Below are 143,864 nucleotides of genomic sequence, written 5' to 3' on the forward strand. Positions count from 1 at the left end.
AACCCAATTGTGTTTTGACCCGGTGGCTGCAGCGGGGGCTGATGAGTCGCTACAAGATGCGATGCAAGTGCGGTGAACGTGCGAAACTCGAAGGAACAACGTTACAAAATGGCCACATGGCAGCGATACACCGTTGAAGTGGGGGGCGATGAGTGGTCGCAGTTTGTTTTGAACCTGTAGTCACGGTGCAAATTTGCCGTTGTACCGGCATCCGACTTCTTCGCTGGGATTTTCCGCTTCTTAAAACAATTTCATCACTTCCAGCACCGTACCGTCTAGGAGGCCGTGGTTTCCAACGTATTGGTGCGACGCGAAGATTGATTGGTGCCAAAGTGTCACCGAGCTGCAACAAAATGGCGGATCGTTTCGAGTGATAAGCGGTGACAGGGAGGCGAATTTTCCGACTCATTAGTCTCGGGTGCCGGAGCTGTGTGCTGCTGGTAGGGAAGATATCCGGTTTTCCGTTGTGTCAGTTGTTCAGTTGTTGGAAAAGTTGAAAAGTTCATCAAATGGCAGTAGAAGCCAATTAAACTATTGTTAGTGTACAGTGTGTTGTAGCTCATCGGTGTGATGGCGTTTAACGGTAGAGAACCGTAAAAACTGGGCACCGAGCGCAATTGTGGAACGATCTTTCGGAAGTCTGGTAAGTGGCCCTCTCAATCATTAGCGAAAAGCAAATGAATAAATGCAAACTTCTTCACCAGAGGACTTGTGTCTTCCGGTGAAGATGACTTCTTCTTTACCGGAACGGCCACCTCTTGTGCCCGTCGCTTGCAGGAGCGTAATCCGTACGGACCGGCGCAAAGCCATCAGCCAGAAAGACCGGTTTTATGGCCACGAGAGCGGTTTTCGGCAGTAAAACATGGAACATTTTGGGTATTCCAGCTTCCGTTTGTTTGTGTGCCTCGGCGCAGTTGTTTTGTGCGTTTGCCAACAACATGCCCCTCTAACCCGGGATCTCCAGTTTTCTATGCGAATCGATCACACCGAACGGGTGTCGGAGACGTTGTACGGTTTTGATGTGGCGAGCGAATGTGTTTCCGATCGTCTCCGTCGGTCGGTTTCGAGTAGCCGTCATAAAATTTTTATGTTTCCAGAAAACGGGTTCCGGGGTCTGCGTTAGAAGCGTACATCGTCCTGGGCTGGTTAAGGCTCATCCGGTGGATGATTATTGCATCAGTTTGGTTGCCCCTTGGTCGGGGACGAAGAAAATTGAATTTCGGTGGGAAACCTCAAGTAGCATTTGATAATGCAATGATGAACCGATTTGTCAGGTGCCGTTACCTAAGGGGCCTGTCTTGTTGAGGCAGAGGGCTTGAGGGCTTAAGTTTAAAAGCTTTAGTTGAAAAATTAGGTTTATTAAAAATGTAAAGAACAACAACCTGTTTGTGCCGTTTTAAATATCGTCACAATAAGTTCGCTTCTGTGCCAGAGTTGTGAGCTTAAGTCTTCTCATTGCTTGTGAATCAATGCGTAGTAAGATGTTGTGTCGTAAACATGTCTTTTATGGGCTGTGGGCAATAATTACCGCTGCAGTGTGAAATCCTTGAAAATAACACTAACGAGCACGGGAACTACAGAGAGAATTGCCCTGCCCTGCACTGAGTCAGTCAGTGAATTACTTGAAAAGCAACAAACAACCTACCGAACAGCATTCATCACGAAGTAACAAACAAGAAATAGTACATGAATAACAAAGACAGATGAAAAAGAGTAAACCGAATAATAGAACAATCAGATTGAAACCGATTTTAGTTGCACCAGGCCACGTATCTAATTGTGAACAGTACTATGTTAAATCTTTATTGCCCAGCATTGGGGCGGCCCAAGTGAAACTCGCCTTTTCGTGTTTCGTTCGAAATTCCCTTCTGGAGTTGTAGGTTTTAATTAACTCTGGGTTGGGTTTTGCTTTCTTTTTCGTTTCGCCCCGGCACTACCAGTGGATCAGATTTGCATCGCGTTACTTACGGTAATGTGTTTTGCAAAACTCGGACAGCGGTCCACCATCGTCCACCAGCTGACCCCTCCACTGACGTGTGTTTGTTTCGTGTAACGATTTTATTACTGCAGATGCTGCTGTTCAGCAAACAATTTTATAATTCATTTCACTTTCTCCCGGCCAGATTGGGTCCTCTGGCTGAGGCTCAGCATTAAATAAAAGCAAAATATTTTGCAAACTTTTACTACCGACCCTCGGCATACATGAGACCGTCGGTAGGGACGGAATTGTGAGCATGGTGATTCATGTTTCAAATATCCCTTTTAAGCAGGAAGGGCACATTTTATGGATTTGACCATTTGGTTTCCATTACATTCACAGCTCTGCAAGCTTTTGGAGTCGTTTCATTGTTATGCGTTCTCAATACTTTGGAGTTTGAATGATTTTTCGTCGAACGTTTTCGTGGCGCTGCTCTTCAATTGCTGTGTGATAAGCTGTTGTTAGTAATAGTGTCACAAGACATTCGTAGAGACTAACGCAAAGATATAAAACTATCAATCCGCAGTAACTTTTACTCGAACCCGGGTTTTAAAATGCCATTGAGCTTAATGCAAATATTCCACCATTATTGGCAACTGTTTAAAATTTGTTAAGACTTGTGATTTTGTGATTGTTTTAACCTTGTTTTATCCTTGTTTGATCGAAATCGATGGACGAATTATAGTGCTAACTAAAACTAGCTAACTCAAATCAACGCATTCTGTTAATATTATTTCCTTGTATGCTAGCTCGGTGGTTATGATTCAAAAACCACATTTGCTCCCCAAGCTTCTCAAATGAATGATTTGAGCCGTTTGTTAATGTTTCAACCTGCAGTTTACTATTTATAGCACACCGTATCATTCAACCAATCGGACAAAGTTTCGATAGCATACACGATCCGTTAAAGACTTTCCGCCAAGGCTTGAAATCAGTACAAACCATTGCCAGGAAACGCATCAAGATTGAAACCAACAAAATGCATTTCGTACCCCGTCTAGTCCATTGCGCATCAGCATTCTTCTGGTTGGACGAATGGTAGTGCACATTCCAAAATGCATTTGTGGCTGAGAGTTGCTTTCCTATTTTTACCATAACGTGAGGGTAGGATAGCCAACGTGAGGGTTCCTTCTACGCTACAATCTTCGACTTGTTGTACTTTACGAGTAGCTTATTAAACTTCTCATTTTACTTAAGCATGATTGTTAAGAGAGTATTTTTATTAATCGAACGCATGATAAAAATGTGAAATAATCAAAGTTAATTAATTGCAACAAAGGGCACTGTTTTAAGGCTCGATTCAAAATGGTCTCCAATACAATAGCTCTTCAATATAATAAAAATAATGCTACCATTATGCTTCGAACGGGGCTGATTCGCTGATGTACATAGCCCCATTGTTCAGGCTCGCGCATTTGCATATTCTCGCCACACGCGTGGTAGCGAACATTTCAATAGAGTTTGAAGCGAAATGTAATTACAAACAATCGTGTGGCTGCCCCGTCCCAGAAGCTACCGCCGAAAGGGCTGGCCTCGCAGCACATTTTCCTATAAATAACACAATTATTGTGAGAAAACGGCAAAAAAGAAAATGGAAAAGTACAGAGGAAACGGGAATACTGCCCACCGATAACTGCGAACCACTGCGCCAGAAGTAGGAAGCGCAGGCCTTCGATCGGTTTCGAGCACAATCCTGATCCGGTCCTGTTCGAGTGCGGGCAGAAACGCGCGGAGAAACCGGGGCCCGCTGGTTCCCGTCGGTCACCGGGTTGGAGTTCCGCTGGGCAAATATTTTCTATTAATAAACGTCAAATGCATTTGGCCACCGTCGCGGGGGGCCCGCTAGCAGTTCCGCAGTGGAGTCGTTCGGTTGGGGTTCCGGTGGGGAGCGATACCTCTCCCACCCTGGTCGCACCACGGCCCGTCGACCACGGCCGTGAGAAGATCAATCAACCTTCGCCATTACTTCATCCGTGGACTCGGGTCTGGGCCGGCTCACGGCGGCAACAGGTTGCGCTTCGCCGACGTTTTGGTCAGTGCCCGTGGCCGTGTGGCTAGTCTGCGCCATGCTTGTGTGTGCGATTGTCTATTTTCCTATCGGTTTTACAAATTGCCATTAGGATAGGTCAAGGGTGTTTCTGTATTTTTTTTTTCTGAACAGCCAAATGGCAAGCCAAGCCGCTGGCGGGTTTCCGTCACAACCGGATGTGGCGGTCACCTGACCCCTCCGAAGGTGGACACTTTTTTGGCCCGAGGATGCCCCCAGGATAGGATCAGTTGGTCGCTCGGCCCGTGTGAAAGTTTTGAAGTCAGGTGATTGAAACCATGCCGGAAAATGCGTTGCCAGTACGCCCCACTGGGTTGGTGGGTTTGATGTTTTTCTGAAAATTTCTATCCGCTTGTGTCGGTTGAAATACGTCTTAAATGGTCAAGTGATTATTTTTTATTACTATTAGAACGGGACAGCTGCACCAACTATAGCAATAATAATAACGGGACAGCAATAAGCACCAACTAAAAGTTTTGCACTTAAGTTGATAAACTGTCCCTTTAGAGCTCGCGGTCGCTTAGAAACCGATCAATTGGGGCAGCGTTTACAATCTATGGACGAGCCACACTCTAGTTGGTTAATATAGTAGAAATAAAGTATTATAGTAAAGAAAAGCACAGTATTTGGCAGACTAATCTTAAACATAGGCTTTTAAGCACTGCTTTTCTCGTTATTTACTTTTATGCTTTCCTTGCTGTTGGCTTTTTGCGTCTAATGGTTTTCTTTCGTAATTTTTATGGTTAAATTAGAATATCGATTAATGAAAATAGTTGAAACTTGTAGGACTTGTTTAGAATCATGGCTTGCATCTGGGCGGCTTAACATAATCGAAGTCAAATACGCCTAAAGATATGCAACTGGCTAAATAGTACTTCCTGTCCTGCACCTGTTCCGGTACCGTGTTGGCCACGTTCCGCTCCACTTGTGTCAAACTAAACCATTTCTAAAACCTAGACGAAAGATAAATATTGTGAGAAAAGTGTAAGGCAATGATCACGTTCAATACATTGCCTTACTGGGTTAATTGGTGATCATTATGTTTCCCTAACGAGAAATCGGCTGCCGATCGAAATTGTATCATGCATTTCCGTTCTCGGTTTGTGTATTCCATAACCACAACACACACACACATACTTACCTCAGCACAATCACTACCGGGACTTAACTAATATGGAAGAAATTGAGTCAGAGCGGTTTTGCATATATTTCTAGTACCTATAAATCTTAAGTTATGCCGGTCGGGTTCGTGGGGTAGGCCACGAAACAGATGGTCCCAAACTTTGGCACAATTCCTATATTCTTTCCAATCCCCACCAAACTTTGACAATCGTTAGTGTTTTGGTGAGGGTCACTTGGGACATATTAGCTACTCGCTCACGTCCCGAAACTGCACTGAACTCGTGAAGATGAGTAAAATTTTTGTTTTATCACCACTTTTTTCTTCGTCTTCCGTGGATTGCGTTGGGTAGTCGAAGGAAATCCAAAAGCATTTTTTAGGGTCTTAGAATCGCACCTTGAGCCACCTATGACCGAACTAACGCTGATGCGAAAGTTGCCCACATTTTTAACACTTTTCCTGGCCGCGGAGCTTCGGACACCATTTCGATGCAAACTTGCTGAAGTATCACCGTTCATAAATCATACTTTCCGCTCTGCGCTCAGTCTGCATACGGCTTCTTGGGCATACGGTGCTTGGCGGCACGGCGGCTGATAGGCTACCGATGCCTGACCGCCCTCCGGAGGGCTAATCTGGCACTCACTAAATTATGCCCGAAAACGGAGAAAAAACCCATCCGGGAAGGTAGAGCCGGCCGAGTCATCACGGACCAGGGAGCACGGACCATTACAAAGCATTTACGCTCCGGAGTGTCATCCACATGGCTGGCGGACCCAACCCCCCGAAACCGAACAGCCGAACCACTTACCTTTTCAAACAGACCACCGGGACGAACCCGACGGGAGATTGAAGTACACTGAAAAGCGCCAACGCGCGTTGGTGGTTGGCGAAATTGAATATTTATGTTAAAACTTGCGCACCGTCCGCACGTCCCGTCCGCTAGGTGGCGCTAGCCGTCGCTTCCGGGGGTCGACACGGCGGTTTGAGGTTTGGCGCAACACCCCAGCGTCTCGGTGAGTTCAATAAATCACTCGACACGCAAAGTTTTTCGCCAAGTCATCCGTCGCGACTCGCCGCGTCAGGGATGGGCTTCCCCTATGCTGCCCTTTCCGGCCCATGCTTCCGGCCGCCCGGAGGTCGCCAGAGTTCATTGGGCGGAGAGTCGGACGTTTTAGACACTGCTTCCAAGAGCGTTTGCCTTGTTTAGCTTTTTTTGTCGGGTTCTGTTTTATTGTTTGGCGCTATTGGGCTACCGTGAGCACGTAAGAATCATCCGACATCGATCGCAGAAGGATGAACCCAGGCGAAGAGTTTTGAATAAGTGGCCTTCTTCCCGGCAAAACACATTAGTATTGGAAAGCCGTATGTTAAGCGCATATGTGCGCCGAATGCAAATAAGTGAACAAATTTTGGAAAGCCAAAAGAATGAGTAACATTATAAGCAGCACGCTCTATACTCAAACTAATCAACGTGAAAAATTTACATAAAAAGTTTACATAGAACTTTCAATGGTTCAAAGGCTATATTGAGTGGTTGGGTGGTTCGAAAAGTTCTGCTTATTTTCCCATGCTAATTACTTGTTCTAGCATACTGCCCAACTCAATTATCATTTTGTTGACTGATCGAAACGGCTCTACGATCAGATGATCATCGTTGGGAGCGGCTCTGGGATGAAGCAATTGAGAGCTGAACTTAACCCCCGAAACGCACCATTCGCCATTGCGTTCGTTGGGTGTCATCCGATTCGTACGATCGTAAAGGTGTCTAACTACTTTATGACTCATTCCTCGAACCGATACTATAGTCGCCGTCAGCAGTCCATCGCATGGGCACTCGGCTAATTGACGCTTAAGCAAATATTGGTCCCCATATTTTTTATGGTACGACCAGGAATGACTCGAGGCATGTTTTACTTTTATTTGCGGTAATTTACAGCCACCTGGCCAGTCGGAACATCCGGACGCCGGTGTTGTCGGAACAACAATTTTAATTAACGTCAATATTTAAGATGGTCGCTAGGTTAGTGATTTAAAGCAATGGTCGATTAATCGGTGGGCAATATTTATGTTTATCCTTATCAACGATTCACTGTAAGAATTGCTAGTAGTTTGCGAATTTAGTTATAATATTAGTTATAATTGTTAGTTGACTTGTCTACGTGAACTCGAGCTTGACCGTTATTAGAGAATTAATTAAATCCAATTATCTCATAGTTTTTTAATTTTAAATGCTACGAATCAATTCGATCTAGAATCCGAATGGTACCGCGTACCAAGCTTACGAAGATTGCGCAGATACAGCAGATGCACACATATGGAAAGCACGTAATAATCGAAACCATAATACGGTTACTGTATTTATAACAAACACTGAACCAAACACTTTCCACGGCCACGTTTTTAATTTTAATTGGAAGCAATTTGCATCCCATGGCGGCAGGATGGAAACTATTACCACCACCCTGGCGCAAACAGTGCCAGCGTCCCAGAGGAGAGGGCTCGTTAAAATCCGCAACTTCTAATCTCAACGCCCGCAACGCAATTTAAACCCATCGCACTGCGCAATGACTATCCTGTGCTCGCGTTTATTGGACGCCCTCGAGCTTCCGAGCTACCGTTAAACGGTTAGCTACGTCGTTCCGAGCGAAAGTTGAGACTGTCGTTAAAATAATAAACAACCCTTTCAGGTTAAATCCGTCGCCGGGTGTCCGCCGGTTGGGTGTGCACAAGAAGATAGTTTTGCGTCCGTCTTCTACTTGCACTGCATCGGAAGCCTTCTTGCGGGTCTGTTGCTACAGATCCATGAAAGTCAATGGGCGGGATAATATATTTACAAGGATATACAAATATATCAAGCTACCTAGCGAACGTCACAGCGATTTTCCTGAAAGGAATTGTTTTGTTGTAAGATTGTCATGTTCATCCTCGAATAGACTAATGGTTAGGGGCTTTATTGTCCTTTTATATAAGAATTATTTTCTTCTTTGAATTAAAACTCATGTGCTTAGCAACAAAATCATTAACTTAAGTATTTAGGCATTAGTAGCTTGGGGCGAACCCCTGGTATTTTGTTATAAAACTAACGCAGCTGAGTACGAACATGATACCTTTTTACCGTACCTTTTACTTTCTTTGTTTATTTAGCGTCCTGTATTGTTTCTAGAAACTATACCAATATAATTCGAAAATCGAAACCAGTTTGTTTACAAAATGGTTCATCAATCAGAGAAAAACTTTCGTAAAAGGAACTTCGTCCTCTTGAGTAAAATACGCTCGGTACCAGCGCCTGATATTTTGCTCCCAGGCAAAAAATCAGTTTGTAAAGGTCGAATTCGATTCAATATATCGTAATGTTCAAGCGCCAATGTTCAAGGTAATCGTTTAAATCGTTTATCCTTCCGCAACACGGCCTGGCAAAGGTCCGGCATCTGACGAATGTTCTGCCAAATGCCACTGTTGGAGTTCATCGTCGAAAAAGTGGCACAAGTCCAGACCTGGCCAACCTGTGCAATACCTGAGCACGGATCAGGCCATTCGTGTGACAACCATAATTTAATTCCGAATCTTCGGGACCCCCGTAGAGTGGAGTTTGCCATTTATCTCCACGAACGTGCGCCGTGAATTGGAAACGGTTCGAAAACACATTTTCCAGTAGTTTGATTTTTGAACACTGCTTGGCGATGCACAGCCGTCTGTCGGCTCCCCCCAGCGGCAGTGGCCACATGATTCGTTTTTGTGGGTGACCACTCTGTAACCCGCGTGGCCGCGGCCACTTCAATCCGAGACCAGTCCACCAGCCATAATTCCACTTGATTCATGGTGCCATAAATTTTCGCAAACCCCAACAGGGCGCGCGATCGACGATGTAGATAAGGACACGCCCGGGCCTGGCTGGTGGCCCTCCAGCAAAGCACCCCAATAGGCGGCGGGCACCGAGGACGCCGCAAACGCGGCAACCGGCCGTCGGCCGAGGAAAACATTGTAAATGTAACGTTGAAGAGTCGACAAACGGCGCGATGTACGGCGTAAGCGGGGTTGCCTCAATAAATGTTAGCTTTGGGTTGGTCGAACCGTTCCGTTGGGTTTGTGTCGCTAACAAAGCACCCGGCGTGTAAATAGTGAGGCCCGATCAAGGGCGCGTAAATGCAGTTTCACGTTCCGAAAGTGCCACTTGTTGAAAATGGTACGGAACCGCCACGTTTGGGGGTCACTCGCGTTTCGCGTTTTCCCTTAAAAGTGTTCTCCCGGCGATCGGTGGCGATGTAACGGCGTGGACGTGGTAATGGCCATCCACTTGACAACAGAGGTGCTGTGACGATTGCTGGTTGAGAGGATAAACTTTTGCCCACCTTGTTAGCACCTACTGCTGGCGAGTGGCCAACGGTCGATGTCGGTGTCGATGGGATGTCGAGTAATTTGTTCAATTTCCAATTGCCTTCAGTGCAAACGTGAATCACTTGCCGACGGGTGAATCCATCTGCTACAGCACCGTAAACTGCGCTTCATCTCCGTGCATCGTCCTGGTTCGTGTGAGTGATGAAAGGATTTCACCAAGGCCCGGAATTATGGTCGGTAGAAACTAGCGGTGCCATCGATGGTTTTACTCGGGGGTCGAGCCAAAGAAATTATGAATGCGTGAGGCATACATCTCGTTGTGGAAAATCTTGGTGATCAAAATCCTCCACACACCGGGAACGGAAATTTCGGAACATAAATTTCGTAACATGCAAAGCGTCAAAATTACTTTGTCTTATATGAGTTTCTATCTTGGTGATTAACTAACATGTTTACCTTATATACATTTTTTTATACGAGACTCATAACAAGTAACGGGACTTGAAAGTATTATTAGTATATGTGTCCATTAACTGTCTGGTGTTTATCCAGTAGTTTGTAATGGATCACTCCGAGCTGATTCCACCATTTGCCCCAAGAAAACATTCAAATACAGGGTTCTTTTCCAAACTAACGTTCTTTTTCATTTGGCTTAAAAAAACGGGTTAATATTTTCGATACTTGAACATTTATTTGAAAGGTTGATTCTACAATTTTTTTAAATGAAAAACAATTTTGGTTAATTGTCCATCAGGATTGCATTGACTACTACTGTGGAATGAGCTTCAATGAAATGTGCTTTTCAAATATCACGACCTTCAGGAAAGGTTCAAAGAAATCTTTGACCTTCAGGATGGGAATTCCCATTTAGCTCGGGAACTTTGTGAAAATTTGTCAATTATATTTATTGTTCACATTTTGAGAATCACACCCACACGCGCACTGCATGGCTCTGACATCGTGCGAATGTTTGAGATTAAGACGAAATGTAGGCGAAACTTGGTGCACCTTGCATTCGTTCGCATCAGACTCGTCCTTAACCGTGCGAAGCTGATTTGAGTCAGGCCCTTCAGCCTGAAGCGCCGGACGGTGATCGGGGCCTCGGGATATAAATATCAAATTTATACTGATTTATGTGCACCCAAAGCACTGTGGCCAGCGGCAGGCTGCTGCCGGCAGGCAGAGAAAATTATTATGTAAAAACGTTATTCCAACATCATCGCCTCCGAAGACGAATTGTGATGATTGGATACCATTTTCTGGCACTGTCGGCAATGTGACAGGCACCTCCAGGCGGGCTATGCAGTTTTTGGGGCCTTCCTGACTTCCTGACAGGAGGTGTGAAGCAGCTCCAAGCCGAAGGATCTGCGGTTTGACGATGGGATATGATTAAATTTTACGAAATCCCTCCCAAGTGGGCCCAAGCGTTGCGCTCGGCACACCAAGGACCTTGGCATTGGCAACCCGGAAACCACCCCGCAGCGCTGTCGAAATGTATGTGCCCTCGAAATGTATCGTGGTGGTCGACGTCGTCGACAGACAATCCCGAGCGGGTTTCATGCACAATTGCTCTCTTTCTCCACGGGACCATGGTTGGCGTCGGCCAAAGTGCTGAACTAATTAAAAGGCGTGACGTCGATTGTGGGGACGCTCCCCGGGAAGATCAAACCGAAAGCCTCTGACTAATCGATCCGCTTATCGTAGTACTGCGACCTGCGTCACGGCACCTGGAAAGGTCATACGTCTGGGCTGGGCTGGTGTGCGTAAACTGTACACACATCAGAGTACCAGACAGGACCAGCTGTTTGCAGTGCTTTCGGTGCGTGCCTGCCGGAAGTGGAATGTACGCAGGGTATAATGCGATGGCGAGACCTGTGAGTGAACCGAAACAGTATGCATTGCGGATGAAAGTCGACTCGACTGTCATTCGCATTGGACACGTCTAGCATTTCAACGTCCAGAGCGTTGAACGAACGCAAGGATGTTCCAGGAGCGTGGAGTTTTGTGACACAAATTTCGGTGCGCCCAACCCGGCGCACAAGCCCCCTGAAGGTCGTGTGCGTAGCTGATAGCCTACATTTAGGGGCTACTCTTTATTGGGCGATGTAATAAAATCACCAGAAGACAAGCACTAAGGATATAAAACAGCGAAACATCTGCCCTTATGTGTCTATGTTGCTATTTTATACAAAGGCTCTTTTTTTAAAGGCTGCTTTTGCTTGACTTTTTTACAGTTCTGTTCAATCATTTGTAAGGAAACTCTGTGAAATGTTACGGTGGTTCTCAACGAAGGAAGCTCAAAACAAACCTTGAACGCCTAGTTAGAGCATTGTTCGGGCCACAGGAAACTACCGTTAAAAGTCGGTAACTCTAACGTAAAATAACGGTTTCCTGTATGTTAAGCTAGGATCATTGATATACATTTTGAAAAGATTAGTCTCGCTTTATGATTGATCCATTGCTCGTTTTTTTTTACAAAATTCACCATCCCAGACCGAACATGTCTCTCGGGGGGCCGCTCGAACCATGTTACGCGCGTCGGTTGCGATTTGTTGCAGACAGCAATTTTCTGCCCGATTTACAATTCATAAAACATTCCACCGAGAAGCTGAGTCGGGCCGAGAATGGCGCACGAAAGTGAAAAGACGTCTGGATTGCGGGCACTTGCCGGTCTAGCGTGACACGTCTGAAACCCGCGTGCTAGTGTTAGTAGTACACGGAGCCCTCACGGACACGGCTGGCTCGAACACTCGAACGTGCCGCTCGGGTGACCGGGCCGGTCCATCGATGGGGCACGCTTCTTGGAGATGTTGCTCTTAGCTAACCTATGCCTTCTCCACGCCACACGATCTGACCTTTCGTGACGGTCAAATCCGCAACGCGTGGCCACGACGAGCAGCATTCCTTCACGTGCCGATTAGAATCTGCAGACGGGCGCTGCATACGGATGGAGCATAATTTAATTCGTGCACGCGTAACACTCGCCGAGAGGATCCTCGCAGACGCTGGCTGGCGCGATTGGCGGTGATCGGAAGGAAATAGCCATCATGGGGACCGTCATCTTCATCGCCCCGATAATCATATTCTTGTCGCATTCGAAGCCGTGCTCTCCGTCCCGAAAAAGAGCGCTTCGGAGGACCGCCCGACCCGGTCGGTTGGGAAATTGTTTTCATTTTCCACTTTCGGCTGATCTGCTTTGGCCCGCCGGAAGGTGGTGACGGGCCTCTGTGGGCAATTTGTCAAACTTGGCAGGCTTGGCAGTCCGTCCCCAGGAAAGTCGGCAGGAACACATACAGATGAAGTCAGCCGTGCCGCGTAGTAGATTGAGTAGAACCGATTTGAAAGTAGACAATAAACCGGAGGAGCAACTTCATTACTTCATTACGGGCACCAGCAATGGTAGCCGCCGTTAAACGGGAGTTCCGGTTGCGTTGGCACACGGCACACACGAGGCCACCAGCGGGGCGCCCGTTTGCATAATGTATGTTGTTTTGAACTTTCGAATGCAATTTATTTTCGATTATCGTCGCGCACCAGGCGCCTCCATCGGAGCGGTTGGACTGAGGAAAAAAGTTTCGCGCCAGACCCCAGGGCCGAGATTTCCATCTGCCAGGCACTACGCTGTTGCGTACAGATTAGCTGTCCCACTTTGGCTCAGTCGGCGGCTTTCGAACGGCTTTCGGGTGCTGGGGCTATATGGGTGAAGGACGGACAGCCAACTTCCGAGGGAAACTTTGGTTGCCAAACGGTTGATTCAAAAATGGAGCCCTCGCCGAGAAACAAAACCGTTCGCCAGTCTGCCGCTGGCCAACGGCACTGGCGGGTGTGAGTCACGGTTTTGTGGTTTGTTTGTTAAACAAAGTTGCACAAATAAAACAACAACGCTCTGTTTGACATTCAATATGATAAATTGTCGCAGCCGACGAAGTCGTCAGGCAGTGGCATTTCAGCTAGGCGACTAGAGGGAGTAGAGCGGTGCTACTACTAGGGTGCGCCATGAATGAAACATACGTCCCTGGAAAGGCGACGACGTCGACGAACTACGATCGTTGCTTATCGTTGCTGCGGAAGGCCAACGCCGAGCGATACAAGGGGAGAAAAAAATATAGCAATAAAGCATTGTCATCATGTCGATGCTATATAATGTTACCACTGTAGGTGTGTAGCTCACACACAAACACATGGCCGCTAATCGTGGAAAATGGCTACCAAATTGCCAAACACTCCGCACGGGCCTTTATCAGAGTGACAGTTCCGTGGAAGGCAAATGGTCGATGGTGACAGTGCTCCGCGGTGGGTCGCACGCTATGTGGCGGCCCTTCCTAGAAGCTCAGCTCCCTAGCAGGATATACGTACTGTATCTTCCCGCACGCTTCTAAGGAGGTCACACGCGGAGAGTGCTCGGGTTGTGTTCCGGTTCCTTGTTTTCTTCTTTCTTCTACTCTACTGTTTTGATTTAGCATTTTTCCACATCGCTCGCCGTGTCTCGCCGCGGTGGCTCGATTCCCGAGGAGCGAGGATCGCTTGCCAAACGACTGGAACATAAATCTTGAGCCACATCGCACACATCCCGTGGCAGTGGCCGGACGACGCAACAACATGCTGCCAGCATGTCGTCGTTGGCTTGGCTTTCAGGAACGCCTCTCCCTGGTCGCTTGGTTCGTTGCAAGAATTTATGCATCCGTTTCGGGGTTAGCGTTTCCCTTACCACTGGTCGACGGTCGATGGAAGTGGCGTTTCGTGTGAACCAAACAATTCTTTCAAAACGGTTTCGTGTGCTTCAACAATTCTTTCCCACTCGTAGTAAATTGATTTTCGATCGCGACGCGAACAGGCGGTGAATGAAACGTTGACCGAACGTGCGAACGATCGTAAAAGAAAATTGTTCTCTAATAAGTGTGTGGTTTTTGTGAATGTTTTTACACGCCCCTGAAATTTATGTCAGAATTTATGGGGGAAAAGTTTTCAGTTTAGTTCAGAGAAGTTCCTTGGAAGCAGTTGTTCAACAAGCCGACTTAAGACCAATGCGACTAAATTATAAGAAACAATAATCAAATAACTGTTGAAGCGTTAATGGCTTACGTTGTGCAAACGCTTCCCAGGATGCAGAGAAAACGTTGGTACGATAAAGACATAGACGATTAAAAGTCCTTGTTGTGGTTTGGGAGATCTACAAGACAAGGGTCAAACGTTTCATCTACATGAGTTCGTAGTGTTTTGGGTGATGGGACGCATCGTGATAAACAATATGAACAACTTCCCGGAAAACCTCCATTTCGACGTAGTTGTTGGTCAAAAACTTTACCAGAAGACTGAGTATCACATATGGTCCCCTGTGACTGTTGTCCTGTTTCTTAAGACAACATTTTCCGTTCAAGGAACACATTTCATATCGATCACGATGGATAATTAGAAACATCGTTGAAGCATGTATGTTGCTTTAGCTCCATTCGAAGGGAATTAAAGAACTGAAACGGAAAAAAACTGTTCATTTTCTATTCTTTTGTCTAATGTCAAGCATAACGTCAGTGCTACTGTGAGTAATACAATGAATGGTTATTTTCTCCTGGCATCTCAACCATTTAAGAAATTTCCCTGCATGTTAGAACATGTAACGCCGTTATGTACAAGAAAAAAAGTACACAATTTGTTTTGCATAGTGAAATTCTTATTTGCGTTTTGTAAATTTTCTTCATTGCGAATCCGGCAAAACTATGTGACACATACGGTTCCCAACCTGCAAACGGTCGGCCGTCTTGTGTGCGAGCAACGCGATAACCTTTTCGGCACATTACGTTGCCAATTTCACCACATAGACACGAACAGAAACCGCTCTACAATTCCATTGAAAAATTTCTTCACCAATCAGACGCCTCGAATTGGAAAAAGACACTCACAAACCGACCCGCGTCGAGCCCGTAGCGCACCTTTTTGACAGCGCGCCTGGCGCTTTTTCCTCAGTTTTGCGGTCGGCCGTCTGTCGTTGGTACGGGTTTCACCGGGGGTGACAGTTTTCATCGTGTTTACTTGAAAAAACGATCCACACGGCTTTTTGCAGGGTAAAAATAACATCCATTTCCTGCACCACGTTTTGTAGGTCTTTTACACCGCCACCGTCGTCGTCGTCAGTGGCCAAAACGTATCCATGCCAAGTCCTGGCAATGCACCGTTTCACTCAGCGCTGGAAAGAGGTGACAATGTGTTCGAGTGGAGAGCTGAAAGGAGTCTTTCGCAACAATGCGAAAGTGATTCCCACCGGCAAAGGCCAATACAGAGAGCAGAGGCGAGTCCTTGTGACTTTTGCCCGTTTCCGGTTCCTTATCCGCTCCGTCCGTTCCGGTGCAGAACTTTCGCGCTGCTCTTGATGGAGATATTTAAATGAGGTTCTCCAATTCCGCGCGAAGGTTCGCTGTGAAACCTTCGAGAAATAAAAAAAAGGGCAAACTGCGAAACTAAAAACAAAAACAACAATAATCAATAATCTTAAGTCAGCAGCAGTAGCAGCAGCTACCGGGCCGGATGTTGTAGATTCGCAGCTGTGGATTACGGTATAAGGCTTAAAACAAAAAGGTTTTTTTTCCCACAATTCTAACGACGGTCGCAGCAGTATTAAGCATGGTCGAAGCTAAGGCGTGTGGTAGGAACCGATGTGTACTTTGGGCCTAGAAACGAACGAAATATGCTATTACAAACGAAATATAATATTGTAATTTTATGCAATATGTCAAACAAGTAAACTACATTTCTGTAGCTTTGCTCTTACATTTGCTTCAAATCATCAGCATAAGATGATGATTGTCATCTAACACAAAGCTCAAATAATTGATAAATATAATCATAAGTAACGGTCCAAAATTACAGTCTCAGAGTCTCAGAGTATTGAGATTAGATTGAGAGGCTAGTGACTTATTTATCTGCCTATACTGCAGGCTTATAACCTATGACCTATTAAGTTTTGAACGAGCTTCTTTGACGCAGCTGTGCCCGTTTTCGCTCGTTGGAAACACCAAACAAAGCCAAAATCCCCCTTTTCTAAAGTTTGGAATAAATTTAATTTCAAAATAATCGTAACGATGAAACGATGGAACTGGAGGTCAATTCGAAGGGTAAATTGGATTGGTTGAATTGGAGGGTAAACATTTATTCGCTTCTCGCTTCTCTTCAATTATGAATGGAATAAGCAGATGAACGGCTACAATCGAATTTACCCGGTGTAGTTCGATGTAATGAAGCTCTAGACACTATTTGAGTATGTTTGATTAAACAAACTATCGTTTATAACATTATTATTACAGTTTCAGATATTTTAATAAAGCATGCATTTGGAATGCCGTAAAACGTGAACCGATACTCAAGCAAGAGAGATGTACTTCTTATGTTACTATATTAATCTGTGAATGCTAAGGTCCTTCCAGGGCGAAATACTTGTCTGTTGCCTTTCACCCCCGTTTGACAACCGGTGTGAAAGGTTCGATAAAGTGAATTTACTTTCCAAAAGTCCTGTATGTAGCGGGCTTTAATCCCTTTTTCTGATAACGAATAAATCGATGGAGGCGCCAGGTGCTCGGTAGCCTTTTGCGATCAATTCCCTGGTAGCTTTGGGTCATGTAGGTTTTGGCAAAAAACCGTCAATGATTTTGAGGAAAAAGACAAAACATGTATCATATTGTCATCATATTGTATATGTCATAATCGAAGCACTCTGAAAAATCTTTCCGTAAAGGCTTCTGCTCTACGGGGAACGGCAATGGGACGCAGAAAACTACGTGATTGCTTGGCTTTATGCGCGCTGTTTTCCCGCTCACCTCGCTTTCTCTTGTTTCAATGGCTTAAGTGCTAAGTAGCATGGCGACACCACGCGCCGGAACTGGAAGCACCAGAACGGAATTGAAATAATAAAAGCGGGAAGTAGCACTACCCACCACCCCTTCACGACACCCTGCATCGATGTCTTTCTTTGTGTTGACCTTGTCAGTTTCCTGGCGCTAGAATGGCACAAAAGAATGCTAATATTGCTCGGCATGCTCCTTCAGCTCGGCCACCAGATTCACCGGTCTGTGGGCGTGCAACCTGCCGTGACGATGCCGTGGGCGCGCGAAGGACAGCACGAAAGGAGCACGGCAGCGGAAGGAAATCCTTTACCAGCTAGCGGTGCAATGCTAAAACGTGATCAAACGTGGCCATTGTTGCATCAACAGTTGCAGCAGCCCGCCAGTAGTCTGTCGATGGACGGCCGCCGCCGTGAGCGTGTTTGTCGACGGTATTAACATCGGTAAACAGGGTTTTATGAGCCGGCAGGCGAACTGCATCCGCCTTGGTAAGATGCCGTTCACTTGGCAGTTAGACCGTCTTGTAAGTAGTCCGAACCGGGCTTACATCCAGCTGCCCAATAAAGTCAACGGGGGACCGGATAGACAACATACTTTTTCCACACACTGTGACAGCTTCTTCGCCTTTCATAATCTACCTTTAGCTGTCGATCTTTTATCATGACACTGGATTAAAACAGTGGCGCATTCGATCGTCTTCTAGAACGCACCTGAATCAATAGCCATCCAGGTTGATACATTTTAAAACGAATCACTTGTGAATTTTGATGTCGAGCTTTAATGTGTTTTGTGTTTTGCTTCATGTTTTCTGCTTTATGCCACAATTTAACGATGTAGCTGACCGATTTTTGCTCCCCAAGATGTTTCACTACACGCCATTACGACAAACGAAAGGAAATCGATCTCATTAACACTTCCAGCGACCGGCGCTGTGCGGTGCCAATGTTGCCTGCCTTAATGAGGGTGTCGATTTGACTTTGGCCGATTGTGAAGCTTCCCCGCCGTGACTGCTCGGGGTAAAACATGGCCCCATCACCATTAGCTACCCCGGAAGGATGGTGGTCCGGAAATGGGTTGCTCCGGAAATGGAAAATACCGTGTTTGATGTTCCGATTTCCGAACCAGAACATGTTGTTTGGTTTTTCTGTTGCCATTTTTTTTTCGTAAACAGTTTCATGATGCGGAAGCTCACTCACTCCACTTCAACCATCATCATTTCATCAGTCTCCCGGCCAAGGAGACTGTCGTGCCCTAGCCCGATGCGCTTTTGCCTGGTACCCAACACCCGGTTGTGCTGTCCCATCTGGAATACGTTGGTACAGTAGGTAGGTCGGTTTCTACCGGTCCGTGGCAAAGATTATTGTTAGTTTTTTGTTGCTCATAGTTGTTTATAGATGAAAATTTTCGACACCAACCACTAACTGGGAAACAGGCGCTGTTGAGAGCCGCCCCAGGCAGTATAAAACTAATGGAGTTTTTTTTATCATAACGCAAAAAACTCGAAAATTCAATGTTCATGAAGAAAGGAAATTTAGTATTACTCATTCCTTTGTATGCTTCATTCAAATTACGGATAAGCCCAACACATTAGTGTAAGCCCAAATTACGGACAAGCCCAACACACTTTAATGTATTAGTGTAATACTATAATGTGATAGAATTCCGAAAATTGGAATCTGTATTAGATACTTTAGTTAAATATATTTAATTACTAAGAGTGGTTCCTTTTGCACAATATGAGGTTATATAACATTTGAATGAACAAATAACGCTGTGGCCTGGGCATCGTTTCTGCACGCAGTAAGACGTATCGGACGTTACAAGCACAATTAGTTATCCTTCAAACTAACCTTGCAAGTTTACTAATTTGCATTGGTTTAAAGTTCTAATTGCTCTTCGGATTGTTCGATAATTGGGGAAAAGAAAATACTTTTGTTTATGCTTTCTATTAACAATTCAGTTCTTCCTTGACTTAGGAACAAACAATGAAACATTTCATGAAACATTCTGTTCAACGATTCTGTCACTTTTGAAAAACTCATAAAATACCATTCTGGTTTCATTAGAACCTTGACTGCATCTTGTCCCAAAAAACTGCATTCTTCTAATTTTCTTCAGCACCTCATAAATGAAAATATGGATAGGAATATCTTCTTGTTTTCTTGGTATGGTCCAAGTTCAAGGCGCGGTGTTATCGTCACGATCGTCTGTCTTGGGCCGGACAAATATGATTACAATGAACTTATATTCGAATCGAAGTAGGGCTCTAGAGCAACAATCTTACAATTTTCTGCGCTTCGAATTTCCTTCCTATCAAAAGATGTCTGGGGATTACTACAATGTCATGAATGAAGTCTCATTTTACGCTAATGCAAAAAAACCCTGCACGAACTTTCAATAAAACGAGCTACATAATAAGCCGGACTAATTGGATCCCCGTCAGGTCCTTTCTTGGAGTCCAATCGAAAGAAAAGTCAATGAAAACTTTGTCTGTTATCGCTTAGTTCGTTACACATTACTGCCACTGATGCCTTGGCGGTTGATTCTTGCCTTTTGAAGACATTTGAAAATCAGTTTAACGGTGAGTCCACGTTGTTTGAGTAGCATTTCGCGTGTTGGGAACGTAGATAACGGATTAGTTAGTCGGTGTTTGGGTGTGGAAATTGAATTGACCAAACTCGCCACGGTTCGCCACGTGGACGTTTTCTCTGGTTGCGGCGCGGTTGTGGTCCTCTCGGGATGAACTCTCAACGTTCGACGATAAGATAGTGTAAAACTTTGCCAATTAATAATAATAATAATTCTAACAAAAACTGCGAGCACCGGAAGCATCCACCCCAGCACAACACAATTATTTTGGGTGTCTGTTTCGAAACATGTTCATCGTTCTAATTGGCCCGCCAGGGTGTGTGCGTGGCCATGGTGTCAGTGAATGTTTCGCGGTTTGCTGCAAACTCGGAAATGATTAATAAGCCTCATAAGTTTGGCTTTGGAAGTTGCACCATTCGTAGGATATCTTCTGTCCCAGCAGGTATGGGGAGACAAATGGCACGGCAAACCGTTCTGGTTCCTGGTGGAAAAGTTTCGCCGGATCGGTCGTCCTAATTTAGACAGTTTTATTGCTTTCAAATGTGCCAGAATTTTGTAGAGTCGTTAATTACAAGAAACGGTGTGCGGAAGTTATGGATGGCGGATAGTGTTAATAAGCGAATTTTCTAGTTTCAGCTGCAATAATGGAGAGACGAAAAATATGGAAATGTCTGGATTTAGATTCTGCCAGACGGTTAAAGAACTATAGGTACATTCAAAGTACAACACATGTGATGCTTTCAAATTATTTGTTTCCCAATTTCTGTGTTTTTTGGGGATTTGTTTACTGTTACTAATATTTATTTATTCTTCCATATACTTTTCATTGTGTTTGAAAATTAACCATTTTTGTGTTCGTCATGTTTGAGTATGGCAATCCCCGATTGATTTCTGTTCCCCGAGTTCTTTCGAATATTGGATAACATTTTGGCAAAAAGAGAAAGATAATTTTGATTTAGAATTGATTTACTGTGAGCAGTATGAAATGCATTTAGAATAAATAATGAATTTTTGAGTTGGTATAACTGATTGTATAACTGATAAAAGTTCCAAATGGACATAAGATATAACATAGTTTTTCATGGTACGAATTTAGTATTGCACATGAAGCATGCAATTAAAGACCACCGATAAGCCGCCAATCATACTTTGACCCATTTCACAACGACGAACCCTCCTTCGCAATTCCTTCTTCCCCTTAAAGGCAACGCTCCATCAATTAATATCTCGCACCCGTGACCGTCTGTTTTGGAGATAAGTAGCTTCAGCAAAGCAGAAGTAACCAGAAAAACAAAATGAGGTAAACATTTCTCGAACTTTGTCGCTCGTTAGCGCCGCAGCTTGCCGGATGCTCCGTCAATTTGCAGCGCATAACCTCCTCGGCGTCTGCACTGTCATCGGCCAGAGGCAGTTTCTCTTCATTAGACACTAACCCCACCGGTTACCGGTGGCAGAAGAATATTGGTACCGAGGAGTCCCGGCACGGCAGACACAAACGGTCTCCGACGACCTCTACGAGGCGACTAGTAGCACTTCGTCGTAGTAGCAGCGTTGGCCGATAATAGGGAACCATGCTGAACGATGGAGCACCTCGATTTAAAATTCTTCCCCACCACGTCCGAAGTTGGTTGAGTTGGCATGATGCCACACTCCAGTGCCCAATGCGGTGGGCAAGCCCGAGGCCCGAGAGCCGGACAGAGTTCTCGGACGATTGCTTATGAGCATCACGGGTGAAGCTATCTAAAAGACTTCCACGCCACTGACGACGACACGGGACGGCTTCTCCGAGCGCAACAAGGTGCGCCGCCCTGTGTACGGTAATGCAATTTTACAATTTATGCACACCGTTTCAGTGCCGTGCCGGGCTGGGGCACGGTACGTGATGTTTTCGCTCGTATCGTTAAAAACACATCGCCACAAGGAACCAGAGCGCCCGGGAAGACGAACCCTGTCAGTTGTGGCGTGCATTCGGGTGCATCTTGCAGTTTATGCTTCACTTTTATTGGTGTGCCTCGAGGCGGAGTTTTTATTAGTCACAAATGTTGCAGAGATTTTCTCAAATAATCATCACCGACAGATCGAGTATTTTTTCGCTAGTGTGCATTCCGCAAACACACTAAACTTTTGGACCAACACCAACCAACCAACCAACCTGACCAACATGAAGCATTTTAAAATCAAACCAAAACAAATGGTTGATTGAATAGTGAATTAGTGTTAGTGTGTTTCTGCCTTATGCGAATTAGAATTACTTGGTCGAAAGAGAAGGTTTCAAAAAGTGCTGTGAGGACTGAAGAAAACAGAAATGACAGAAGTACAACCGCACACCGTTCGTTGCTTCACTCGACGTTGATCAAAGACCTGTCGAAAAGCTGCCATTCCAATCAACCTCTTCAATTCAATGACCCCACACACGGTTTCCGGTTAAGGAAATTGAAAAGGAAGAGTCCTCTTCTTTTGGTTGCATTGAAGAAAAATACAATTCCTTTCTTATGCCTGGCCGATGGGCGTTATTCGCTTGATTTCTTCAATTAGCCATTAACTCGTGTATGTTACGAGTGTTCACTGGGCTAGAGAACCCGAACCGCGGGGTTTCGACTCGATAGAAATCGCAAGAACCCCACAAAAGGCTGGATCGCCAATCTCTCCGGATGGGATTGCCCGTCAATTTCCATCGGGTAATCCGGAATTCATTGGAACGCCAAATCTCTCCAGCATTGGCCGCATTGTTCGGCTTACGACCCGGCCCAATCGGAATGATCCAACTTGCCAGCCTGAGATGACCGCGAAAGTGTGGTCCCGTGTGAGCATCGGTTATTCTTCGTACGTGCTTCACCGTGACATTGACGCTGATTCGCTAACAGGCCTCCGTATGGGCTTTGTTCCCGTGCTCCCACGTGTAGGTGGTCCTGGATTATCCTGGAGCCTCGCGGAAGCGGAAAAAAAACTCTGCAGCCACCGGAAGAAACAAAACAAAAAACCTCGGAACGAGCCCTAGAGTCTCGGAAGTTTAGAAATCCCTGTTAGCCGACCCTTTTCACTTCCATTAGTGAGGCACCCGGTACGCTTCAATCACTTTCTAGTACGTGGAGTACGAAGGAGATGGACGGGTACCACCGACACCACCACTACACACATGGCCACCGGAAGGCCATATCTTTGCCTTATCTCGGTGGGCATAATTTATCTAAAGTCTGTTGCCCCTTCGGACGACACCACCACGCGGATCGATGTACCCAGTCGCAGCTGGCCGCCATGGAGAAAAGCAGGAGCCATCAGCAAGCAACGGGTTCATCGGGAGCTGGGCCGCGGATATTCGCCCGGTATCGGAGCGGCTATCTCCTGTGGCCCCATTTCTACCATCCCCAACTTCCCCGACGGTGGGGCGACCATGAACCCGGGAAGCCGAGTATCTCGAGTGAGGTATCGATCTCTTTTTTATCGCTCGGCTGCCCGGCCGGGGAGACACTTTCCGATTAAACTTCAGATTTTCCCGCACAATCGCGTCAGTAAACTGGGTTGACGGTGGTGACGGTATCAATCGGGGCGATCCCTTGGCGGGTGAAGGGTCGTGGGGCTCTACCACACCTACCCCCCAGACCGGTTGGTATTAATAACATTACAAAAGGTGAGGAAAAATTATCTTCGGCGTGTGGCTGCTGACTAATCGATGGACCGATAATTTCCGTTCGCCGTATCGATTGCTGATAGCACGATATCTCTGCATTTTCCTCCCGGCTGATTAAGGGATCGGTTTCTTTTTTCGGTTTTCCGCTTTGGCTTTCGCTGTCGCATAATCGGTGAAAAGCGTGCGAACGAATTTTAATTCATTTCAATGTGATGCTCATTAATTATGTCACAGGATTAGGGAGACAATTTCAGTTATTAGCTTTGGGCTTATTTTGCATAAAGTATTTCGGAGAAAAGACAAGTTTGCACACCGTCAAATTCCCAAACGAATTAACGGCTGCCTTTTCAGCGCTCTTATGTAAATTGACTTCCGTTTAAAAAATGTTGTTTTAAACTTCTTCTATAGCATTTGAAAAATTCAAAAGAAAACATCAATTCATCAATTTTAACAGGTTTTCGAAAAAACCAACCAAAGTGAATAAAAAAATTCAAATAGGCAGCAAACGGAGTTCATCGAAGTTATTACAGCTATACTTATCACGTTTAGCCGTTTTTATTTTATTTGTATTTTACCAACCGAAGAAGCAAAGGGCAATACAATATGTAATTTTTTCAATCAACTCAAGCATTCGTACTCAACGTCAAATCGATGAAGGACATCCGTTTGAGCTGCACTTTCAACTTGTTTCCATTTCTCTGCCCGATCAGAAAAATGTCACCGTTGGCAAAGTTCTACATGCTGCCATCTTTTGGTTTCCATGTTTGGTTTTGAATGGCAGCACTCTCTAGGGCTTAATAAATTGTCAATTTTAATTTGCACGTCCTATGAACTTCCAATGACGCCGCCCCACGGCTGACAGTTCGGTTAACGATGTGCGGCCGCCCGAGTGCGACCCGGAGCTGTCTAGCTGACGTGTCGAAGGGTGTGTTTCCGCGCGTGTCCATGTGTGTGTTAAATAAAATGTAACTTCCGCTCCGGCACCATCCATCCTGACGCGGGCGAGGTCAATCCACCGGGAACACATTAAAGTGACACATTCTGCCCGACCCGACGACGTTCAGGACTATTTGTTCAGTCATTAGTGAATGAGACTGTAAACGGTACTGCTGTTGATGATGATATTCACACGACGTGCGAGATTGGCTTAATACAGGCTTGGCAAGTTAAGGCAAAAATTTACGGTCAGCAGATTGTTGGTGAAGCGAACACACAAGCTTTGCAGCTTTTAATTACCGCTAATGGTCGGTTACCGTTAACGGTTGTTCAGTTTGTTTTGCTGACTGGCAGCACTTATTTTGAGACCTCATTCTCCGCTTATTAGCATAATTAGGAGCGGCTAGTGCTCATGTCTCGTTTAACGTTGGAGTGCTGCTTGAAATAATAAACACGTTTCTGTCGCCCGAAACGTAACGTATCATAGCGTAATAGCGACACCTCCTGTTACCGTCTAATCCGCGCTATTGACCCACTTGTTACGAGGTGCGAATTGGAGGGTATGTTTTCCCATCACTTGACGCTATCACACCATAGCGTGTCCGGTCTCTCAGGCGCTGCGGATGGCCAACTGCTAAAAGAGCAACCAGACCACCACCAGCGGCGAAGCTTCTCTGGCTTTTCCACCAATTGTTTATTTGTATTTATTTCCGTTTGTGATTTGTTTGCCCAGAGCACACGGAGCAGTGACGAAATGTAGACAGTCTTCCCATTTACGAGCACTCCGTGGCGCATCAATGAATTCGTTTATTTGCAATACAATTCCGTTTCGGTTGTGGGATCGTCCGCCCCCTGCGGTGGCGGGATAGATGAAATAGAACAACATGTTGGCTACCGAATCTACCGATGTTTTGTTGCTGCCGGGAAAGTTGGTTTATGTGCGAAACGCGTCAATGCGAACCCGGACAGCGCATCATCTGGAGTGCGCCAGCTTTAAATACGAATATTGTATGTTTGTTTATTGAAGTAACAACAATCAACTAGTGATGATGCACCCTTATAAATTTTCACCATTCGATTTGCTTCGAGCGTGGTTGAAACACCAAACCGTTGATATTTTGAAACAAGAATTTTTTTTGTAATATTCAAAGTAATTTACGATTAATTTTACAACACAAACAACTGCGATATATTTTCCATGCCGATAGACTAAATTGAAACTTTGATTCGGAGATTTGCTTGAATTAAGCATTGATTGGCTAGAATCGTAAAGGTTTTCTCATTATGTTCCATTTACTGTATGTGAATATTTATTTTTGAATTAAATTCGGAAGTCATTATAGGGCATGAACAGAAATAAGAAGTTTTTTCAGAGAAACTAGTAATACTTTGCTTCGAAGCAGTGAGGTAAAATTCATTACATTTATCAGCTTTTATTTTATAGTTATATCTACCAAAACATATCAATACGACTGGTCACCACTTAAAGCTCTTAAAGAATTAACGCCATTTAAAAGACATCAATCAAGAGTCTGGACAATTATACCTAAAGCTTTTCATGTTTTGCATATATTTGGAAAACTCTGATTGCTTAACTAATAGATATGAAATATATGAAGCTATTCTTGAAAAATTGAATGAAGGTTCATTTTACCACGTTGATAGCAGTTCTCTTGTTCATCCCAAAAACCACATAAAAATAGACTAAAAAATACGTAGTACTAACGCAAGTGGCTCATTTTGTGAAGGATATGTCAGTGGACATAATCATGCACAATGCTTTTGCTAAGAGCAAGAAGATCGCACCGAACCGCTTGTTTCGTGTCGAAAGTTACACCATTCACCAGCGAGCGACTCTTGCCTTCTTCCAGACCTGGACACAGGATCACATGAGTGTTGGCCATTGCGGTACACACAAAGCAGCACTCATCGACCGGCTGGCGCTGCTGTCCAGGCCGGGCGATGCTTCTATTCACCCTTCATCTTGCCACGGGACGGGACCGGGTAATCCGACACTCCGCAGGGTTGCCGCCGCCAAAGTGGACTAATTCAAGTTTGTAGCATCCTCGGGACGGTAAACAACAACCCAGCGGGGAACAATCGTTACCGCAATCACCCGGCTCGGTTTCTTCGGAGAAATCTGAGCATTACTTAGGAGTCGGGCGGCACACTACACGCCACCCGAGGACTTGGAACTGCAACATGGTGCCCCGTAACTGCCAGTATGGCGCGGCATGTTCCCTATTTTTATTTATGCCACGGCTCCAGGACACCGGCACAGGTCCGGTGACTGACCGACCATACGCCGGCGGGTCAGTGGCGCACCGCAGGCACACCGGAGGATGGGGTAAATAATTTTCTCTCACAAAACCGTGTCACGTCCTGGTGGTGGTGAAGTGCCCAACACCGTCGGGGTTGATTATCCTCGCTGGGTGACAATTTTTGTGCCAGCTTGTCACTGAACTCCCAGGAAGGGCTTCTTGCGAGAAGCTCATTTTGTGGCAACCGAAGATGGGTGACCAAAATGTTGTGGCCCCGCTGCCATTATGGACACGAAGGAAAAAGCCATTATCACATGCCTTAAGCGAAAAAGGGAGCTTTTGTATCCTTGCGTCTGACGTTCGTCTATTTGAGAGGCGCGTTTGTAACCCAGGGATGGTGGGTAGCCTTGAATGGGGCAAGATTTTTGCTTTCGATAACACTAACGTTAATTTGTCGGATTTTTAGTTGACCACCGGTGCCACACAAAACGGTGCTATTTATAAAGGAATGAAGGCTAATTTTGGTTAAAAGGGTTACAGGTTTTTAATAATTCCATTAAATTGTCTCCCCAATCGCAACACCAACCTAAACTAATTAACTAAAAGTGAGCTCGCTGACTCCGAATTCGAATGCGGATCTTCGGTGTTCGTTGAAGCTGTATCGTTACATCAAATTAACAAGTATTGCGTACTCACGATGAAAAGGATATCAGCCCCAATGTAAAACGGCTCGTTACACTTTCCTGCTAACGATTGCCGCCACCGAACCTCATAGACTGCACCTAACCCTAACCTGCGCAGCGATACGGTTGTTGATAAATTACATCAAATCGAGAAAGAGAGAGCGAGCAAAAGGAAGCGAAAGTGAAAGAACAAGACGACAAAGGCGTAACCACGTGGGATAGGCCCGGTCCGGGGAGTGTGGTCAATAATTATCCTCGGCGCATAGGACACCGATGACATCAGATGGCGGACTGGCCGCTATTTTACTCTAATTAAATTTTATGATCGCGTTGCCCTGCGTCATTCTCCGTCGGCCAGCGCCACTTGATGAAAATCTACGAGTTTCCGGGTCTTTCGTTCACTGCGGTCGGGCAACCCGACGTTTGATATCTCGGCACGTCCGAAGGTCGCCCCAAGCCCCCGTTAACTTTCTGCACTAGTTCTATGGTTCCGACGACCGATTGGTGGCCGGGTGACCTGTGGCCAACGTTGCGAAGCTCGTTATCACCCTCGCGCGAACGGAACACGGCCAACCGGATTTTTATGGCGTATCATAAACTGCAGAAGACCGCCACTCGCTCGGTCCGGTGCAGCGACATGCCATTCGCTTCACGGACACGGACGCAGAACCAGGTGTGTCACGTAGGGAATTAGTAGGGAAATTTACATCACCGGACAGGACGCGCTTTAACGCGGGCGTGCAGCGAGAGACTTGTAAACAGCCAGGATTAATATTAGAACGACGACCGACGGTGCGCGGCCGTTAGTGTCGGTTTATCGGTGAGCGTCCGGTACTGGAAATTACGTCACTAGTTGTCCATATTATCGTCATATCACGACCTTCCCCACTGGAGCGGAATTGTAAAATTCTTCCATGGTGTGACGGAAATGGGAACATGACAGACAAACAATAGGTCAATCCGAAAGTATTCATCTTTTTTTCTGGATCAGTTACTGTACTACCGATTTACCTAAAAAAAACATTTTCAATTATTCAGATACAATGTTACAATAGGAAGTTAAGAATTACATTCCTGGAAGAATCAAATATTAGGATCGCCAGAGATCGGCAGATCAGGCCGAATTACACCCATGCAGGGTTATTTTACTAAAGGAAACTCAAGTAATTTGATTTTTAAAATCGTACGTCTAGCAATCCTAAAAAATCCTAAGCTCTAAGCTTAGCTTTTAAAAAATCGAAAACACCCAATGTAAATCCATCACTAGTTGATGATCTGTTAACAACAGAGGTAAAAGTTATGTCATGTAAGAAACTGTAAGTCTGTTGAGAAACTTTGTTTAAGTGGATGCAAAAAGACAACAGTTTATTTGGAATTGTTCTATTTATTCTCTTCTTCAATCATCGAAACACATGGAGAAACATTTCATTTCACATTCTTTCACATTCATTTCACAATGCCATTTTCTGGTGTGATTTTTTTTTATCTTGTCATGTTTTATAAAATATTGCAAATGTCTCGAAAATTTTTTTTATTTAAATAGATTTATTTTAAAATTGAAAACTATTCGCGATTTTTGAACCGACCTAACAGTATCGATCAACGTTGGATCAGCGTTAGTGCATAAATCATGAGCAAACATTGGTCGCCTTCACCACGTTCGCGTATTGTTGATTGTCTCGTCGCGTAACGGCCAACCAGAACTATTCAGAAGCTTTTCTGTTTGCTATTTTCTACTTCAATAGCTCTAGCTTTTTGCTTATGTAATACAACCCGTAATTAAGAAGCAGACGATCGATTTTGATGGACCATCAAGTGCCCTTCTTTCGCATTGGATACAGTTTGGCAACATTATACAACCGTTGCCACATTGAATAGGATTGCATTTTTTAAAATTGCGTACTATCTTACTATCAATTGTCCCAAGAAACCTACACAATCGATAAAATGGTCCCAAGAAACCCGAGCATTATTCCTAACGAGCACAGTTTCTCCGACACACGACCGCCACAAGAGAAGACCATAACTTCTCGGGTAACCACGACCGGATGACCTTAGGTCGATGGCTTCATTAAATTATTACAGTTCAATCGTTCCGGTACAACAATCTCTGACGGGCAACTTCTGTCAGTACAACTTTGTGTACGAGAACATGGCATTGGCGAGACTCTCAGAGGGTTCAGCGCATGTTAATTTACTTTCTTCGGCTGCACCACAGATTAAATTTACTCGTAATGGAAGCTTCGTATCAATCAACCATGCTCGGAACGGTTTGGAATGCTGCAACTGGCAACCACCATGCGCCTCCATCGATGATCGGTGTCCGTTTTCGGGAGACCATTACCGTCTCGTAAGGTGTCAGTGTCGAGGGTCACAACTCAGACCGGCTGTGTACCATGAACCGGAGATGCTCTCATTATCGTAAATCCGTGCAGCTAAACACACATCACATTGGCACATTGCGCGTCGTATAGTTTGGTTCGACTTGGTCCAGAGAGGAGGCAGTAATTTCCGTTCAGTGGGCCACTCCGGATGTTGGCCGCACGCTGGTTGCCATTGTTCCCGGCCACTCGCACGGAATGAACTGGAAATCAATTTTCCCACCGCCGACCAAGCCGCAAGCGGCTGAACCCATTGGAAGTTGCGTTCCGGAAGTCAAAGTCTGCCCGACGCGGTTTGGTGATGTGCGAAAAACCAGGAGAAAGGAAATGTAATTTGGATCACTTTTGTTCGGTGCGCGTGTGTGTGGGCATTGTATTTGTTTATTGTATTAATTTGCTATGGTGTTTAACAATAACATTCGGTACAAAGTTTCTAGACTTTGAGTGGCGAAACGAATTGAATTCTGCGGTAGATTGGTAAACCATTGTATGTCTTTAGGAGAACGCCAATGTGTGATGTGGGACCACCAATTCGAGCCGTTTGGCAGTCCTTTTGACACAACATTAACAGCAGGAATCGGATGAACCGGTTTCCGGTAGCTTCTTTGCTGGTTTCGTTTACGAGAACGACCAGAGACTTTCAACTATCTCCACGGGATGTCTGCCGTTAGGTCAAGTCCTCCAGCTTGGTGCCCATGAAGGCGACTTACGAAACGTGACGGTTTCGTCTCCGGTGCCGATCCATCCACTTTTTGTGGCTCTTAATAACACACGAGTGAGGGTGGAAAAACTATTTTTCTTCTTCTACTTTTTCTGGAGAGCTTTTGTTTTCTGGTCCGTCGGTCCTTCTTCTTTACATCTATTGATCGTTCGAACTAACCATTCACTGCTCCGGCGCTGACTCGACCCGACTTGAGGAATGCTTGAAAAAGTAGTGCAAGTCTGTAATTTAAATCAATTTCCCTAATGGACACCATGCAGGTTGACAGTTCGCTTTCTTTCGTACGCTTCTCTTTGCTCCCTATGGTGATGCCCGTTTCTGTGGCCGATGCCAGACACCGGACAAATTGGCAACATCATCACGTCACTAGTGTCGTGTTTTTTCACCGTGGAAATAGTCGTCTTGGTCTGATCGAAAGATTTTTACTGCTTCGCAGACAGCTGGCAGGCTGGCGGGACTGTGAGTGGAGAACCTTTCGAAACCCTGTGGACCGTTGGGGTTTCCTGGGAGCACCAAAATAGATTAACGACGAAGCGTCGCAGTGAGGAAATGAGATATTTAAACGATCGCGCCATGAAGAATCTCCCGGAAGAAACTGGCTAGTTGAAAAACTATGTTTAATTTTAATGACTTTGCCATTTGTTTACCGACTGGCAATAAGTGCGGAGAGAAATGTAAAACGGAATAAAAGTGAATTCCTTAGCCGGGAACGGACAACAACTTTGATCGACTCCTTGTCCTGTCCCGTTTTGTATAAGTTTATCAACTCTTAATGAAGTACATTCCGCGGACATTTCAGTGAATACATACTACCCGTAGTGAGTGACAGATGAAATAAACTTGACTTGTAAATCCCGGATATTTCCTCATCATATCCGGTAATTGCCTAGTAGGTATCAGAACATTCAGTGAAGCCAACTGTTTTGGAAAGATTTATTTATTTTATTCTAAACTACTGAGAACATGGAGCTTAAGCCTTAATAAGGTTGCAGTCAGGGGTTTGCAACCTTATTTTATGCTATTTCTATTATTATTACATGTAACGGAACTTGCAGTGAAGCCGTTCAATTCTTTCAGGCGATACGCTGTTCGTTACTCTCTAGAGTACCATTTCATTTTGTTATGTGATTTTATATTCTACGAAAACCATTCATTGCTCTATAAGGTAGTAATCCAATTTTTAAGCCGAGTTGATGTTGGTATTTAAGCGAATTGTTTTTGATTTAATCTTTTCATATAAATATTCGTTATCAACGTCAACAGAAACAATTATAGTCAATACCAAAATACGTATTAATAGTGTACAGTCGCTAGGCTAACTCAGAAGTATATATAAGTAGTACTCAGAAGTACCAACATATTTTACGTACAATTTTCACATGTTGGCTTAACTAATTATCGACACGATGATGCTATTAGCAGATGCAATAAGTTGGTTAGCGTTAGAACACAAATAAGGTATTACATACTTCGCATGTTTATTACCTGTATTGTATTCGTCCCCACAGGGATACTATTAAATTTCATTTTCAGTTTTTTTCTTTTGGCAATTTCCTACACGTTGCACAGTACCGAACAAAACCCGCCGCGGTTCGGTGTGACAAATTCATGACAATTGTTCTGCCAACTGTGGCACCATTCATGCGGACCACAAGCAGTCCGCACATAACGTGGTGGCAAATTACTTCGCTAACTTCCAGTTCATGAGCAGGCCGCAAAAATAAATTTAATATTCACTGTCCCGGATCCGGATCCTCCCGGCATTGGCTTCGCGGCGGCGCCCATTCATTCCCTCCAGGGGAGACCGGGTCCCGGGCAAAAGGCGGGCTCTAATGTCCCGACAATGTTTGCCAACTTGGCTCGCTTCGACACAATGACGGAAAAATAATAATAAAAAAGGAACTATCACAATGCTACTTTTATTTTCTCGGCCATAAAGTTAAAGTCTGGAGCGCGACATTTGTCCCGATTCGGAGGTGGAACACCCTTAGGCTTTGCATAGCTTACCGTAAGTGGCCAATCAATTCTATCTCTTCCCTAATTAGTTTGTTAATTAGGTTAAGGTTAATTATAAAATCAAATTTCTTTGAGTTGCATGATACATTTCTGGTGATATGTATCCACACAACGAGAGAAAAAGCTATCGAAAAGCAGCAAAAAGTTGAAAGAAAAGGCAATCACCTCAACTGAACCTACAATACATTTTTAAAACGGTTTTACAAATTAAAACAATAAGTTATTTAAAAGTAAAAATACGGCCTGGCAGTAAATTCCAAAATAAAAAAATATAATAGTTACAATAGTTCACTATTTTCACTAACAAACTAATAAATAGTTTCACTATTTTCATGAAAGGTTAAATGTTTGAACTTTCATAAAAGCTGACTACAGTTTGGAAAATGGTGCATTTTCATTTACTTATTGTCTTATCAAACAGCACAAACCTGCTTAGCTTTCGACCACTATTACGGCCCCGATAATCCTCAACAATTACTTTATTGTATTCCCTAAATTCTAAATTCTCATGCAAGCTCCGATTCTAAGAATCCAGAGCGATCCCCCTTGTATTCCTTGATGAGCTTATTTTCGGAACTGTGACGTTTTTGTTACACTCGTACTGCCACCACATTACGCTTCAAGTTACGGACTCATGATTACAAATGTGTTTGCTCTGGGGCGCCCATTTATGCGATGCTCGGTTCGCGATGCTGGCCGCCGATGTGCGGCATTCGCGTGCGTTGGGAATGACCTTCTGATAGACTGCCGGTCGACTCTCCTGCTGGCCATTTCGGCCACGGTTCGATATATTTGGCATGTCCGCCGCCGATGCTTGACTTGTTTCACTTTTTAAGAGCCGTTTTTACAGGGACATAAAAGAAACTTTCCTCATCGGAGAAAGTGCGCAATTGTGCATGTGCAGAGGGTACCATTAATTCGCTTTGAGCGTTAACGACACTGACGTGCCATTTTGATGTTTTTAGTCCATTTTTTCTTATCTTTTGTTTGAATGTATTTGCTTCGACGAATAACACACAACTCAAAATCTGCCCTAGGTCGGGTTTAGTCCTTAGCCCAACGTGACTCGGCAAAAGATACAAAACAGATGATTGACAGTAATCAGTAAAACATTGATCGACGCTCGAAAGCTGCCATAAATCCTGGCTTGAAGTATTCCTTCTGGTTAAACGATCACTTTCACAGGCATCTTTACAGGACGCTCGTTGTAAATGTTTTTGCGCCTTTTAAACGGGCCACCGATTCATCACTGAACACGAAAATTGGCCTTGCGTCACAATTTTGGGCGTTCGACGAACGCTTCGAACAACCCGCAACAAATTGTCGCCAATCATTTCGTCCGTGCGCACGCCACAATAGACTGTGGCCGTAAAATTGCAGCTCTCTACCGATTGTCCCGATGCTCATCGAGCTTCCTTTCTGGCAACTGCAAAGCTGCCGGGAGTTGTTGATAGGTGAACTGACGAGCAAGCGCGCCCTTACTTGTGCCGTGGATTGGGCGGCGAGCGAAAGGTGACAGTGGGTTGTGTGAAAAAGTAGTCTCATAATAACAATAAAAGCACCACCCACCCAGTGTCTGGCGTCCTTGCCGTCAGTGGCGCTTCCCTCCAACTCTCGGTGCCGTGGCGTCTCTTGGTCTCGAGTTGGGGATTTTCAAACGTCTTCACTGCGCAAACGGTTCGGTTGCCGCTGTTTTCACTTTGAAGCAGTGATAAAGCACCCTCAGCCTGGCTTATAGTCGACGTAGAGGATACTTTGCTGATTTGATGGACGGATGCTCGATACTCTACAGTCTCGCCGAAGAAGTTCTTGTGCTCCGACGACCCACTATGGGCGAAACGATTTGGGGAAGTTTTTGTGTTGAAAAATTTCTTCTCGAGCACCGATGATTGAATGATTATTTTTTGCCGACTGTTTGGAAGGAGTTTTCCCTCGCGCGTTTACTGTCGCCGGATATGGGGGGTGATCACGAAACGCTTTTGAAACACCGGAGCGATCGGGAAACATAAATAAAAACGGGGGTTCCATTTATTTTATGGGCTGTTTTTATGATTGACGAACCGCACAGAGTTTTGCCATTCATATGTAATTGAATTGGGAAAACTAATAACCACCGTTTATCTGCTAAACATGGAAATTGAAAAGGATATGATTCAACTACCATCACGTGTATTCAAACTGTGCCTTGTATGCATAAATATCGGAGGAATTCATTTCAATTTTAATTGTTCTAACACTAGAACGTAATAAGCTCATAATAGGGTTAGAAATATCGTATTCGATCGTCTGCCAAACGATATTTCAACAGTTATGTAAATACAATAACCTTACTAAGATATCAAAAAAGAAAGTGACAATTGAATACATTATAAAAACTTTTAATAAAAAGCTTGTTTAATAAAAAAACCTTTGAAAGAATTTGGAAGAAAATGGCTTCAACGAATTGAGTGGTAAACGACATTCAACGATATGGCGCCAATAGCAGTTTCAATTTCAGCTGTAGTTGAAAATTAGTATTCTATAAAGTATTTTATAACGTTTTACTAGGTTCCAAACAAACGAGTTAGTTCGGTTCATTAAAGCGACCGGAAGATAAATTCTTTGGTTGTCAAAACCCTATCATCTGTAAACCATGTTCTGAGCAGTATATTCTGTGCAACGAACATTTAGTTAAAATTAAGCAACACTTAGGTTCGGGTACTACTTTAATTTCGCAATTTGAATTTGAACCATCGCTATTGAAAATTTATTCATACGGTGTGTTTTTAGCCAGGCGTGAAGCTTCTCACGTCTAGTATTTTGGAAACCAAGTTCAATCACGATTACTTTGTAATTTGTAAATTATGGAGAAGCTTGCCTTCTGTTGGCCGCAGCCATCGAGGAGCGGTTCACAGCTGCGTACGCTTTGCAGTGGAACCATACAACCGATCCAGGATGCAACGATATTGCAGTTGAAGCCTTCGAACGCACTTTGGTCTGCTTATGTTTACCACGTATGATACCTGCCACCGGCGGATGGTGGGTTTTCACCGACGTTATTTATGGTCCACGTTCGAAAAAGTTCCTCTTCCTGTGATGCCTCTGAGGCAATCGCATCACACGCTACACCAGCAACACGCAAAGCAATGTACAAGAATAACGTATTTAAGGGGCTCTCAGGGGCTTTAGGCAACAGCCCGAGGCTGGAGATCGTCATGCTGATACTAGCGAGGATGCACCGTTTGCAGTAGGGATTGCTGCCTCCAGACGATATTTCTCCCAACGGGGCGCAGTAAATCTTTCCAATCAATTGAATTGCGTGTGTTTGAATTCCTCTCGGGGACAGTTGCATCGATCCGTAGCTTGACTCGAAACATCGAGCACCTGTAGAGACCTGTTGTTCAATCGTGCCTAATCTGGGTTCTAGAATTTTTCTTTTGCAACTCCCTCGTCTGGGAGTCGCCGGAAACGTTTGATCGACGTGGCAGTCAGCAACTCGGTCCAGCGTTTATTTCGTGCAGTTCTCCAACGAGTCCAGTTCTTGGCGCTATTCGATATCACCACATCAGAGGCGATCTGTTGAAGTTATTGCTTATGGTCTCCCGGGTAAACATCTATCATTTCCCAATGTGTCCGAAGTGCTCAGCGTATCGACAAGCATCAACCAGATTGCCTCGCTTCGACGAAGTACATCAACCACCGGTATGTTAGACGAACGTTGGTGGGTTGTGTGCTGCGACTGACACCAACTACTGGCAGCGGCAGCAAATGTCCGCGTAATTTGTTGGCTCCCAACCGTTTACCTGGCGGAAACGTCCGGAAACGTCGGTCCAAACGGGTGGGCGAAATATGAGGAACGCTTGATGTATGCGAGCTACGGTACTGGGGAGTAGCTGCTCGTGTCGCTGATGTGTCTTCGTCAGTGCAGCAGAGCATGAAACTATAAAGGCGAGCCCCAAACCCACTACAAGTCGTGTCATAATGGAACAATTACTACGAGGACGTTGCTGGCGATGCACCGGATGTGTTCCGGGGACGAGCTAGTCTACTTGAGGGACCGTGAAAGCAGCCACCGAACGATGATGCACGTTTGTTGAACCGAGCGGAAGTCATAAATGCGCATAAATGACTTGCAACCCATGGCGTGGCAAGAGAATATGGAACGCTGTCAATTCTAGAACTGTATCCTTTGAGTACGGTGAAAATTCGCGGCTCTGAACACTAACCGCTCACCTGTTGTCATTCAGAACAGCTAACGAAATGCAGTTATTCGTCGAATCTTGCAAGATTTTGTAAATATTTCGGTGAAAAAATTATTGAGCGAGGTAATGTTCTTAGAGCCACATTATTAGTAATGCTATTGATTTATGTTTCTCCAAATGCAATATTAACTACAAGAAGAAGCAGTGCCACATTATGCAGATTTAGTTTTTCCTTTGAACCGATTTATCTTCACTTTTAAAATGGTAACTTATGGCGGCATAATTTATGTCATATTTTAACCGTACGAGGTTTTTTTAAATATATTAGACGATTACTCTAGACGACTCTAGTAGACGATTACTTAATTACTTACTGACACAGCATTTCATTTAAATAGTTTGATTTACAGCTTTAGATTTCTACAGCTTAATTACTTACTGATACAGCATTTCATTTAAATAGTTTGATGAACTGCTTTAGATTTCAACTACAATTGAAAACGCTTTAGATGCTATGTCTACAATTGAAGAAAATAGAAAGAAAACTGTTTTGTCCCAATATTTGATTCATTGTTGTGGTGTGTATCAAATCGAGAAAAAGGAAACGCTATATAACATTTTCAAACCTTTACTCATGTATAGTGTACGGTTTACTAAAAATAATTTACTATTACGTATCTGCCACGACATTGATACATTTAAAAACTTTTCGTTAATAATTCGTTAACATTTGTTGTTACTGTGAGCGTTTTGGAATTCCTTCGGTGATGCCTCTAATTATGGAAATCTACGATCGGCCATTTTTCCTCATCTATTCTGGGCCAGCTAATAATCATTCGGGGACAATGATTTAAGGGCACATTTTTCGCTGGGGTTTAATTATTTTTATGATTTTTTGTTTTGTCACATTTTTTTCCCCGTGTTCGCTCGCTCGCTGGGGAAAACGCGGCTTTTTCTCTCTGCCGGGTTCCGTTTTCTGACATTTTCCCCAATTTTGCGCCTGAGTTGGTTTTGCGGGAAAGCATAATCCTTCGGCCACAACCGACTGGGGGCTGGTATCCATTACTGGTCGGACAGGAAATATGCGGCAAAATGGAGAAACCATTTCAAGCTCGTCAAATAGCTACCGGGGCCCGGTGGTCCCCTGTCGCCCTTCCGAAGGATGGCGCGCTCCTAGTTGAACAATAATTCTGTTTTTCCCTTCGCTTACCAGCGAAAAAGGAAAAGTAGAAAGCTTCCGGAACCAAATCAATTGCCTGTGAACGGTGCCGAAACGCTTGATACATAGCACCGGCCGGTGGGACGAGCATAGCCGAAAGACGCGCTTTGGTGCTATGCGTCGTGGAAAATGGTGGTGGATGGGCCAACCTCTGCGGATAGCAATTTAGTGTAAAACAAGTCCAAGGTTTTTGCCATCATCATGCTATCCGCTAAGCGTGATGTCCTCTGTGACAGCACATTGCCTACAAAATATAGATGTTACATATTCGAGTTAAAATCTTGTCTAAAAGTTTAGGCACACAGGGTAATAAAAAATCTGTATAATTTTAATACGACATTTACCATCGTTTGTAGCGTATATATTGTAGCGTACACGTGTTGCTGGTCAAATATTTTTAACCGATAGAGTGTGTTTGTGCTTACGAATGTGTGGCTTTGACTGTTGTCCGGAACACATATCCGCTCGAAAGACCACAAAAAATCCACGACTCACAGTCGATGACGATCCGTTTGGTCATTTACCATTCCATTCGGGTATCCCTTTTGTGGGCACTACTCGGTTAAACGGGATCAACTGTTTGTTTTTCCAGCGTATTGACCCGAAATCGATTTTCTTGTTTGATGTTTGTTGGATTAGAAAGTAGGTGGTCCGGAAAAGAAAAAGACGTGCCAAGAGGTGGTCCCATTTCCTGGTTCTTGTTAGGAGCTACTCAACTGTTCGAAGTTGTTGAATACTTTCGTTGCTTTATATGCTTTCAAATTAGTGCAAGCACAGCCGTACAAAGAGTAATCCTTGTGGGTTTTTATCGAAAGGTTTCCGTTGCTTTGTCCCCCCGCAGGTACTCCTATCCCGAGTCAGCTAATTAGTTAAAGAGTCGTCCAGCAGGATCAGTATGGAGCTACTGGTCTCGCCGGATGCTGCCCGCAACATAGCCGCCGGCGTGTTGGATCAGGACGGCCAGAGTCAGTTTCTCTCGGAGGAACCCACCGATCCAGACCGGACTCACAGTGATCACGGTGGAATCGTTAATCCGGCCGCAACGCTGGACCTCGAGCTCGAACAGACGGCAACAGATGGCGACAGTATCATCAGCGATATCGCCCGAGTGCCGCGACTTCCGGGCGATGGGGCCCAGGCTCCGGACGATGAATCGACGGATACCACACCGCAACCATGGCCATCCCGGCCATTCCCACCGTTACCGCTCAAGGGTGCATCGCCGGGGCTGCGAGTACCAGTCTCCAACGGAGACCTCCCGAAGGTGGAACCATCGGGTCATGAGCCGCGTATCGGTGACCCCAAACCAGGTGAGTGTCACGAATTCGAGACTGTCCGGTGAAATCCCGTGCAAGTCCCAGTGGGGAACAAAAAAAATATCCTTTTTCCTATCAAACATCCGGGAGGAATCCCGGGGTCTTCAGGATGTCGGCGGAAGATGCACGCATGAGTGGACGACTAGCGACTCACCCTAGCAGGGTAGGTTCTAACTTTCGCCTGAACGAACTCAAGCACGCACGTCCCAGCGGGCCGATGCATCCTGCGAGAGGACCTATAGAGAGGCCAGCGGGCCTATTAATAAAAGTGGTTCCACGTCGAAGCGGAGAGAGAGCTACGCTCGCCTCTGCTATCGCCCCTCCAACTTCAATCGCCCTCCCAAGGGACTCCCTTCCCTGGAGGTGGAACTGGCAACTTCCGGACTGAGCTTCTTCCCTGACACTATGGCAAACGGCAAATTGAATAATCGATAATTTGTTCTGCTACACCCGGGTCTCATCTCCCGGATACTTCCTGCTCCAACTCGCGGAACATATTGCGGTCCTTTATCGATGTCTTTCCCTTCTCGGTCTAGTTGTTGGTTTATTCTACATTTTTTATGTTCTGTTCGCTCTATTCCGAAATCGCTGGTGACAGGTTCTAGGCCCCATTGCTACAGTTATTCCTCTTCGCGTCACGTCACTGAGCTGGCGGCTAAAGTAGGGACACTAAAAATAGCTTCCGGTTCGTGCTATCATTTTCCGCTCGCATCCGTTGCGGCGACCGCAGACAACAGCCGACCGGACGTGCGGAGACAGCAATTTGAACGCCTGAGCGCGGGCGCACTTTCAAGGACATCACGGGGCCAGTTGAAGCCACCTTCGAAGATGTTTACCCAGACGAGCTTAACGAGTGCCGGTGCCCACCGGTCCAGGGCGATTAGCGACCCCCCCGTAGTGTCAGCATTATAGCATGGACCCCACCCGTGAGCCAATGGCGAGTGTCGTATTTGTGATTGACTTTGATTGGTGGGTTTTCTCGGATTTCCCGGCAATGGAAAACGCGATTCGAGAAGACATCTGAGCCTGAGCCCCAAATGACCACTGCAACCGGAAGCCTCCTGTCCCCATCCGGTAGGGAAACCAGAGCACGGCCTCCACCGTGACGAACCATTGATCATTGTCGGTGCGGCGGTGGTGTTGCATGTCGTGAACGGCTAATGAGATAATTCATGAGTCGCCGTGGCCGGGATTGCGTGCGCCATCGAGTCCCGACGACGAGATGTTCCGGCGAAACGATTTCCGGCTCCCAGGTTCCGGTCCGGTCGAGCGGTGGGCGCCGAAGATTTCAATTTCAGTCCAGCATCGTTCATCGTTAATGCAGACGGGCGTTGTGGCCGAATAACATGAATTCATTTGTGCTTGAAGTAATTCGGCGCAATGAATCACGCACATGCTAACACAAAGAGAGAACCTTCCTTTTTCCGGACAGAGAGTCGTTGCTCACGCGGCCCAATGCCCGATACTTAATTCAAGCATTATTCAGGCAGATAAAACATCGAAAGAAGACGGCATGATGAAGAACGCATGAATGCTGAGTTTCGTACTACACTCTGCTGGAAGCCAACACCGATTCGAATAAGCAAAAACATATAATTTGCATTTACGACCATAACAATAATATCCTAATAATTGTCTATCATTTCATGTTAAAGCTTCTTTAAATTATTGCGTTAGTGGCATTATTCAGTTACAATTTCCGCGTTGTTCCGTTCGTGTTCGATGACTGGTAATCCCAAGAATTTGGTCTGATACCTAACAATAGTTCGGATAGGTAACACGACGTTTGAGGATAAATACTAAACCAAGATAACATTTCTGAAGATTCAAAAAATTAAGAAAAAGCCCAAAACGTCTGTAAAAATGATACTAAGCAAGGATTCTCAGATCATAAATTTTACGATTTCCCCTAAGGCAATCACCTCTTGATTGAGTATGCATTTTACAACGATTTTGTTTACAATACCTTGTCAACCTCAATTTGGATGGTTTCAACGATTTCATTTATGTGTCCTCGATGTGGAGAACTGTTCTCCACTGTAACTGCCATCTCTCTTTGATACAAAAATCTCTGATCCGAACTGGCTGGATTTGGCCCGAACCATAAGAGTGCGATTCTATCTAAGTATCGTTTTCTGGCATCGTGCATTTAAGATATTTTTTTATGAAAAAAACTTTGGTTACAGAAAATTGTGAAATATGAAAAACTTACCTTCAAAGTGGTAGGTCTTCAACATGAATTTTAGTCTTGCGGCATCATCGGCCGTCGTGTGAATTAATAAAGAAGGAGCCGCCGTAACCGTCGATGGCGTACGCTACCGAGCAATGTTGGCTGATCGATTCTTCTTTGGCGAAATTGAAGCTGACAACTTGGATGACATTTGGTTAATACAGGACGGGGCTGCCTGCCATACAGCGACAGCCACGATCGATTATTTGCGGCACATCTTCGGACAGCGAATTGGCCGTCGGAGTGTTATGAATTCGCCTCCAAAGAGTTGCGATTTTACGCCATTGGACCTTTATCTGTTGGGGATCGGTGAAAGACAACAAACCAGCAACTATTGATGACCTCAAGACCGAAATTCACATTGCCATTACCAAGAGAGAGCGCCCGGATAGTTGAAAATATACTCAAAAATAAGTCGATGTAATTGGTTGTTAAACCAGTCGTGGTGAACATATGACCATAATTGTTTTTTTTTACAAAAAATGGCATGAATTAAAAGTTCAATAATCGAAAAACATTAAGCCGTTTTTATTTTATAGCCAAATGAAACACAGTACTCCAAAGGGAAGACTGCTTACTCTTTCTTGGGAATGATTTGATAAACCAGTAGTTTCAAGTACCTGTCGAAGCCTTTGTAGTAATTAATTATTAGAGGTTAATTGTTGTTGCTTAAATTTAATTTCCCCACAGACCCACAGCAGGCAAACGGCATCACTTCGCCCACGTTCACGATCCACCCGTGTGACAGCGATGATCAGGAGGGCAAGGGAGGGGACCCACTGCCTCCGCCACCGCCCGGTGGAGGAGATGATGCGATCGCCGAGTTCGAAACCGATTGCCGAGCCGCTGGCAACGAGGGCGGAGGGCACAACCAACCGCACACCAACAATACTTACTCCGCGTTCAAACGAGGCAACGTGGTAAAGGGCATCCTCTGCCCGTCGATGACCAACTCCTTCCGGGCACCGTCCCTTGAACGGTCCTACCTGACCTACTCGCACCGGCAGCGCCAGAAGTCACTGATCCTCGTGAACGTAGTTGATCTCGTGCTGAAAGTGGTCCTGGCGTCGGTCTGGATCGGGTTCAACAGGAACATGGTAAGTTTCAGTGAAGTCAGTGAAACCGCTCCCCCGTGAAGATTAACCGTCGCTCTTTCGCTCGCCCGTCAGACAATCAGAGCCCACGAGGTGACGTGGTCGGTGTGCTGCATCATCTCGAACTTTCTGATCTGCGTTCTCGGTAGCTGGCGCCTATTCGCCAACAACTACCTGCACTGGGCCGCGGTCTGCACCTGGTTGTTGCTCAATCTGCAGGGTTTTCTCGGCGAAGGGCTCGGGTTTGCGGAACGCGAGTATTTGATCTGGTACGTGCTGTTTATCATCTTCGTACCGTACGCGATGCTGCCGCTGCCCCTGAAGTGGTGCATGATCGCCGGCTCGATGACGGCCATTTGCCACCTGGTGGTGACGTCGCTCAACAAGTTTCTCCATGACAAGGTAAGAACTTTTGGAGACCGGAGACTTGGCGTAACCGTAATCGCCCTTCAACTACTCCTGCAGGACCCGAGCTGCATCGTGCGGCAGATGATAGCCAACCTGCTGCTCTACTTGGCCATCAACTTTGCCGGCATGTACACCAAGTATCTAACCGATCGCGGCCAGCGGTTAGCATTCATCGAGACGCACAAGGCGATGGAGCACAAACGCGAATCGGAGAAGGAGTACCAGCGAACCCAACGACTGCTTGACTCCAGTAAGTGAACGGTTCGCAGACGGGGCCTGGGCCCAAAACAACCCGAAGTATCCTCAGCATCGCTGCTTCCGACGTAGGCAATCGATTGGCGATCCTAATATCGATTTAAAAAATATCATCTGCCCATCGGCGTTACTGTGACGCCTATTTTCTCCTTCTCTCTGGCTCTATCTCTACCTCATCTGTGCCCCAATCACGTCCACAGGACGTAGGCAATCCACCGAAACAAGTCCTGCGGGACAGCGGGCTTCGGCACAGTGTGCCGAAAAAGCGGATATCAAATTAGTCGAATCATGGCCTCGGAGTGTGGGTTTCGGTTGAGCGCACTTTTGAACAGTAATTTCGTTAGGCACCCGGGAACGAACCTCTCTCACAGTGACTCATCCCATATCGAACTGGCGGTGGCCGGAAGTTGGCCAGTATTGGTTTTATTACCGCGGTTTTTTAATGCGCAATTTCCAGTTTTAAGGCCGCACCTGTAACTGCGGGGACACACGATGCGTAACGTAACAAGTTTGACGTTAACGATTAATGCCAAACTGGTGCGCTTCTGTCAAAACGTATATGTTTTGGCCGAGGCGTAAACAGTTTGGCATTAATAGTAATAAAGTATCCCAGTTACGGGTACCGGCCATATTGCCATCGCGCCGTTACCGCTTAGTTCTGTTATTACTTTGCAAAGTTCAACATGTCCAATTTGCATAATGATTGCTCATGCGGTAAAACACACGGCGAGGATGATAGTTCCGCCCTACGCTGAGGTGATTACTTCAAGTTGGACCGCTGGTATCTGGCAGCTGATGGAGACAATATCCGCAGGGGATGCCCTCGACAACTTTTTGCTCGAAACAATAGCGCCCAAAGTTTCCAAAAACCCGAGGGGGACCAACCATATCCGCCGTCGCTAAAAAGCCTCTAACCTCTTCTCGCTGCAGTTCTGCCGATGTTTGTGAACAACGACATTCGGAAGGAAATGTACAAATCGCCCGAGCAGGCCCAGGTCGACACGCAGTTCAAGAAGCTGTACATTTACCATATGGACAACGTCAGCATCCTGTTTGCGGACATCAAGGGCTTTACGGAGCTGGCGAGCAAAACGTCCGCCCAGCAGCTGGTGAAGATTCTGAACGATTTGTTTGCCCGGTTCGACAAAATTGCCGAGGTAAGCTAGGGTCCGTTCCGAGAGGAGCTGCTAACATTAGAGCCTCGCTCGTTCTGCTCTGTTCCGGTGTCTGCCAGGATAATCACTGCCTGCGTATCAAGCTGCTCGGGGACTGCTACTACTGCGTGTCGATGTTCGACAGCCAGAGCTGGAAAAGCCGCCCGGATCATGCCGTGTGCAGCGTCGAGGCCGGCCTGCACATGATCAAAGCCATCAAGGATGTGCGCTGCCAAACGAACGTAAGCCTTCCGTTGTCCGCTAGTCTTCATCCGTTCTTACTCCAGCGCCCTATCTCTCTCTCTCAGGTCGATCTGGATATGCGCATCGGAATTCACAGCGGCTCGGTAATGTGTGGCGTACTGGGGGAAAAGAAGTGGCACTTTGACGTCTGGTCGAACGATGTGGTGATCGCGAACCACATGGAATCGGGTGGCGTTCCGGGCCGGGTGCACATTTCCGAGGCGACGCTCCAGTGTCTGAACGGCTCGTACGAGGTTGAACCGGGCAACGGGGGTAGCCGCGACAGTCACCTGAAGATGATGAACATCAAGACGTTTCTGATCCAGCGCACGGAACCGCTGCGCTCGCGGAAGCGGCTGACGGAACGTCAAACGACGGTGCAGTTCGAGAAGGAAACGATCGCGCGGCTCAACGAGTCGCGCTTCCGGAAGGACTCGAAAACACCGAGCATCACGTCGAACAGCACCAACACGACGGTGACGGCCGTAGCTGCGCCAGCCGGCCAGACGAACCCCCAGAACCTCCACAACAACAACAACAACAACATCATCAGTAGCAACAACCACAACAACAACAACAACAACCATATCACCAAGCGCACCAGCAAGTCCACCATCCACGAGGACGAGACGACCACCGACTGGACGCCGGAGATTCCGTTCCGCAATCTGAACGGCGGCGGAAGCGGGGCGAATGGGGTGGAAAGTTTGCAGCACCCGGGCCGGGACCGGGAGGATCGGCTGACCGCGACCGAAGAGGTGGACGAGCTGATCGACCAGAGCATTCAGATCAACTCGAACAAGGCGATCCGCCAGCAGTACCTCTACACGTGGACGCTCAAGTTCAAGGAGTCGTCGCAGGAGGGCACCTTCTGCCAGCTGCGCGAGGACATGTTCCGCTCGAACATGCTGTGCGTGTTCGTGGTGTGGATCTTCATCGTACTCTGCCAGGCGGTCATCATACCGCACTGCCTGGTCCTGATCCTAACCCTCTCGATCACCACGCTCCTGCTGACGATCGGCTGCATCCTTGTGATGGCGGAGGAGTTCTCCGGGCTGCCAAAGTTTCTGCAGCGCAGCTCCTCGACGCTGGTGCACGATCGGAGCCGGCGCACGGTTTTCGTGTGCGCCACAATCATCCTCATGTCGATCGCCAGCTCGATGGGGCTGATGATGTGCGATCTGGACGATGGCGACGGGACGTCCCCGGTGGAAGGCGGCACCGAACTACCGTTCGCCTCGTACTGGGACCCTGGCTCGGGGACCCTGCTCGGTGCGAACAGTACCACGATGACGTTTTTCCGGGACGCCCTCCTGTTCGGGGAGCTGAACGAAACGTGGAACGGATCGCTGCCGGAGGACGCGGCCAACTACACTGGCGGGCGAATCGTTCGCGAAGATCGGTCGGAGAACGGGCCCACGTGCGTTCACCCGGAGTACGTCGTGTTCACGTGGGTCCTGTGTTTGATCTCGCTGGCGACGGCGCTCAAGCTGTACTATCTGGTGAAAACCTTCATGGCGATCGTGATGGTCGGGTGCTACTCCTTCCTGATACTGCTCGCGTTCTCGCAGGTGTTCGACACCTACGACCGCCAGTACATGCAGGCGAGCGGGATGCCGCTGGCGGCCCAGATGATGATCCTGCTGGTTGTCTTTCTGACGATGGTCACGTACCATGCGCGGCTCGTGGAGGTGACCTCCCGGTTGGACTTTATCTGGAAGGAGCAGGCCGAGAAGGAGCTGTCGAACATGAAGAGCAACCGGCACCTGAACGATCTGCTGATCAAGAACATTCTGCCCGACCACGTGGCCACGTACTACCTGTCGGGGGACCGGTCGGACGAGCTGTACGCCAAGATGCACGATCTGTGCGGCGTGATGTTCGCCTCGATACCGAACTTCAAGGACTTCTACTCGGAGGACATCGAGAACGGGAAGGCGTGCATCCGCATCCTGAACGAGATCATCTCGGACTTTGACTCGCTGCTCGAGGAGGCGCGGTTCGAGAAGGTGGAGAAAATCAAGACAGTCGGGGCGACGTACATGGCCGCGTCGAACCTGTGCTCCACCAAGAAGGTACGTTACGTTTGGCCCTTCATGTTGCGTAGATTCCGAGAATCCAGCTGTCAAAGTCGATAGAGTGATAAAAATGGCTCTTTAAAACCATCTTTTATCAGCCATTTTAACGAGATCGTTCTGCTTCGGTAATGTACCTATATTAAACATCATTCGAAAGGTAATGAATTCAGTTTCAGGTTTCATATGAAACAATCAAATATTTACGTCTAGCATTTCTGGTACATTTTTTTTATCGGGAATAGAAAACTGTGAAAATATACAGTTTTTCAACTTTGGCAATGCAGCAAAATTTTGGCGCGCCGTGGCGCAACTAAACTAGGCATTACAATTTAAGTTTAGGTAATTAACTAAACTATTTCCAGTAAGTTTTGCTGGGAAATTTCTGAGAATTCGTCCACTAGGATTATTTTAAGAAAACAATTCCTGATGGATAAGGAGGCGCCTGGGTCTCTATGAAGTCTATGAAACGGCCATACAAAACATATTGCCTTTTCTATTATTTAGGTAAACTAAGTAAAATCTCTATCTTGTATTCGAACAACCGAATGCAGCCACTTGCAGCTAATGCGTATTTTCACCAATTTTAGAAAAAAGGTAATGCCGCACAATTAGAAACATATTGGAGAGATACGTATCAAAACCTTTTAGTGGTTTATAGTTGGTTGGGCAAGAAAATCTTCCAGAGAGAACAATTTAGAAGACACTTTCATCGATAAAGCTCCTCGATAATTTCATATCCTTTTTTACACTCATAGCGGCATTAGCATTTTATCAGAAGTTCGCTATTTGCAGAAGATTATGCATTAAAACATTTGCGTGTAATGCAGATTGCATAGCTCAGGCGTTTAAAAACCTCAAATTAACGAAAAAAAAAAACTTCTTTATTATACTCGAACGCGTGTATTACACATAAAGAAGTGAATTTAATCAAAACACATGCAAAGAAAACAAAAATATGTCCGCCTTTCCCATACAAACTCCCCCCCTCTGGCTAATGATTGTTTCCTTGCGGGCTCCGTGCAGACTCACGCCGACGCGACGGACGAGGACGCGGTGTGCGATTTGGTGGAGTTCGCTCTGGCCATGCGCCAGAAGCTGCAGGAGGTGAACAAGGATGCGTTCAACACGTTCCAGCTGCGCGTCGGCATCAGCAGTGGCCCGCTGGTGAGCGGCGTGATCGGCGCCCGCAAGCCCGTCTACGACATCTGGGGCAACACGGTGAACGTGGCCTCGCGCATGGACTCGACCGGCGAAAACTGGAAGGTCCAGGTGCCGGACTACACGGCGGCCCTGCTACAGACCAAGGGCTACACCTGTGTGGTAAGCGGACGCTGCTCTGTGCCGGACGATCTGTGTACGATCCGCTTTTTTCGGTCTTTCCTCAGCAACGCGGTGAGGTGAACGTCAAGGGCAAGGGCATGATGCTTACCTACTGGGTGCTGGGCAAAAACGTGTCGGCCAGTCAGCTTGCCTCGCCGGCGATGTTGCCGGCCGGTGTCCCGCAGGCCCAGACCCCATCGTTGCAGCGCCAAACGTCTCAGCACAGCTCGCTGGCCGCAGTCGTTTTCGGCATGATGCAGGCCTCGAAACGGAGCAACCTGAACACGACGCGTAAGTTACCCTGGTGCCCTGGTGTTCGAGGGACGAAACGTCGTTGTCGTTGTTTCGTACGGTCACTGAGAACGAACCGAACGCGATCCTATACGTTTCCGGGCGTCGCTAACAGGACATGGTAGCAGAGTGTCACAGTACCGTCTCGTGCCGTGAATCATTGTTTCGTTTGGCTGTCACCCTTCTCTGTTTCTCTGTTCGGCTTCACTCTGTTCGCAACACTTCCGTTTCTATTTCTAGTGTCACTTCTCTACATCTTTCCGTCTTTCTGGCTCTCTCTGTTCTCTTTCTCGTTTCTACTACTGTTTGCTGTTGGTCCTTGTACCTTGCGGTACAACGGTCTGCGAATTGCTCCTGATTGTCCTTGACCGCCCCAAACAAGCCGAACGGTGTGGCTGGAGTCGGGCGAAAAACTTGACCGTCAATAAGATGCGTTTGCTGACACCGTACGTAACTGCTTTACCGGTTGCTCTATATGAGCCCCACCAACCTCTCATGCTTGCCACTAACTACGCTAAACCGGAAGTGTGCCGGAATGCTGCTGTACCGATTGCTCTAGCAAACGTATACTCTCCTCTGCCCGCCGTGTGTCTCTGTGGATCCTACGCTTACCCCTCCGGTTCCGGACGATTGACGATGCGCTTGCCGGCAACTCCGTAACTGACCCGCCCCGTAACCATTGCCGCATGAATGTTGTTCAGTAAAGTCGTCCCCCGCGTAATCTTGGCTGCACGTCCTCAGTTGTGTGTTTTTCGTGAGTTCCATGCCCGAGGTACCGAGATACCCAACCCGAGTGATGCCCCGTTGTAACTTTGAGCCAGACCAGGACATCGTCGGAAGAATTGCCAACGCTAATGCCGCGTGTCTCTCTGTTTTCGCAGCAACCGCAACGCCCTCGCCGAGAACTCGGTTCGGGCGACGGGGAAGCACATTCAGCTCGGTGAGATTGAATCAGCGAGCCCCGTCTAACAATCCGGTGCGCCGTAATACCACCCGTGTCCGTGGTCGTAGCTACACCATGAAGCGGGTAGGTCTATCGGCAAGGAGCCGCCCACCGTTCGAATCCCGTCTCAATTTCTCTCCACCCGACACAGTACCCGACTGTCGCGTCGCCGCTGGGATCACCGATACCGACCGCCGACGGGCCAGCAGCCATCGGCCCGCATATTCCATCCTTTCGCCAGCTGCACCAGGACGCCAAATCCCACCAAACAGGACTGTGAGCCTCCGGGGTGCTTCCGGTGTTAGGCCATGGTCTAGCCAAATTTTTTCTAGTCACTAAAGAAACCAAGTATTTTGTTAAGTAACCAGAGGAATGCTTCAAAGGCCAGCGCAGGCAGAACGCTAGCTGGAGAATCGACACACTAGTCTAAAGAGCACAAACAGGCGTACGGGGCGAACTGTGCACCTTAAAAACTGTGACCAGCAGTCCGTACTGTATTTAGTTTTTATCCTTGTTTTAGCTACGTCGCCACTTCCTCTAGGACACAATTTCGACGTCGATATGGCTGTAACGTAGGAACCGTGTGAAATGCTAAATAGTTTATGTGATTTTAGTTTTAACAAAAAAAACAGTGGTATACTGACGGCGCTAGCCCAATATGGCTGGATACTAGGATAGGTAGGGTGTAGGCAGAAGGTTGTAAGAGGATGGCAAATCGGTGTTTGCTAGGCTCCGGTGGCCAAATAGTCGAATCGATTGTGAAGGTGAGTATATGTCGCTAACCGATGCTCGGGGGGTTTTGCTGCGCTTCTACACGGCTAATAAAACCTGCGTACCAGCAATGGTTGATCTCTGTTTAGATCTCAAGTGAACGTTCCAGCGGTCGTTAGAATTTTCTTTATTTTCGCTGAAATTGGAAAGAAATTGGCCACTGAAAGAAATGGGGGAGCAAAGTAAGATAAGTCGGAAGGGAAAACATTTGGGAACACGCTACCTGCGCTTTTCTTCCCGACCTGAAGGAGAGGTTTTCGTATATTGCGCTACTTCTTAGCCATTCCAGTGTCTTGGGTGGATTTCGTTGAGCACACGCTGCCAGCGTCTGCTCATTTTTTTTCTTCGGAAAATCCGCTCCAAAAATTTGTCAAAACTTCGCCGTTCCGAAGTTTTGAAACTCGAAAGAATCGTCGAAGCCAATAAAAGATTTTACATGTACACCAGGGCGCCAGTGTGAAAATATCGACAACAGAAACAGGACGATTATGGTGTAGCGCACCTTACTTTGCAGCAGCAGCCTTGCTCTTGTAATTGAGAAGCACGAAGTCGAGCCATCTCCGCCGTTTCGGACGATCGGACTTCCGCGCGACGTATCCGATCGGCTTCCCTTCTCGATCGGCTTCCCGGGCACAAAACAAAAAGTAAACAGAACCGAACACTGCCCCAATGCCTGGCGAATCGGCTAGAAAGGGGGTACTAGCGTTGTTTTGAACAGTCCGCGAGTTCGAGCAGCAGTCGAGCAGCACGGTCCAGCAGCACGCTCGAGCAATCGTTAAGGCTGGTCCAAACGCTGCGATCTGCAATGCAATATCGCATGAAGTGACATCTCCGGAGACGTCATAAATGTCACTGCCGCGGGTGGAAATCTGAAGACTCGACATGCAATTTTTGAACAAATTTCAAAACAGGGTCAGTTTGTCGGTTGACTTGTTGATGTTTTGTTTTGGCCTCTTATTTATATTTTGGATGCTTCGTCAACGTTCGCGAAAGTGTGTAACTGAATTTATAAAAATTTACGAAAGTCTGCCATGTCTTTGGCAACTAAAAAATAAAAAATATAGTGATCGGAATAAAAAGGCGGAGGCATACGATGCCATTTAAAAGCAATTTCCTCGACACTGTAACCTCTTCGCACGTTCTTTTATCGCTTTTTAACCGAAAAGCACAATGGTAAGGCAAACCAACACAGTGTTGCTTCCATGGCTGATTCCAACATGTCCAACCGACAAACTGACCCTGTTTTGAAATTTGTTCACAAATTGCATGTCGAGTCTTCAGATTTCCACCCGCGGCAGTGACATTTATGACCTCTCCGGAGATGTCACTTCATGCGATATTGCATTGCAGATCGCAGCGTTTGGACCGGCCTTTAAGTATTCATTGAACAATTGTATCCGCATCTTCGAAGAATAGTTGAGAACACTTTGGGGTGACGCCCAAGGCTACAGGACGTATTTAACCACTACCCCCGATCACGAATATAAAATAAAGGAAGTTTGATAATTTCTACATTGGGTAAGCAGCCTCGTTACCCCCGTTTTAGGGAACAAAGCTCACGATCAAACGGGCAATTTAAATTTCTAGCAACTTGTCGTTTACCGTCCAAGTATTCTGGTCAGTTTCGCTTCCGATTATTCCCTGAAAGGAGCCTATGTTGTGCTGCTATTGAAAGTTCTGTTTAAATTTACGTTTAACGGTAAGTTTAAAATTCCAGTTTCCTGGCCGTTCCGAAACGGTGTTGCAGTGCTGCCATCCAACGTGATCTGCGCGACTGACGTTTCCAGTCTGTTGTGTTGCCATTCAAAATCAGCTGCGAACGCTCTTGAACTTCATTCCGTCGCTAAAACTTGAAGGCCCAAGTTAGAGGAAGTGTCCGTTCCTTTGTGTTGAAATCGCGACCAGCAGTCCGGAGCAATACCAGGAAATTCTTTGGTGAGTTGCTTCGAACCGAACAAAACCGTCTCTATTCCTTCAGGCGAGTAGTATTTTTATTGTTCCGGATCGCACGATCATCTGTGTTTTCGAGCGCAGGGGCTGAGGATCGCGAACGACGCCATAAGTCAGCGGCGCCGTATTATTGGTCACAAATTATCGCTCGCGTCGGTGTAGCTGCGAATGTGTTTGAACGAGTTTGAGTTTAGGGGGCGGACAAGAAAATATTCAACACGACGTTACGATACGAAAAATATTATCAACTTTAGTTCTGCTATCTTTGATTTCAGGTATTTTGGAATAAAACAAAAAAAAGAGAGACAAAGTGATAAACGTTTTCGTCAAAATGACGGCCCAGACAACGGTTACTTATCAAAAGTTTGGAGAACCGGCAACGAATGATTCTCCGCCCCAAAGACAACCGTCTTGCGCCGTTTTAGTGGTCGTAGTGCTTATGGCCCTGACGATGCTGTCGTTCACGCTGTTCCTAACCCTTGGGCCCATTTTGGGACTCTACTCTGCACCATACTTCACGGCGTTCGACAAAGAACGCATTGATGATCCACCACCACCACCGCACACGGAATACGCTCGAATGGCCCGCTATCTCGTCCATAAGGCCGGTAAGAAAAAACGACTGATCGAAGTTGGGGCCGGTGAAGCTATATGCCTTTTTGAATCCTGCTTTCCGGTAGAATGGGTATCGATGGGCACTCTTTCAACCGTGGACGCCATCAAGGGATACCCGATGGTCAACATCATCTCGGTGGCAGACAGTGAACGGGGGCAAAAATCGACCGGCGTAATGTACTTCTACCTTACCATGCTCGACTACACGGCGCAGGATCTGGACAAGGACAATCGGCTGACGGTGATGATTTCGATGGATGAAGATTTGTATTGCACCAAGCAAGGCGTCGATCCGATGGAACCTACGTGCGGGCGGCTCATGATTTCGGGAAAAGCAGTCAAAATTGATCCATCGTCGGACGAGTTTAAGTTTGGCCAAGCGGCCATGTACAGCCGTCATCCGGCAGCGAAAAAATGGATCGACAGTAAGCGTTGTGGTCACCGTTGCAAAAATGCAAGCAAGTATTGGGTGGGGAACTGATTAGAAATCTGCTTCTACTTGCAGCCCACAATTTCTTCCTCTGCAAGTTGGACATCGTGCAAATTGCAGTACTTGACTATTACGGCGGCCCACACTACGTTACCGTGGAAGATTACATGGCGGCGAACCCTGATAAGAAGACAGATGTCGGAAACCAGAGACGCATTCCGGCTCGTTTCACATCCGAAGAGCTGGATTATTGACTACTTCACCTGCGCACGGAAACAAGTGGACCTGTTAAAAATATTCAAAATTCCATTCTAAAGCGCAGGAAAGTTTTATGAAACAGATAATACAATCCGAGTGAGAAGTGCGTCAACGACGTGATAAAACTATTTGAGCCAAAGCCATTTAATCTCCAGGTCCACTTGAAGCGTCAAAAGATAATCTGGTGCATTGCGGCACACTGTTGAAATGTGATGAGGACTGACGTTTTCTACAAGTTGAATTAAAAGAGAACGAGAATATATGATGACACCACTTCAGTGAACGGCCACTTCATTGATATGGTGCAAACATGTACAATGTGTGCATATATGAGATTAGGTTAGGAGCAAATAAATTCGGATTGCCATTTTGTAAATTACAATCTCTTATTTTCGCAAAGAAAACGCATCGTCACGTTCGATAGCTCTGTTGGGTAATACTTCGCGGGATTTGGTTGCCACAGAAAATACAATCGCTTTCTCCGCTTATCTTATTTTTCACGTACATATTTAAAAAATAAACATTCTGCGCATCACTAGGCCAACAACCAGCCGCAACGCTAAACACCGTAACGCGATGTTGGATCCAAATTTTGAAGTACTCCAAGTACGCTGTGGATTTGCGACAGTTGCTAACCGCTTTCAAGTATTGCAAAGGGATTGATTTAAATGATATTTTTTTTATTTGTAGCTTTCTTTTATTCTGATTGCGAAGAAATTAGAAAGGTTATTTTATTTGCGTCGCCAATAATTGAAACAATCTGGCAACACTTCCGTTGACAGTTCAATGTTTTGGTTGCGCGCGCTCGTTTATTCGGCTTGATTCGAATAGGTAACGATGTGTTCGCTTGTTGATTTGCTCATTGACGCTCAAATTATACTTTTGTAGAACAATGTCCGACGATCCGGGACCAGAGTATCTAGAAGTGTTGGCTAGTCGATTCGGCCATTCGTCGTTCCGGCCGATGCAATGGCGCATCATCCGTTCGATTATCGTAGACCGGCGTGACAACTGCGTCATCATGGCAACAGGCTATGGAAAATCGCTAACGTACCAGTATCCGTCCGTGTTCCTGGACCGCTTAACATTCGTCGTTTCACCACTCATCAGTTTGATGGAGGATCAGGTGCTATCGCTGAACGTTTGCAACATTCCCGCCTGTCTGCTCGGTAGCGCACAAACGTCCAACCGGATTCCGGGCATTGAGGCGGGAGAGTATCGTGTGGTGTATGTGACACCAGAGTTTATTACCGGCGAGGGGGGCAAATCGTTGCTGCGGTCCACCCGCAGCCAGCTTGCTCTGATTGCCGTCGATGAGGCACACTGTTTGAGCAAATGGGGCCACGACTTTCGACCTGCGTACCGCAACCTATCGCTGCTACGAACGATCTGTCCCGATGTGCCAATACTTGCGGTAACGGCCACAGCCACGCCAAAAGTTAGAGACGACATTGTGCAGAGTTTGCAACTCACTAACGCACAGGTACTGTGTTCCGGCTTCGATCGTCCCAATCTGAAGTTCATCGTTCGTCCGAAGGGACCGCAAGGACCGCTTGGGGACATTCGGCCACTGTTGGCTAATAATCGCGAGGGAAGCATAATCATCTACTGTCTCACACGTAAGCAAACGGAGGAGATAGTGGCGCTGTTGAGCAGCAAAAACATAACATGCGAGGCATACCACGCGGGGCTGTCGATCGCAAAGCGGCGTGACGTACTTGAACGATTCGTCCGCGATCGGCTGCAGATCATCGTCGCTACGATCGCGTTCGGCATGGGCATCGATAAACCGGACGTTCGGCTCGTCATTCACTACGGTGCATCGAAGGACCTAGAGAGTTACTACCAGGAGGCAGGCCGCGCTGGTCGTGATGGGCAACCGTCCCAGTGCATCATGTTCTGGAGCCGGTCCGACTTCACGACGCACGAATTTCTTCGCTCACAGTCCGGCGGCACAGTGCAACACAATCTGGAGCAATTGTCAAAGAAAATGGGCGAATACCTCGATACGCGTGACTGTCGGCGTCGCTTCATTCTGCAGTACTTTGAAGATTCGTTCGAAAACAAGGACAAAGTCCTATCAGCACCTGTCGATGGGCAGAGGCACAATTGCTGCGACAACTGCACCCGCGGTGGGGTGGCCAAAGACTGCGAACGCTTCGAAGGGATCGATTCCGACGGCCGATACGATTTTGCTACCGATGCTGAGCTGCTGCTGAAGGCGTTTGAAAAGTTTGGTGGCGGAACAGGTTCCGCGCTTCCCATTTTGCTGCTACGCGGATCGAAGAGCAAAAAACTGCACGAAAGCAACTACAACCACCCATTGTACGGTAAGGGGAAGGCACACGATGAAGAATGGTGGAAATCGCTGGTCACACTGCTTGAGCGGGCAGGTTTCCTCGACAAGACCCAAGTGACGAATCACTTCAATCGGTTTGCGAAAATCTGCACGACAAAAATCTCACCGGCCGGACGCAAATGGCTGGATGGTGGTGGTGAGACGAACGCAACACGGAAGCTGCTGCTAAAGCCCACGGGGGAAATGTTTAAATCGTTGAAAATGGTAAATCCTCCTGCGGAACCGCCGTCGGATACGTTCTGCGAAGTCGTTGCACCGCGCAGTGGTTCGCAGTCGTCCACAATGCCACGTCCAACTCAGAGTTCAGCCACCGTGCAACAAGAGCTGTTCCAGACACTGATGAAAAAGCGCTCCGAACTGGCAAACGCTTTCGAGTGTATGCCGTACATGATCGCCTCGAATACGGCCTTGCAGCAGATGGCCGCAAAGAAACCGTTAAATTTGAGCGAAATGAAGAACGCCCAGCTCGATGGGTTCTCCGATGCGAAGCTACAAAAGTTTGGTCGCGAGTTTCTTGTATGCATACAACAGAAGCTCAATTTTCTCCCACAACAGGTCGACAGAGAGCAATGCTCGCTGACAGCGACCCAACTCGTCACCTGGAATATGTGGCATTTGGATCGTAAAAGTGTTGCGCAAATCGCCACGGACCGCAACCTAGCAGAATCAACGATCGTCGGGCATCTTTGTCAAGCTGTTCAGGCAGATTGTCCCTTTGAAAAAGAGGACATCTTGCGACTGGGCGTCGACGAGGAGTTGTACGCAATGATAGCTCTTATTTTGCCAGACGATCTTGCGCAACCGTACAGTTTGAGCGCCCTCAAAGAGATCTGCCCACCGGACGTGACGTACAGTCAGTTGAAGTTGGTGCTGGCGTTTGAAAAGTATAAGCCACAAATCATGGCGCAACCGAAAGAGCAAACATCCACCGTCGATCAGGAGCTACAGCACACTGCCACTAATTCCGCACAAGAATGCAACGATCCTTTCGATGACGGTGACGATATGTTCGATTTCGGCGAATTGGATCGTTTAGAAGCTGCCATGGTGGGCGACAAAAACGTTTCGCCGTCCTCGGCGCTACTGAGCACGTCCGAAAAACGTTCTCCGTCACCAATACCGGCCACGAAATCCACCGATTCGGCCGAAAAGGAAAATGTGGGTTCGGTTGAAACCTTGCAAGTGGCCAACAAAACGATCAAACGAGACACAAGTGAAAAGGGGCCTGTTGGGCAAAAAATTGAACCCCAGGCGCAGACGGGTAGTCGGAAACGTATTATGTACTTTGACAATGATGACGAGTCCGACGAAGAAAACAATAACGATGATATGGGCCATCACTTTCCGAAAAGAAGGTTGTGAATGAATATTTCGTTTTCGTTGCTTTACAGTCTCAAAGTTGTTTCGTGCCATGTTTCCGTGATGGTTTTTTTGCAGTCAATAATCATTCTCAGTGACAAACAATTACATGTAACTTTAAAGCTTAAGCGGCCTTTAAAATTTAAAGACGAAAATCTCTTGTTTACTACTTTACTTGTGTACTTAGTATGCGCTTATCAATCAGTGTAAAATATCGATAAATTCGCGTTGAATCTTTTTGCGTTCCATTTCTTTCTCATTCGAACGACGGTGTTGGCCCGGTCCCGGTCCCGGTAGACCAGGTCAAAAGATTTTTTCAGAAGCAATAAAACGAAAAGAATTTAAGAGGAATCAAATCAATGTTTCGTAATTGATGTTGTTGCATATGTCCTTCCCTTAGAGGCGCAATAAGCCGAGCAATCCGAAGCGTCACAAAAGCGTCGGGGTCCAACGGAACCCCAAAATCCGTTTTCGCTTTCAATCACCGTCAGGCTGGGGCCGAACCACTTACTTTCGGTATTTTATCGTCTGTCCCCTGATTAGAATACAAAGGAGTGTTCACCGAGGCCGGATATGCTTCATTCCGCACAAATCTTCTCTGCGGGCCTGTCTTCCGATGGACAAGCACGTGTCTGCCGGGCCGTTGCGCAGCTGTTGCACTCGTCGGTTGATACCACTCACGCACTTTCACGGTGCCGGGCTGCAATCACTCACATACTTCGTGGGCAGAATGAGCACCGTCGATCCGGCGACCGCATCGCACGATGAGCGCCATCAGTCCGTGGTCAGTGGTCAACGGAAGTGGAATTGAACGCGTGTTCCAGTGTCCACGCCGCTAGTAGCACGCTGTGTGCGAGTGTCGGGCGCGCACCATCGGAAAGATAGGGACTAGACACAGTAATGATGATAGTGTAAAGGGCGAAAAAGGGCGGAAATAGAACAAAAAATTGACCTCGCACGTGCTAGCGCGTGACGGTGCGCCAAGGAGAATTCAGAATAAATCAAGTGAATTCGTAAATTATTATGACGCTGTGCTGAGCGCTTCAGGTCGAAGAATCTACACCGTAGTTCGTGGACATCTTCAAGGAGCACCATGGGACAACAGGAACCGGAACAGGACCCGGTGGAAGAGAAACAGCCAAAAGGGTTCGCAGAACCGGAGGTTGTGGTGGACCAGTTAGACGAAGCACCCACCGGCCAGCTGCCAAATGCAGCGGCCAAGTTGACACTGCATACCGATGGCGATCTGAAGCAGACGATTTTGGATGGTTTGGAGAAAAAAGGTGACGGAAGTCTGTGGCTCTGGTGAGTGGATGAATCGATGCGTAGCAGAGCACTACGCACTATTCGCAGCGTCCCGAGCGGTATACCGGGCGCCCGAAGGGGGAATTATCGATTTTTTGTACGTTTAACGAGTTCCGAACCGCTGACCCATCTTTCAACGAAACATCCGACACGCCGCGCGTTCATAAGTCGGTCACCGAATTAGATGTTGCAAGGCGTTGCAAAGTTCCTTCGCCGACACAGGTGGAGGAAGGATATAAATAGATCCCGATTGCGACAGATAACAAATACAATACATGCCACGGGCCATGGCGTCGGCGCGTGATGGGAAAGGTGCCATGTGAGTTTCTGCTTTCTTCTCGGAAAGATTCTCAAAACGGAGCAAACATGTGTGTGATTAGCGTCTGTCGCCGCACTTCTCGGAAGGGTGAATGCCAGGGCGAACCAGGGGAAGCCGGTGCGGTGCGTATGGACGCAACGCACCGGGCAACACGTGTTAAACGCGCAACGGCATCGTGGACGGAGGGGAAAAAATGTGAAAGTTAGATGCTGTTCTGATCGTGCAGCGGTTCTAGCTGTGTCGCTTTCTCTTTTCTTTATACTTACTTTTGGCTTCGTGATAAAGCGAAGGGCGGCGGACATTGGCCTCACTCCAACAGGTGGTGGCGATATGCAGGAGAATGCTTGACCGATAGAGCCCGAGAGATCCGAGATTGCACTTGAATGGGACACTTGATTGTTCGGATTGAATAATGAAGTGCGCATTTCACATTACATTACTGTAAAATTCATCCCAGAAATGACTACCGCAATGGTCACTTCCCAGAGAGTATGCTTGATAAAGGCTCGTCTTTCGCTACGCACTGATAAGAAGGTCGAGTTCAGGCTACGCAAGCGATGCAAAAGTGCTCCATTTCTTCGCCAAGCCTTGATTTAGGGTCACATCAACTGCATGCTGCTTAAGCCAACGGCAACTCACGACGTTAGCCATGTTTGGTGCGAAGTTGGAATACTTAAGCAGTGCAAGTTTAACAACCGACCTTTACCCCGTTCCGTGGACCCGCTATCGATCGGCGTCCGTTGCATGACTTGACCCGTCCGTTGTTTTGCTATCCCAACCACAAGCGCCTTATCGCCTGCGGTTGTCTGGATTGCGTCCGAGAAGAAGCTCTCCCGTGGCTCCTCCAACCGGTGCAGGTGATGCTGGAACTACCAGCCGGACACGCGTCTGCCGAGCGGTTCTCAAACGTTCATTTGCGCCTATCGCGAGACGCCCCACAGCAGACCTTTTATAGTCTGGTCTTATCAATTAGCAGATGGAGCCGGGATTGCTTCCTCCTCCGGGTGGGAAGCGGTAGCCCAAGAAGCTGGCTCCGGATTTATATGTGGGTTGCTGAAACAACGCCGTCGTGCCCTGTTGATACGGCGCTTGGAACCCATTCAATGCAATGAATGCTTCCCCTTGAGTGGTATCCTAAAACGGAAAGAAAAAGAGCTAAAAAGAAGGAGGTTGTCCCTGCCATCAGTATGGCTTCTGGATGTACGATGTCGCATCGAAACAGACGAGACCTTTACCTTGGGCTCGGCACTGATGCGCACGACGCAACGGATGCATCTAGCCTACAATTAGTTTCCACACTTTTGCCTCCAACGGTTTACGGCACGCTTCGAGGGCACGTGTGGCTGGCCTTGCGTGGATTGGGAAGGTCGATCAGCTTTATCATTACTATGCTCGCACCGTTCGCCAGTTGACGGTAATTTACGGTGACGCGCCTCGCCAGCCGTGTCGCCAGTGGCGCATTCGTACGGAATAAATTAAATTGCTAAAACGCACAAACAAAGTCAAGCACGACCGGTGCGCTAAAACTGTGATTGATAAACATTTCAAGCCAGAGTCCGGTGCTTGCTGTTTCAGTCGAGCGGTAACAGCTGATTTGATTTATGTAACGCGATGTAGATAACCTAATCGCTTCGGATTTGGGAACTGTGTCACACGTTCGAACCGGAAGGGAAACGGGTTAAGAACCTTAGCAAGAACCACCTGATCGCAACTAGAGTCATTCACCGACAGGGTCCTGTTCATTTTGTGCCTTACACCAAACATCCTCAACGGCTTCCACGTATCTTCTTACGTTTTTTTGGGGCAATTGCCAAAAAACTATTACTGTATGGTACCACGGCTGCTGGAATCCGGTTGGAGTCATGAGGAAATTCGCAACATCACCGCGCCGAGGTACGATCATTCTCGCCCTTCGGACGAACCATCGCCAACTTACGCTTTTCATTTGTAGCGGAACGGCCAAGAACGGAACGTGTACGATTTACGCGTGGAACTACGATCAGCTGAGTGAACTGAATTACCACGATGCGCTCAGCTACACCCAGTCTCATCCCCAGCCGGAAGAGGTGAACTGCTTGTCGGAAGGCGCCAGTACCGAAATGTTCTACGACCAACCGGACGGTGTATCGATTGTTCCAGAGTGGGACTTGATTTGTGAACGGACTGCCCTCAGATCCACGGTGCAGGTTGCATTGTCGATCGGAAAGTTCATCGGTGCCTCCAGCTTTGGCGTGTTGTCCGATAAATTCGGCCGCAAAACTAGCTTCTCGATCGCGGCCACGCTTTACATCGTTTCCGGGCTGCTGACCACATTCTCGCCCGTCTACCTGCTGTTGCTTCTCGGGCGCATCGGACTCGGTGCTTCGGCTTCGGGCGTGTTCTATCCGGCGTTTGCACTCCGTAAGTAGCGCACCTGGCGAGACGCGGACTCAAGGGTGAGAGGTAATCTGTCAAAGCGAAACCTTGTCCTCTTTCCGGACGGTGTACTGGTCCCGAAAGTGACTGAAAATGCTGGCAAGCGGCACCGATCGTGGATGAGCATTGCGTTCAACTTCTCCTACCCGCTGGGGATGCTGTTCCTGGCGCTAGCGGCTTACCTCATCCATCCCTGGCGAGATCTTTCACTAGCCCTGACCGTACCGTCCTTTCTGCTCGTAATACACCTCTAGTGAGTATGCTTCAGCGTAAAAAACCGAAATCTCGGACACTGACATCTGAATTTTACGTCTACTTCCTAGCTTCCTAGTTGAGTCGCCACGCTGGCTGTTGAGCAAAGGGTACGAACGAAGGGCGTACCGTATGGTGTTCGGACGGCGGCCACCCAAAGAACTCATCGATAATGCGCACGTGATCGAGAAAAACCAGGACATCGATGCCGGTTCACAGCCATCCTTCGGCGACCGGCTCAAAGAGTCGTTCGGTGAATTTACAAAACTTTACGGAACTCCCGTGCTTTGCCGGAGGGCATTAATTTGCCACTTCACCTGGTGCATCACCTCGCTGTGCTATTATGTCACAGGTATGAATGGAACCTACGGTCCGGCTTCCTTAAACAGCACACACATACGGCAGCTCACCATAGCCTATCTTTTGAAACTAGAATCAAGGACCGATTTCAGTTGCATTTACTTCCACTTACTATTTACTCCTTGCAGCTCTGAATGCCGATAACTTTGCGGCCAACCGTAACGTGTACGTTGCTACGACTGGTTCCGTGGACATCATCGCCTACATTTTGTCCATGATTGTACTGGCCTACTTTGGACGCCGCAGTTCGTCGTTCTGTTTCTTTCTGTACGCTGGCGTCTGCCTGCTGGTGGTGCTGGCTGTGCCCGAGGACAAAACGACGGTGCTCGTCACCCTGGCCATGCTTGGGCGGGTAGGTATTACTGCCGTGTACGCGATCGTAACTCTTCACACGGCGGAACTGTTTCCTACCGAGATCCGCAATACGGCACTCGGCATCTGCTCGACGATGGCGCACGTCGGATCGATAGCCGCACCGTACATAACGGATCTACTCGGGCGGCTCGGCTGGTGGATTCCGACGACCATTTGTGGCTGTTCCGTGCTGATCGCAGGGGCCCTCACCCTACTGCATCCGGAAACGCGCGATGCGGCACTCAAGGACCACGCCAAACAGGAACAAGCCGGCGGTGTCGATGACGACGCACACAACAAGGAAACCACACACTCTAACAGCTAAGCGTTGCCCGAGGCGTTGCGTGAGCGTTGAGGGCACATTTTCCAAGGATTATGTTTCGTAGGATTTATTTCGGTACCATTAAGAGGCTTGGAAGGCCAACCTTTTAGGCAGCGGCAAACACGCTTTCCGGTTGAAAATGGTGTAGATAGTAAGCAACGTCGGTGTAAACACCGGGTGTGCCGACTGCACCACACCCCACACCGTACGATATGACCCCGCGCAACACGAACGGCCCGAAAGAGGAGGGCACCCGGCAAACATAACCTCCACCCGAATCGCCCTAAGGAGAAGGAAACAAAGTGCTAGTAGGAAAGATGACGGGGCCGTTGGCGGTTTGCGGTTTACTTCCGCTCTCTCTCTCTCTCTCTTTCTCTCAATCTCACCTTGCATGCATCGGAACGTCCGATCGCACAGAACATTCCGGAGTTGGGCGGCGGAGCTACGACTGCTCCCATCATTCCAATACAATTGTCCTCTTCGAGGGCCAACACGGTGCCATAACGCAGCTTCTGACTAATCGGCCCATCGTACGCTTCGGACCCGTACCCGAAGATGTAGCACATCTCCCCATTGACTGCCGTCCGATCGGTGCGCTGCGGTAGCCGTAGCCAGGTATGATTGTCGCCAGTATACTCCATCTCTTTGGCCATTGCCACGCGGAGGAGTGCGATATCGCCGACCATCGTTATGCTAACCGAATCGGAAAGTAATCGACCAAACACAAAATCACACACTGTCCTCCAAGGAAGGATCTTCTTTGAAAAGGTTCACATCGTGGTTCAGGGGTGCGGCTTACGGATTGTATGTACGTAGAATGTGCATCTCCACGACAGGGTGTCGTTCGGCGGTGCTGTCGTCATTAAGATCCAGACCACCGATCTGTGCCACAATTTGTGTGTAATTGCTTCAAGGGTTCAATTTAGCGAAATAAGAAACAATAAAAATGTTCGTGTAAGTATTGAGTTCTCGAAACCCTGCCAGGTAGCATACTTACATTGAAATCACACAGTGGGCTGCGGTCAGTATCCAACCCTTACTCAGGTAGGTGCCACCACAGAAGTGCTTCCTCTGCGCCGTGCCATCGATCAGTTGAAGAGAAACGGCAAAGGGAAACAGGTCCACTGGAGACACTTCCGTCACATCGCCATTAGCTCCCAGCGCTAGCTGGAAAGGCTCACTGCGAACGATGGCGTGTCCGGAGTTCAAATGTGTTACCGCCAGTGCTAGTGTCCAGAGCACGGCCGGACACCACATCGGAAATGCGATCACCATATTGTCAGCCAGTTAGTAGATGTGCTTTGCCTAACATAACACGTGTACTTCACCACACTTGCTTTCATTCGAATGAATACGGGTTGAGCGCCGTAAATGGAGGTAGCGGCGAACAACATTAGAATAACGTGCATTTATAGTCAGTTGCTTCGAAAGCTACATGTGTGTTGAGTAAATTGTTCTGAACGATCGCACGAACGGCTGAGTCAATAAATAGCAACGATCGAGAGCTGGGTGGTGAAAACCGGTAACGAAAAACTAACCATCAATAATTCCAGACAGCAAAATCGCTTATTGAAACAAAACAAAATCCGAATATTGATCTGCTCGGCATGAGCCGTGTTTAATTCAGGAATGAACTTTAAATGTGTAACACTTTGAGATGGTTTCCAATCGGAGAAATTTAAAATCTGTTGAAAGAGTAAAATAATGTCCTTATGATGAGAAGGTGTCAGCGACGGAAATGACAATCACGTGCTGTGAAGCGTTACTGTCCCGCTGTTCCGGCTTTACGTTGACCTTAATCAGTTTGTTGCGCAGATTCTCAGGAGCCGACACTTTCGCGAGTGTGAACAGCGTTTCGGGATCTGCAAAGAATGTGATATCGTGGATGAAACGAAAGAGTAGCACACATGATCGAACCAGATTCTCGAACATCCGGCAATACGTACTGTCGACAATGCAATCAGTGACGTACAATGTACGCGATAGTTTCGGAGGAAATCGACGCACGTTCTTCGAAGGCACACTGCATAAAAAGCCCAAATCGAGCAGCACATATTCGCTGAAACCTCTCTGGATATCAGTAAGCATTGCCCGAGTCCATATGCTGCCATAACGGACCAAACACAGCTCACCACATTGCTTAGGATCGTACTCATTCGCATCCGACTCTCCGTAGCAGCAAATTTCCGTCATAAGCTCACCATACTTTTCCTGGTTCGCTTTAATGACCACCGCAATTTGATTCATTGAATCCTGGTTCAAAAAGGACGCGTCTATTATGATCAACTCAACGCCATCTTCTGCTGGAATCGCTGATTCAATTACCTGCAAAAGTTAACCATACATAGAAAAAGGCAACATAAGTTAGCGCACTGGCACTTCGATATCTTCGTAGCGTACTTCGTCGTCCAACACTGGAACGTAAGTTTCTGGAGCAGGCGCCACCACTATGTTTTTCATCTGCGGTGATTTGCATATCTCCTCGTTCTTCTCGAGCAGTTGACGCAATTTGTCGCCAAGGTAATATGATTCCTTCGGGTGACGCAGATCCACCAGTTTAACGCTTGTGTTCGACATATCGATTACCTTGGACAGTCCAAATTCTTCAGCCTTCAGTTCGTTAAGCTTCTGCCGGATGCGCTCCGTGAACTTGGAAACATTTACGATCCACACTTCGTGCGCTGTACGATCAGCGGATTTGAGGTCCGGTTCAAGAATCTCTCTAAACTGGGACCACTCGAGCTTCTCGGAATTACCGAAATCGATAAAGAAAACGTCCGCATAGTTCCCTTCTACTGAATTGATCACGGCGCGGTAATATTCGCCACCGAACGGTGCAAGCAAAATGTCATTAAGTGCGGGAGGATTCACCACAGGTTGCCCTTTCTTTCGACCCGCCTTTACACAGCGCTGAATTAGTTTTTCATACGAATTGGGTGCACCGTTCGGCCCAGGACGGGCATCATATATGTAGAGCTCATTTTTCCCAACGTACGATATTTTCACTGTGGCCCCCACTGCAGGGAAACCGGCCCGCTGTAGCTTGGTCTTTGGCGGTTCGTCAGCTTTCTGGGTGCGGGCCTCCCCTTTGATTACCCGCCCCGATGGTGCACCATTTATTGGCTGTGGCGATGGAGTTGCTTTTGCATTTATCAGGCCTTTTGGCTTGGTGCCCGATGTCGGTTGTTGGGTGTTAACCGAAAGATGGGGAAGACCGATCTTTGGTTGTATCTTTTCCAGTAGGTCAATTGAATCATAATTGGGCATAACAACAAGGGGCCTGCAAAATATTACACATGAGGACATGCACTTCGTCACACGTTTTCGCTACTTACGGCATAAGGCACGAATGTTTGTGCGTCTGATAGTGTCGCTTCTGGCACTGGATGTTACAGTAAAACGCACCACAACAACCGCATTGAAACAAAACTGGGTATGCTGAGCAATACACACAGCGCAGGAAAGTAGGCGACGTTTCGAGCAGTGGTCTAACATTCGCAAAGCTTGCTGGCTGTGGCGGTTGCCTCTGTGGCGAAGCAGGGCCAACGCTGCCGCATATGTTGTTCGCTGGTTCATCATGCTAAAAAAAAATCGTCCGTTAGAGGCAATGGCAAAATAACTCATATTTTGTATAAATAATTCTTTTTTCATTGTCATACCGAATAAGAGTACCAATTACGCATGTAAGTTGCTGCCTTCACTTGTGGGAGACCAAGCAGCTGTTTTTTGGCGATTTCAGCTAAGCTGTGAAATAGCAGGAAACACGGCGACGCAATAATTTTTGTAATGTGACCCGAGACGATTATGGGTATATACTCTAAGAGAATAGGTGCGATCTGTAATAGCCTAACATTCGTCTCTTCTGGAACAGGGGATTGCACCTACTCTCTTAAGCGTGATATTCCAGTTTCGTCCCTCGAGTGTGATGTGGTTCGACTTGCACATTTATTTCTTACCTAGAATCTGGATATCTAACGAAAAGCACCGATGGATCGTCCGGTTTCGGCACTATCTGCTTTGCTCCCGTATTTTCAATAATCATACGAAGCGGATCAGAATGCTGTTGTCGTAGAATAACTTTTATAAACGGAGTACACTGCTTCTGCTTCATCGCTAATCCGTCCATTTTAACCGGCTTCAGAATGAGCCGCGTTTCCATTGTCAACTGACAACCTTGAACCAAGCACACTGGCTCTCAAAAGTTTAAGGACAACACTGCTGCTCGTTGATATCGTTGCAATACTGGGGGGCTACATGAGGCGTGAAAACTACCGTTAAATTAATTTGTAATGTCAAATCGTCTACGCTTCGTGTGGCAGCAAAAATATAAAAACGGAATGTCAAACGTGTTTACGTTCGTGTTTTTAGTCCGAGAAAATAGAAATAGAAGAGAAATAAATGGATTTCTGAATATGTTTTTCTGTTTTTAGATTTTGTTGCTATACCAGCAAATAAGAACTTAAATTATACTCTGTTTGTAGGCAACGCGTATGCAAAAAGTATTTACGCTCTGGTTTACGCCTCGGCCGACTCATAAACGTTTTGGCAGAGGCGCACCAGTTTGGCATTAATCTGTAATGTTAAAAACATTACGTTACGCCTCATGTAGCCCCCCAGTAAGAGAAGCATTTAAGCGAACTCAGCATAAACGCAGCAGGTGGCGCGATTATGATGAGCATCGCAGAAAAGGTCACGTAGCCACCGCCGGCCTTGGTAGCTCACAAAGATTAAAAGAAAATCATTGTTGACTCAACGTTGACAAGCTAGATTGTTCGATATTACTAAGACATTATTCTAGGTGACTCCAAAATCTGTTGAACGGACAAGTTACATCTCAACAAAATTATGTTGAAACAATTCAGATACATTTATCTTATATATTCTAAACATCCTGGCGAACTCTGCTATATTAAAAAATAACCGACGGAACACTGTGTCGGTTCTCGCCTCAGCCGTTTGGATGGGGTACACCATGCTTGCCATCGCTGTGGGCAATAACCACGCATTTGTGGCACGCCATCTGCGAGACGTGGTTTACTGTCTCTGAATAAACAAAATCCCATAATGGCAAATCAGGCAATCATTGCGGTTGTCCCGGCAATTCTTACGTTTGACGTGTTACGGGACTGTGGCATCGCAGTTAAATGCGTGGACCTTTACGGCGGTCCCATTGATGGCGATGTTTTGTTCCAACATCTCTTTTGCCTCTGTCACGAACGGCGTGAGGAACTCCTCCATCTTTGCAGACCGCTTCTTCCCAGGGCAAACACCGATCACAAACGGGTCCGTTTGTAGTATCCACGGATCTTCCTAGGATGGTCCAAGCTAGTACTTGTTGCGGATGTGTAAAAAGCGGCCAGCGGCGGCAATGTGTATGTCGATGTCGAGATGTGTGGTGCCGCTTTCGTTGTTATTATGGTTTTTACGCAGTGTGTCCTCTGTATATGATAGTGATGAAATTCAAATGAGTGAAGAAAAATAAGAGTGCAAATAATATGGATTCATCTTGAGAGGCGCATATTAACTCAGGCCACGGTGTCAGTAGCCACCTCCCTGGATTTGCTGTATTGGGGAAATTGTTGATGGCACGTCGAAAACTACCCGCAGATCCAGTGACATTCCAGGGTAGTCTGGTTGCAGCAGACATAGAGTTTGTTTCGTGAACCTGGGGCCCAGGTTGTTTTCAAAGGCTTTCGTTGTCGGATTCAATCTCCATTCGGCAATCGGTACATGGCCGGAGTTTTTAGAATCGAAGATGAGGTTGATGAAATGTGGATGCGGATTGCGCTTTAAAGGCAGAACGCTCAGCCTCTAACAGGTCAGGATCCGACTCCGGATCGCTGTGGCTATGGTACTTGTCCTTGTCCGGGTACCTCGTTCCTTCATAATTACTCCTTCTCTGTCTCTGTCTTTTCAGCGTTTACTTAGGAAACGACATTTGCGGATAAGAAAAAGCGTGTTCGTCGTCTGCAGTTTTCACCTGAGGTTAAAGAGGCATAGAACCCCGCATGTTACTGCAACGGCGCAACGGGCGCGAGCGAGATCCGAAATGAAGACAACAAACAAATGATTGCCCCAAAGCCAGAGTTTTCATGGACTTGCAATGGACAATGAACAGTTTGAAGCCGAAACTCCCAAAAGAACGACACGAGATCGCTATATATTGACAAATATGCCTGACAAAAGGATTGTTGGACGGCAAAAGAGTGTGGCACTGACAACAGCAAATTCAAACACCAACCCTTCATTCACGTCGCAACCGAAGGAGCCATCTTCCATAACTTCACTAGGTCCAAGCTTTACTATCATGCACATTGGATCCAGTTACTTTCACGTGCACACAGACCCTTTGGGTAACGGAATCCGTCATGTTCCGTCAACGGAATCAGTGACGCGTTCGAGTGTTAGCGGCGAGTTCGTTAATGTAAATATAATCTAATATCAAATCGCCCGGAGCGGCCGGTGGAGGATGATCCCTCCACCTAACACTAACACCGGCGCTACGGATGGACGGGCGATACGATTTCGTGAGGATGGGCGAGTTGTGGTCCAAGCGCATAGGTGGTTTTTTGCCGGACCTTGGTGGGCTCGGTAGTGGGGTGACGTAGTATTAAGATCTTGTTTGTCGATACAAATCTGCAAATGCAAATAGGAAACTGTATTCAAACTACCTGTTTGCAACATAAAAACCTTTATTCGTCTTTACTGAAAATGCGCTTGTTCTTCTACGTTGTGTTTGACAGAGAACTTTTACCACTGACAACCATCAAATAGAGAGGTGAGTTTGGGTTATTCGTGGTGAATTTGTTTTTACTGCAGCTGAAGCGTGCGATGTCATAGGGATTTGAATTGACGGTTGGAATATCACGTCCCGATGCTGACGACTTATGGATTCAACACTTGTGCAAATGCTACCTTTTTTACTTATACGCTTTCCGACAGAAATTTCACGCTTATTAAGGTGAAAGTTTATCAGTGCTTTGATATTTGACACCTGGTATCTGTGTGTGTGTGATCTAGCCTGAAGAGAAAATGACCGAACTGAAACTCGCAAGAACTATAAAAAACCTTAATTTTTAATTAATATATATAGTATAGTAATATGTTAAGTTAAGTATTAATAGTAAGTTTTGCCCCCGCCGATAACGCTCGTCGCTGTCAACGTAGCTGGCCTGGGTTCGAATCCCGGGACCTGTTGCCTTTGGTGTTGCTGGTAGCCGTTTGGTTTCTGCGGATTGCAGATACTACACTTGTTTTCACGGAGGTGGAGTGTAGCTTGTTCTAAATATTATTGAATTTTTGCTTTACTATCAAAACTATCGTTTACAAATGTTGGAATATATAATGTGATTGATATTTAATAGACTTACCTTTTGTGTTCGTAAATTAAATTTCGTTTTGCTTTTCACTGTATTTATTATCACTATCGAGATTCACTTATTGGTATCACTATTTGGTCGTTTTTACTATCGGAAATATTGTATACATTCGCAAATATTTCGGAATATTTTGAAACAGCAGATTTTACCTAATACCAACCTAATATTTTTTTTTTTTTAATATTTACCTAATACTTTTTTTTGTATTGGTAGTATTGGTAAGCTTGAAAAATAAAACTTTTCGTTCCGCTCGGCGAATTTGATCGTATTTGGTGAATCGATTTTGATCTTTCTCGGCGAATAATATTTCACAGCAAATGTTGCACACAGTAAACATTGCAACATAAAAAATAACTGAATTGTGTCGACGAAACCAAAATTAGCTGTATCGGCACCATAAATACCAAGCTTTTTCGCCTTTGCCAAAGAAAAACAAAAAAAACTGTTAAACTGTAACGCAGAGACGAAAGGAACAAACAAAAAACAATTTATTAAGTCTGAAGAGAAACTCCATCGAGAAAATAATGGATTTCTTTTTAGACTACGTAATATTATTTAGCGTTGTGCACGTGAAAAGAAAACTGACCAATTTACAGACCTTTGCTTTTGTATCAGGGACAAATCTTTAATGTGCTGATTTGCTCAACTTTGAGGTACATTGCACATAAAACTGTACAAATAATGTGTAGCTTACACTATGTTTGAGTGCATCTGTTCAAAAGTCGTTCCGCCGTTCCGATGTTAATCAAACACTTGTTTCCTACTTTAGTCAGTACTTATAGGTCGTCGCTTGTTAGCGAATATTGATAAATATTTTATTAAACGATCAATATTTCCATACCACTGGCCTCTACGAATAGTCAAATATTTATATTCATTCTTCACTTATACTATAGTGCAATATATAATCGCCGTATTTCTGTTGACCCGCGATTGTATACAGAAGAAAAACTGGTGCACGTGAAGACTGACCAGAAGCAATATTTCACTGTATCGGACATTTTCGCAGAGTAGTTGCTAGTTCAGTTGATGCTTCATGCAGCTAATTGTTCAAAGTTCTTCACGTCAAACTGTGCCCTTCTCATTTATCCAATTCATTTCATGCATTCATCCGTCCGGGCATGAGAAATTTGATTATATCTTAACTTACACTCTAATAAGGGTATTTTGCTATCGTCGTTGCTTGCACATTTCACATTATACCGCAATGTTTTGATTGCATAGTTCAGTGAAGGTTTTAATTTGGTTATAATATTTATCGATCTAAAATGTTGCACTCTTCCTGAAACGGCGCACCGTAAGATGGCAAATATTTGCTATCGTAACAATGCCAACTTGAGTCCTCTGTTCTTAGGCACACGAACCAAGCGCTCGCCACTTTCTATGCTGTCGCAGTCTCCAAGTAAATCGCGCCCGTGCTGCATTTCCTATACCCTCATTTCACAAACGCCTTCCAATGGGTCGACCTTATGGCGAACGAAATACCGCGCGGATCTGGCACGTGTCTTGGACAGTGCGTAATTTTTAAAAATTACCTCCGAAAGCAAGGCCGGCAATCGAGCAGCAATGGAGTGTTGTTCGATATTTTGCTATCAGGGTTCTCTGTTGTCCTATGACTAACAATCTTACGATACTAAATTTCTATCTAATTTGCACTTGTCTCTCACGCGCTTGGCAGTTCACTCCGCTTCTTTTGTTTCTAAGAATGCCCCTCTCAATAGCGCGGGACAATTCCTATTGCAAAGCTGTAATTGTGTTGACGGTAAACTGTGTGTGCGGTATAATTCCGAATAGTCTTTTCTATTCTCCCCTCAGAAAAATTCATCACAAAATCACACAAAGTTGCTGTGGAACGCTGGTAGTTGTAGCGAAAGAGTTCTGCTCTAAATATCTGGCCGAACGTTCAAATGATGTTTTCTACCACCTTATCTCCACTACACCAATGCCTCCTGCCTGCATCAATGGTTAGCGCTTATCTTTTGTCCGCCCGCTTCCTATCAATGCTGCACGCGTTTTCGACTGTGTTTAGGGTTTAGTAAAAAAAAAAGTGAATGAAATAGAAAGAACCCAAAACTGAAACGCAAATACTAAATCACAGATATAAAACCATAAATTCATAACAACAGAAATTAAACTAAAGCGAAAAGCGTCCATATAGGAAGAAACCAAACGCGCACAGTGACTCTCATAAGGGAGAACAGCGCAAAAAGAAAATTCAAATTTCAAGGTGCTGTTAGTGTGTTGTTAAATATACTATTGCTTCAGATTATGAGTGCGAGACAGGGCTACACTATTTAAATTTCAATTTATCTTCCACCAATCACTGATTTAAATCCTTCGTCGTTGTACACTGACTGAACTGGCCCTTGTTTTGCCTGCAGGCATCGCTGAGTTACGTGGTTTTATGTATGATAAATGAAAATATGAAGTATATAGGTGTGTAAAAATATGATAACAAAACCACACCACAACCACAAACAAGCCCTGTGCAGCCACTATTCGCAATAACGGGGACATATTCCAAGAGGTTGTCGGTCGCAATCGGTCAGTAGGCTGTTCAGAGCATGAGCCGTGACCGTGTTTTCGTGGCTTTCACAGTGGTCGCACCGTCTCCGTTCCAGCTGCGGGACTTTGCGCGGAAATGGCGATACGCATCGCCAAAATCGGGATCCAGCATAGGCCGGTAAGCGATCGGGTCGCAGAGCGAGGAGTGCGCTTTGAAGAACTCCTTGTAACCTCCGTGCAGCAGATAGACCTCGGGATAATGGAGCGCGGGATAGCTGTCTGAGTTCAGGATGCGATCGTGATTACGCAGAAAGCGTGACCTGTTGCGAGTTGGAGAAAAAGAATACAGTGTCAGTCCACGAACCGCAACGTATAGCTGTCGTCCGCCAGTAGGTAGTCCAGTAGGACAGAAACCATCACTTACAGTTTGGGACCACGCTCGGAGGAGAACTCGCAGTGGAAAACGATTATGTTGCGCCGCGTGACACTGCTGTCCTGCGCGCCGTTTTGCTCCGATGGCTCCTCGACCGTCGGTTGCTCCGTTTTGCTTTTGATGAGCTCGTCGATTATCTGCTCGTGGGTGTAGAGATTTTTCGCCCCACGTATGTGGCCACCGTCGAACTCGTACGGGTACCGGCAGTCGATGATTTTGTAGCTTGCCACCTTCTGCTGAAACTCGCCCCGTAGCAGCCGGGCCATCGTTTCGCCGGAAATGGACTTCAGGTCCCGGTGCTGGCCATCCATCAAGGGCAGGATGTAGGATTTGGAAAAATCACCAATCAGGTCCGGTTCCGAAGTGGATCGCGACAGGGCGTTCATGATCTGCTCATCGTTCATCGAGATCGACTTCTGGTAGATGGTTTTCAGTACCGTGGTGCGCGATGGGCTGTCAAGGGACGAGGGCACGAGGGCCTTCGTCGGTGAGCTTTCGATCATCTTACACCGTTTGCTCTGCACCGGGCTGATGCCGGGCGGCTCTGGGCGCTTGAAGCAGCGGGCGGCATCGGTGATGCGCGCCGAGTACGGCGTCAGATGACAATTCTCCTGGTCTTCGATCGCCACCAGCCGCCGCACGAATCGTTCCGGTGTTTTTATCACCGATCCCGGCGCTCCCGCAATAACGTTGCACGGCTGCACGTTCATTTTGTTGGTGTTTTCGGTGAGGCTCAGGCAGCGCCGCACATACGGACGCTTCGTTTCGGGCGTGGTCGACGACCGGGTCGTCTTGATAGTACCGCTGATCAGCGTGTTCAGCCCACTGGGAAGCAGCATACCGCTGCCTGGCTGATGGTGCTGCTGTTGCTGCTGCATCAGCGGCCGCTGGTGGTGCTGGTATCCGTGCTCCTCGTCCTGCATCGTCTCCATATCGAACAGCTCGAGATCGTCCATCGATTCCATGGAGCCGGAGGAGAGGCTACTTATCAGGAGGCGGCGTGACGACGGCGAGGAGGAGGAACTGTGGCGGGACATGATCGTGGAGGAGGTCGATCGGTACACCGACCCGCTTCTCATTAGCCCAGTGCCGGAGGAGCAGGTGCTGGCATCACTCTGCGAGCCAAGGATCTCGTTCCGAGCACTGGCCCCATCGTAGCCCGAGTCCATCGAGTTGGTGTCGTGATCATCGGCCAGCGGTCGCCGAAGACGCTGGTAGGCTAGAGTCGCCGCCGCACTCACTGCAACACTCTGGCCCTGGCCAGCATCACCAACGATGGTGGGGATCGGCAGATGGTGCTTGTTCGGTGTGTTGCTCTCCGACGGCAGCAGCTCGCCGCCCATCATCGCGTCCTCCGGGCACAGGGTGCAAGGGCTGCATGGCCGAGGACTTTGCTGGGGGCTGTGGCTCTGATAGAACGACAGCTCCTCACCGGGCAACAGTTCCTTGGAGGGAGAGGACAGCAGTTTACCGTCATCGTTGACCATCCGGAGTGGGTTGGTGCGCTGACGGCGCAGCACGCTGCGCTGGCGCTGCTCCGTCCGACGGCTGGTTGGCGAACGGCCGGCAGAGTTGAGCGTAAAGCGGCTGCAAAGGGCAAGCGAAAGAAAACATTTACATTAAAGCATTCCTGCCATACACGGGCGCTGGGTACGAGAAGAGGTCTCGGTCTACGGCCGCGGCCAGCGGGTTGCTGGCCCCTAATTGCCGGTGGCCGGGTGGAGTTAATCATATTCTCAAGGATATTACGCACAATGTGCGATGTTTTTAGTTGCTCTCCTTTTTTGCCCGTACGAACGCGCGCCCTCGTTTTCGTTCGCTTCGTTCATTGCGTGCCGGGTTCAGTAAACCAGACAAGCGCGCGCGTGAGTGTGTATGGGTACGGCCCAGGATCCTCCCGTCACTCACACTCTCCGGGGTCCTCCTGGCCGTCCGACGGTAAGCGAGCAAGTACAGCCGGAGCGGCACATTCTCAATGGCCGGCCGTGAGAAGGTCACATCTGGCGCCGCTCTTCGCACTGCAATCGCTGGGGCCCCCTCGTCAGGCGCGGTGCCAAGCGCGTACCCCTTCCGATGGCCGACGATCGCGAACGCCACACAACACGCACAGAGGGTGGCGTAGTTTCAGAAGTCGGCCAGTGTGGTGGAGGTGCTGGTGAGAATCTGTCACCGCGGGCTGTTGGTGGTGGTGTTGGCGGCAGCGCAACCCTGCGCGGAGGGAAGCATCTTGAGGGCAATGCCGTGGTGCCGGGTTCAGCGTGCTGTCGACCGAAAATAGAAAGAATGCCACCACCACGCAACAGCCAGGCGATCGCGAAGAAGCAGCCCTCCTGAAGAAAACCGAGCCCTCTTCGCTGGCCGCGAAGGATCTCGCACACACAGCCACACGTGGCGATCGTGTATAGACGTGACCGAAACACACGCACACATGAGTCCATGAAGAACCCCTCGGGGGAGACTCGTAGCCACGGTTCTTTGACTTTGCGTTCATACTTTTGTTTTCCGCTTCAAAATGACAGCTGTGGGCGCGAAAGTCCAGCAGCATGATAAACAAACCGCAGAAGAAAAAAAAAGAACGACAAGACACGACGGGCAAAGTAACGTGGGCCGCGTAACGCACGACGCATCCGACAACAAACAAAACTGACCTATCGCAACGCGACGCGGACGGCCACAGGCGGGCCGGCAAAAGCGTGGGCACTGACCCCCACCGCGCGTCACCGGCACACCTGCGCCGCCACCGGGACCGCGTGTTTACCGAGCGCGTCCGGTTTTGGCCAACGCCAAATCGGGCAGCGAGAACACACCGAAGTCGAACCACCGACTAATGCCGTTTTTTGGCCCTCTGCTTTGGCCACCGGTCCGGTCCGGGGATCGTCGGTGCCGAACGCCGAAAGTGTGTCGAAAACGGGAAAAAATAGCGAAAAGAAAGAATGTGGCTCGGCGGCCACCGGTAAAACACTCATCTCATATAAACAAATCGGCACACAACAACGCGGCCAGCCGTCTGTCAATCGGTGGTTTGTTGTGCTTCTATTCCGGATCTCGGCGGACTCGCGCGAAAATGAAAGTGAGTTTTTCGCGATTTTACCATCCACGGCGTTTCTCGGGAATGGCACGCGCCGAAACGAACCCACCCCGGGGGAGTTTCGCGGAGAGGAGAGCGTGGAGCGGAAAAGCGATTAGCACCAGCAAGAGTGGCGAATGATGGGGCAGATTTAATGAATGAAGCCCACCGTTCGGAAGCTGTTGTGAGGCCCGTGAATTATCGCCTCTTTCTGTAACTTGATTATCACACTGCCTCTGCTTCGCCGGCCCAGGAAAGAAGTGGACAGAATACGGAAGGAACGACGTGACACACTCAACGTCCTAGTGGAGCTGGCCAAACAGCGCGGAAATCTGCTCCGAAAACCGGGAACGATGAGTTCCGCCCTTGTCGAATAAGACGGGGCGCCCCATCTACAGTTTCGCTTCCCTTGACTGCACATCAAGGTTCACATACTGCCGACCCTCTTCGGTGTGATGGCCCCTCGCACTTCGGCGGCCACACGGAAAAACCCCTCTGCTGTAGGATTCGGTTGGTATTCAAACCGAGGCAACGAGGCGAACGAAGTCGAAGTAAACTCCACTTCCATCTGGTGGATGGGAGAGTAGATTGACACTTTCTTCCCCATCGCCTGCTCCCTAGGCGCTATCGTCATGGCAGCAGCAATGTTGGGGTTGTGGTGCAGCGACGAAACGGGCCTTACCTGGTGCACTCGACGATGTCGAACTCTACGTTATCGTCGATATACATCATGTTGTTTCAATACTTCTTTTCACCGGCCACGTTGAGAAGACTGTTTGACAGCAGCACACTACGGCCCACTGCGATGGTCGGCACAGAACCGATTTGAGATGAGAGTTCGAGCTACAACAGTTCTACGCTCAAGTCGGAGCCCTCTACGATCGCACAGCAGACAAAGGGATCATCACAATTGCGCACACACTCGTCGAACACCCGATGCCGATGCCCTGCCGGCTGTCATTCTTCTGTCCTCACGATTTAGCCGACTCGCAACACCTCCTGACAAGAGATCATATATTCACTGGTGGAACTATTGGCACACACAACGCACACTGACTGCGCCCAACACACGTCTCGTCTCGGGAGAGTGTGGTCCGGTGCGATATGCAGCAAATGCTACCTTCTGAGCATCTTGTTGCCGATGGCGCTAACAGTGTCTGTACGATCGAATAGCGATCGGAGCAGCGAATATCCTTGCTCAGTCCAGCAAAGGATCGGAACGGTGTTTGCACTCTGTTTGTATTGCTTCATAGGCGCAGATCCACGGGCCACACGAGATATCGCGATGTGATCGATTCGACCAAATAGGCGACCAAAGGAGCACCGTTCGCTGAAGTGCCTTCGGTTGCATGCGGAGTATTCCTTTCTTCCCGGAGCCCGGAGCTGCTTCCGCTCTGAAGCGCTGAATTCAACTGACAACCAGAACCGCTGAGCTGATCCACCTGAGGTGGTCCCCGCTGCCAGGCTCTCCGATGGTCCGTTTTGGGCTTGCTGTCCGTACTTCCTTCTCATTCACGAAACTGGTGAACGAAACACACACCCGTACCCGCGCTGGTGCTCCTGGGTGAGAGAGCGTACGACGCTGTTCGCTTGCGGCAGAAAGAACGAGAACGGTGACGCCAAGAGAATAAGGACCCCTGAAGGAGTGAGCGCGAGAGCCCGCGTACGCGTGAGCGAGTAGGTCGCAGGCCGCCGGCAGAGTGAGTAGTGTGCCGCCGGGAGAGTAACACCACTCTCGCAAGGATGCGGCTCTCGTGTGGGTGTGCGAAAGAAAAGGACTGCGTTCGTGACGTGCGCGGCGAGCGATGAAACGAAAACGCATACCATCGTCTGCGGGTCCCTATGATCCGTGCGTACTATTCTGCAACCACCAAGATGCGCAGTGCAGTAGAAATGCAATTGCAATACCCGATGTGGTAGTAGCACATACCCAGACACAGCCGAGATCTGTTTCGGAGGGCGCGCGAATACAACCGAAGATGCGGTTCCATACGGTGCAAGCTACCCTGCAGAGATAACACTGTTTCCAACGCCGAACGGACTGAGTGTTGGTGTTAGAAGTGCCTACATAGAGGCCGCGCTACCCGCCAACGGTAGTGCTGTTACATAGCTCACTTCAGCAGGCATTTAGAGCTCAACCCACTTATGTACGTTCTGGTGCTGGCAATTGGGCTTACACCATATCGCGATACATAGCCCGCAGCAGACCCACCACGAATCCACTTGATTTTCCAACAACTCTGTCAGCAGTCCGATCAGTGGATGATCGCGGATTCGGCAGGATGATCGATCGATGGGAATGCTCGAAGCTTGGAGCTAATCTAGCGGTGGACCGGATTGCGCAATTACAGCTTAAAATAGAAAATGTACAACTCCTACGGGTCGCCTTTTATGCTCCCGATCGAGCCGTCAGAATTATGGACAATCAAAACAAATTTAACTCCGGCTGTAGCGGATGCATTGATAGCTACTGCCGCCGCCGCGGGGTGTTTCACTGGTGGCGCTGGTTCCCCCCCACGGCTGGACCTTGCTATCTCGTTCGTTCCGAGACCCTCTTGTGCTCTCGCCATCGGTTTTTGTTGGGCGGAAATTTTGATTAGACGCTAACTCCTTTTACTCCACTCCCGCTGCTGGCGGTGACAGTCCGCGGGACCGACACCACTTTTATAAGGTTAATCAGTGGACGTGAAAACGACGGTTGACCAACGGTTCTTGTCGATAATGTACGCGTTTTTACCATCTGAACCCGAGACGGGAGATAAGTTTGCCCTTTACGATTCCGTAGAGTTTAGGATTCAGGAGATTACCAGAGAAGTACGTAAGATCCACGTCCAGTACTTGAAGAAGAGTATTTTTTGCTTCCTATTCCGTTCAGGTATCCGCCAGTGCAAACCGATATCCTAACGCAAGGACAAAGAAATTACACAATATGGATGCAAAACTCAACCTTGAGTCGATTCCAAGCATTTTTAAGTATTTGCAGTTTCGCTTTAGATGATCCATAGAGTGTGATCAACGAAAAAGTGGACAGCGTTTGGGTGCCTCCAACAAACTTCCGAACACGATGGGGCATACCGTGGCCGGAGGCCCAGGAACCTGTCTTCAAACCCGTGGCCGCAAATACCGCACAGTTGAGCGAAGGCGAAGTAGAGGCAGAATCAACATTACGATGTTGTCCAGCACTCAGCTGACCGAGAAGAAAAAAATAAGTTTAAAAAAATGGATGCTGAAGAATTGTGCGAGAGAGCGAGAGCACGAGTGCGCGCAGGGATTTATACGGGCACCAAGCAAGAATGTCCTGCGCCACGATCCGGGATTCTTACAGGATTGCTTCTTCGTGGGCGCGAACGTTGGATGCATCGTGTCTTGTGGTGGTGTGAATTGCGTGCGTTGGTATAAGTGCTTCTTGGCTGACCGACGTGCGCACGAGTACGAACATTTTTTGATTAAGATAGGGTACATCATCTTGACGACGGATAACTAAAAACGTCCGGGCAGCCAAACAACGTACAATTAGGGCCTGGCATTTTAACGAATATTTAGGGCGCAAAATGTGGGACTTTCCAGGGCCAGCGAGCGTCCAGTTTGCTACATTTTAACTAAGGAACATTAGATGTGGAGGAGTATCAAGCAAATAGAGGTAAAAACAACGTTAATGAAACATTCTTCAGTAATAAATCATTTTTTGCTTCGTTTACCCCGCGCATGTAACGGTTGACTTTGTCTGAAGAAAAAAAGACGCGTTCGATGGATGACTTGTGCAGAGCGTTAGGACTTGGTCAAAAAGAGCAGCAACGAAGCCAGCTACTAGACACCAGTAGTATCTGTCTTGATGATCAGGGAGTTCATCAAAGACTACTCACTTACTGAGACCGTCTGGAATGCGCTCTAACAACACTTATTGTTAGTCCTACTAGGCTGCTCATTAAATTCTGAGCTTTGACAACAAAGGGCGATGCTACGAGCCTGATTTTTTTGTTATATTGGTACACTCTTCAAATGAGCATATGTGAAGTTTCATTTCAATCGGTCACTAATTTTTTTTTACAAGCCATTTAGTATCGACGTGTCACAATATTTTTTACAGCGGTTATGACGTCATCATTTGATGGAAAACGCTTTTCATGCATGATTTTTTTTGGTCTGACAACCAATGGAAGTCACTAGTGGTCAAATCTGGTAAATACGGTGGATACCAAAGCAATTCGTACTTTAATTCATGGATTTTTGCCATTTTCAAAATGCTCTTGTGACCGGGTGCATTGCCCTGACGAAAGAGGATGTTTTCCTTCTGCAAACCGGGTCTTTTTTCACGAATTTCCACTTTCAATAGGTCTAGAATGTTACAGCAATAATTAAAATTTATTGTTTTATCAGTTTGCAAGTAATTCGCAAACAAAATTTCATTCACATCCCACAAAACTGATGCTAACATCTTTTAATGCAATTTCTGGACGAACTCGTTTCGGAACCGAAGAACCAAGTTCCTACTACTCCTTAGCCTTTTTTTGATTCAGGATCATAGTGATAGACCCTCATCCCTAGTGATGATTCAATTCACAAAATCCACTTTATTCTTTCGAAAAAGCTCTAAATGTTGTCATGAAACCTCCATTTTGACCCTTCAATTAAAGGAGATGAGTCTTTATACACTTTCGACATTCGTTCGAAAATCTCCTTTGCTTTTAAACCTTCCAAAAATAAAAATTGAGTCACTGTACGATACTTGATTTTTCCCATTGTAAAAAATACTCTGACATGTCGATACTAAGCTTCTAAAAAAAAGTATCTGACCGATTGAAATGGAACTTCACATACATTCGTGTACATCAAAATGTCGCATGTCTTTGGGGCGCCCTACGCACGCTAGGCATATAGTTTCTTGCGGAAGACTTGAAGAATATTGTAATGAGCGTGTACCAAAATTAAGTTTCTTGATGAATTATGCGGTCAATTCCTCCAGGATTTCCAGGTATCCCTCTATCCTTATCGGGTTACGTAAACTCGGTACCCATTATTACATAACTGTATGGTTTTAGCAGAATAACAAACCCCATTTCAAAAACGATCTAACCATGTGCCTTTGGTGCCATAGTCCACAGGAACACGCAGAACATTGATTGTCATGGGATATGCCATCGGTTTTGCGAAAACACATACCGTAGCCACGGAACGTGTGCAGAGAAGACAACGACAGAAACAACTAGCGAGGCAAAGGCTCGCGGACCGGCGCGGAGGATCGCGCTTGGAGATAGTTAAAATACAATATATATAAATGAACAAACTACAACAAAAAAAGGAAACACAAGCGAAAGAAAAGAATAATGACGCTCCGCGGGGCGAAGAGCAGAAAACCCGCCAAAGCGCATTCCTGTCCGTGCGCGACGAAGCAAAGAGCACAACGCGTATTCGAGTGTGCGAATATCGGTGCTAAGAAGCCGGCGGCCGGGTTTCTGCTGGGGAAAATGTCCTTTTTTTCCATCCTGCTCGCTCGCGGTTCGGGCTTTTTGTTTGCGAATGGAAACGGGCTATGCACAACAAGCGGCCTTCTCCAGACGGCGGCTAGGGAAGCAGGTTATTGCTGTACGACGTTCTCGTCGTCGTGGCTGTTGTCGCATTTCGCAACTTCTGCTGTCCTCGCGGAGACTCCGGGCGCGGGTTCTGTAGACTCTAGACAGTTGTCGGGGCCACACACAGGCTGAGTCTGAAGAGGTGCAATCCAGCGTCCCATGGCGCAATGTTGTCTGATGGGTCTTATGGAACACATAGGGGTTTGGGCACCAAAACTGTAGCGCTTCTCCATGATCGCTGCCGACCCTGGTCTCAATTACTGTATGCAAATCGCCCGACACTCGTCGCTGTGTGTGCTTCGCGGCATAGCATTTCGCGGTGTTTGTACCATTTAGGTTTCTCGAGCGAAGATATAGAAGACGGCTAGAGAGCCATCTATCTAGCCGGGCGAAAAAATTACGACAATTCGCGCCTTGCTCGACCATATGCTCGGGGCCAACGCTTGCTAGAAACTGTTCGCGGGAAATTGAGCAGGTGAAGGACCCCGAAGGGGTGTGATAGCAGCAGCGAGCCAACGAACCAGCACGGGTCCGATGATGAGTGCGTCAGGATAATGGCCTCCGGATTCGTTCGCGAACCCCTCCGAGAGAGAGCTAGCGCAGCAATCAGGCGGCGGGATTTTCCACATCTGCTCACATTTTCCACCACCACACACGCGACGCGGTCGGGACAATCACCGAAAACGGTCGCCTGACTGGGCTGGTGGGTTGATTCGCGATCCCGGCTTTCGATGGTGCATGTGCAACTTTTCCCGCACGCATCTGTTTGAGGGCGCCTGCAACCCACAACTCGCCGCGCTCCGGACAAGTTGATCGCGGAGGGAAAGGACCCCGCGACGATAGGGCATTGCGCGCCGACCTCATGTCCTTATGAACGAGGGCTCCGATCCTCCGGGCACATTTATTCATTTAGGAGGATTTGAGCTGCCCAACAAAATGATGCATTGTTCGCGATGGAGAATTGGATTTTTTACGCTCAATCGCTTCGACACACACGCGGTAATGTAATGAATACGCAGCGTCCAGCAGCGACTCGAGGGCCAAAAAATGCATCATAAAAAAAGTACTGCTTCACATTTGAGTTCACGGCTGATGTCCCAAATCGCACTCAAATCGTGGTTCCAAATTTTACAGCAATTTAATTCATTTTCTTTTAGAATGCACCAATAGTTTGTAATAATTAACTCCCAGCTGATCCCATCATATGGATCAATAGGACTAAATCGCAACAATGTCTGCCCGCATTTTTTACGTAAGTCGATCCACGACTAAAACGGCATAGACTAACGTTTCAGAATCTGGCTGATTTGTGAAAATCGGCTGACAAATATCGGAGTTATTTAACATTTAAATATAAGGGTGGCTAAAAAGTAATCCAATATTTCCATCAGGTTTCCAATGGTCCGACGATTTGCGTTAAATATGCACCAGTTTGTTGCCTTTTTAAAAATATCTTCATAGTGCTTCTCTTGTAGAAGGCTTAGTCGTTATTGGTGAAAACTCTCCATTTTCACAACCCTCCAGCAATCCATTTTCACAACCCTTTCTTGATCTCCATTTTTCATCACTCAGGAAACTTTGTAATGCGCGAAAAAGTGTCAATCGCTTGGTGCAAGGTCCGAGTTTTACGGTGGATGAATTTTTGTTGTTGCTTTTTGTAGGAAAAGGCAAAATTCGCCATGGTTTGCAACATGTGACGACACAACAACAAATCAACGCTTAAAGATTCTGAACTTTTTTTTATACTTACTTACATTCAAAGGGTTACTTACATTCAAAAGAGCGCTATTTGAATGCTTGTGATTGAAATGCTAACTTTGCCGCTAACTCTGGCCCATTGGTGCAGTAGAGTTCCGCAACCGTCAAATGCGTCCGGTTCCAAACCAGGCACCACGCAACGGTCCTGCCATGGCCACACAGTTCGTTGTCCTTTCGATGCGCAGAACGCTTCCGCGCATCCGGCGCCAGGCCAGTACCACCACCACCGCGCACCGATCGATCAAGTCCTGCTGCCACCAACGATGCTGGTCGCACTGCTGGCCTGGGCTGGCAGGTACGCGAGGCCGCTGGCGGAGGAGGTGCTGCTGCCAAGCCCGAAAACGAGTGTCCCACCGAAATGCGCGCGCGTCGAAAAATCGAGGGAAAATCGAGGTCCTCGACGATGTGACGTACGGATCCGGTTTCCATTGCAACCCCTGCCCAACACACACAGAGCCCGGCGGTGCCGATGGCGCGCGCATTTCCATCAAACTTCCGCACAGCCCGTTCAACATCTGCGCACACCAATAATAGCAGCAGCAGCAGCAACAACAACAACAGTATCCGTTGAAGCGGTTCCGATCCCTGCGCTGTGCCAGCGCAAGCGCCAGCGCCAGTGTAGCACCCCATCACATTTATCCGCTCTATAGCCGCGCCTGGTTCCGTTGGCGGCAGGCGCGCGGCAGTCACCGTCCCAGGGACCCACGGGGTGCTCATCCGAAAATCCCTCCGAATATACGGGCACGTGCCATCCATGCCGCCACCTCGTCCCCTCGCCCGACAACGGCGACGTACCTGAAAAAGTGCAGTACGCGCACAGCCCAGCGCAGCGGCGCGCATTCGCCACAGATTCGGCTCACCCTAACCTACATTACAAATTTTTGCTATTCACACACGCACGCACCTTCGGACCGGGCGCACGCAAGGATACGCCGCACACACGCAAACGCGCGCGCCCGCCACGACACACATGCGGCCGGAACAAGGATGTGGAGGAAGTGAACGACCCCCGGGAGAAGGAAGTGGAAGAATTGGTCAAAAAAAAAGCGATAGAAGAAATTGCATTACTCCCGGGGTCCGGAGATGCCGAGGTCTGCGCGGATGTCCTTTTCTGCAATCTTCAAGAGATCCAGCTGCGCGAGACACCCCGCGTCTGGCGCTGAGGCCAGAACGTCCGAACCATTTCTTTTCCCCCTTTTTCCTCAGCCGGACGTCCCGTGTTGGTCTGAGCCTGAGGAGGTGTCCTGCGCCCTGAGACACTCGGCCAAATCGAAACGCATCGGAACCGCGTGGCGAATCGGAAACGGACCCGCCGGCAGAGGATGTCCTAGGGACACAATGCCCAAAGTCATTCAATTCAATCAGTCCTGAGGATCCTCGCCAATCAGCTGGACACACCGCGTACACTCGTGTTCGTGGAGGCTTTCGGTGGTGGTTCCCAAGCTTGATGGTGTTGGTGCCAAGGATTTTTCGAAGCTCGAAAGTGAAACTTTCTTACGAACCAAGACGCAAGGGCCACGCACACGAAGCGCCGTCACCACACGTCTTCAACCCTTTCCGAACCGATCAACACTCGAGGAAAAGTGTCCAAAACTGCAGCGGCGCCCTCGGGGGCAAGGGCAGACCGCCGGGTGAGCACAGGACCAACCGACGAAATGGTCCACGAAACGGAATTTGCACGACCCTTTTGCGTGTGCGAACTCGATCCACTGCAGGCGCGCCAATCTGTGGAAACCTTCAGCCCAAGCGCCCAGGACCTTCTCCGGCGCGCTGGGGAAGGAAAGGACAATTAGCTCCGTAACGAATAGGGAACTGGGTGTGCCTGGGATCCTAGAAGCCCTAGCACAGAGCGGCCAAGGCAAGTTTTCGAAGACCGAAGACGGCACACTCAAGGGACCGTACAGTTGGCGGGTGGTCAGTTTAAAGCGCCCTTTTCTTCGCAGCCCTTCAGCTGGCTGGCTGGCTGGTTGGCTGTGCGCGCGAATTTTCAGACCAGATCAGGATGCGCCGACGTTGACCGGGAGATGACCACAATAGGCGTGTAATTGCTCTGCAGCACTCCAGCCGTCACCCAGTTAGAGTTCGATGCCATTAAATTCACTACGTTGCAAGAGTAAGGTCAGTAAGTAGCAACCCATTATATACGTGATTTTGCTCACAAATTTGGGCGACATTTGAATTTCCACGGGCTACGTATATCAGATTTTCGTTGCGTTAGGTTGCTACTCGCGTCATTCGCTTACGTTGCAAAGTTCGGCCATTTTAAGTAATCAGTCAATTTTTAAAAGCCGTTTTGCTTGGATGTGTTCTAGCTCTCCTTCGATGGCTGTCTATTTTTTAAAGAAGTGTATGGCAAGGAACCTTTAAATTTTGTGTGAAAATCGAAATCAATTCGAATGTTGTCTGTGGCTTACGGTGAAGCCTTTTTTAAATCTTAGAAGGACGGCCTGGGCCGTATTTATATGATGAAGTTATTAAGACCAAAACCAACGCTTATCGGTGGTTCAAAATTTTTCAGAGGACCGAGAAGATGTCAAAAAGCCAAGTTTGGTCGAATGTGATAAGTTTTGCTACAGTTTTCTTCGATTGCAGGGTGGTGGTGCATTATGAGTTGTGGCCAAAGGATTGAACAGTCAATAAAAAATATTTCCCGAATCTGAAGGAGGTTCCAATGAAGGTTCCAATTCCGGAAACTGAAGGAGACCATGAAAGTATGACGCTATGATACGATTTAGGAGATAAAGACGGTATCGAAGATGTCCGTGTTCAAGCAAAACAGCTGTCAAAAATTTACTGATTACTCAAAATGGCCGAACTGCTCACCATAAGTCACTGACATGTGTAGCAACCTAACGTTACAAAAAAGAAGAAAATCGAATATACGTAGCCCGCGGAAATTCAAATGTCGCGAAATTTTTTTATCAGACCACGTATGCTTCTTCAGGATCAAGATTTTGGGTGTCATACTTTTGCTCGTTCGGCCGTTACGGCGACCGTCGCGGGCCCAAGAACAGGCCCCACAATTGGAGTTAACTCAATTGCCTCCAATTTCACGCTCGCTTCGATATGGCCTGTCAATGTGCCTCTCGCTGGCTGGATCCGGTGGCTTCACATTCCACCCAGCTCGACGAATCGTGCGCGGCAGCAGCAACTCAATTGAGCTTCATTGAGCGGCTAATTTATTTGTGGGCCTTTTGGGAGATTGTTTTATGCTGTGCGGTTGTCTTCGGCGACACCGTGGCAAATCGCGTTGCCACCGCATAACCATCATCAGCAGGCGCGACATCGATTCGCTGAACGGGGACGGACACGCAGATGCACCAAATAGGCCACGGACCATATAAAAGTAGTTCGTATCACTTCGGATAGGACTTGCAGTGGTTTATTGAACGTTTCCCACCGTTCATTTCTTGACTTCCGTATCGATCCTTTTTTTTTTGGAAAACCGACGTTCCTTTGCTTTTAATAACAAAATCGTAGCTCAAGACAACGCCAAAGTAGCGCAGGAAGTTGGCAAAAAACGCGGCTCCGCATTCCACTAGGATGATCGATTGGTTCGAGAGGCCACACATGTCATGCCCTGGCGCCATAAAATCATTATAATTATTTTACCGACAGTGTTTAGAGAAAAAAAAAACTGTGAACTCTGACTACAAAAATGCGCCAAACTCTGGATCAGGATCCTTGTCGCTCGTATAGAAACGAATGTCCTACACACCATGGGCGTCACGCTTGGCTGGAAGATCCATGCGTCATACGGCACCACCGAACCAGTACCGCCGACAAAAACACTTCTCTCGCCCCCGGGAAAAAAAAGAAAACCATCCTTCCCGGTCGGTCGGTCCCGGTCACACCGGGGTGTGTGTATGTAGAACTATTTTAATGAAAGTCAAATTTACTTGAACATGCTTTGGCGCAACCTTCCGGTGGCCGGAATTCTTTGCCTGGCGGCGCCTGAGCCTGATTTGCATTTCCGTGTAACCCGCTTTCGGTCCGGGCATAACGTAACGCACGGCGCGACGTCATCTGGTGTGACCTGTGGGAAGATCTTGACAACGTTCGGCAGCGGAACTCCTTGGCACCCTTCGTTCGCTTTCTCAAACAAACAGCCTGGGAAACGGCATCTATCGTCAGTCGTTATCGATTGGGGAACACACGCCGGCACGATGGTATCCCTGAAGTCGGAGAAGGCTGTCCGACTTAAAATGTCGGACGAAAGGTGAACGACCCTTTTTGGGGGGCATTTGATGTTAGACCCCTTCTCCAGTCGGGAATCTGAATCCCAAATCGACTGTTTTCGATGTGCCCCACATCGGCTCGAAATGAACGGCGTCGTATGTGAGACTCTGGGCCAGGTACGGCACCGTGGCAAGACCCGTTAGTGCCGTTGTAGAAACTGCGGTTAGCGTGCAGCATAAAGTAATAAAACATTCAAAACATACACCCACCAGCTTTCGGAGACAAACGGCCGCAATTAGGTTGCAGTTACAGTGCCACCGCCCGCTAAAGAAGTAATCGAAATCCTTGAGGACCTTGAGTGAATGTGACCAAAAAGCAGAGGGCGTGTGTCTGTCATTAGAACGTCCTGTACGAACGACGGTGCAGCAGTTACGTCAGGTGCGAAAGGCATTGTGATTTGTGTGGAACACCTGGAACAGGGCTTGCTGGACGCTGGACTGTGGTGGACGTGGACCGACTAATCTAACCTCATAAAAAAAAAGTGCAATTCGGTGGCCAATAGTTTGTTGGTATTTTGCCCGTCAATCGTTGGCTGGAACATCGTCCGTAGGAGCGCACAGACGGCTCGAGAAAGAGCCGGGCTCGGACGAGGAGGAACCTTCACGGATGCCGAGCCGGGCCAACCGGGCCATATGGTCCAATAGTTCGGATTGCCCCTTTTTTTCGTCATCCGAGTGTCTCGAATTGGCCATCGGACGAGGTAGTCATCACGTTGCCGGTCGTTGCAATCTCAGGCTGCGATTGAGGACGGTTTTCGCCAAAAACCACCCTGGCGGCGCCTACCTGGGACTCGCGGCGGTTCCAAGATCCGTCTCTGCGTAACTATCTTCCCGAGGGTCGCGCGCAGAAGGCAAGGATGATTTGGAAGGAAAAAATATTGTGTCCCGATCCCGAGTGGGCACAGACCAAGGGGGAACCCACCACCGGTGGCCCATCGCCTCGGGTCCCGGCCTAAGCTATACCACCACGCGAATAGCCAGCCGTATGCGATGGGAATTGGGCTGTCCCTCAGCTCGCACAGGGACGCAGTCTGGATGTACTTGTTGTCATCATCTTCCGCTTACCCCCGGATCCCGGATATCGTATCCTGCGATTGGTCGGAGCAATTGTCAATTGCACAACATTCCGTCTGAGAGGAACGCGTACACACACACACGCATAAATCCAGACTTTGATGTGCCCTAATCCCTCCTTTTACGGCCCGGACACTGATGGCCATATTTCAAATTCATTATCAAACCCCGACGAGCTCCGGAGTACGTCCGGACATTTTTCGGCATCGGATCGGTGCACTTTTCCAGGTCCAGCGCCGCGGAAGGATGGGAAATAGGGCATACGAAACGCGGAAGGTACAACTGGAGCGCGCGCGCTTCGGCGGGAAGGGTCGAAGGAAGATCGTGGCGAACGGCGGAGTAATTTGTTCCCAGGGCCAGCAGCCTCCGGACCCGATCAACGGACCCGAGCGAACCCCGAGCGATGGGAATCTTGGCCGTGAGCGCGAGTGCCGAGCGCAATGAAGATGATTTTAAGTACATGCACGACGAGATAAGCATCTTCACGGATTGGCGGCCGAAATATGCTCGTTTGCATACAAACAGGCACATTAGATTCTCGAAAGGATGCCGCCTGGCCTGCACCGTGCCTACGTCAAGTACGCGAGCATAATTGAACATCCCAACACCCGACCCGACCAGCGAGGGTTTCATCGATTTGTGAGGAAACGAAGATTGGACGGAACTGACGAAACGGGTTTCGCCTTTACTGATCTCATTACTAGCCGAAAAGACCATCTAGCCGCCCTTGTAATACCCAAAACAAAGCTCAATATCTCCCAACAGAATCGCCAATAATTCACGACAATAGCAATGAACGTGGGACTCTTGGTTTATCTTCGATGCCGTCCTTATATCCTAAGTCGTATCGTAGCGTCGTCCTTTTAGGGCCTCCTTCATTTTCCGGAACTAGAAAAAGTCACAGCGGACCAGATCTGGAGAATATGGAAGCTTTGGCATCATTAGAGTGGTTGTTTTGGTCAAAAAATTCGCGCGGAAATTACGATGTGTTAGCAGGAGCGCGAAAGTTAATTTTGGGTTTCCCACAAATTCGGGCGTTTGTGACGTGAAATATTCGTTAACCCTTTTGAACACACCTCGCTTGTTGCTTTCAATGGTTCAAACACTTTTTTTCTGTCGGCAATTGATGTACTTGGCTGTTCAATAAGTTCGTAGCCTCGACAGAGAGCGCTGCTAGGAGCCTGATTTTTGTTTTGTTGCATTGGAACACACTTCAAATGAAGGTATGTGAGGTATCCACCCGATTTGGACCCTAGAGACTTCCCTCAGACTTTTTTCGTCAAATGATGACGCCATAACAGCTGCGGAAGCGTATTTTGAAGCGCTTCGAAATGATAACTTCAGGGATGGAATTTAAAAATTGGAGTCCCGTTGGAACAAGTGTGTTGATGTTCAGGGAGACCATACTGAATAATAAAGTGTATTTCAAACCATGAAAATGTGTTATTCTTGTCGAAGCTACGAACTTATTGAACAGTCTAGTAAAGGGTGGATCAAATAAGCGTTCATTTTTTGATTTGGTTATAAAAAATAACGGTTTAATATTTTTCGATGCTTGAACATTCATTTGAAAGGTGGATTCATCAATTTTTTTATGAACAATAACTTCGGTCAAATGTCCACCAAGATTGGCTTAGCAGTAGCCCATTCGATCGACCTATTTTTGGATACATTTTTGACTTTCTGTGGTTCTATATCGGCAATCATTTTTTGTTTGTGAAAAAATATTTATTTGTCAAACAAAAAATGTCACGCGAACTCTGAAGGTGCAAGAATTAACGTGAAAAAAGTGATTGAAAAGAAAAACTGAAAAACCTTAGCAGAACCGATGGACCACCATAAAGCGACTCCTCAGAATGGGTCCTTGGTCAATAATAGTCGACAGTTTAGAAACGTCTCAATCTGCGATAACGAGACTCGCATTCCCAAGAAACTAATCAACCGTGAACGATGGATTTCATCCGACCATTCCGAGTGCTGTCGAGCGGGTCTAAGATCCGTTCCAGCAGTGCAGAAGACCACCACCGACACATCGCACACACTTCGACGTCTCTATCTCCTGGGCATCCCTAACACCTACGCAGAAGAAACTGGTGAAGCCCGATCGTTCCGGATTCGTATTTTTTTTTGGTATATTGCATTGACCAAAAACGGAAGGACATTGGAAAATCGGACCAAGAGAACATAGGTGCCCGGACAGGAAGCAGGGCAATTTTCGGCGCAGAATTTCGACAGGCGTTCGGTTTTTTGCGACTAATTGATGAAAGGTGAAAATTGATCTTTCACTTGCAACCCAGCTCAGTGTCAGCAGCGCAGCGTACGTTCGGAACTCTGCCCCAAAAACGATGCGATGGGACACCTCGCTCAGGACCGCCGTTCGTTCCGAATCGTCTGCCCGAGCCCATGGCTCCTGCACTCGGCAGAGCTCGGCTTTTGCCTTAGATGTCCTTTGTTTCGCACGCTAAGAAGGAAGTGGTTTTGTGTGCCCTCCTACCCTGGGATCCTGCCCGGTTCGGTGTCTTCTAGAAACCATGGCTTCGGCTCCGGTGGCGGCGGCGTTGGTGGTCACTCCGCACCGAAACCGGTTCCGCATGCCGTAACATAGAAATTTGCCATCTTTTCCCATGAAACCCGAGTCCGGGCGATCCTGCTCGGGAATAGCAGTCGGTGGCCGGCAGTCAAGTAAAATAAATTGGCTGATAGAGTGGTGCTCCGTTATCGGATCTCTCTGCCGAAGGATAATTTGCTTATCGCTCGATCTGACAGCCGTAGAGCAGCATGTGGGTGCAGACATCGGTACGATCGGGACATGGGTACGTATAGACGAACTTTATGTGTGCCAAAAAAAGAAGAAGGACTTTGAAAGCCACACTATGGGGTTAGATGATTCGTTTTAATGCCCCGAAATGGCGACGTCTCACCAGCAACAGACACCGTGTTGGTAGCGCACGAAAGGATTAACACCTTCAGGCACCGGCGCACGTGTTACGATACAAAAAAACCGGAGCTTGTACTGGAAGGAATGTGAGCCGCTCTTGAGTCAGCGACTCGGCGCTGGCCACACTCATTGATATGTACAAGGTAACAAAACTGCTGTAAGACTCAATTTGTTTCTTCCGTTTCCACTTTACCGAGCCATCACCATCATCTCCGACACCGCCGAGGCATTCAAGAGGTACGCCATGTTTTGGCCAGTTTGGACTTAGAATATAAATCAGCTTCCCGAAGAGTTGAAGGCGGCCAACAACAGGAGACGAACCACAACATACTTTGGGTTGTTGATGACGCGCAGCGTGCCGTACGTCTTTAAGCTCTACTTGACGTGGCCGAGCGACTGATCGGTGAGCGCTGCTGATAACACCGCTCTGGACAAGAAAAAAAAACGTCCAGCGACAGTTCTTACTTTAGCAATATATTGTGGCTTTATGACGGACATAAAGTCTACGAATTATACCGACGGATGGATTATCGACATCGGTACGGCCTTCGGCAGGACCTCGCGCGGAGACTGCTGAGGCTCCGTCGGATCGGGATCTGGATCCGGGATTCGGAATCCGAAGAAGTGGGAGACGAAACGAAGACGTGCGAAGGAACCGTAAAAGAGCCTCAGTGGAGCCTCGCGAAACCAGAACGCAAGAGAGAACGTGTACCAACGGAAGAATGGTGATAAAAAATGCCAATCTTCAAAGGGTTGACGCGCGGTGGTCCCAGCAGCACCACCACCACCACCACTCTTGAAAACAAAAATGAGATTCAAATCAAGAGGCTGAATAAGAGGGTTTTGGGAAGCATAGGAAACGAAAAAAACGGACTGACCGGCTCGTTTACGCGAGACGTTCAATCTTCTTCCTTCGGCATCGGTCCCCCCGCAGGTCCATTCCGCCCCACCAGCAGGAGCGGGTTTCGCGTGTTGTTTCATTCATATAAAAATTTCTTGTTATTAAAAGGCCAACAGCAAAGTAATGCGTTCAAGAAGATGGGCGGGAAAAGAAGGAAACGGACGAAGACGGCCTCCAAGAGAGCTCTCGGCGAGCACAGCGAGAACGTTTCAGGAATTCTAAACTCAGGTGATTATTGGCGGACGCCCTGTTCTTCGGGCCGTCCGTTCTGGCCGGCCTTCAGGTGGGATGAATTATGATGCCCATCAGCTGTTTGAGGTGGCCAAAATATCTCTATTCATTCGAAGCATTTTGGGACAAAAATCCTGGGCTGCCGCTATCACTCATGGCTTCATGACGGAGAACACCTACATGGGCTCCAATCGATGTAAAATATGTAACCGAAATTGAATTACGACTTGTCCCAGAATCGTGCCGAAATGATTGCGAAGTGGAACCGCTGTGCCGACGAGCGCAAGTATTTAACGACAGGACAGGCACGGTGGTGCCCGGGTCGACCTCGGGAACAGCGCAGGAGAATGAAACTTTGTGAACACTGATTATGCCGGCATTCCGGTTTGGTTGTTGGTGTGGTATTCATATCGACAAAGTATTTATATAATGGATAAGCGAATACTAATGACAAGAGATTTAGTTTCGCCAAAACCGAACTGTTTTATTACATTTAGTACATCGCATTAGTATGCTGAGTAGATAAACCGAGATTACAATTGTTGGATTTAGACTCCGACCGATTTACCAAAAATTTAAACACCAAAGCAAGGCACAGTTGAAATGAAAATGATAAAAAGCCTTCTACGAACAAAATGGGTAAGAAATATTTTCAAAACATTCAAACAAATCATCAATAAAGTAACATAACATTCAAAAAGGACAATTGGAAATGGTAAATTAAAAAATTATGAAAATGAAATAATCAAACGAAACTCAAATAAACATTCGAACTAAGTCAAACTAAGAAACACAACCTACTGCACCCTGTTTATGTTGGAAAGCCTTGGAACACCAAAGTAGTCACAGCAAATTGCCGTAGCTTGGCCGCGCACCTTTCTTACTTTTAGAACTTAGAACGAAATGGAAATTTAGCATTCCCCAGAATATAGTAGCTAAAGCAACATTCTCCACTTCGAAAGGCCAGGTAAAAGTAGAACTGGTGTAAAGAAAAGAGAAAAACAGAAAAAAGAATGCGCAAGAGAGAGAAAACCACAGAAAAACTGAATAAAAGAAGACAAACGAAAAGAACAGAACATCGAAGAGCATCAAGGGGGACCACCACCGGACCGACAAAGAGAAGTAGTCTCTTCAGTATGGGCGAACTTATCTAAGCATTTTGTAGTTTGCGTGACTCTCCCTCTCCCTCTCTCTCTCTCTCCATCTATCTATCTCTTTCTCTCTTTCTCACTGTGTTCTTTGCAATCGCGGCCCAAGACGGTATTAGCGATTCGAGTTTTTTCACTTTTTAAAGAACCTGTAGCGCACAATTAGCTTCAAACGCTATTTTCATATAAAGCGTGCTCTTTTCAAATTCTCTTCCATTACTGGGGTCTTTCCGGTGTGGAGGTCTTTTTGCCTGCCTTCTGGGTATCACAGACCGACAATCAAGACGAGCGAGATCATCGCGCGCCCAACCACTCAGTGTGTGTGTTGCGCGTGTTGATTCTGAAGGATCCACGGCGAAAGAAGGAAGACCTTGCAAAAACGCATCCCGCAGTGAATGGGCAGAGCATGGGCAGCATGGGAGATCGGGAGAACCCCCGGCATTGCCGGGCACCGGGCTGGAGCCCAGTCGAAGAGTGAAACGCAGGAATCAGCGTAACGGTCAAATTCCAGCGCTAAACTTCGCGCATGTCTGGCAAGAGGGAAAAGAGTGTGAGAAAAACAGTAAGCGGGATAGAGAGAAAGCGGGACAAACCAGTGAAAAACCAGCGCCGGCGAATTGCACAACGATCGTGGGCAGTCGCGGGGCGATCGGGATCACCATAATCAGAAATGCACATTTGCTTACAATATCTGCTCTTGAATGGCGAGTGGCGTTTGCAGTAATGTGATAAAACACACATCCACAAACCCCCAAAAGCCAGCGAGATCGGAAGGAAGAGAATCGGAAGAGTTCCTACAAAATGGAAGACCGATCGTAAAGTCACATTCGCGGCGCGACATAAACATAAAGCTTACAAAGTGGAGGCAGTAAAAAGTATGCGCAGCAAAAGACACCCCGAACTGGGTGCGATCGAGCGAGCAAAGAGCCGAACCGAACGATCCGAACGAAAGTGACCATAAATCTCGTTTCGTTGGATTATTCTCCCACTGAGGCCATCCCGCCATAATCCTTGCTTCCAGTTGTTTCGTGTAGTCTCCACATTTGCGGGGGGCGCACACGCACACGCAACCGTCAAGGATTTGTTAACGAAGAAGTTCGGTCTGAGCTGTTCCGCTTATTCTTCGAGTGGCTGCGACTGCGATCATCATGTGTCCAGGAGAGACCATCCGCAACCATTGCGTGAGCTACTAGTGTGTTCAATAAGTTCGTATGGTCGGTAACAAAGGACGCTCCTAAGAGCCTAATTTTTTGTTTGTTCATTGGTACACTCTTCATATGAACGTATGTAAAGTTTCATTTTAATCGGTCACTTTAATCGGTTTCATTTTAATCATCGTGCAGAGATTGACTTTTTATTTTTAGAAGGTTTAAAAGCAAAGGAAATTTATGAACGAATGTTGAAAGTGTACAAGGACTCTTCGCCTTCAGTTAATACATTAAAAGGGGGGTTTTTGAGTTTAAGCTTGGACGTACCGGCCTTCATGACGATCCATGATAAAACGCCAAAAACAGACACAACACCTGAAATAGTAGAAAAAATACAGGATATCGTATTGGAAAATCGTCGACTAACTGAAAGAGATTTAGTAAAAATAAAGTTTAGTTTAAATAAAGCTTCGAATGGTTGAAGTATCCACCGTATTCACTAGATTGAGCCCCTAGCGACTTCCATCTATTTTCAGATAAAAAAAATCATGCGTGGAAAGCGTTTTTCATCGAATGATGACGTCAGACTCGCTGTGGAAGCGTATTTTGAAGCTCTTCCAGTTTCTGACTTCAGGGATGAAATTTATAAATTGGAGTCTCCTCGGAACAAGTGTATTGATGTTCAGGAAGGTCAAACTGAACAATTAAGTGTATTTCAAACCATAAAAATGTGTTTTTCTTATCGACCATACGAACTTATTGTACAGCCCAGTATTCTGGTCTTCGGCTTCCTCTCTTTGGAGGGCGCGAAATAAAGATTGATATATGACCTGCGTTCTGTGCAGCGGTCGGTAGTTGCTCCAATGGACCAGCACCAGTACGCCATAAAAACCAACATGCGGTCATCTCGCGAGCACAACACAAACAGTGGCCCTTGCCCCGCGCAAAACAATCAATCGGATGTGGCCAATTGAGCTGATGATTGCGTGGAAAACGGCCAGTCGGCGACCGCCGGGATCGGCGGATATGCTGCAGACGGCCGCCCGAGGTCCTGGGCCGGGTGTGAATAAGGCCACAGAGTGGCGCAGCATAGCAGCAGTTAAGCAGGGTGTATTTATAACTTTCATTCCATCTCCGGTGACTTGAAACAATAAGCGCTCCGAGCTCAGCTCTGGCCCCGGTCGGGCGCCGACATGATGGGGTGGTGGTCCTTTGCGGGGCCAGGCTCGGGCAAATGCCGTCGCAAGTCACGATCGCAATTATTTCGCCTTGCCGCCTCCCATCTCCCGAAACCCATCTCTGCCGCCCCGGGTCGCCCTTGGTCGGCCCACGGGTCTGGCACGAGCGCTCTGCTGGTGAACCCAAAATAAAGTATGTCTTCCAGAGAGTCGGTGTAGGAAAAAAGGAAAAAACCAAAACCAAATGGTAATTCTACCCTCTGGTCTGTGGCCCCCCCCCAGAGCACTTCTGGAGAGTCTCTGGCCTCCCGGATGGTTGGTGGGTGGCAGCACTGCGCACTTTGCCGAGAGTAAGCCGATGCGCACCCTCACGCGGAAGAAAGAGAGAACTTGAACGTCCCGTGGGGTCATGCTACAGTTTGTAGCATAAACTGAAACCAAACGCGCCCCGGGGTGAAGGATGCGCGTTACACGAAAGCGAAATTGTATCGGAATAGGCGACGGGACGCTCGTGCGTGCAGAACGAATGCTTTGCGCCAGGATGGATGATCGCGTTCTAGCGATTCGCAACGGGCTCCCAGTCGCAGACCGGCCGGGGCTGGGCTTCCTGGAACCGAAGCCCGACCGGGCGTAATCCTGTGGCGAGGCCGCGGCAGGAAACCGGTTGACGCCGCACCACCGGCTCTCCCCAGACACCCGGCTCGTCACCGTGGCAATTTATTATCTCCGGAGGTAACTATTGTTATTAATGCCGTGCCCATTATTAGACGCTTCAGCATAACACTCGCGGCTCCGGCTTGGCGCTCGTTCCCCGGCGTGAGGTCCCACTCATCAACAGCAACGAACAGCAGTTTCGTTGGAGCTCTCTCTCTCTCTCTATCGCTGTATCTATTCATCTTGCAAATGGGGAACCTGTTTTTATGTCGAAAAAGCAAAAGGAGCAGAAAGTGAAGGCCTTTCGCTGTCGAACCGCCATGAAGAAACTCGCGATCCTCGCAGTTGGAGCAATGTAAAACAGGCGTAGGTGGTTCGCAAATCGTGTTTGGGGATTTAAGGAACTGAAAGATTTCGATTGAAATCTGCCACTTGATTTGGACAAATCCTTGGTGTGATAATCCGCAATCCGAAGGTTCGTATAGTATCTGGCTCTGGAGATCTCATAATCAATATCGGCCCTCCAAGGTTTGCAATCCGTAGATCCTTTGCGCCAACATGGAAACGTCTTTGTGTATCGCTAGCCAAGTCCTAACCCATCATGACACGCGAGATTCCGGGGGGATCCGAGGATCGCCACAACAAAGTTAACGGACGTAGAGCATAGAGCGTAGACGAACGTCGGCACCACAACACACCGGGCCACGGCCCGGTAATTTATTCCTGGTTCAATCTCTTCAAATATTGTTACTCAATTATTTAAACTTCAATTATTGCTTTTCTAAGGTAAACTGCTTCACCGTTCGTCGGTGCTGTCGGGTGTTGCGAGCGGCTCTTCCACATCCGCTTCCACGTGTCAGTCATCTCACCGGCGGCCAGAATTCGTCTCCGAGAATGTCGAGGAAGGAGCGACGCAAGAGAAGCATGGGAGCAGGACTTGGAGCCAGCGCTGGAACTGGCTTCAGGCCATTTATTGTCGGCAAAGTACAGGCTCCGGGCGCTGGACGATGGTCATGTTTTTGTTGTCTTTTCCGGTGTTTCATCTCCCGACCGACGACGGGCGGCCCCGCGTGTGCGCCAACCTTCCCCCCTCCCCCCCATCCCGGTCCGTTCTTATTTGATATCGTCCAAACTGGTTACGTACGGTACGGACTCAACTCGCGCCCAAAGAAACCTCCCCAAGTGTTTAAGCCTTCGATGCCGCCGTCGTCGTCGACGTCAAAGTCTCGGCATTCTTTGTCGGACATTAGCATGCGGGAAGAAGATCAGAAATGGGCCCGCGCATGTGTATAAGCGTGGATAATTTTTTTTGTTTCCACACGCATCCATTTTCCATGAATGACCTGTGCCGGGGCCCCACCACCGGGCTGAATGAGAAGACGATCCAGTACTATTGAACACCTTCCCTCGGCAGCGATTCGGTGGGTCAGTATGAAGAAGACTTCACAGACCTCAGACTTCAAGACTTCACTCGAAGTACGCGCGAAATGACCGAAATAGTTTCGGAGCCAGAAATTACACTCCCCGAGCACCAGTGAGGGCCCTGACCAAGCTGACGGAGTAAGAACAGATTCGCAGATTGGTACCCCACCACTGCAGTGCACTTTCCATTTTGTCTGGAGTTGTGGCATCGGCCGGCGAATTGAATTAGACCAAGAATCTAAGCAGACCAGGCCTCCTGCAGCGTCGTGTTGAGCGTTTGCTGTTATCACTCCAGCGCCCTGGGGCGCTCTCGAAATCCCTTTGCCGAAACCATCTGTTCGGTCTCGTCTGGGCCCGTCTGGCGATCACTCAGCTGATCGGAGGCGCATGGGAAGATTTTATGCATTTGCATCCTCTCCCACGGACGGTCCCCGGTCGGCGTGAATCGGATGGCATCTTGAATCGGCCAACCACTTACGCGCCAGGATCTGTGTCCCACCGCATGGGCGATCAGGGCTCTTTAATTATAGAAATTACCTAAGGCGAAAACATATTGATTAACGCTGCCGCCGTCGCCGCCGTCGTGGACGATTATCTTATTACTTAGGGAAGGTGGTTCTTGGCCGTAATCTGCGCGCACCGCCGACGATGCGCCGCGCCTCACATCGGGATAATCTTCGCGCGAGAGGCACGCAAAAAACGAACCGTGCCAAGCACATTCGCGTGATCGGTCCCGTGATCGGTCGGTATGTTTGAACGATTTGCAACGGCTACGGCAGGCTGCGCGACCACACCCTTGGCCGTAGGTCCGGCCCTCCAAGAGAGAGGGCGAGAGCGACGAAGAAAAGGCTGTTGAAGCCTTTTTCCTGTGTCTCAAAAACCGGCGAAGATTAACCACGACGGGGTCTTTCCCCGTCCCGGATACCGTCCAATTTTGCGTTGGCCACGGATGAAAAAGGGACGTGAAAAATTGAACGAACGCCGCCGCGTATGGCCACGTTCCGCGGGAGAGTCTTGTAATTTCCGATAACAAATCGAATTATTACTCCGCGAGAAATGGTTTTTCGCGGCGCGATTCGCGCACTTCGCGCCGACTTAGTCCAAACGAGCGGTAATTCGTGGGCGAGAATTGATTGGTTAATTTACGATTACAACTTACGATAAATATTAGGCAAAAACAGAACGGCAACGGGTAGAACAAAATACGTATTTGCGAGGACTAGCACAAGAACGGGCCAGGGAGAATAGCACAAGAACGGGCCAGGGCTAGCACAAGAACGGGCTAAAACACACTTTATGGAGCCATTAACAGTGATAGTTGCGGACACCTCGAGGCAACACAATCTCCCTAATTAACTGCAGAAACCCCGATATCGATTAGCGAAAGTTCGCAAACATCGTCAAATCGAATCGTTCGCCTAATCAGCCTCCGACCACCGAAAGTCCATTCCCATTCCCGGATTGGCCAATGTTGCTGTGGTGCGTGCCACAGGAATGCTGGACACGGTTCCAGCACCGGAGAGAGGAGGCAGAATTTGTGCGTTACGCATTCTCCCGGGCCTAAAGGCTAAAGGCTTTCACGACCCACCGACATCCACGGTCGTCGTAATAGCAAAATTATGCGTCGCTGCGAAACAAGCAATAAAAATCGCCTCACAATTTGCCGTCCGATCGCCATTTCCTGTCTCAATATTTATCCGATTGCTGGCCCTAGCCGCTGGCCGTTGTCCGATTCCGGCTTAACAAAAATCAGTAAATATGCTCTTAACGATGCTTTTTCTTTTCTCCTGCGTGCCTGCGTTTGTTTGTGTCCGCGGAACGCTCCTAGCTAAGAGAGCCGTGTCGTGCCCAGAAAGTTGCCGCATAAGCGACCACCAGGCGGCCAATTATGTGGCGATTGGCACTCGGGATCTCCTCGGGAGAAAACGGACAACAAAATGACAAAGAAAAGCCACCAGGCTCGGACAGTCCAGGCAGCGAAAGAGCATAGATAAAAGAAACACTTTAGTTCTTAGGAGGCGGCACATCTTTCACCGGCACCGGCCAATGTTGCCATGAGAAGACGATTCTGGGACGACGTCATGCGTAAATCTATTGCCCCAATACGCTTGCCGGCCGTCCGGTGCCCATCGGGAACATACAGATCTTAAAAAATATGGATAAAAAGGTCACGATCAGCAAGAGTTTGCAAACATTCTTCGCACACGATTTCAGCATCATTGTTTCATTTTTTGAACGCAAAAACAAACCGAAGAATACTGGGCGGGTGCGAAATTCCTAGAAACTGACGATGGCTGACGGGGCTGACAGGGGTCATCAACCACGAGCGAACGCGGTGTTTTAGCATATCCAATTCAAAAACCATGGCCACCAAGTGCCACCAGATGCCAGCAGACGATCGCATCCGATGGATCGCCTTTCCATTTGGTGTGCATCGCACGAGAAGACATTGACCGCCGAACGCGGATCTGCGCGGACGTCCAAAAATCCAACATGATTAAGAATGCAGGACCACAACCAGGTTTCCATTGATTCAGTGACGGTGCATACAGAAAAGCAATAATAATCTTTCAAGTGGGAATCGGCGGGCATAAGGTGGGCGGTGTATGGGTGCAATGTTGAAAGAGTTCTTTCTTTGGGCAGAACGGGAAACACATCAGATGTTATGAGAACAGTTATGCTGATGGCATGCAACATATTATAAATAAATCGAATAAATAAAAAAAACAATGAAACCTTGTCTCTGCGCCTGCAAAATGTCGTTGAAAAAGATAAAAAGTGTATGCTCCGGGTCGTAAGGAGCGTAAGAAATGCATCTCTCGCTTATCATAACAAACATTAGCAGCTGAAACAAACTTGCAGAAGTACGATCGCGTCGAAAGCGGTTCGTGATGCTGATACCGAACACTGGCATGATGGGAAACAAATGTGTGTGGCGACAAAAGCGTTAGGCCGGCAGTATAAATGAAACCAAAGATCCAGTGTGCCACGAGTGGTGATCGTCGAGTTCTTGGAGAACGGAGCGAGGGCCCAAACGGAAACGCACTCGGTTTTCTCGAGATACGCGCACTTCAAGGCGACGATGCTGGTGGGCCAATGCTCAGCATTGGCCAAGAAAAGTAGCATACATCATCAAAACTTGCCCGTGCCGCTTGGGCAATCGTCGCAACACCCAAGCCGGTCGTGGGGATGGTGGTAGTGGGTGGTTCCTGGCGTTGAGGGTGCGTGACATCAGCGTGGCAGCATGGCGGGAACGAAAATATGGTCCCGCCGTCTGCTGTTGCTGCTGGCTGCTGGTCCCAACACCACCATGGAGGGCCCTATGCTCGTGTAGCTAATAAACAGTTGCTGGTGGAACGGTTTGTTTCAGTCGCCGGGTGAATCGGGGGAAGGAAGCCTAAGTAAGGACCCGGCGACACCCCACGCGGCATATGACGGAGTGATAAAAAACTGAATCAACCACACACACAAGCCGTCCGGTATCAGGAGGGGGCGCTCGCGTGAGCGAGCAGGAAGAAGGAAGCGATGGTGCGGCAGTGAGGCATACGCCACACCGCCAGCGATGCCCTAGCTACGCCGTACGCAAACAGACCAGAACCCTGCTCGGACCGAGAGCGAGAGTGTGCATAATGTTTCGGCGAAATCATAAGGGTCCATTCAGGCCATATGGCACACCATCGCCGTGTGCGGCGTTGCGCTAACGATTTCGGGCGACTCAGCAGCAACCCAACATAACGGTTGAGCACTTTCGCGGCCACCAGGGGTCACACACCGCCACGTCACGATTTGCCCGACAATTTCTAATTGATTCGACCGACCACTCGGGCCCACTTATCTATTTCCCACTGAAGATGATACCTTTTTTGGTGGTTCATTCGTCAGATCGCTTTTATAAATTTGACTCCCAATGAAGGTCCACAATGCCTTTCTCCTTTCCATTGGGATTGGCAATCCAAAAAGAACAAGACCCATCGAAAGCCTCCGAGCCTTCTCCCAGGACAGGATAGAATAAAGCGTGCGCTGAACTGGTTATCCCGCCGGCTCGCGATCCGCGCCCCGTTATGCTGTGGCTCGGGACGACCCGGGCTGGGCCAATAACGCGGTGGTGGTGGCGCGCACGCGCACACCCGGGATCAAAAAAGTTCGTTACAACCTACTTTCGTGGCGTGGCCCTCGCGTACCGGTTGGGATTTCAACGTTCAAAACGTGCGGCCACGCCAAGATTTGTCCGTTGGAGCCTGCGCCAGCATCCCACCGGAGAGCAAGTGAGTTCTCTGCGCCGATCACCCACTGGCGCTCTCGTGGTGTAGAACCCTGGGCTGGGGTTCGTTAAGTCCACGGGAAACGGAAAAGCCGAATAGTAATTATGCTGAGCGAGCGCGAGCGGATGGATGCGAGGATGTGTAACGTCCCCCGTTCAACGTCCTACGCCAAGCCGTACAGTCGATGTGTGCCCGGCCACGCAGACAGACACTGATTCCGTGCGACCCTGCTCCCTGGTGGGCCGACGAAACATCCATTTGTCGTGGGCTCTCTCCGGGCCGTTATGCTGGAACTAATGCGCGAGCGATAGCGGCCCTGTGCTGGGCGACCGTTGGTTCTGTGTGTTTGTTGATGGTGATGTTGGAAGGCGCACACCACACGTCCGCACTGGGTCCGATAATCAACGACAGGAAGCCAACCGCCAGAGAGGGATAGAGCAAAAGAGCATGAGCTCTTTTTATGCTCGACTAAAATAAGAGGCAACACAGCGACCTCGGAACGTGACGACCCAAACATGAACGTGTTAACAAACATTACTTGATACAGTGTTTTGAGGGAGCAAAAAACAGAGAACAGAGAAGAACCAGCAAGAAAAGCGGGAAAAACGTCCGCCCGGATGGCGGTGTGAAAAATCGAAAAGAGTTTTTATAGCATTTTCATAAAACATCTCAAGCCTTTCGAGGCACAGAGCTGCCTTATGGAGCAACGTAGACCCTCATCGCAGCACCGTTCATTGACACATTCGATGTTTCAGTTCGGGAGCTGAAGGAAGAAACCTAACGACGAGCCGGTAATAAGGCTGCATTAAGATAAGCGTCGCCTTCTGTCGAGTGGCTGCTGCGTGCTGTATCTTTGTTACAAAGTGTGGCTTCAATAAATATTTCACTTGGAAAACCTCAAATCCGTTTTACGGTTGGTCTGAACGACTGCTCGTTGGAAAACACACATCAGCATAAAAGAGAGGTGCGCCCTGCAGCGTACACGGGGACCAAAACATTGAAAACCTTATCCGCGGGGCATCGCCAGCTTAAGCAAGAGACGCCACAGCAGGAGCCAGCGCAACAGTGTTCCCATGTAATCGTCCGCGATGGGCGTATAGCTGTGCGTGGGGTATCTCCATGACGGATGATCATCCTTACCGCACAAACCACATTCTCGAAACGCCGTCTCTTTCTCTGCGGCCCGCCAAGGGACTTGGCTGTCACACTCGGTGGTGCACACTGCGCTACAATGTTGCCCACGGTACGGGGTGTTCCAACCCATTTTTCCTATTCTTTCTACGCGATTATGATTTCCCTTTTTCTTGGCGAAAAGTTTTGCAAATCGCCGGACCAATCGGAGAAGATCCTATCGATGGCCTCGGGATGGTGGTATTACGCGAGGTTCCCTGTTTTCGAAGAAGCACTGAGCCTTCCGGGGGTAATACTTCGAGCGGTGGTGGATTCACCTCGGCTGGCTAATCCGCTTTTTGTGCAAAGTGACGGAGGCCAATGCCGCCCGGCGTACCTGTCGCAGCGGTGACCGTTGACGAAGGTAGGACCACAGGTACAAAACGGGTGTAACACCCTATCGACCACCGGCCACTGACGATCAGGCTACGGAGAGAGAGAGAGAGTGGATAGGATTAAAAAAAACATCGAGAACCATCGATTGGCAAACCTTCGGAGCGATGTAACAAGTACCGCAACACTTGTCCGGCCCGGGGACGACTTTCTTCGATGGCCGAAGGAAATAATAATTTCCGATTTGATGGCTCATTTCGCTCCACGAATTCCGGAGTCCTTCATACTCCCGTGACCGGCCGATTTCCAGATCAAATACGCTTACCGACACAGGACCCCATCATCTAGTTCCTGAAGGTGTGAATTTGAGGATCGAGCATGCTTTTGGTGTGATTGATCGTCGTCTTCCAGGACACAAAGGGGCGCACTTCCTGTGGCATTTACGGACTCGCTCTCTTCGTGTGATCTCGGGCGTGTTATGGAGACAAAAAACGATCTTCTCGTTAAGATCGATGCGTTATCGTCATGTCGTAGCAGGAGGATTATCGGCGAGCGGTCGGTTTGCGAAACGACCGCTGCGTTCCGCTCAACCGCTGAACCAGGCGTCTTATTGAGGTATTATCTGCTCACCAAAAAACAGCACGCATTCTTTGGCCATTCTTGAACCACAAAGCAAATTATACAAGACTTCCATTCATCTCCCACAATGGGCGAGTGCACACCGAGGACAATTCGGTTGACCAACAGATGGCCCCGGCGGCGTCGTGATTGAGTAGCACAGCGCCCACACGTCATCCTTTGGCCGGCAGACAGGCAACCCGAACTCGGGTGATCGATCGGTTGCCAGTGCGCTTGCAGCGATGCCCAGTGTTTATGCGAAAACTCACCTGAAACAATAACAACACAAGAGTAGGAAAACATAAGAACAATGCACGCAGTCGGTGGCAGTTAAGGAGATTTGCATTAAGGAGAATTAGGGAATCGACAGAAAGGGGAAAATAAAACCGAGTGGTCAGCGCAGCCCAAGCCCAAGTCCGCGCAGTGCCAAGAAGTGCTGTGCGTTGCAGGGTGGTGTACGGCGAGGTGCATTAGAATTCCAGGAAGGTGCGCGCCCACAGACTCAGCCGAGAGCGTGTTTAACATGGAATAGCGAACTGGGAGCATTGAATTGTAATTCTCCCATCCATTGGGCACGTGATAAAAGTTTGATCGTGTATATGACCATTTAAATAAATCAAACTCAATATGTACTTGGGCGCTACGATCCTCTTTTTGTATTTGTGTCAGTCCTGCCAGCCAGCAAAAATCCCAAATATTCAAATTCCTAGGCGCGCCACACCGAGCGTCAAACAGGTATTTCGATGTTGTGTTGGAACTGACGCCGGAAGAAGACTCTATTATCTAGGAATCTCGAAGCCGCCCAGCCACTGATTGGGCGAGGAATTATGTAAAAAGCTTTACACACTAGCGGCGTGCCGGGCCCGATCTCCGAAGATTAGTGTTTTCCGTCTTCTGATCACTATCGGAGGTCGTCTTCGGGTAGCACCGAAGCACCAGCACGAACCACACACCACAATTCCGCCCACCGAGATGCTCTTTTGTGAGGCTCTTCAACAAAAGAAAACAACTCTGGTCCTTCTTAACCACCCGGCGAAATCCGGGCGATGTCTTTTAGTCCATCAACAAACGGCAGCCAACAACGCGAGCAAACGAATGGCGCAAACGTTCGGCGCGGCCGTGATTTTCGGCCTGCTCATCAGAGATAATTGCAGACGCGGTCCGCGGCCCTTTAGCGAAGGTGTGTTCGGTCGGGGCGCCTCCAGGGCTCCGGCTAGAGCGTTCACTGAACTCGTTCGCACTTTCCGCCAAAGGCTCTCTCACCCGAGGCTCTTCGCGCATCCGAGTCCGACAGTCTCTCACGGCGCGTAGCTACACGCACATTGACGACGGGAAAGGATGTGCGTAGCAAACGCACAAGTCAAGATTTGGTTATTTTTCTAGCGCTTCTCACATGTGATACGAAGCAATTAAAACATAAATCTTGCTCAACACACAACCGCTGAAAGCGGTTGGCCGGTCGGTCGGTCGGTGTGTCGGAGGATCAGAGGGAGCTCTGCTCCCGCGGACTGAGCCTGCGAGAAGTTGAATTGCTTTTTTTCTGCTTAAGAGGGCCGCCCTCGAGAGCACGCAGGTCACGCTGGTGGCGAGATCGGTCGGAGATCGTGACATTGACCTTCCCGGAGTGAAAAATCGTTCTCGAGTGCGAAGCACAGGACGCCGGCGAGCGACAGGAGATTGCCGAAAAGTGCGTACTGCCGGCTGTTGCCGGACTGGTGGGGTTATTCTAGCTCCTCTTATGTTTGAACTTCGCAGGCCGGATAATTTCTACGGTAAACAGAATCACCTCAATCAAGCCCTGGCGGTGAGCCCCGCTCTTGGCGCGATCGCGTCCTCTATCGCTGGGACAACGACTTAAACGGCAGCAGTTCTACGAGGTGCGACCAACGGCGACGAGAATGATGATCTCGGAAGAAAAAACACCCCAACATCGTCCGTAAAGACGCGTCTTATTTGCGTTGTGAAAGAGTGAAGTGAAGTACAAATAGACGCACGCAGGAGAATATCGCCGCTGAGGCGCAGCAAGGGACACATCTCGCGTCTAATTGTGGAGTTCTTCAGCGGGCACTTGTCGTCGATCCCACGCCACCAACGCGGGGATGCACCGATGCACCCAGCTGGTTCTATCCCAAGACGCCAAATCATGAGAAAGAAAACTCGCTAGACAATCGACGACTTTCATCCGCGACAGCGTGATGTTGTCGCCGAGAGGTCGATAGCCCGACTAGTGTCACTGGCGAGGGAAAATATTCTTACTTACTAACTAAGGGCATGCTCCTGTCAACTTTTATTTTGGAGTATACTAGTTGTGCAAGTTGATGTTGCCCGGGTTTTTCGGTAAAAAACGCACAGTTTTCAGGAGAACGTCAAAATATATTTACTCAAAGTAATCACCGTGTAATGCTTCATATTTTGCCCATCTCTCAGCCAGTTGTGGATTCTTTTCCAATATAACGTTTTTTGCTTCACCGAAATCGTCCATGTCAGTCGAGTATTAAGTCCATGTCAACGAGCCACTAAACTTAATTGATAACATTGCTACGTTTCAAGGGTCGAGCATCTTAACTTACCAAAAACTCATAGAGACGGAAACGAAGACGATACACAGATAACATTTGATTGATATTAAAGTACTTGTAGACTCGCATAAAAATTAACGGATTGAACTGTCCTTGCATGGTTAGTGTATTACAGGTCAAGAATGAAAAAATCCTAAGCTTAGCTCGCTAAATAAGACTGGAGAGTCGATATTGTTGTCGAGCACTCCCGAAACAAAACAGCATTAAGCTCATCTACATATCGAGTCAAAAAACTCGATTCCGAGCAGGAGACATAGGATGAGATAGGCCGGGATCCAGTCAATCTTCTTCATAACAAATCGTGTGAAAAACTGGCATATTCAAGTATAAGGAAGGCCAGACTGCCGTAAAGTGCCTTAATAACGTCAAGATCCCAAAAGTCCTTGATTATTCTCATAAGTAGTCCCGAATGTATAGGTGACTTAGAAAATTGTCAATTCAAAGTGCGGGATGAAACTTAGCTTCGAGTCGAGTACGATCCGAGACACAGTCAGTGCGTTCCCTCTTGGCAAGCTTATAATTAAACTTGACAGTTCGAGAACGCTTAAAACTAGTTACATTGCCTTTATCAATGCACATCTCTATGTTATTCCTCATTTATCGATTTAAAAAGATATTGACGTCGATTTGACAGAGTTTTTCACACAAGTTTTTCATCACATAGGACACTTTGACATCGTCGGCATACAACGTGAATTTTGAATCAGTCAGCAACACGGATAGATACATCAAGACCCATCAAGATGTGGACAAACCCAATTTTGATAATGGGCAATGTCAGTAGGAATCCTTAGTACATCGTTTCAGTTGAAATCGAAAAAAATTCTTGATATCAGAAGCAGAAACAACACAGCAAAATATTACTGAACGGACATCATTAGCTTTTAAATGTAATGGCGCACATGGCAAGCATTTCGAACGTAAAGACCCAAATAAAATTATCACACAACACACCTCTCTGTCCCATTCGTCATCGGTGTGCCTAAAGCATAAAATATAACCGAACGCCATTGCAGGATGACCTACTTCTGCCAGGACAATCTTTTTATGCAATATCAACTACATCAGAAAAATGAGAGGCAAGCTCGAAGAAAAACTCGTTCTACTTTCTCTCCACTACGCCCGGAGGATTCGTTCATCGTTCCTTAATTTCAGTGGCTTCGCGGGTAACTTAAAACCAGTTGGTAAGGGCGTTGTCCAAAAAATTATGTTTTTTTCTCTTGATTTACAATAACCCACAATCGCAGCAGAGCCGCGCGGATGCGCAGCGAATGTAACGAAAAGTTTGTTTTTGCTGTAAAAATTTTCCACCTCGGTCAGCGCGGGGCAAGCGATGGATGCTGCTCCGGGCCGGCCTCTTGTGCACGGTCTGTCCACACACCCTTGGCGGAGCTTCCAAAACCGGTTTCTGTCGACGAAAGTCCGTTGCACAGGACCAAAGGTGACCACAGCGGCGAGAGGAACGTCCGTCCGTTGGCCGGATATCGAAAAATGTCTCTGCCCGCCCGGTTCGTCACACAGGCCCCTCTGGATGCAGATCCCGGTCCCGGTCCCGGTCCCGGTCCTGGGTGCCGGGGGGAGATAAATCTCTGCATCTCAAGATCGCTCACAACAAGGATTACATGCTTCATTTGGGACGACGACATCGGACTGGACACGGGGGCCCCGGTGATGGATCGGGAAACGGGCGCGTAAACAAATGAGGGAATCCTGGGCAGCAGCAGCATCCTGCCGTCAAATACCACCACCAGGAACCGGAGACGGAAACCCCTTTTTTACGGGCTGAAAATCGACCCGGAAAAAGTCCCTTAGCGCACGAAAAAGGTGATGCCAAACTGGCTCTCTCCTACGGTAACTACGGCCGGTTGTGTCGGCACTAATCGTGTTCATTAATTTTGGCAGACCAGGGTTGTTCTGCTTCAGGAAGAATCCGAACTGATCCCGTCGTCGGATGCCTTCAGGTTTGGGAGATTCTTTTCTCCCCCTTGGTCGAATGCGTGCCGAGGTTCGGGTCCGAGCATTAAAAAAACGGGAAAGCCACGTTCACTCCATTCGCAAACAGTTTACAAACAGCCTTGCCTATCGCACCGAAATGAGACTGAGGTGAATCCATTTTTGTTCCCACCGTACCGTAGGGCTGTCCGGCGCCTGCCGTAGGCTCAAGAAAAGTTTGCCGTTTGCCATATTTGGAAAGTAATGTAGTATTGAAGACATCAAAGGGCGCACGTTTATTGCTCAATCGAAGGGCCGCGAGATCGGGATAATGAAGCAAAACCTCCAGCAAGAACGTCAGCAAATTGGACAACAAAAACCATTCGGGGCTTTGGTCCAAGGTGTTTGTATTGGTTGTGCGTTGCTCACCTCAAATCAAATCAGCCTCTGCCCACAACAAGCTGGTATTGGTGCTAGCTCCCAAGAGAACATATTTCTGCGGTGCTGTTGGACCTCCGGAGCGCGGACTTTGCCTTCGTTCGCCATTCGCCTTCGATCCTTCGCCTCTCTAATCGGGCGCTTCCCGGAGCTCAGCTCTCGAAGGTCTCGCCCAGAGGTTTCATGTGCGAGTCGAAGGGGTTTTTGTTACCTTCACAAAAAACGATGGTTCCTTCGATGAAACGGTTAGACAGGAAACGGCTCACTAGCCGAAACACCGCACGGCGCACTGTTTGCACTGATAACGATGGCTCCAGAGCTCCGCAAAAACAGCTTTTCTTTACACCCGTCAAATGAAGTGCGATCGCACGTCGCCGACGAACCAGAAGCGGCTCCTTTAGGGTTCGATCTCACGATCGATATTCATGTTGTAAGCAAATAATTGTACTGGAGGTGATTTAACTTAAGAACGGCTTTCATTTCTACGCCTTTTGAAAAAAATCACAAATTCTGCGTTCACCTGAGCTCCCGTTCACCGTATCCTTAACGGTCGTTGAAGATCCCATCAATGGAAGCAGCAATTTTCCAAGAAGAACCACAAATTGTTCTATTCTAACTCTTTTGAAAATATAATGAGTGACAACACACTTTTGCCTGGACGATGATGATGCCTAAACCCTTGAATTCCTCCACACCCACACATGCCTCTGCTGGATGAGCAAGGACACTACCAACTAGGTCATGGGACGGAACTTGGGAGACGGTTCGGACTAGCACAGTGACCGCACGCACGCTGATCACGCATAGCCATTCTCAAGTACGCATAGACTGCCGATCGTTTCAAACACAACCTTTCGGGGTCCAAACTGTTAGAAGGAGAAAGCTAATGAGTCTTACTTGCTGTTGGCAATTTAAAAAACGAATCTTAGTGCCGGTGTAGAATTTAAATATCTCATTATCATATTTGACGCCGTTGGCGTCCGCCGGACTCAGAAGAGCTCGGAGGGTTAACACTTTCGGTTCCTGGCGGGCGAGTGCTAAAGTCCGCGTCCACCACCCGGACTCTCCCGGACATCGACATCCGCCGTGGTGCGGTGTGTGTCGCTCGGCTAACTGGAGTATTTTGTAGAAAAAATCTCACTTTTCACACCGGTATGCAAATTTTAACGAACCGACGGTCGGTCATTAATACTGGGAGCCTGCCATGGCCCGCAACGACCGGTTGGCCCGTGGACCGCCAGAGCAACGGTCAGTGAGCGGGTTTTCATTCATTTATATGTCATATGCCACAGGCCTGTTGCTGAATCTCGATCCAGAGTTCCACGTCCGAGTTCATCACAGCTCCATAGACCACATAGGTTGGAGGAAATCAAACGCTAGCTTGGCTTGAGGGATCCAGCTGGCGTGCCTGTCGGTAAGCGACGATAAACTGACTATTTATGAATACACTTTACGTGGAATAATTTACTTGCATTGATCACGGGGTGTAAACCGCAAGGCAAAGGCTTGAAAGCCTAACGTGTCTCCTTTGACTCCTCTAGTGTGCGAGTTATCGAAGCGAAACCTGGACGATGACGGTAGCCGCTGACAAACTATGCGATAGTTTTCCTGCGTTTAATGGTTTCGCGGCAAACCACACAAGCGAGCAAACGTCTACGTCTAGCTTTTTGCGGACGAGCACGTTCGGCTGCGGACGGCAATGTCAATGAAACGGTTCAAGGCAACGAGGAGCGTCTTCAGCTGTTCGAAAACAAAAATAAAAGAACAGAAAACCGCCCGAACCGACGAATCGGCGACACAGGAAATCCTTCAGAGACTTTAGGTTATTAGGTCGATTAATTCAACGGATGCTTTTTCGTTACATTTGACCCTAACACACACGGTTGGTCTACTGGACGCCTCTCGAAGCGGACATTATTGGTTTTGTCAGGTCACCACAAAGAATTAGGCATAATCGGCCGAGGATCGTCAGTGGATCGGACGTCGAGAATCCGTTGAGTACTTTCGGATGTGTCCCGGCGGAAGTGGCCCGTAAATGGTGGCCGACGAACGTTAGGCAAACATACGTTTGCCGAATAACGTTCGCCATGTCCATTTGCACACTTGTTTCGTTGAAGCATCTCGTACGGCGCATCGTAGGGAAAGTCCTTGCCGGCACACAGGCCACCGGTTTGGCTGGGGTCTCGGCGTGTTTGTCAACGCACTTGAGAGTAATTTGAGAGAAAAGACAAACGCGTTCCGTTAACCGTTTGGTTCGGTGGGCAAAGAACACAGCTCTTGGACCCGAGGAAATTGTGGGAAATGTTGAAAAGGACCAACGGCAAAACAACCGTTAACCCGGCTGGGCTGCGAGAAGCGAGGAATTTAAAAAAAACTCGAGGAACTCTGCTGCTGCTGTGTGGGAATATTTTGCTGACCACTGCCACCACGAGCACCGTTGAGGTGGCAAGTGTCAAATGGCTGGAATTTCACTAAACCAAACCGTACTTCCTTTCCAGACTCCAGAGAGAGTTTTCGGCCACGTCCGTTCTGTCCACGGTCCGAAATTGGAGGCGACAGCTAGCGACCAGGGTTTCAAAAGGGCCGCCAAAATGTTGGACACGGATTTTACTCTATGCATATTTCGTTTCTGAGAAGACCACCATCGAAAGTTTGTGCAGTGACCACAGAGTCATCTAGTAAATCTCTTGCTCAGCCGCGAACACAATATGGGAGTATGGGACCACGATCGGTTCTCATGGATGGTCGCAAATCTCATTCTTGTCACCACCGAACACATCCGCTTTTGCTTCTCTAAACGGCTCGCAATATGTACTGATAGCAAATATTGGTCCATCAATCAATAAGTTGTAGAATTGACGAGGGCTTTCGCTTTGGTCAGTTGGAAATTATGTGGAGTCAGTAAAACCATAAAACCTCCACAACACTACAGTTTCAGCTTTGGAAAAATGTATCCCGATTGCAGCGAATTTTTGAGTGAAGTCCACCCAAATCGTCATATTTTGGCTCAGAGGTGCTCCTCCGAAAGGATTTAACCATAACGACCACAGAGCATCAGGGTATCAGGACAGATAAGCGACACGACGGCGGCCGAGGCACGGCCGCCCGGAGCGAAGTCTCTCACGCTTCTAAGACCAATTTAGACGAACATCATCCTTGACCTTCCCGCGCTTCGTGGAGCGCGGGGGTTGGGTGGTGACGGCGGCGGAGCCCCCAAAAACCCGAAAACAGCCCGGCCGCGAAGATGCCGAGATACGAGGTATTTCCTGGGAATCCACACACAAGCAGCAAGAAGAACTCCGACGGACCTGCCACGATGATCTTCGGCGGAGCCAGGTCGCAGCACGAACACAACGATCGATGATGCGCGGAGTGGGCCCGAAAAAACGCGGGGAGCCCACCGCCGACCGGCGGCGATGCTTACATTCCAAACAGAGAGCCTTTGAAGTCCTGAACCGGTTCTGAGCCCGTTCGTGGTGCCAGTGGACCTAGTTCATAGGATTCCCGAGTGAGCTCGTTTCGTGGCTGCCAAAACCTGTTCTCGGTCTGGTCTCGACGCCTGGTTATGCGCCGAACTCTTCGTCGGGCACTTCGTCTTTCGCCTTTTTGCTAATGGAGTCCGGACCGGGCCCCTCCATCGAGCGGAGGAGCAGCGGGAGCAGGCCGGGATAGGACCTCGACTCAGGCCATTGTTCCCGCCCGGTGCGGGTGGGCGGAGTGGAGCTGGGGCTCAAACCCGAGAGGGCAGAGCAGGGACTTACAGCGCGCGGACGTCCTTCTCCGCGGTGGGGCCCCGAAGAGCGAGCATTAACTACTTCGGAGGATTCGGCTAACGTCTAAGCGCCGGGAGTGAGTTCTGAGAACGGAGGCGGCGACCGTTGCATATTAAAAGGGAAACGAATCTGACGGGAACCGTCCCCATGCGGGATTCCTTATCGCCGGTCGACGATGTCCGACATTCGCTGACGTCGGCAGACGAGAGGAATGTAAATAATAACAACAAGCATAACATAAATATGCAGTAAAAACGGACGTTCCTTCGCACACCAATGTGGAGCCGTGTGGAGTGATGTAATTTGCGAATCGAGCCGCCGGAACAGGACGGAGACTTGCGCACTGCGTGGACGCGGCTAATCAGCTGATTAATTAAAGCCTGGTTATCGGCGGCGCATGTACGGAGCCCGAACGGAGGTCAGGTAACATCGAGTTGAAACAACATGTGATCGGGGATTTAGAAATAAATAGGAATAAATAGACTTCGTGCTTGAAGTGCTCGTCCTGCGCTAGATTACGGGGTAGTCAGTTGGGAAAAAGAATGTCCAACTCCGAAAACTTTACCTTTCTCTCAATTTTTGACGAGCTGGTGTATCTCAGCATGTCTGCCGCCAAAATCCGCCCAAAAGTACAACGCCAAATGAGTATCCACGCTTCTCGGCTCCTTTTCGTCTTCTTCCTCACGCCAGGAACAGAACGGAGTTGTGGAGCTTCGTCGATCTCGACAACACCATGGAAGATCAAATGGCTCGGGCCAGCGTCAATCGGCTCGAGATGGAAGCCTCACGATTAATGTCTTTTCCAGTTTCATCCTTATCCGCAGCCATCTTTCGCGAGCTCTCCATCACAGCAGAGCGCGCGCCCCTTCACGATCCTGAGAGGGAAGGCTCGAGAAGCGGGTGGCAAATCGCCAGCACACCAATGTCTCCCCCACCGGGAACACGATAGCTGGACGGTCGGCTTTATGCTCGCGGCTATAAAACACCACGCGAATTGGCCGTCCATAAAACGGCGCGGCTTAAGACTTTCCTTCATAAAGCCAGCGAGCGACACCCCCTAGGAAGCGGCAGACCCCCCCAGGACCCCAGGTGGCATCGTGATAAGGTCATTACTTCCCCAAAACCGCAGCCACAGTTGAGTGACCCTCGGTACGCTCAGCGTGACACCATAGAAGGGCTGGCTGGACGAGTTTCGGGCGTCAGCCGTTAGGATCTAGGCACTCAACTAGTGTTTGGCATGATGATGGACTGCTACACAAAATGCATAAGCTTAATTTTCCGTTATACATACTAAAAATAGTAAAAAAATTATCTCAACAACAGACGATATTGTTGGTTTTTGGCTCGCTGTCCTATCTGATTGTACAGGCTCAGCTGTCGTCTAGCGATCGCGCCCCTGGCACCGGCGTCAAAATCACAGGCACAAGACCGTCGCCTCGAGCGCCCCGAGGCGTTGGAAAACCAACGATGGCCACTCCTCAATAGAGGGAGCTAAGAAAAACGATACAGGAAAGATAAAAAAAGACCCGCAACGCACTAAAATTTACTACTTTCTACCAATAGAGTCTCTAGCTACCGAAAAAACTGCATACACTGGCTACATCGGTCTTACGGCTACGCCCCGGGAACAGCATCATCCACAAATAGAATTGGTGTAACACCTATTGGCAATAAAATAACCCATAGTCAACATTCTGGTGCCGAAACAAAACTACAACTCAAACCGAACAACAATAGTAAATCAACACATACAGCTAAAACGCATCGTTGACATATCACAGCCGAGCTAGCCCGGGATAAGGATATATTGTAGCGGAGGAAATGCCACATGTTACCAAAGCTAATCTTGTTAAATTAGATTGAGTACCTATTAAATAAATTAAATAAATACGGCCCGGTCCGTTCTTCTAAGATTAAAAAAAGACAGACGATATCATGTACTTGTCCACAACAAGCTCTCTGTATCTTTTGATGCTCCAGCTGGTGTCCCGCAAGGAAATATCCTTGGTTCTTCTCTTTATAATATCCAATACATCTCATCCGACATTCCCAAAAACAAGACCGTGCGAAGTGGCAATACAGCCCTTATATCAACAAGCAAGGTATTCTAAACAACCTACAAAAACTCGTAAATTAAAAAAAAAATAATAAACTCGTAACTCCTATAAAAATTATTACAATAACGCGAAGATAAAAATCAATTCCTCGAAAGTTTAGGCTATATTTTTTCCATAAAAATTAAACAAGCGAATCATCCCCCTACCTGGGCAAAATATCATTATAGATAGTCAAAATATATTATGGTTTTCTATTATCAAGTACCCAGGGCTGCTATTAGACAATAAACTTAACTAAAGAAAATAAAATTTTCAATCCTTAATTGTCAACAACAAATCTTGTTCTAAACCTTGCTGTTGAGAGCTGCTGTAAGACGCTGTTAGTTATTACATATAAGTAGGATAAAATGAATCAATGCCACATGGCATGAAATATAATTGAAATACATTTAATTTGAAACATTTTCACTCCAATCATTTTGACTTATTAAATAGCTGCAATCCCAAAGTGGAATATCTCTGTACTCTTATGTAATCCAGCATTTATGTCTGATAAAGTTCCAAGTTAAATATCAAAAAAACGACGCCGACTACGTGTCCGAGTACAATTGTTGGCCCCAACTGCCAGCCCGCTGGCGGCGTTTATGACCTGCTAAATACCAATCATTGACCAAATAGAACACTAACGAAGCTGCTAACTATCCAACCGTGCCACAGCCTCGGTGTACAGATCCGGAATGGGCCGTTCGTTTAACGATCGGAGTGCTTAAAAAGCCGTTCGCAGCCGTCAGGGGCTTCGTGATTGTCCGAAATCGGTCGGTGCTTTCGAGGCAAAGACGAAGAAAGAAGGCACGGTTGGTCAATTTGTTAGACCATTCGCCAGTCTTACACTTGGACTTGGGTCTTCCTGGAGAACTGTCTCTCGTGCAGCTTAATTCGCACGCAACGTAATGTTGATTGAGAGGTCCAGAGACACACAATAGCAGAAGTAAGTATCGATTTTTTTCTCCAAATTGGTCGCTGCTTTTTCTAGACCACGATCGGCCCTTACACTGATCGCTTGGAACGATTCTAATCGACCGAGAATCACGGTCTCGTGCCCAAAACAGTCCTGGCCTGCCTTTCCATTTGCCAATCTTATCTAAAATCCGCCGGTTGCCACAACGACTATGTGTGGGCATGCTCCTACAGCATACGCATTCCGTGGTCGCCTCCCAAAAGACCGAACAAAGCGCTCCTATCTCGTATTGCCCCTGGGGCCCCCTTATGGTAAACACTGGAAATGTAAACACATAAGTGAGGTCAAATTTTGTCCATGTGTTACGCGGCCCAACTCGCGCATGTCAATGGCAATGCTTTGTGTGTCCGGCCACGGCCCCCAAATGGAAGCCTTCCTTCGCGGTGGTGTGCGCACCACTGTGGCACCTCTAAGACGACGAGACTGTGGCTAATAAATATTTACCAAAAACAGCTGATTAGTTTCCGTCATCTGCCGGCCGGCGGTGGCGCGTGGTTTTGCAAAGACGTTACCGTTCAATACGCTTATCGCCGGCACCGGAAGACTAGTCATCGGTGGGCAATCGACACTGACCATGATAATGGTAATAAAATCGGAAATGTTGGTGCTGTGTGCGTGTTTAGATGTCTGTAGTTTGCCTTATCAAAATGTATCTAATACTTTTCAGTCCCTGTAGGTAACATCAAATCGCATAAAATAAACCGTTGTTAAAAAAATGGAATAACGTACCCGTGCCAAGAAATATGTGGTTGAATTCCGTCCACGGTTGGGTCTCTGATTCACACGATCCATTCATACAATTCGGTCATTCATAATTTTTTAAGCGTAAGTCTACATTCCGGAAGTAACCACCCGGATCGCGCAGCCCCATATGCTGCAGGAAACAGCCCGAGGGCCCGTTATCAGCTTCGGTTGGATCGTTGCATACGCCACCCGTGAGATAACATGGCCCAATGGACGACCTTTGATAGAATCACACGGTCGGTACGACTGAATCGGCCCGCCATGTACGAGACCGAACATCAAAGACTGGACACAGCGACCCTGCACAAGCCGGGGTTTAAAGAAAAGTATGAATGAACCGATCCGGATGCATATCGAAAGTTGCACTTTCGAGTGTGTCCTCCTGCGTATGCGCTGCATTTAAGTAAATTTACACAGTTTTTGTTGCTTCTCCCGAACAAGATAAGATTCAAACACCGTACCATCAACGGGATGACTGGTGCAAACACGAAAAAAATCCCATCAAATTGTTACATTGTGTTCACATTGTATACTTTTGTGACATGGTGATGGTTTTTTGCCAACTGCTTCAGTTGGTAGAATTGGTCGCGTTGTTCAAACGATCAGCCGATTGCCATCCACCGGACCATATCGTGATCGTACGCTTACTGTCTGCTCGCTTATCAAAATATCTTACTCGCCCTTCTGTGGCCGGATAGTTTTGAAGACTTTGAGTGAGCCTTTTGCGGTGCGCTTATATACTCTTCCCTCCTTGGAACCCACACCATGGAAACATGCTACGTAAGCAACAAAGAGGGAAGCGGACTATTCAATCGCCCAAAATTCCTTGTTGGCGAACGAGGCACTTTCGGAACGTACGCACGGCAGGAGCAGGAACCAAGGATGATGACCATCTACATAATAATCAACCGATGAATCGAATCAATCCTGTGGCACCGTCGAAACCGCGGGTGATCGCGTTCGTGGCGTGTTGCGCGCCCACGTAAGCCCCACGATTTGATGGGAAGCGAAGGCTCGGCTCTCATGCTGCCGCAGAGTGCTTCAAAAGTCATATGATTGATGAACTCAAGTTGTTCTTTGCCCCGGTGCGCGGGGCCTGGCCGGGCCCGGGGCTCGCACTCAAAACCGCACTTGAATCGATCGCTGGCTGGGGATAAGGGGATTGGCTTCAGAAATCAAGTCCGAGTATAACAACACCAATCCCGTGTGTTCTGGCTCTGTCCCATCCTACAGCTCGCGTCCGGTTCTCGCTCAAAAGATCTCGTGGGGAACGTATCCATTTTTCACCATCACTCTGTAAAGGACTTGAATGACGAATAAATCATTCGGCACCGAGTGAAAGAGACAGACTGAAAGAGGACACAAGAGGTGGGCATTGTTTGAGGACGTCATGCATATTCAACCATGTTGGTGAAGATAACGAATCCTGTGACGGTGATCTTCTACAATCTCTTTACAATCTGGATACAATGTAGGTATTGGTTGGAAATCCTCGTTTCGTTGAAGACCGAAAATGTTTGACGAAACTGCTCGAAGTGCATTCCACTTCCGGTGGTTTGAATCCAGATAACACTCTCTGCGAAGAAACCACCAATTAATTCCTCTGTCTTCTGTTTTAGTCTCAAGAGCCTCTCGTCGGCCTGGTCGGCAACCCGATTATTACATTGCATGAGATGCTTCTTTTGACATCTCAACTGACACTTAGGTTTCTCAGGCCGGAACGAGACTAGACAAAAAGAAATCACACAAAAAAGGAACTCGGGTAATCAGTTAATCCTGTGGCGTACAAAGGCGTACGGCGAGCGATGGAAACTGAAACATCAACGACGATGACAGCCACAGAATAATACAGCCACTTTCTGACACGACAACCAACAGTAACATCAGTCCTGTGTGCAGCGCGCGATTGGAAACACCGATTTTTTCCATTTTGCTTTTCCCTGCTGCTTCCTCCCGTTGGCGTGCTGCTCGATCGACCATTAAGCCACCATTAGTTAACATAGGAAAAGGATATCCTCTTCCTGTGGACAACGGCGCACATCGATCGGAATCGGGAAGCGTAGCGTCAATTATCATTCGAGCTGCGCGCACACGGCAATGAGAAACCCGGATACCACCGCGGAAAGAGACGCATCCTACTGCATCATGATGTCCTCTTGGTCGTAGGCCGGCCAGGGTTGTCTTAATTATCATATGTGAGCGCATGCTGTATGCTTTCTCGCCCGGAGACGTTTTTCACGCCGGGGATGTTTATAAATTATTCTCTCAAACCGCCGCGGTCTTGGAATGTGAAGAAAGATGCACGGAGCGCGTTCGAATGTCGAGAAGATTAGTGAGATTTTTTCACTTGCCTCTCCGGCACTGGGCCTCCACCAACGGCAAACAACGGGTTACGCCGTTGCTGCGGGCTCCGGCCATTACAGATCGTGGGAAAGCCGTTGTCTCGGCAGGGTATGTGGGGACAACATGCTTAAAACCGAGCATCGGGGCAGTAATGGAACATGCCGGTGGGCCGGTGGAACTCGCAGCACACGGGATGCCCTCACAGATACCGAGAGTTCTACCGCGAAGCCAACCCGGAGATGGTTGAAGAAAAAAGATTGAGTTTCAGGCCACGGAAGAATCCTATTTTCAACTGAGGTACTCTCGGATTTCCGAATTCATAAAAGTGCCGTAACGTGCGTTGAAGCATTTGAACATATCAATCCGGATTTCTGTTCGACATAGACCAAAAACCTGCACTCCTTCTGGGGATTCAAAAAGATATTATGTTATAATGCGCTAACAAGCAATTACTTTTGAACATTGAAATACTATCCCATCTTCAATTAACTAAACAATCCTAGTTTAATAAGTAGTAATTACTAACAGATGAACTTAAAGTCAACATCAATTATCACAAAACTTAATTCTACTATTTAAATCTTGAACAATAGGTAGAATACTGCCACATTGTTTATAAAGAATTTAAAAACATGTAGATTATCTTGTTTAGCCGTCTAAAACGTTAAATCAAGAGAAACATGAACAAGAACACATGTTAATCAGAGTGAAAGATAATCGTAAGGATGATGATGAACAAGAACTATTATGTCCCAAGCAACCAGCCCATTGTCGATGTACAGCTCTTTTACCTTCCCTGGCCTCTATAACGAAATAATCAGCAACAATTGAAGCAACACCCATTAGTGAGTGTACAGTGGAGAACCGTATTTCTCGTAACGAACACCTTTGATAGATCGTTCCGGCCGTTATTTATGCCTTTTTTCTAATCCCGAATCTAATTCTCGGCTCACGAAGCAATAACTCAACACGGGGCGACTGTGGGAACACAGCCAACAACAACCTTCACGACCGGCGGTGGCAAACAGCGAAGGTACATCAAAAGTATGGCCCACCCGTAGACAATGTCAGAAAGAATTGGTACCCACCGATCGATAACGCGGGACATTTTCTTTAAAGCCAAATAAATTTGGTCGTCGGTTTTATTGCTACTTCCCAGCAACAACCGCAACAACACGGTTCTCCAATTAAAGATTTTCGTCTCCTTTCGTGCAGGACAAAAACTTATAAAAGTTAGCAAAAGGTAATGGTTTACCAGACCAAATCCGGGATCGGCGATCGACGATCGGAAGATAACCGACCAAAAAAGGACTACAGCGGGACCGAAAAAGATGCACTCGAATTCAGCTCGAGCCCTTTAAATTCAAGAGTATTGAACACGCCAGCAGTAGAGCCCAAGACCCAAAGGACAACGACCATTATTGCGGAGCAGGACACGGCGAGAGAAAAACCGAACTCCTACACCTCCGTTGACGGTGCGACGAATCATCGGCCAAAAAAAACGAGCTGTCAAAGAGTCAGGTGATTTCCCATAGACCTTCTTTCCCTGGTCCGGACCAAGGGGATTCCGTTTGCCAAGATCAGCTGAGCCGGCCCGCGATCATATGATTTTCGGAACCTGCCGTATAACCGTCGCCACCTACTCTGACTGCGTCTCTGCTTCGCTCCGCGGCGGAGCCATGCCGGACACGGATCACCGAACAAGGGTTCGGGCACAGCAGCCCTTCCCGGGGTGCGCCGCCCCGGTTCCATTGGTATCCTTCTTCGAATTTTTTGCGAGTAAGGAATGTCCCTAAGACGATGTGGCTTTACCTCATCGAATGTCTTCAAGACTAGCCCAAGACCAAAAACACCTTCAGTATTGTTCGCCTGCGAGCCCTTTAAGGGATAGGCAAGGCTGGTAACATTCACAAGAAAAAAAGAGAAAGCAAACTAAAAAACAGCCCACAAGGAAGCTGGACACCGTCGGCAAATTGTCGGCTAATGGTTGGATGAAGCTGGAGAGCAATTCGAGGACCACGGCGCGGTCGAGTATTTTCGTAGTTTTTCTTTAATATTTCTCTGTCCGGTGGATGATAATGAAAAATATTTCGTCCTTTCTGGCCCTTTTTCGCCTGTTTCGCCCGACGATGAAGGGAGAAAAAAGCCAAAACAAGACACCAACCGACCGATTCCTTCGAGCCCATGAGAAAGGCGCACGGGACGATAAGAATAATGGAAAGTTTGAAAAATTGCTATAAAATGTTTCCCTAAATTGATCCAAATGGAAGCGAGAGATCATGGTTGCTCCGCTGCAACCTGCCATTTTTCCCACCGTAAACACCGTGTGTACTCATCGCGCTCCTTTTCTTAGCACCCCCCGCTCGGGCTTTGATTTCGCAAGAAATTTATCGGTTTTCCCGTGATCCCTGTGAGATTGGAACCAAACAGCATCGATGGCGGGACGGATGACAAGGTTTGGTCGGTCGGTCGGTTGACCGGATCGATTATCTCCCGATGTTTACCGATTGGCCTATTGACGGGAGACGGTTTGAGCAGGGAGCGACCGGGGCAATCGTTCTTTTCTCCAGAGGACGTGTCTGAAAGGGGATCAAGCTTTTGATCGTGGTGAGAAAAATTATTCCACACAGTTTCGTCATCCCGAGGGAGCGAACCAACAACAGCTGACCAACACCGGAAGTCAAGTGACGCATGACTCATGCCAGGGAAAATTCGCATGGGAGGAAATCCGTTCCTCGTTGGAATTGGCAAAACATGGCCGAGTAGTAGCAGTTCTCCCTCGAGAATGCAGTTCATTGATGCTCTCGGACAACGACTGCTGAAAAGCAGAACGATGAGCCGGCATTTTCGTATCAGCCAGGCCGGAGGCCGAAGAAAGTAACACTTCATCTTTTAATTGCAGAATGCAAAAAACCATAACAAATCACAAGAAGCCGCCCAAGTTTCAGACAGCACTTTGGCGACCACCGCGTGGGAAACCGGCCCCTGCACGAAAATGCCGAAATTGCCCCGAACGTTGCACAATGGAACCAGAGCACCACCGAAAGTAGGTTTATTGGTGGAACTAATTTCGACGAAGGCATAAGAAACGTTCTGAATCATTCACACCTAGGAAGCGGCAACGGTTTTGTGTCTTGGCTAGGGAATATACTATACACAGCCGTAAACAGCCAACGCAAAGTATTGCTTCTTATCCTTCGTGGCGCGACGGAACCTACCAGGAAGCCGGTGTAAACGGCCGTATCCTGCGGCGCTAGATTTCTCATTTACTTGACCAAAACCGTTCCAAATGATCGCCGCGGGATCAAAACAGTCATCTTACCAAAGCCTTGGGCCGGCCATAATTCACACGCCCCAAGGATTCCGGTACATCCATCACGGACCGGTGCGATGCAGGACCGGAGCAGCGCACGGGCGAATTCACGTGGTGTATAAGGCGCACGATTATTCATAGTTTTTTTCTCGAACAGTCGGAAAAAGTCATGTTTTCCGGTTCTCGAAAATATTCCACCACGTGGGGTTTGATTTTTTTTTGTTGCTACGCCTTCAAGATGTAGCACTTCCTCCCGCGGTGCACTATCAGATGGCAGACGGCATTTCAAACGTCCCGCACTCGCGATGGTGTCTTAAAACAGAAACGGTGGAACTAGTGGCATATTGATAAAGAACTATCAATCAATTTCTGGTCGCATGCACCTTTCAACCCCTTGTAAGATGGGAAAGAGTCACTAGCTGTTGTTAATGACGAAAGTTTTGCTCTTAAACTTCCGATCCATTGCGATCTCCAGCAATCTCCAACAAAAATCCCAGTCCCGAAAAATATCGCCTCCAGTGGCCAGCCCAATGACCTTTCTACCGATTTCGCGTTATGTACGCGACAATCGATACATAATTCGGCACATAAAGAAAGATCGTTCGAGCAATCCCCGAACCTTTCATTCACATAATGCAACCGGCAGGCAAAGGACGTGCGAGCGATCAGAGCCCTGCCGTTGCCCTGTGATTATTGCGGTCACCGCGGTCTGACAACGCGATGTGGCCCAATTCGGGCAGAGAAGAAGGGCCCACATCCCAACGTATACACAAAAATTATGCTTCTCTACCCACCAGGATCCTCCTCACGATCGCCCGAAAGTTTCGCGAAAATCGTGACAATCTCGGATGAAATCAGGTTTGGTCGAACGCGGTGGAAATAAGAACCTGCACTCTGCGCGAGAAGGAGGTTCTCTTCCAATCATTGTAGCCTGCCCACCACCACGATCGTCTCCGCGGATAGCAGCACAATGACGAAGAAGAAGAAGAAAACGTTCGACCAAAAAAAGGTTAATGACATTCAGGGAATGAGCGGTACCGCGCCTTTACTGTTTGAAGCACCAGGGCCCACGGAACGAAAGGAACCATGCTTCGGTAGCGCAGCACCACCACGCAGCATAAAGCATTTACCCCATCGCCTTACTCCTACTCGCGGGACACCAACATTGGACGAACCCAAAAAGCAAGCAAAACAAAGCCGCCACCATGCGAGACACACACAGAGGGGCAAAAAGGATTGGCCCTAAGGTCTTTGGAGCTCAAACCCTCCCCGCGGTAGATTGTGTGCGCCAACGCGAAATGTCATCGAAAATGCAAAGAAAACGAAATTTTGAACGATTCTTCGGCGAACCCTTTCCGTGGCGAGCTCGGAGCAACTCGGGGCCGAAGGACCACAAACCGCCCGTGGGTGTGCGTCGAAAGAAGCAGCGATGGAAAGGTGAAAAACAAAACAAAACCGACAATCGACGGCAAAAAGACGGGAAAAGCAAAAGGAGACCGAAATAAAAGGAATCGAATATGTGACACGACAGGGCCGGCGCACACACGCGCAAAAGAGAGAGAGCGAGAAAAGCGAGGGATCGAGGCAGATCAAAAGTGTAAAATCGGTGAGAAAGGAGAGAATGTAAAAATTAACGAATGGACAAAGTAATGAAAGGCAGGAAAGTAGTGAGAAAGGAAGAACCCTGGTGTAAGGGAAAACGAGGAACACGGAGAGAAAGAGATTGTACAATGATGGCTGCCAACGTGGCGCAGCGAGGCGGCGTCGGGTGGAAAGAGAACATTGCCTCAGGAACGCGAAAGAGAAGGCTCTACACAGTTCCCTGCATATCCTGGGGCACAGGGCGTTTATGGAGCCGGCGGTAGGAAGAGAGCGCGAAGCGCGCGAAGGAGTAACGTTTGTTTATGCGATGGAATCTTTAACACGTCGTCTTCGCCGTCGCCGTAATTTGGTCGTATGGCCACGGGTGGTAGAGTTCCCTCGACCGGAGGGACCAGAGAGGAGACCCGGCAAGGAATCGCCGGCGAAGGTGAGACGGGGGGGTCGTTGGGGGGGGGGACCCCAAGGCACTCGTAGCAGCGTTGTTATATAACCGTTCTTTTATGAGCTGGACACGAAGAACCGCGCGTCGCAATAACTCATTTGGTGGTGGCGGTGGACAGACAGACTGAGGAGCCACACAATTAGCTCGCGGGGAGGCAGCAGCGTGTTGTAAGTCCGATAGGGCTGACGGGAGACGGAACGAGGTATGGAACGGTCAACCGAAGAGCCGAACCACTCTAATGGCCGCGGCCCGGACGAAAGTATTTCTGATAGCAACTCGAACTCCAGAACCTGTTTCAACAGCGCCCTGCTAGGCGTCCATCAACGGAGCTTCGATCGTTGATCTTCGATCTTGGCCCGTAAACCCGATTGATTGCTTCTCGGTGCCCCGAGACGCCCTTCGGGCTAGGTGTGCCTAGGAAGATCTAAATAGTGTGATATCGCGACCAAAGCCAGCGGTTGCACTTGATTAGCTCTAATTCGAACCGTCTGACTGACCCCTGAGCCATTGGACAAACGAATGGAGCCACTCGGTGCATACTGATAAACAGCAACTGCGCCGCTAATAACGGTCGGCCAATTGGCCGCGGTCTACAGCTGTCCGATGGCGCGAAACCGCGCTTCAGTTTCCCTCGCAAAAGCCAGCGAGAACAGCATCGACAGAATTCGTTTTCTGCCCTCAACAAGTGCTAGCCAGCAAATCTGCGCACACCGCATCATCCTTTGGCCCCGGGTCCGATCAATCCTACAGTCGGGGCCCTAATTACGGACCAATTATAGGTCACTTTCACCCAAGAAGGGATCCCGATTTTTTGTGGTTTGGGAAAACTGTTCCTTTCCACAATATTTCAAAACAACTCCATCAATCATCTCAGCATTCATCACTAGCAGCGCAGCATTCCAACGAAAATCTCACGATCCTCAGTCAGCAGCAGCAGCAGCCGAAGCGCCCGATGGATGGTGTAAGCTGGGTTTAATTAAAACGTGCGCCCTTGACAAATCGCTGATCCTTCATTAGCGAGCTCGTCCTTTTTTTACACGCCCCTGATGTTTCTGCAATTTGGTGAATTCAGCATCACGACGATTCCCCCCGAAAGTGGGCCGAACAAAGCCGAGGGTGATAAACGATTCTTTGTGCGAAGCAAAGGGCCGAATCGCCCGATTAGAGCGATTGTTTTTCCTAAACTGCAGCAATCATTATTTGGCATCGTTTGACGTTTTGTTTTCTTGTGGATGGTGATTTATTTTATTTTCTCCATCGCGCACACACATACCTTGCCGGGATTTCTGAGGGCATCCTTGACGAAACCCGGTTTATGTAACGCGGGCATTAATAAAACTAAGCTATGCGTAATCACTTTCATCTTTCGACCTCAGATTGCTTGGTACAGGACTCGAGAACTGATGCTCGACACCCTGCCCAGCGGCCAACCAAACGGTGTCCTTTCGAGCACCGATTTTCGAAGCTGATTTTAATCAGCATTTTTGACGCCGCACCGTCCGTGGGTCAGCAGCGCATTCGGGAAAGATGTACCCCGATCGTAAAAATTAATCGTCCTTCTCGCTAGGATTGAATCAAAATGCCCATCCGAGACATAAAAAAGATCGACTCATCGTTGCGCTGCAGAAGAAGTCATCATTAGGAGCCCCGGATTGAAGTGGCTTTCTTTGCCGTCCCACACAACAACGACCCGGCGATCGTAACGAACCCGTCGCTGCCGCCGCCGCTGCCGGTGTCTATCTGGCACTTTGTGAGCTTCTGATATCGATGACCACGGAGGCTCCTTTCACAACCCAGCGCGGCCGACCAGTGATACGGCTTCGGCTCCCTGCTAGGCACACGGTTTTTATTTGATTTCGGTGAAACTCTTTTGCGGCCTTGCCGCTGGGCCAGGGATCCTTGGCCAAGGATACGGAACGGCGGCGATGAAAATTCTCCCACCAATGGCCACCGAAGTGTGAAGAAAACGGTCCGCCCGGGTGTGCGCCCCTCAAATACCGGCACTTTGCCTTTTCGCTCTTCAATCTTTTCTATTTTCCTCATCAGATCAAATATTTTACTTGTGTATCGTTTTACGAGAACGGTTTGATTTTATTTGGTGCCTTTCAATATTTACACCTCCGAAGGGACCATCATCATCAGCGGCAGGAATGCGCATTTTGGCGCCTTTTTCCGTGTTTGGAATGGAACGCGAAAAAGGACGGCTTTTTGATGGATTCGAAGAAGCACGGAAGGGCATGTGAAACAAGGTGATCCCTTCGTCGCGTTCGGACGGTTGAATGCTTCTCGAAAAAGGATAAATCTATGTGGCGGAAAAGGAACATTGAAACGGTTCACAAAGTGTTGAAGCGGACATTAAAGTGTTCTCACAAACATATTGTAACAAATGAATTGCGTTGTAAATTTCTTACAATTTAAACAGACTCTTATCAATTCACTTGTGCGGTGGTTCCCATATGGCCATTGATGCAGCCAGCCAGTAGTGCTTAAACCAAATAAAGAACTAGAAAAAATCCACCGTCTTAACGGTAGCATGATGCCTTGGTCCGCGCAAAGATTAATACACACAATAGGCGAAACACGCGGAGCAAGAGATCAGCGGCCAAAGGATAAAAGGATAAAAACAACAATCTGTTGTTCAAACAAACACATCCAAACTGTGGCGTTTGCAAAAAAAACCAACAAGGTGCCCTGGTGCCAACGAACTCGCCCAATTACCGGAAGCGCTTGGCCTAATCGGAGTACCGAAAATCCCTTCGGGGGGTATATTCCCAGGTTGTTGTAACCTTTGCGGCAAACGCCACTCGATCTGCGGCCGGCGGATGCTTGAAACGCGGGGTCTCGTTGCAGCGCCGAGGCGCCGTCCTCGACGCCGCTCCTTTCGCGCTCTGATTTATGCGTGCGCCACCACGCCGCAATCCTTTTCTGGCGTGTTTACGCGATGTTTTTTGCAATAACAAAACTCTATTCAACGCACGCAACACGAAAATGGTTACAAAATTGCGTTTTTTTCGCGCTGCTTTGCCTTTGCCAGCCCTCGGCTAATGTTCGAGCCGCTAACAGGGGGGTCTATCGCACGCAAGGGGTCGTCGAAGAGATTGGCACCACAAGCAAGACAGAGCTAGCCCGAAAGCCCGAACGGTACGTGTCGGCTCGCGCATGATTTTTCGCCTGAGATCGATTTTTTACACAGACAGAGTATCTCATTTCGGGAGGGAAATTACAGCAAACTTACAACACTGCCCTCCATTGTGTCGGCGAACAGAGTGTCGATGTCGGACGGCGCAAACATCATGGGAATGGCTCGAAATGGATGCCACGCACAAAAATAATGGGAAAGCGCAGGATACCGCTGTGACGCGCAGTGAACAGCGTGAGTTAGTTCTTAATTAAGATTTCAATATTCGTCTCACGAGACGAGCGACGCAGCACGATCTGGCGCCTGGGAGATCGTATGCTAATTGAATGAGAGCCTCAGCGAGAGGGGAACTGACAGAATCTTATTGAACATTTTTTCACCATCGGCCGGTCGGTGTACACTGTGCCATTGTTGCACAACCTAACGTCATGTCGCACTCACTGCGTCCTTCGTCAAACAGTGCCTTTCTTCCGCTTTCTTCCGGTGGCGACGATGCGCGGCAGCGCATGTGCATTTTTTCTCCTACGGTTTGCTCTTAAATTGGACAGCTTTGGAGGCGAAAATAACAACAGCAGCAAAATGGATGGCTGTAATCCAAGAACTGGGCGGCCGCGGCTGGTGGCGGTTCCTTCCGGAAAAAACGACTTCCCCTGACCAAAGTGCCTAAAATAGACATAAATTATTTGAAAAAATACTAAGCAAACACGCAAAAGCCTGTGTCAGACAATCACAATCCTTACCCGAACCGATCCAATCCGATGATGATGTCTCGAGTCTTAAAGCAAAGCAGGACCGTTAAAAAGCCACTCGCACACTGACTGAGGAGCGCAGCTAGACGGCGATGCGATGGAAGGGTTCGGCCAAGTTAAGCGTCTTCGCAACCGCGCATCCGGAAACACTTCTGGAAGGTGAAATCCCAAGAAAAAACAACTTGCCCGATGGCCGGGAAGTGGAAAGAAATTACGTGGGGTGCGCGCGCCACGCTTGAGAAAGTTCAAACAATGGTGCGGCGGGCGCTGCAGTCCCTCTGAAGGAAGGCAATTAAAACGCAATATATGCTTGCTTGGGCAATCCCCATCTTGGGCGCAAGGAGCTATCTGTTGCTATCTGAAAATCATAGTCAATAAAATGACAACTGTGGCCCGGCCTACAATTGGCAGATAAAATTAAATCATTAGAAGACAATGCACAGGTTAAAGCCTTACAGGTTGTTCCGCGCCTTTATTTGCCCATCTTAATCACAGAAAATTCCTAAAAGTTCGTTAGATCGCTACGCTTCGTTCCGTATCACCGTCCGAAGGCGTAGCACGCCATTTAGAAACTATGAAATCGGGAATCGGACGTCGCGAGGTAATATTTGTACGTGATTACGATAATTTTTTTCAAGGTTTACCCTTGCTGCGCACATAGCTGGGCGTTGGCAGAGTACCGGAAAGCGGCACACTGGGTCCGAACCGTAGACCCAACACGTAGACTTGAACCTGTCCGAACCGGCAACTCTCACATCGTAAAAAGTGCATGTCCTCCAAGAGATCGAAGCCAAAGGACGATGATGTGAACTGGTCTGTTGGGGTATGCGTTTTTTGCTTCATTTCGCCGTACCTTTGTTTCGCCATAACTCGACCAACCGAAAGCGTTGACGTACCTGTTTGGGCCTTTGCGGAACACTCCGTCTTTTTGAACCTGACCGCCAACGGGCTTTGCCGGGACCTGCCGGGCTGCTGCTTACGGGTTGAGTTCCCGAAAGGACCCGCGGTTCACCGGTTCCAACATTGGTGCTCTCTCTCTGTTCCTTGCCCACGGCCTTATCCTGCCTGTACGTATCCTTTTCGTACGGGGCTCGACCAGTGATTAAGCTTCCTTTCCCGGTGCACATGTGCCGACAGACAAGGGACATGCAAATACGAAGCACATCGAAACATCGTTATCAGCAACTGGCCACTGGGTCATTGTTCGCGGTCAGCATGCGCAAAGAAGGAAAACCCATGGAAAACAAAGAGCACCTCTAGGACTTGCAGTGCAGAGCGGGGAGATATTTGCAAAATCCATTAGTCAGTGTTTGACCACTGTCGCATGTGAAAGAAAAAAACCGCACGATAAAGGTCCGAATTTTTCGCATGGTCTTTTTGGTGCAGTTCGGCCACCGCGGGATACGTTTGTTTTGCGTTCGTTGTCCACCATTTTTAAAAGGACACCTTCTTGCGGGATGCCCGATGGGTTGGGTGCGGCTCAAAAATGACATACGATCGTAGCGGACATTTAAAAATGGCTGGACGCTGTGCGCTGCGCCGGACATCGGTTCCTGATGAGAGCTACAGTGTACCTTTAGTAGCGTGCTGTGTCAGGTACTCCAAATATCATTTGTTTGGAAATAAAAGAAATTTGATGCAGCTTTATCCGTGAGATCTCAATTTGGAGGGCTTTATTGTGGTGTAGAGAATATTGTAACCGGAAAGGAGCTGCCAACGTTAAGACTGTGTAACACTGCCATAAAATCTGACGTTTGGTTAGTACTTGGGTAGACGATACATTTTGTCAGCTGGTAGAATCGTTTCCGTAGAACCTATAATAGTCAAGCCAAACATTGCACCGTGCTGCGATTCCCACGCAAGGACAGGATTGTCGCATGTGCTACCGAAGTGTCTCTAGGGCCCCGGTTTGCATCCCACTGTGAGCGACAACCACTTAAACCCTAAGTTGATTAATGTTGGTTGTGCAAAAAAAAAGGAAAGAATAGCGTCGGGCCTTTGCCGACGAAAGTAGCCAACACTGGGGCCATTCTCAGCCCGTGCACCATTCATTAGCCCTCGAGTGTGACTTTTCTTCGGAGGCTCATGCTCGGACGCAAAAAAAACAACATCCCAAGTGTCCCATTACACTGCCAATGATTGAAATACATTGGATAATTGTGTTGAACCGGGTCTCCGGGCTTCACAATGGTCAAACTCCGTCCGGCTTTCCTTCGCCGTGGGTCGACAAGTTCCCGAGAATCTCTCGGCCAACACCAACACACACACCGGGAATCTTGATACCGCCGTTCACTTTGCGTTCGTTTCACACCCATTGACCCAGTATCCGAAGGTCCGTGCACTTGAGACAGCCGTACGCGTTGCAACATGATCATTGCATAATGAGAAACCGAGTGCTGGCGGGCTCTGAAGAGCCTTGCCTTGCCTTTTCCGAGCCTGTGTTTTTGTTATCCGCCGGCCTGATCTCTCCAGACGGGGGCGCTCGAGACGCAGACCTCTAGAAATGGACAGCAAAAGGACTCGTCTCCTGCGACGAGAAAACCCTCCGCGCCGGACAATGGTGCCGAATGGCTCCTGATGCGAAAATAGACATTGTATGCGATATCAACTTACAGCGATTCAGCATTTTCTCAGGACCTTTTTACGCATTTTAGCAGAGCCTCGCTTTGCCTCGCTGACCCATATCCGACACAGCACGGCACTGTCTCGGCAACGGTCCGGCAGTCCGGCTTCTCACGACAAGGACCGACACCCCGACAGTAGTCACCAGACACAGAGAGGCTAAGGCTATAATTTAGGGGTTTTTTTTGTGGAAACAATAACTATCAACAATGAGTGTCTGTGTGTCGGTGTGGAGAAGATCGGCAATCGAACCATATTGCCTTAAAATAAAAAAAAATACGCTGGGTATGATGAGGCTCACGGTATCACGTGAGCTGCGGTTTACGTTACCAGAAAGAGATCCTTTTCCACCGAGCAATTCCTAGAACAACCGCAGTGGAAATTCCTCAACTGTCGTTCACGCCGACGAGGACTGCGCATGAAAGTTGCGCATATGGCTCCGTGCTGTAAGAATTTTATCGCTTTACTGAAGTTTGGGTGATTCACACCATATCAAAGCGGTTCCAGGGTTTCCCTTACTGTTTATACAATTCCGCAGCCAATGCGACCAAAGTTTTCGATAAACATTCATCAACAATCCTTCCCAACGGTCCCGACACATATTTTCGTGGCCGATGGCAACCACCAGAACGAAACTCTAATCATCGCTCGCCCCAGCCCCGGGAGGAGGCTCAATTATTTACACAACCTTACGCCAGCCGCCACGGCTAAGCTACGACCGTAAACTTTTTATGGAAGCATTTTATGTTACAGCCCGCTGGCGGGGGGAAAACAAAATCCAAATCATCTTTCGGAGCGACCGCGACCATCGCATTCGCCGCTTCGAAAGGTAAGCCACGAAAAAAGGAGAAGCAATACATTAAAGGAGTAAAAATAAAACCGGTTTACACTGGAGGGACCGATCCTGGGGCCGAGGCTTTCAACAACCCGTTTGCGGAGGATAAGTAGGATTACACAACATCCTTCTCCGCCAACGCCAACGGGGCTTACTGATTAAATTATTTACGCCACCGCCACGCCAGCCAGACGACGGGGTGTATCAGCCCGTTGGCATCGAGAACCTTTGAATATCGAAAGGATAGGCGAGCTGGCAGCAAGTGGCTCCAGAGATATGCATACAATGGCCCGGGGACACACGTGTTTCCAAAACACGAACCGAAAGGTTTGTTGTGGACGATCCTCGCCGTGATTTGATATGTTGCCTCGGCGACGGAACAAATTCTTTTCCCTACGTTTCCCATCTTTCTTACGCTTTATTCGCTTCGGTACGGTACCGTGATCGAAGGACCGAGGATCGACAGCATATACGACGCGATGCACGCTGGACTAACTTTTTAATTACAGCCAACACATTAGGCGGCATTAAGGACTGGACCGCCACGGGGAAAAAAAGGACCGAGAAAATGCAGATAGGACCCCAACAAACCGGACAGCGGGACCAAAGCGAAGGTCTAATCCTTCTTCCTCTAGCTTCGGCTCTCTATGGCGCAAGACAACAACAGGTACCCAAAGGATGCCGAACGATGATAAGTAAAATTCAATTGCCCTTCGGGAAAGCATTCCTTGGTCGGACAGAAACGGGCGAAAGGATTGAGCGTCGCGCTAGACGACGAAGGATCGCCATTCGTTCTAGGGCAGCCGCAGGAAGGCTTCGTAATTAGCCGTAGGGTGATGATTCACGATCAACCGGACTGGACCCCGCAGGGGCCTCAGAGAACCTGTTTTGTCGTCACCGTGAGCATCATCCCCCCAAACAGGGCAGCGGTGACGATGATGCTGAGAATTGTCATTAATGGATTTTTTTATAGTTGGCCGTGTTGCCCACTGGGCAGCGGAATACTCCCACGGTTTTTGGAATACTTTCGTGAGAATGCTCTGGGCTAGAGGGAACGATCTGCGTTGTAGCTCTAACTGGCCGGACGTCGAGCGTTGGAACGTGTTTCGTCACACACTCCGTTGGGCGACTACTCCGAAAATATTAAGCATGTAAAGAAAGGATCGAGGATCACCTAAGAAGATCGCTTGAAGACTGGTAAAAAGTGGCGAACCATAAATTGCTTCGGCCACATGTCCAAAAGCTTCCTCCGGAAGGATGCTGGTTTGTACAATTGTTTTTCTCTTATTTAAAACGATCTGACCGTCGGACACAATCCATGGCCTTGCCATGGTAACCTTTTCGGAGTTTGAACAATTTTGCCGGCCCGGCACACATGGTTCACAATCTCGGTTTAGCAAATATCTTATTTCTAAAAAATGCAACATCCTTCACGCAGCCAGCCTACTGCGCAACGTGGGGCAGTTGCCATGGGCACGGATGACCTACATCTAGACCACGGCATGGAATTGCTTTCGGAAACAGCGACTCAGCGTCGGGCCCGGGAATGCAAGGAATCGGCCAGCCATAGGCGGCATCCAACAGCTTCCTGCTATTCGAACTGCCCATGGCCAGCAGATCGTGGCATCCTGCCAAGCCGAGTATCGTAAACCCTTTTAACACGCACAGCCCTACTTCCGGGCGCTTTACGGCCCCCTATTTACGTTGTGCGCCGCTCGAGGTTGGGCAACCGTTTCACCTGCCCACCACAGCATCTCGTCCCCGGAAAGCAGGAAGCTGAAAAGTTACCGAATCGGTCCAAGTCGAATTTGAATGGACCACAAAACAGACCGGGACAGGCGCGGCCTTGCTCTGGTGGGCCCTTCATGGAAATATTTGAAGGTTTTTTATTGTGGCAATTAAACACACACGGCTCGGGAAGGGAATCCTTCTACATGCACGGTTCCATTAAACGTAAGGGCAGCATTTCAGAGGATTGCGTTTGGCTTGAAATCAAAGGCAAAGGTCGAATGAAAGTGCAGACATCAAGCAGTGAATCGTCTATGTGGGAGATGTATCATTTCTGTGTTTGGGAACAAACAAACGTAAACCATTTGTTTTCGATCTGAATGCACAAATACAGGGTGCATATTCACGACATGTTTAAATGTGGGATAACTCCGCCGTTTTTCAGTCGATTTTGGCAAATGAACAAGATTAATTTAGGGAATAGAATGCCGTTTATTCATAATTTACTCAGGCACAGAAAATGCGGGCATTTTTCATTGTTTTTAGGCGTTTTTTTTCAGATGTTCACGTTTTAATTGTTTTTAGGTGTTTGCATTTGATAACATTTCTGGCATAGTAGCAGCAATTTTCCACTGTGATGTTGGCTTTCAGTTCTTTGATGGTCTTCAGTTGGCTGGCATAAACCTTACTCTTCGAATAGCCCCATAGAAAGAAGTAAGAAAAATTTTGGCAACAATAAGCCCGCCCAGTTTTAACAGTTGAACGATTATTTGCAATGTAAAGCGCTACAGTTTTAAGTCCGCGATTTTATCGTAAATTGATCCATGACTACAACGGCGTAGACTTACATTTCAAAATCAGGCTAATTTGTCAAAATCATCTGACAAATAGCGGAGCAGAATTACCATTTAAATACCCCCTGTCGTGAATACGCACCCTGTATATTGCTTGGTTTGGGCCATTAAGGTACATTTCGATGCATGAAAGGTTTGTAACCTGTTGAGATATTTAATTCTTATAAATAAAAATAAAATAATACATCGTAAATGCCACCGAGTTTCAATATTTCGAAAATCCTCGATTCTTAGGACTTCGAATTAACCATCTGCGTCCCGATTCGATCGGGCCCAGTTCCATGTATTGTCGAAGGATTCAAAGTATTGAAATTTGTTCGCGCGAGAAAACCTAAGCTCAGATTTCGTTTCACCAGGAAACGGACAAATGGCTTCTGTGGGCCAACACCGACCTACGTCCATACGGGCGCGGCTTAGCAGACCAAACCCGAAGCATAGCCGAAGGAAAACAGTCCAAAGGGACGGAGGGCGGAGGTGATGCGCGTTCCTGTAAGAAATTACATATTACCTTCGCCCGTTTCCCGGGGGCTCTGCTGGATCCGGATAAAAAACAGGTTTCTGAACGCGTATTAAGCCCGATTAATGAGTGCTCCAGCTTTCGATTCCATCCGAAAGGGCCAGCACAGCCTCCAGCTTGTGGCCCGGCCGTGATTGATCTTCTCGAGTCCGAGAACCGACAGCGTTTCGAGAAATTTCCAACTTCAAGTACCGCGCAGAGCGGTCATCTTGAGCTGCTCCTTTAACCGAATAATTCATTTTTTCGGTACCAACAAAGGAGAGGCGAGACGAATGATAAAGGGTAAGGCACGCATATGCTCCACGCTGATGGTTGCCATAAAAGCCCTACCCTGTCTCTCTCGAGCGCTAATCATTATGACACCCCACGGGAGGCCACTCGGACCCGAAGGCGGGACGGACGATCCGTGAAATTTCGATTCTTGCATAACATCATAAAACGTCACCCGGGCCCGGCCACCATGCTGGGTATGCCCCGACCGGGAATCGTATTGATAAAGGATACAAAAGTGTTGCAAGAGCCGCCGGGGCCGGTGAAAGGACTCTTGTCACTGTGTTTTTGTTCTTCAACGCACAAGGATAAGGCGTCGGGACAGGGACGCCCAAGACGCTCGAAGCATATGGTGACCGAAAGGCGCAGGTTTCCGGTAAGTGTGTCTGTAGCGACATCGATCATTACTTTCTTTTCTACGCAAAATGTAAACGAACAGACTCTGGTAGGGTCTTTGGTCGTAATGGGAAACGTTCCTCAAAACTGCTGCTGAATCTTGGGTCCAATGGTAGAATGTTTTATTAATGAAATGCAAAAATGAAATCATACGCTCGGCTCTGGCGACACGCAATTTTCAACCGTTTCTGAACATTTCCCAGAACAGAAGGAGACGCCGCTGCGCTGGTCCGACTCGGTTCGCACGTTTACGCTGGACGAAAGCCAATAATTCGTCAGACTTGATAGGATACACCGACCACCCCAAACGCATGATATGGTGATCCGCGGGAGAGCCTCAAGTCCAAACTTCGTCTCAGTGTTCGCGGGGGCACTCCTGTTGGGGCTGATGGGAAAGTGTGCCACCAACAAACAACCGTTGGCCTATAAATAAACGCACGCTTTAGTGTTGTCCACCGGCGGCGAATCGTGACACAATTCCTCGAAGGATTGAATTCTTCATGTTTCCGTCTGGCAGCGTCACGCAATGCGCATTTCCGCTCGAGACGATCAGCTGAAGGGCGCGCGACCCATTGAATGAAAGTCTACCTCCTGTCTGTGTGGCCGAATGATGGCCAGCATTCCGGGAACTTTTACGAACTGGACACTTGGCTGGGCCAACGGACGTGAACCTAGGTTCTAATGCCGTTCGGTGCCGGGTTGGGTTGATTTCCACATTCCAGCCGGTGGTGGCATGTGGCCTGACCGAGATACGGGAGAAGTGCGAGAATTTCGTTCCGATTTCACTGCCAACCTAACACGCTAGCACATTCCTGGTGTGTATCTGATAGCCGGGCGGGCAGCAGGAAGAATGCCGTTTTTGAACGAAAGTCGAACGGCACACTATCTACACAGCTGGGGTAACCAATAAGCGTACGTTGGCCACAGCTGCGAAAAATGTGTGATAAAACCACGAATAGTTATTCGGCTTGTAGTCCTGAGATTTCGCGAATCCTATCCGTTGGATGCTCCAACCAAGAATCAATATTTGATTTAGTTTCTCACACACTCCATTACCGGGACAGGTTTCCAGAAGGTTCCAGCCCCCGGATGCACTGACCACCGACGCCGACCAAAGGACGAACCCCGAAGCTCTACGGCGGAAGAAGTACCATTCATGCGCCGTACGCGCACCATGAATGGAGGCGAAAAAGGAGCAGAACTTCGGCGCACAATGGAGCGGCATTATGACAGAAGTGGGCCATTATCACCGGGGAAAAAAACCGGGACTTCACACAAGCGGCACCGTCGAGACCCATTCAATGCACATTCCTCATCCCCTGGAGAATCCTGGCGCAAACACACACACGGATCCTTTCCCATTCATCTCGGGACGTGCATTGCAAAAGGCTCTGTGTGGTGGCGGGTGGTGGCCGAAAACAAACCCTGGGACACCCCGAACGCTGATCCGATTCGAAGGGACCTCCGATAAAATGAACTCACTTCCCAGGACCCTCCCAGGAAGGTATTCCTCTTCGTCCTGTGCCGGGTTTGGGGGTTCCGTGCATCACTTTCGGCGCGCCGTAGTTTGGAATTTTTACTTGGAAGGACAGTTGATGCTTCACGAAAAGGAAAGAACTAAGGAAACTAATATGTCTCGGCGGCGGCGTCGGGGAGCCACATTCGGTGTCGGTGTGGTGTTGAAACAAAACTCACCCAAAAAAAAAACAGGCGAACATCCAGCTAAGATTTTTCCCACCGCCAGTACGGCAACTGTGTGGTGGCTGGCCGATGTTCTAACGCACCAAGCATACCGCAACGCGCAACGAACTTCTGGGCGGCGTCAGCGGGCCACATGCAATCGAAACGTGGAAGAACCTGAAACCCGGAGAATTAGTATGACCAGTGCACACTGACTGGCTCTCTACTCGGGAAAAGTAATCAAAAGATGGGGCTGCCGTGTTTGCAACTCCCTCATAACGGTCACCCGAGAGCATACCCGGGACGGGACGGACCGACAATTGACGACCACGGTCATGTATGCAGCTCATTAGCATGCGCTGCGGCGGTGCATACCCCGGCAAAGGCTCACTGGCACCTGTTCAAAGGCACTGCATAATTCCAACGAGGCAAGAATCGTTGTACGTGGCGGTGGCCTAAACGAATTTAGCTTTTAACGAATTTCGCGCGCCGCGGCGTGGTTTGCAATCCGAAATGTAACGGACACCGGGAGAGAGAGAGCTGGTGCCATAAACGAATCGGCGGCATCGTCCTCAAGGCGTACTGTTTATCGTCTGCCAGAGTTACCAGGTTTCCCTGCTCTTTGTTCCTTGGCGGTCCGGTCTGGGTCCGGTCCACCATAAAACACGGCAAATGTATTCAACAACTCTTGGGTCTTGGGTGGACGATCTTTGCCACTATCGTAAAACACACACCGTTTGACCGGAGGACCGGATGTGCTTGGGCGAGGCGATCGATCTGTTTTGTGCAATTTCCAGCAGATTCCGGGCATTCGGGGTGTTTGCCGATAAAGGAAGCCCTTCGGACGGCGGTGTAATGATAAAAACGGTGCCCCGGTTTGGGTGTTCCTTTGGTGGGCCACAACGCAGCTGGCCTTCGCCACAAAAACACAACAAACAAAGATCGGTTGGCTTTCTGCAAACAAACTGTTGCCCAAAAGTCAGCTGATCTAACCCTGGGACTGGGACGACTGCTGCTCTGGGCTGCCATTCGCTGCTCGGACAGTGCAGGGAGAGACCACTATCTTCATTAGGTTTGATTTTTATAGGTTATCAGTGAGCCGGGCTCACAGCATCATCTCGGCGGCGGTGGTTGCGTAAAAACCGCATCAAACATAATCAATCCTTCGTCAGTGCCCGGTCCACGCGATGTCCGTTGCTCACCTTTGCTGTGCCCTTTTACGGGGACTTACGAACCCGAAACCTGCTCGACTTGTTTTCCGCACCCGGCACTCTGGGTGGGGCCGGCCGGTCACCAGGAGTTTTCACCCGGAGCGGCGTCAGCGTTCCGATGAGACCGATCCGACTTCCTGTCATACTTGGGGCATCTTTCACTCCCGCGGTAACCGGTGGCCCCTTCTTTCCTGGGGCCAGTGGGACTGAAGGAAACCCGACCAAGCCCATCCTTGGCCAATACGTAACAATTGCGCCACGAGATTCCCGGTCACACAAGAACGGTTCGTTGAACCGTCGACAACGATCGACGATTTCCTGTTCTGAGGCCCAACGGTGTGCCGTTCCAGGGTGGACCAGCGGACGAAAACTGGTTTGGGCCCACCGGAGCGCCCAGCGCCATTCCTGGCGCGACCGGTAGCCTGCGATGCCAACACACTACACTGCAAAACTGTGTGTGATAAAGGTGGAACTGATAACTGTGGCCAGGCTTCGGGACTTGGCCAATTATCAATCGGGAAATCAGCGATCGGCGAGCAACATGTCATTAAGAAATAACCGTTACAATGTGAACCAAAATTCGGACGACATCCTTCGACGGAGCGGTTGCTACCGTCGGATCGTCTTAATTGACGGTTGGTGGTGTAATTGTTGGGCGAAGGCAAAAAATGTTGGTCGTAAGACCAAGTGGTGATATTCCGTCAATGTGCCACGACCACAAATACAGGGTGGCCCATTAAGGATTCTTTTTTATATTTGGTTATAAAACAAAAATGGCTTTATATTTTGCAAGGTTGATTCGTCAATTTTTTTTATTTGAAAACAATTTTGATACAATATCCATCATGACAGGCTTAGCAGTAGCTCATTTTTGAGCACATTTTAGACTGTCTATGGTCCTATCTCGGCAATGGCCATTTGAATTTCGGTCTTGAGGTCGTCAATAGTTGCTGGTTTGTTTGCGTAACATAAACATCGATTCTGGCTATCGCTGTATGACACGTAGCGCTGTCCTGCTGAAACCAAATGCCGTCGAAGTTCTTGGCTTCAATTTCGCCGAAGAACCAATCAGCCAAATTGCGCACCAAACAGTCGAACTCGTTGTGGGTGCATTGGCTTCTCTTGAACGATGTGTAAAAAAGGACAATTCTCCTTTTTAACATTATCACCAAACTTAAAATTAGCTTGAACGAAATGAGCTTTTCCATTTTGGGAAAACGTTTTGCATATTTCTCAATTTTCTGGAACCAAAATTGTATTTTATACAAGGTGTTCCATCACGATCAAACTATTTCAAAGGAGTGAAGGCGGTCATTATCGATATTGTATATTGGCGGATCGATATTGTATATTGGGTGATCTTTTAAAAAACAGCATTCTATACCCAAAATAAATCTTGTTCATTTGTCAAAATCGACTGACAAATAGCGGAGTTATTCAACACTTAAATAGTTGGATCGTGATGGAACACCCTGTACATAAATTTGGTGAAAAAACCTTTACAATAAATGTCCACATCGAAATTACAGCATCGAAAAATATTAAGTCGGTTTTGTTTCATAACCAAATGAAAAAAAAGTCTTTTCCATTCTGTACATGCAATACGATTTATTCAAGGATCGATTTTGGACGATTTTGCACAAGATTGATCTTAGAATTGAGCAGAGCACCATCATGGGGAATCGGTTATAAAGTCCCTGGCCCCAAGCAAACGCCATGTAATCCTACCTAATCAGCTAGTTTCAATAGCAAGGGAACACTAAACTAACATGGAAGAGTCGCGTGCATCCAAGTATTCGCCACAAAAGAACGCAACAGACCACAAGAAGCGGTAAACCGGAGTGATGCCTTATCGCGTCGTTACGGATTAGCAGCGTTGTGCTGCGAGTTGTTGCGTTCTACAACAACCCGGTGCAATCGGGGATCCCGTCGGTCACAGCTGGTCAGCGGAGGGCTGCGATAACCATCGCTATCGGTGTGCGACGCTGGACGTCCCATTACCTCAACGGCACCATCTACCCTAGGAGCCATATACGCACCTCTCGGATATTGCCTTCGTTGATGACTTTCTAATGAACCGGACCATGCTCTACACGCTTGCCCATTTTTACCATATTCCTGCGAGCTGCGGAGGGTTGAACGAAAAGTTCATTACCTCAGTCCACAGGAGTGTCCGAAGGAAGTATGGACGTGGGCCTGAACATCGACTTGGGTGTGTTCCTAAATATTAACAATTTTAAAATGGACAAAACTAGGTGCATAGAGCTCTGCTTTTCCCGGTACCTTTTGTCCCCAACCAGTTCGTATCGAAATCCTTTCACCCATCCGGGGGTACCGCCGGCCAGATGGTCCATGTCGATTATGTTTACTTGGTGTCACCCTTTTCGAATTGTTCCATTAAAAACAGCATTTTCGCGCCGTGATGACCGTACTTCCGACGATCCATGACTCCAGGGCCTACCGGGTGCTTGGTGCTGGTGCACAGGGTGCTTTGCTACCGGGTGCTTGGTTCTATCCGGTCAACCGGTCACCGGACTCGACGTTTGGGCCACAACAAAACCAGTCCGATCGAAGGAGCAAAGGACGAACACAGTCGAAATTTCACACCTTTTCCTTCGCCGACCACAGCAAAGGAAGAGGAACGCCGGGTTCTGGGTTTCGTTAAATTTTATGCAAATTTTTCCCGCCCAAAAGACGGATGCGACGACCGGCCGCCGGCCGCCGGACAATTCGGATTCGCTTCTCGGTCATCAAACGGTGAATGATGACGATTGATGAACATTCCGGTACCGCCGTCCCGAGCCTGGGGCCGGTGCCGGGCTGATGAAACGAACCGGAACCGTCGTCGGCCTTTGATTTGGCAAAGAAACCGCCCTTCGGTGGTTGGGCCGACTGTTGACAAAATGGTATCCGCACCGAACAGTCCAGTCCAGAGCGGATCCCCGGTTGATGGATGAAAAAAAGGGTTCTCCTCGATACGGTCACGTTGACGACCGGCCACGGATGGATGATGGATGGCAGCGTGTCCTGTCTCTGGCACAGGACGCCGTCGTCGTCACTGACCACAATGTTTTATATTGTTTTCTCGCCGCCTTGGGAATCTATTTGAGGACCAATGTTGAAGTGTGACCCGATTTCGGTCGAGCGCTGATAGCGGTTTCAAGTCGGAACCGAGTCGGCAAAGGATCCTAAAGCATGGCCAACTTAGAATCGGGAAAAGTTCGATTTTTAGAGTTGAAAGTTTTTTCTTGGTATGCGGAGTTTATAGAAAGTTATCCTTAATGGAACTCGAAAGAAGAAAACAAAACTGCACATTCACGACGAGAACATGTTGTCTGCTTTAAAAATTTCAAAAACACCGTAAATTAGCTAAATTCATTCAACAAATTCGTTCAAATTCATTCGCTAAAAGATTCAGAGTAGACAGCGTAGTGGAAAATACGACCGGCAGCTGAACTGGAAGGTTTTGAGATCAATCAAGACAAATCCTAGACTTTCGTGTCGGGATATTGCAAAAAAAAAATTGGTGCCAGCAGAAGTACTGTCCAGAGGATCTGTCTGCGAAGAGGCTACTGTTCTTTCCTTGTATGTAAGCATCCAAACAGGACACATAAGCACAATCTAGTCGCTAAAACACGCGCAAGAAAGTTGTACGAGAAGGTTCTGACAAGGTAAAAAGGAGGCTTGCTTAGGAACGATGAAACATACGTGAAAATGGATTTGGACAGCTTCCTGGACCAAAATTTTATCTCCCCTTCAAGTTCAAATTTGTATTGGCCAATAAATTGGCACGGAAACATATGATCAGGCAAGGAATTTGCATCTGTGGAGCAAAACTAAGGTTTTCGTCATAAACACGATGATGAACTCAAGGATGTACAAGGAAGAGTGGCTCAAAAAGGCGAGTTCTACACATTTACTAAGTCACACAAATGTCCGGTGAAGTTTTGCCTTGATTTGGAAAGCGGCCACTGCAGCAGCGAGGTAGTTCAGTGGTACCGTGACAATAAGGAGGATTTCATCGCACAGAATCTTCAAGTACAATAAAATACCTTCGTTTTGACACCTTAACATGTTTCGTAAGTCAAACCAAGCTCGACATAGAGCTAATTCAATTGTTCCCGATTCGAAGTGGAACAGGCTTTATTCTGCAGCCATATTGTAGCGGGTTTCAATATCAAATTGGAACGCCGGTCGATTCTTCAAATTATTAAACCAAACAAACTAACCTCCTTCATGTCGTTCGCCAAGCGCCGAACGGACCAAAGGCAACATACGAACACGCCGTACCAGTTCGTATCAGCCAACGCAAGAGAGCCCTCGATGTGGTGGCCACATGTTTGCTAAAACCATGCGCCAACACATTGCGCCGACTCAGCAGATCATCGTTTCCGGACCGAAATTAGTATACTTCATCGGGCACATTCGAGTTCACAGCGTCACGCTGGGGGGTAAACTTATGTTGCCTACCGTGAAGGGTTTCCAGGCCCCTCCGAGATGCCATCAGCCGTCTAGCCAGCAGCAGGGCCAGCGATGCTTTTGCTGCCAAATTGCGAACATGTGTAATCCATATGTAACTTCGTCAGGGCGCTCGATGCGAGCCGATGGCTTTCAAATGCAAAAACAGAGCGCAGAGCCAGTGACACCATCATCCAGACACGCCGCCAGCGGACTGGACTCAGATGGGTCAGATGTATCACAAAACCGACCAATTGCGATGTGCTGCTGGCGCAAGTGGTACGCCATTCCGATGACGAAAACGCCACATTTCTTGGAATGTTTCAGCGATCTTGCAATGCCGGATCCAAAACATCCTCTCCTTAAGCGCTCTGCTGGGCTCTTGACACAAAACTCTAAAGCAAAACAAATATGAACCCTCAGATCATATGATGGCAAGTGACAGGAAGGACCGGGCCGAGATCAAAAAGGACCCACATTCGGACAAGTAGCCGTCCCGCCCGAGTAGAGTAGACGGGCGTGTAGGTGGGCTCTCGTTCGACAAAAACACACGCAGAAGAAAGCAGAGAAAGTCTGCCACGAAGCGCAAAGGATGATGTGACATACCACCGAGCGTTTGAGGTTTTTAAACTTTAAAAGGAATCTCTGATTTCGGCAAACGAGACGACCGAAAAAAACAACACAGGAAGGACGACCTCAGAGTGCTGGGCCTCCGTCAGCGTCAGGGTAGTGTAGGAGAAGGTCCTTTTTGCGGCCTCTTCAGCGAGTGGTACTGGGCCTACGGGGCTTAAAGGTCGGAACGGCGGGAACAA

At 48.1% G+C, this 143,864-nt stretch overlaps 7 protein-coding genes across 7 annotated transcripts; 4 read left to right on the forward strand and 3 right to left on the reverse strand.

Annotated features, from left to right (window-relative positions):
* Positions 1-558: 558 nt before the first annotated feature.
* LOC131207610 (adenylyl cyclase 78C) lies at positions 559-49,536 on the forward strand. The gene is made up of 12 exons (XM_058200231.1): positions 559-643; positions 38,766-39,234; positions 42,161-42,567; positions 42,640-42,966; positions 43,030-43,222; positions 44,158-44,384; positions 44,462-44,623; positions 44,690-46,699; positions 47,726-48,022; positions 48,088-48,313; positions 49,195-49,340; positions 49,408-49,536. The coding sequence occupies exons 2-12, from the start codon at positions 38,820-38,822 to the stop codon at positions 49,534-49,536; spliced, it is 4,539 nt and encodes a 1,512-aa protein (XP_058056214.1). The 5' UTR covers positions 559-643; positions 38,766-38,819.
* Positions 49,537-51,869: 2,333 nt separating this feature from the next.
* Positions 51,870-53,641, forward strand: LOC131212592 (protein CREG1). Its single transcript, XM_058206510.1, has 4 exons — positions 51,870-51,962; positions 52,253-52,585; positions 52,658-53,017; positions 53,098-53,641. The coding sequence occupies exons 2-4, from the start codon at positions 52,309-52,311 to the stop codon at positions 53,274-53,276; spliced, it is 816 nt and encodes a 271-aa protein (XP_058062493.1). The 5' UTR covers positions 51,870-51,962; positions 52,253-52,308; the 3' UTR covers positions 53,277-53,641.
* A 531-nt stretch (positions 53,642-54,172) lies between these two features.
* LOC131207611 (bifunctional 3'-5' exonuclease/ATP-dependent helicase WRN-like) lies at positions 54,173-57,235 on the forward strand. Its single transcript, XM_058200232.1, has one exon. It carries the CDS (start codon positions 54,173-54,175, stop codon positions 56,999-57,001), a length of 2,829 nt encoding a protein of 942 aa, XP_058056215.1. The 3' UTR covers positions 57,002-57,235.
* Positions 57,236-57,807: 572 nt separating this feature from the next.
* Positions 57,808-63,401, forward strand: LOC131208644 (organic cation transporter protein). The gene is made up of 6 exons (XM_058201451.1): positions 57,808-58,303; positions 60,354-60,515; positions 60,574-61,022; positions 61,122-61,290; positions 61,361-61,641; positions 61,778-63,401. Exons 1-6 carry the CDS (start codon positions 58,092-58,094, stop codon positions 62,326-62,328), a joined length of 1,824 nt encoding a protein of 607 aa, XP_058057434.1. The 5' UTR covers positions 57,808-58,091; the 3' UTR covers positions 62,329-63,401.
* On the reverse strand, positions 62,395-63,600 carry LOC131207612 (trypsin-2-like). The gene is given in 4 exon segments (XM_058200233.1): positions 62,395-62,608; positions 62,712-63,018; positions 63,125-63,232; positions 63,302-63,600. Coding segments are annotated over 4 exon segments (891 nt in total). The 3' UTR covers positions 62,395-62,431.
* Positions 63,601-63,910: 310 nt separating this feature from the next.
* LOC131210130 (uncharacterized) lies at positions 63,911-68,934 on the reverse strand. Its single transcript, XM_058203332.1, has 7 exons — positions 68,904-68,934; positions 66,282-66,575; positions 65,985-66,069; positions 65,661-65,905; positions 64,726-65,605; positions 64,272-64,650; positions 63,911-64,187 (listed from the first exon to the last, which is right to left on the reverse strand). The coding sequence occupies exons 2-7, from the start codon at positions 66,482-66,484 to the stop codon at positions 64,036-64,038; spliced, it is 1,944 nt and encodes a 647-aa protein (XP_058059315.1). The 5' UTR covers positions 66,485-66,575; positions 68,904-68,934; the 3' UTR covers positions 63,911-64,035.
* Positions 68,935-70,492: 1,558 nt separating this feature from the next.
* LOC131208717 (M-phase inducer phosphatase-like) lies at positions 70,493-76,686 on the reverse strand. The gene is made up of 4 exons (XM_058201548.1): positions 76,392-76,686; positions 73,549-74,229; positions 72,634-73,476; positions 70,493-72,529 (listed from the first exon to the last, which is right to left on the reverse strand). The coding sequence occupies exons 1-4, from the start codon at positions 76,439-76,441 to the stop codon at positions 72,262-72,264; spliced, it is 1,842 nt and encodes a 613-aa protein (XP_058057531.1). The 5' UTR covers positions 76,442-76,686; the 3' UTR covers positions 70,493-72,261.
* Positions 76,687-143,864: the final 67,178 nt, after the last annotated feature.

This window comes from Anopheles bellator, chromosome 2 (assembly GCF_943735745.2).
Source record: "Anopheles bellator chromosome 2, idAnoBellAS_SP24_06.2, whole genome shotgun sequence".
NCBI lineage: Eukaryota > Metazoa > Arthropoda > Insecta > Diptera > Culicidae > Anopheles > Anopheles bellator.

Bases quoted from the DNA above. Each gene is read 5' to 3' on its own strand.
- LOC131207610 (XM_058200231.1), top strand. From the start codon at position 38,820: ATGGAGCTACTGGTCTCGCCGGATGCTGCCCGCAACATAGCCGCCGGC. The intron at 39,235-42,160 runs GTGAGTGTCACG...ATTTCCCCACAG, and splicing joins TATCGGTGACCCCAAACCAG to ACCCACAGCAGGCAAACGGC. The intron at 49,341-49,407 runs GTAGGTCTATCG...CACCCGACACAG, and splicing joins GTAGCTACACCATGAAGCGG to TACCCGACTGTCGCGTCGCC.
- LOC131212592 (XM_058206510.1), top strand. From the start codon at position 52,309: ATGACGGCCCAGACAACGGTTACTTATCAAAAGTTTGGAGAACCGGCA. The intron at 52,586-52,657 runs GTAAGAAAAAAC...GCTTTCCGGTAG, and splicing joins CTATCTCGTCCATAAGGCCG to AATGGGTATCGATGGGCACT. The intron at 53,018-53,097 runs GTAAGCGTTGTG...TTCTACTTGCAG, and splicing joins AGCGAAAAAATGGATCGACA to CCCACAATTTCTTCCTCTGC.
- LOC131207611 (XM_058200232.1), top strand. From the start codon at position 54,173: ATGTCCGACGATCCGGGACCAGAGTATCTAGAAGTGTTGGCTAGTCGA.
- LOC131208644 (XM_058201451.1), top strand. From the start codon at position 58,092: ATGGGACAACAGGAACCGGAACAGGACCCGGTGGAAGAGAAACAGCCA. The intron at 60,516-60,573 runs GTACGATCATTC...TTTCATTTGTAG, and splicing joins CGCAACATCACCGCGCCGAG to CGGAACGGCCAAGAACGGAA. The intron at 61,642-61,777 runs GTATGAATGGAA...TACTCCTTGCAG, and splicing joins GCTGTGCTATTATGTCACAG to CTCTGAATGCCGATAACTTT.
- LOC131210130 (XM_058203332.1), bottom strand. From the start codon at position 66,484: ATGGAAACGCGGCTCATTCTGAAGCCGGTTAAAATGGACGGATTAGCG. The intron at 65,606-65,660 runs GTAAGTAGCGAA...AATATTTTGCAG, and splicing joins AAACATTCGTGCCTTATGCC to GCCCCTTGTTGTTATGCCCA. The intron at 64,188-64,271 runs GTACGTATTGCC...CATTCTTTGCAG, and splicing joins CACTGATTGCATTGTCGACA to ATCCCGAAACGCTGTTCACA.
- LOC131208717 (XM_058201548.1), bottom strand. From the start codon at position 76,441: ATGATGTATATCGACGATAACGTAGAGTTCGACATCGTCGAGTGCACC. The intron at 74,230-76,391 runs GTAAGGCCCGTT...TGCCCTTTGCAG, and splicing joins GACATCGTCGAGTGCACCAG to CCGCTTTACGCTCAACTCTG. The intron at 73,477-73,548 runs CGGATACCAGCA...CAGCGGTATGCT, and splicing joins ACGATGCAGGACGAGGAGCA to GCTTCCCAGTGGGCTGAACA.